At 43.7% G+C, this 144,179-nt stretch overlaps 3 protein-coding genes and 1 long non-coding RNA gene across 5 annotated transcripts; 1 reads left to right on the forward strand and 3 right to left on the reverse strand.

The window, feature by feature from the left end:
- Window positions 1-8,936: 8,936 nt before the first annotated feature.
- On the reverse strand, window positions 8,937-40,726 carry LOC120064088 (adrenodoxin-like). Its single transcript, XM_039014434.1, has 4 exons — window positions 40,429-40,726; window positions 24,254-24,378; window positions 10,678-10,807; window positions 8,937-9,639 (listed from the first exon to the last, which is right to left on the reverse strand). Exons 1-4 carry the CDS (start codon window positions 40,593-40,595, stop codon window positions 9,525-9,527), a joined length of 537 nt encoding a protein of 178 aa, XP_038870362.1. The 5' UTR covers window positions 40,596-40,726; the 3' UTR covers window positions 8,937-9,524.
- A 9,896-nt stretch (window positions 40,727-50,622) lies between these two features.
- On the forward strand, window positions 50,623-90,536 carry LOC120064090 (radixin-like). 2 transcript variants are annotated; one of them, XM_039014435.1, is made up of 14 exons: window positions 50,623-50,730; window positions 54,112-54,211; window positions 72,455-72,538; window positions 78,705-78,923; window positions 79,132-79,283; window positions 79,476-79,559; window positions 79,681-79,827; window positions 80,189-80,285; window positions 83,711-83,874; window positions 84,758-84,888; window positions 86,039-86,199; window positions 87,809-87,901; window positions 88,450-88,659; window positions 89,633-90,536. In XM_039014435.1, the coding sequence occupies exons 2-14, from the start codon at window positions 54,200-54,202 to the stop codon at window positions 89,795-89,797; spliced, it is 1,719 nt and encodes a 572-aa protein (XP_038870363.1). In that variant the 5' UTR covers window positions 50,623-50,730; window positions 54,112-54,199; the 3' UTR covers window positions 89,798-90,536. The 2 variants fall into 2 exon arrangements, with proteins under 2 accessions (XP_038870363.1, XP_038870364.1); XM_039014436.1 differs by lacking the exons at window positions 50,623-50,730; window positions 54,112-54,211; window positions 78,705-78,923; window positions 79,132-79,283 and having other exon boundaries at window positions 72,480-72,538.
- Window positions 90,537-93,843: 3,307 nt separating this feature from the next.
- LOC120063719 lies at window positions 93,844-95,527 on the reverse strand. The gene is made up of 2 exons (XR_005478538.1): window positions 94,778-95,527; window positions 93,844-94,141 (listed from the first exon to the last, which is right to left on the reverse strand). It is a non-coding gene; the product is annotated as an uncharacterized LOC120063719 (long non-coding RNA).
- A 1,486-nt stretch (window positions 95,528-97,013) lies between these two features.
- On the reverse strand, window positions 97,014-114,674 carry LOC120064529 (probable ribonuclease ZC3H12C). Its single transcript, XM_039015139.1, has 5 exons — window positions 113,986-114,674; window positions 113,690-113,829; window positions 98,819-99,053; window positions 98,595-98,701; window positions 97,014-98,503 (listed from the first exon to the last, which is right to left on the reverse strand). Exons 1-5 carry the CDS (start codon window positions 114,672-114,674, stop codon window positions 97,014-97,016), a joined length of 2,661 nt encoding a protein of 886 aa, XP_038871067.1.
- Window positions 114,675-144,179: the final 29,505 nt, after the last annotated feature.

A 144,179-nucleotide genomic window follows, 5' to 3' on the forward strand; every position in this document is an offset into this window, starting at 1 on the left:
TTAGGACATCTACTTTGTGCATGACACAATTAATTTTTCCAACAATTGTTTACAGACAGATTATTTCACTGTATCACAATTCCAGTGGGTCGGAAGTTTACATATACTAAGTTGACTGTGCCTTTAAACAGCTTGGAAAATTCAAGAAAATTATGTCACGGCTTTAGAAGCTTCCGATAGGCTAATTGACATAATTTGAGTCAAATGGAGGTGTACCTGTGGATGTATTTCAAGGCCTACCTTCAAACTCAGTGCCTCTTTGCTTGGCATCATGGGAAAATCAAAAGAAATCAGCCTCATCAAAAGAAAGACCTCAGAAAAAATATTGTAGACCTCCACAAGTCTGGTTCATCCTTGGGAGAAATTTCCAAATGCCTGAAGGTACCACGTTCATCTGTACAAACAATAGTACGCAAGTATAAACACCATGTGACCACGTAGCCATCATACCACTCAGGAAGGAGACACATTCTGTCTCCTAGAGATGAACATACTGTAATGACCCGGCTGGGTCATAAAGAGAAAAGAGACGGACTCTAGGTGTGCAGGTCAGAACACAGGTTTATTCCTAAACTGGGCTATTGTTCAGGCCACAGCCCACGCCGCTAAATGCCGAACGTACACAATTATACCATGTCGAGTTAAGGGTCACTCTCATAGGAACAGATCAAGGCCCCGAACAGAAGAGAGAGAGATGAGACAGTAATCCCTATTTATGCATTTCCAAACCCCGCGGGATTACCCATCATACCCCCCCAACCTTTCCATCTGTCCTGACATATTTAACCCCTGCTAGTAGCCATGAGAACCATAACACACCCACAAACACAGAACACAATACCGGGTCGTTACATAGCCCCCCCCCTTTCTAAACCCTAGCCCCTAGGGTTACACAACAAAATCCTTAAAACGACCCGGAGGTCGCATCAGTCTCTTGGGCCTCCCCGTGACTCTCACCGGTGAACCCCCAGAACACTCCTCTGCCCCAATGTCATTTCCAGCGCCCTCCGAAGAAGCAGCCCCCTCCCCAGGCTCAGGTTGCGCTAGAGTCTCCTCGTTAGACTGTTCCCGTGGGCTCACATCAGAGACCTCACTCCCATTCCCTACCGTTTTCCTCCCTCTGTAGGGTGCCAATCGATCCCGGTGGACCACCACCTTCCTGCTCCGTGGGGGGACCTCCACCCGGTACGTCACCTCCCCCACTCTCTCTATCACCAGACACGGCCCCACCCATGCACTGTCTAGCTTTGGGCACCGCCCCTTCTTGCGAGTGGGGTTGTGAAGCCACACACATTCTCCCGCTCCAAAGTGCCTCCCCCTAGCGCGCGAGTCGTAGTGGCGCTTTTGGCGCACCCCTGCGTTCTCGAGTTGCTCTCTTGCGAAGGTGTGAGCCGCTTCTAACCGGTTCTGCAGACGACACACATAGTTCGGGCCAGGCAAAACCCCGTCGTCATTATCAGGAGGGTGGCCAAACGTCAGTTCGGCTGGGGTGCGCAACTCACGACCTAACATTAGTAGTGCTGGGGAGCACGCAGTCGATTCTTGAACAGCCGACCTACACGCCATAAGAATAAACGGTAAGTGGGTGTCCCCATCTCTCTGGTGTTTTGAGGTAACGATGGCCAGCTGCTGTGCTAATGTTCTGTTAAATCTTTCCACCAGCCCATCACTCTGGGGGTGAAGCGGAGTAGTGCGCGTCTTCTCCGCGCCTAACCGTCTACACAACTCTGAGAACACCCGTGACTCGAAGTTTCTCCCCTGGTCGCTGTGAATAGACTGTGGCACCCCAAACCGACTGATTATTCCCCCCACCAACGCATCAGCTACTGTCTCTGCCTCCTGGTCTGGGAGAGCGTAAGCCTCCGGCCACTTGGTGAAGTAGTCCATAGCGGTTAGAATCCACCTGTTACCGCTGTCTGTGGTTGGAAACGGCCCTACTATGTCTACCCCCAGTCTCTCCATGGGCTCCCCTACTGGGAATTGTTGTAGGAGGGCGTGTGACTGACCTGGAGGTCCTTTTTTAGCAGCACACTCGTCGCACTGCCTACAAAAGTCCTCAACATCCCTCCTGTGCCTGGCCCAATAGAAGCCTTTACGCACGCGCTTTAACGTTTTGGAGACCCCAAAATGCCCTGCGCCTACTCCCCCATGAAGCTGCTGTAACACGCTCCCCTGCAGCCTTTTGGGCACCACTACCTGCCACGTAATTTCTCCAGTCGCTGGCTTTTTCCACCCCCTCTGGAGCACTCCCTCAGCCACTCTAAGGACTGTGAATTTAGCCCACAGTCCTTTGGTGACTGGTGATAGAGGGGCTACTTCCCCCCACGGCGGTCATCTTCTCTCTTCCACCCACCGCAGCACAGGACGCAGCTCTGCGTCCTCCTCCTGGCGACGCCTCCACTCCCCAACGTCCACAGCCTCAAGCTCCCGGCACTCTGTCACACTCAGCTGACTCACCGTGGCGGTGACTCCCTCCTCCCTGCACAGTTCTCTCTCTCGCTCCACCCGTTTGGCGCAGTACCCACAGCCATCCTCAGCACACGGGCGGCGGGACAAGGCGTCTGCATTGCTGTGGCGAAGGCCGGCTCTGTGCTCCACCTGGAAGTCGTAGGGTTGCAGCTCCTCCAGCCAGCGGGTAATCTGACCCTCTGGCTCCTTGAAGGAGAGAAGCCACTGCAGGGCGGAGTGATCCGTCCGGACCACAAACGGCAGGCCCCCCAGGTAGTACTTGAAATGGCGTACTGCTGCCACGACAGCCAAAAGCTCTCTCCTTGTCACGCAGTAGCGTTTTTCAGCCTTGTCAAAAGTTCTGCTGTAATAAGCTACTACGTGTTCCCCATCAGGACCACGCTGAGCCAGCACAGCCCCCAAACCCTCATTGCTTGCGTCGGTGTCCAGGATGAACGGACGGTTCGGGTCTGGTGAGGCCAGGACAGGGGCCTCCATCAGGGCACGTTTGAGGGCCTCAAACGCCCGCTGGTGCTCTTCGGTCCACTGAAAAACAGTGTCCTCCTTGAGAAGGTGGTTCAAAGGAGCCGCTACCCCCGCAAACCCCTTCACAAACCTACGATAGTAGGATGCCAGCCCCAGGAAGCTCTTAACCTCTTTTTTCCCCCCTGGAACTGGCCACCCCCTCACAGCCTCTACTTTGTCTGGCATCGTGCTGATGCCCTCACCACCCAGCTGATGCCCCAGGAACGCCACCTCCCTTTGCATGAAATGGCACTTTCCCGGATGTAATTTTAGCCCCGCCCCCGAGATCCTCTCCAACACTCGCCTAATTGCCCCCAGTGCCCCCTCAAACGATGTGCCGTGCACCAATATGTCGTCTAGGTACACAACACACTCGTCTCTCGGAACCCCCGCCAGCACTCTGTCCATGAGCCTCTCAAAGGTGGCAGGAGCATTACAGAGCCCGAAGCACAGCACCTTGAACTGCCAATGGCCCCTATCTGTGGAGAAGGCCGTTTTTTCACGTGCCCCTGGCGAGAGGGGCACCTGCCAGTAGCCACTGCGCAGATCAAGGGAGGAGAACCACGAGGACCCTCTCACGTGGTCTAGCGACTCATCAATCCTCGGTAGGGGATAAGAGTCTTTAGTGGTGACAGAATTTAGGCCCCTGTAGTCAACACAAAACCTAAGTTTACCCCCTTTCTTAGGCACCATGACGACCGGCGCGGACCATGGGCTATCTGATGGCTCAATGAAATCAGCCCGCAACATGTCAACAATAGCTGTGTCTGCTGCTTCCCTCCTGGCAAGGGGAATACGACGGGGCCGAATTTTAATGGGTCGGGCGTCCCCAGTGTCTATTTCGTGCTGAACTAGGTGCGTTTGTCCTACCTCATCTTCCCCCCAAGCGAAGCTATCTTTAAAGTCCAACAGCAGCTGCTTTAACTGTCTCTGTTGTCTCTCATCCAGACCCTGACAGTTCTTCAGCCACACAGCCTCGACGGCGTCGATAGCTTCCTCCTTCCCCCCGTCGGGCTGATGGGGTGAAGGAGCCAGTGTGTTTTGGGCTACTGGGCTGCCTGTGCTTGCACCATGATGGGGAGTGAAGGCCGTCGCCGCCGGAGACAGCTGCTGGGATGGCACAACGACCAAGGGAGCAGCCGGGATGACCGGTGGAGTTTCTGCAAGCTTGGAGGAAGACGGAGGGACAGCCCTGCCCCCTGCTGGCCCTCCCGAAGGCGACATTCCCACTGTGGGCCCCCCCGACAGCCTCAAAGTGCCCGACGCTAAGTCCAACTGAGCCCCACAGTTTTTCAAAAAGTCCATTCCCAGTATACAGGGGTCCTGCACCGCTGCTACCCACACCGGACACCCCACAGTTCTCCCCCCCACAGTCACAGATAGCTGACACTTCCCTAACATGGGGGCTAGCTCCCCCGTGACAGTCCGTAGCTGGACAAGGGTCGGCTCCACCCGCACCCCAACAGGTAGTATGTCTGGTCTCACCAGGGTTACTGTAGAGCCCGTGTCGACCAGGGCCAAACATTCCACCCCCTCTACCTTGACGATGACATTGCAGAAGTCCCCAACGGTGGTACGTCCCACCACAACTACCGGACTAGGAAACACGGCGGCAGCTACACCCTGGGGGAGCAGGTCCCCACCCTCTTGTCTGTGCTGCTGGGTACCTCTTTTGCTTACAGTGGGTTCGGGGGGACCCGCGCTGCCCCCTGCGCGAGAACCCGCTGTCGTTTCCCTGGTGACGGGAGAATCTGCCACACTCCCGCTGAATGTGGCCAGGCTGGCCACAACCCCAGCAGACAATAGGAGTTGAGCTGACACTGCGACGTTGCCTGGAGCCCCTCTCCATGACAAGCGAAGCAGTCTTGACTAGCCCGCCCAACTCGTCAACCCACTCTGGTTTTGTGACCCCTGGCACCCCAGCCACTGCTGCTCTCACCTCTGGTTGACTGGCGACTTCCACTCTCACTCCCTCACCCCAGATCAGCTCCCTCTTCCTGGCTATCTCCACTGCAGCCCGCAGAGATGGTGGGTCCGCCATCTGAACATGCTTACCCAGTTCGGTGGAAGAGAGCGCTCTAATAAAACTGTCCCGTGCCAGCTCGTCTTGCACCCCAATCGGCATAGTTGCATAAGCCCGCCTGGTCAGGCTCAGAATACCACTTGCCAACGCCTTTAATGATTCCCCCTGAAGTCTCTTTTTGTTACTCAGTTCAATCCGCAGCATGTTGGGCTGCGCGTCGCTGCCGAAACGGCCCCCCCAATGCCTCCACTAGCGCACCGTAGTCGCCCCTCTCGTCCGGGGCTAGCGTTAACAGGCATTCCGACGCCTCCTCTGCCAGGCTCAGGGCAAGCTGTAACGCTTTCGTCTCGTCAGACCACCTCCCGGCTCTAGCCAACAACTCGAATTGAGTGAAAAAAACTTCCCATTTACCTTGTCCATTGAACTTTGGTAGTTTAGCCGCTACCGTGGCTAATGGCAATAGGCCGCTGCCATCTCTGTTTACATAAGCAGGCCCAGCCATTTCCGCACCCGGTGACGTCGATATCCCCGTCGCCGTGACGTCTGCTCTCGAGCGGTGTGAAGGAAAACCCGCCAGTTCTGCCATCTTGCTGACTGACAATTTAACTCCCGCCATGTGGCTCTCCAGCTCTTCTACGGCAGTCGCCGCCCGACCCTCCCGACCGGGTACCCCGAGCCCACAACGGACACTTTTCCGACTCTTCCTTAATTTTCCGCCTCGCCCCAAGCATCATGACCGTAGATGCGAGTCACGCTAAAGCCAACCCGGCCTATACTGAACAGCTAACTCGCCTAGTCTCGATCCCGTAGTTCGAAAGCACTTCTGACGCCAATGTAATGACCCAGCTGGGTCATAAAGAGAAAAGAGACGGACTCTAGGTGTGCAGGTCAGAACACAGGTTTATTCCTAAACTGGGCTATTGTTCAGGCCACAGCCCACGCCGCTAAATGCCGAACGTACACAATTATACCATGTCGAGTTAAGGGTCACTCTCATAGGAACAGATCAAGGCCCCGAACAGAAGAGAGAGATGAGACAGTAATCCCTATTTATGCATTTCCAAACCTCGCGGGATTACCCATCATACCCCCCCAACCTTTCCATCTGTCCTGACATATTTAACCCCTGCTAGTAGCCATGAGAACCATAACACACCCACAAACACAGAACACAATACCGGGTCGTTACAATACATTGGTGCGAAAAGTGCAAATCAATCCCAGAACAACAGCAAAAGGACCTTGTGAAGATGCTGGAGGAAACGGGTACAAAAGTATCTATATCAACAGGAAAACCAGTCCTATATGGACGTAACCTGATAGGCCGCTCAGCAAGGAAGAAGCCATTGCTCCAAAACCGCCATAAAAAAGCCAGACTACGGTTTGCAACTGCACATGGGGACAAAGATTGTACTTTTTGGAGAAATGTCCTCTGGTCTGATGAAACAAAAATAGAACTGTTTGGCCATAATGACCATCGTTCTGTTTGGAGGAAAAAGGGGGATGCTTGCAAGCCGAAAAACACCATCACAACTGTGAAGCACAGGGGTGGCAGCATCATGTTGTGGGGGTGCTTTGCTGCAGGAGGGACTGGTGCACTTCACAAAATAGATGGCATCATGAGGCAGGAAAATTATGTGGATATATTGAAGCAACATCTCAAGACATCAGTCAGGAAGTTAAAGCTTGGTCGCAAATGGGTCTTCCAAATGGACAATGACACCAAGCATACTTCCAAAGTTGTGGCAAAATGGCTTAAGGACAACAAAGTCAAGGTATTGGAGTGGCCATCACAAAGCCCTGACCTTAATCCTATAGTATATTTGTGGGCAGAACTGAAAAAGCGTGTGCGATCAAGGAGGCCTACAAACCTGACTCAATTACTGTCAGGAGGAATGGGCGAAAATTCACCCAACTTATTGTGGGAAGCTTGTGGAAGGCTACCTGAAACATTTGACCCACGTTAAACAATTTAAAGGCAATGCTACCAAATACTAACCAGTGCTCCCGCACATTGGCTAACCGGGCTATCTGCATTGTGTCCCACCACCCCCTCTTTACGCAACTGCTACTCTCTGTTCATTATATATGCAGTCACTTTAACCAGATCTACATGTACATACTACCTCAATCAGCCTGACTAACCGGTGTCTGTATCTAGCCTCGCTACTTTTATAGCATGTCTTTTTACTGTTGTTTTATTTTTTTACTTACCTATTGTTCACCTAATACCTTTTTTGAACTATTGGTTAGAGCCTGTAAGTAAGCATTTCACTGTAAGGTTGTATTCACCTGTTGTATTCGGCGCACGTGACAAACTTTGATTTGTATGTAAACTTCTGACCCACTGGGAATGTGATGAAAGGAATAAAAGCGGAAATAAATTATTCTCTCTACTATTATTCTGACATTTCACATTCTTAAAATAAAGTGGTGATCCTAACTGACCTAAGACAGGGAATTTTTACTAGGATTAAATGTCACCAATTGTGAAAAACTGTGTTGAAATGTATTTGGCTAAGGTGTATGTAAACTTCAGACTTCAACTGTAAATCAATCTTCCCTATTCCATTCTGACTCATGTATGAATATGTTTAACCTATATTTCCTTCCACTTGTACCTACCCATGAGCCCCCATCTCACCCCTCCCCTGACGTTACTACCTCTTTGCTAACCTCTCTCCACGTTTCTATTTGTCAACCCTGTCCTCACATCTCCTTCTACCCTTGTCACCTAACCCCTTTTTCCATACCTTTGCCTGTCTTACCCTTTCTCACCCCTTTACTCCGGTCTCTCCACCTCCCTCTCTCTTGCTCTCTGAGTGACAGTTGATTGATGTGTTTGTCAGCAGCTCTCTCAGAACAAAGATGATGTCATCACTGAGAGACACCTCAGATGAGTGACTGAGTGTGCCGAAGCCACTTTTCCACTGCTCCCACTAATAACCCCTCTAAGTCTGACAACACATTCCACATGAGCCATCTTTGAGTTGTCTCAATTAGAACTAGGGGAAAGCAGAGGCAACATAACACACATTTATCAGGGGGAAAGGAGGAGTCTGTCAAAATGAGAAGAGTGCAACAGTGTAGAGATGCTGAACACAGAGGAAGAACGCTCAGAATGTTAGAGATTGTAAATGTGAAATGTTTTGTAAAGTTAGTATTATAGCTTAGGCCTACCTGAACGTTGGTGACACAAGGTAGAATGACAAGGTAAAAAATAAAATACAGAGTGGATGCATTGATCTTAATAATTAGGAAAACTCTTTTATTTCAGCATTTCAACAATACTAAATATTTGATCTATAAACAAAACTTGACATTCGCTTACTGGCTATTTACTGTGGGTTACTAGCTATTTGCTGTAGGTTACTAGCTATTTACTGTAGGTTACTAGCGGAACACAGGAGTGATGGTTGCTGATAATGGACCTCTGTACGCCTATGTAGATATTCCATTCAAAAAAAATCTGCCGTTTCCAGCTACAATAGTCATTTACAACATTAACAATGTCTACACTGTGTATTTCTGATCAATTTGATGTTATTTTAATTTCTAAGTGACCCAAACTTTTGAACGGTAATGTATATGTATATATATATATATATATATATATATATTTACCCCAAATAGGGGTATATTCTCTATACCCACCCCTACCTTGTCACATCACAACTGATTGGCTCAAATGCATTAAGAAGGAAAGAAATGAACTTTTAACAAGGCACACCTGTTAATTGAAATGCATTCCAGGTGACTACCTCATGAAGCTGGTTGAGAGAATGCCAAGAGTGTGCAAAGCTGTCATCAAGGAAAAGGGTGGCTACTTTGAAGAATGTCAAATATAAAATCTATTTCGATATATTTAATACTTTTTTGGTTACTACATGATTCCATATGTGTTATTTCATAGTCTTGATGTCTTCACTATTATTCTACAATGTAGAAAATAGTAAAAATAAAGAAACTCTTGAATGAGTAGGTGTGTCCAAACTTTTGACTGGTACTGTATACCACTTGCACTTCTAGAGGCCTTAACAAAGGTTTCTAAACTGGCAGTGAATAAAGGGCAAAACAGACCAAAGAACATGGCAAATACTAAACCATTAAAGGTGTAAGACTTGCTGCCACTCCAATCTGTCCCCTACTGTATGCACATTCAATTGTTGAGGCACTACTACCACCACATACTGTATCAGTTAAATTGGTACCTCACTCTCACTAACCGGTGGAACAAATGCAGCCTCTTACAAGGCACACCTCATAATATGTTAATGAAAACAACAATAACATGAAACCACTACAGGGAAGAGTACAGTAGTCTGTGGGGTGGAATTACAGTACCATTGGAAATATAGCGCTTTTTAACAGGAATGTACTGTTAAACCAAGTTTCTTTGGAATTGTATAGTATCAATTAATCAGTTAGACCTAAAACCACCCAGATTGCATTTCGATTTAGGGCAATTAATCATTAATATAGTACTTTACTGTTAGTTTTGTATAATACTGTAAAACAACAAGATGCTTTACAGTGTAGGTCCAGCATCGTCAGATCGCCGCATGTCGTTCACCCCGTCTGGCACACGGACCGTTATGCCCTCCAGATCTCTGGATAGGCAGACCTGACAACCCAGACGAGACCTGCAGGACCGCAGACAGCAGGTACAGGGACAAGGTCATTACACACACTTTATTAACAGGGAACCATGTTGTCAAATCTATTCCCTTCCCACTAGCACCTTGGTTTGGCTCTTTTGTGGTTAAGGCCCAGGCTGGTCTCATGCACTTTGTGACAAAATCATTTATAAAATAAAAATCTACAAAAATCTAATCTGATGCTACAGACAGTTAAAGCAAACACCAAGTCTTAAAAGTCTGTGGTGGAGGGGTTAATAATAAAATAAATATCACACTAGCATAAGAAGCGCACATACACTATGTTCACATTCACATGTTAATAGACCTTACGTAACATGTTATGTTATCATTCCAAATGTGTGAGTTACTGTGTAAACTGTTTGTCTTAAACTGGGATGGGAGCCATGTGGGAGAAGCACATCCTCATTAGTAGAGAAACCCACAGTCAGTATCTGGTATTGATGTGTTCCAGAAAATCATGTTAGATATGTGAAAGGTCAGCCAGGGGAAAACTCTGGTCTTGACCAGGTTAAATGTTATAGACAAACAATAGTCTCAAATACAAGGTGGCTGAGAGCATCACGTTGCTGAGACTGAGCACATGTGAGGGAGAAAACACACGTTTGATATGCATTATAATCGTACTGATTTGATTTGTCACCTGAGTGGAATTAGTACCCTTTTCATACCTAACTAATTATATTCTAATGTGAAGTGAATTGGAAAGAAACAATTATCTTATATTAATCAAACTGTGGTTATCTTTAATCTGCTCATCTCACCCGGCAACTGAACCTCTTGATCTCTATTGGCTGGAAGCCTACCTGAAATAATGTGATTTATCAGCAGGTTAAGCCGTGGGCCAGGCTCAACATGTTCATAGGTGTTCTATGTGTGAGTGTGTGTGGGAGAGAGTACATGCTATGTGATGTGTATGCATCAGCAAGCGTGTCACTCATTTGTCTGTGAGGCCTTTAATATGCCAGAATCATCTTCCCGCCAATGTGTGTTTTGGAATGTGCGTGTATGTCTGTGACTCACGTATCAGTGAGGCCAAAGGCCAGGTCCAGCATGTCATTCTCCTCATCAGTGATGGGCCCCAGCTGGTTGTACACCTTCTGATCCAGGATCACATGACAGGTGGAACAGGCCAGGGTCCCCTCACACACACCTGGGGAACACACATTTAAAAGCAAACTGTTAAGGGATGATGTATATCAGGATCTATCAGTAGAGAACAGCCCAGTCCTAGAGGGGAATGACTTCACTGACTTTCCATTCATATGATTGAAACCACAGGATGTACACATGGGGGGGGGAGAAAGAGAGAGAAAAAAAAAAATACATTATGGGATATGTAAGGATGAAGTTCTGAAGGCACTGGATTAATGTCTACTCTAATGCATGGAACCGTTTTTACTGTGAGGAGAGAGGAAGAGGTGAGAGGTTGTGAGAAAGCTTTACACCAGCCCAACCCACGGACCTGCCCAGAAACACTACAAAAATCAGTTCAGCCTATCAAAAGCACATTCCATTCAGGATTGACTTCCTTCTGCGAGAGGCGGGTTCACGCATTGGTAGCTCAGTTGGTAGAGCATGTCGCTTGTAACGCGAGGGTAGTGGGTTCGAATCCTGGGGCAACCCATACATAAAAAATGAGGGGGCGCAAACAACGCAAAAAAAGCCCATTGATCGTCTATTACCAGAATGCTAACAAAATTTGCACAGGTAATAGCCAAATCACATAGATGCCATTAACTAAATGCTAACGAGCTAAAACTAACCAACTAATTGCAAAGACAGGCAAATCCAGCTCAAGTTGTACAAGCATAGCTAGTAGCTACCCAATGTAATTTTCGGTGAGTGTGGTTACTTAGAAGCGAAAGTGAACGAGACAAATTGTGCAAATGAACAAAGTTGTGATTCATGGTTTTCTGAAGGAAGACCAGCATGTGTACACAAAGCAGATGGGAGAAGAACGGAGGAGGGGGGGAAGAAAAAAGTAGTAGAAAGCACAGGGAAAAATGTCAGCTGTACAGAACTCATCCAGAACTCTAACTTCTGGCAGAAAAATATATATATTTATTTAACTAGGCAAGTCAGTTAATAACAAATTCTTATTTACAATGACGGCCTACCACGGCCAAACCCTCCCCTAACCCGGACGACGTTGGGCCAATTGTGTGCCGCCCTTTGGGACTCCCGATCACGGCCGGTTGTGGTACAGCCCGGGATCAAATCAGCGGCTGTAGTGACACCTCCGACCACTGTGCCACTCAGTAACTTCATCACCTCATATGCGTTTACAATAAAGACTCACCAATAGATAGATATAGAACACTATGGACTCACCAGCTCCTGCTTTCTCCCGTTATGCTATTTACAAACAAACACGTAACTGGCTCAACTGGGAACTACGGTAAGGTGAAATGAAGAACGCAATCTGCTTCATCTCCTAACGTATTGCACAAGTTGACTGCTGGTATTTACTTAAAATGTAGCTACAAATCTGAACATTACTTGAAAAAATTCAAAGAAATAGTCGTGACGGTATTGAAAAACCATCCCATGGCTTTTTCCCCAATACCCCAGGTATACGGTATACCGCCCAAGACTAGAGACTAGAAATAGACCTCCACCTCCAGTGGCCTTCGTTTACTGCTCTCTCCCCCTCTCTCTAGACAGGAGGATGAGGAGTCCTGACATCTGCAGGGGAGGACAGAACCCCAGACAGGTTTTCCCCCTCTTTCTACCATGGCGCTTTTTCAGGGATCCAGATTGTATCATGTCAATGCCTAAATAGGACAGACGTGCAGGAGAAATGAGCTGGACAGAGAAGACAGAGGGAAAGAGTGCGAGAAAAAAAGCCTTGCAAACATCAAAGGTGATGTTGCTGACGCATATTGTGTTCACCCCCCCTCTTTCCCTCCCTCCCTCGGTTCTCTCACTCTGTCTGGATAGAATGCTTGATGCTGGGGCTCATCCATATAAAGCCATGGAAACATTTAGTAGAAGTGCCAGAGGTAACTGGGCAGCATGTTAAAGTGCCACTCTTGGTGAGAGAGTGACAGTCTAACTACACGCCCTAATATGGAAATAATGCCATGTCATCCTCTGGCTTCTTCATCAGCTTCTTGTAGGAAATGTATATTGGATCTTATCAAATAAACACAGCATCAGAAATATGGACCCACATTGGCAATTGCCAGGATGCGAACAGTATCCATAAGCATGCAGTCTACTTCACCATGGCACATCTAGGACGGGCACAATTACCGTATAACAGTGTAACTGACGGTTATGGATGAAGACAGTCATAACCGTTTATTTTTGACTGACTGAAGATGGGATGGCTGGGCATTCATGTGGTTGAGTCCGTTTCTGCGGTAACATGGACTCTTAACAACGTGATGAAACTTTGTTGCTTCTTGCTGAAACAAGGAAGGTGTTGTAGCAAACAAGTCTTCAGTTGCCTATGCAACAGCCCCCTCCCTGCAGCAGCAGCACACCTCGAAATAGAATGAATAGAACAGGCTTGGAACCGCTAACCCTGGCAATTTGACTGGTAAACTCATGGGTACACTTGCAATGGCTGCCTGGTATTGTGATGCAATAATTTCCATGGTAATGTGTACTGAACAAAAATATAAAATGCAACAATTTCAAAGATTTTACTGAGTTTATATAAGAAAATCAGACAATTTAAATAAATTCAATAGGCCCTAATCTATGGATTTCACATGACTGGGATTATAGATATGCATCTGTTGGTCACAGATACCTTAAAAAAAAGGTAGGCATTTTGCCTCATGCAGTGTGACACATCTCCTTCGCATAGAGTTGATCAAGCTGTTGATTGTGGTGTCGTGTCTTTGCTATCGTTAAATTGAAGACTTACTAGTTTTTATCATAGATTCCTATAATTAGGGATTACGCGACCACTTGAGTAATAGCGTAACTAATTAACTATGAATTCGAGGGCACCAGGGAAAGTTATTAGATTACAAGGTTACCATTTCCCAATATAACCTTTCCGATATTTTCCTATCTGATCAATGGTCTTCTAATTCAATTTGTATTTATTCTACCTTTCGTCAGTCTCATTCCAAACGTCGTAAATCGCTGATCTGCACGAACCCAGTCTTCACTATGAGTCATCCATACATCAATTGTCTTAAATCATTTATTTATTACTAACTAATTAATTCACAGAAATGCATAAACAAACAAACTTAAAATAGTTACATGAAATGGTGGAAGGAATATGCCCTAGTGGGCTAAACCGGCATGGCGGCTGTTAGACAAAGGGAAAGTTGCGTTCGACTAAGAATTCACTAGAGTCCATAATTATAACAATTGACATGCTAATCCTTACACATGAACGCTCACTCATTCGGGAACAATTGCAATCAATATATATATAGTTACGTCCAGCGTGTGTGTCGTTGGAGAGAAGTTCGTTTTGGTTGGAGTGAAGTTCTGTCTCGGTTGTGTATTGTTCAGATGGACATTCGTTAAAGAATGATTGTTTCGGCGGTTGTCTTTCTTCGCGTTCAATGATACCGAATTCCTAGCTGCAGACTAGAAGTCAATATCATAACTTGTTATTATTGGTATAAGAGTTTTACCACGTGGTATGGTTAAAACTTCAGCAATGTTACATTCAACCTTCGTTCTCCCCATTGAGGATAAACATGGTCTGAATGGTAATTTCTTAAAGTTGGCTTTTATTCAGATAGCAGAGAGGGGTGGTTCCATGGTCTCTGACCCAACTGGCTCAGGGGCGGTCCTTGGATTTAGTTCAAATACAACAGGGAGTTGTATTTTTCTTCATTAAACAGTTCAAAATCATATTACACAATTATACAAACAGTATCATACTCACTCATTCATTTTATACAACACACAGATGTAAACCTCATATCTGAGGTTATTATATAAACAGCGGTATGGTAATGTGGTCCCACAGTCTCACATGAGTTTCCCACGTGGTGACAAATGGACCGGTTCATAGCTGGACTGTCCACCGATATTTCATACTTTTGCAGGAATATGAAATATGTTCGTACCCCAAGTTCTGTGAGGTGGAAGAGAATTCCTTTGTCCTGAAAGTTTACCCTCTGTCTTAATACTGTTTGTGGTGGGGAGATTCTCAGGAATTTACGACATCTCTCTGTGATCACAGCATGGGTTGAAGGAGTGGAGGCAGGGAGAGGGGGATGGGGTTTGCTATACCCACGCAGGCAACGTCATGACATACCCCCCCTGGTGGTTTGGATCTTGTTTGTCCTGCAAGTTACAAATCAACATAAAATCATGAACACGTGGTGTCCTGCTTGTAGATCATCGTTGCAGTCCCCTCTGGTGGTTGAACTTGGTAGGCTTCTCTGAAAGCGGAGCAGTCCACCACAAGGATCGCAGTTGATGTCCGGTTGGTGATCGCCGTGGAGGTCCCTTCTAGTGATGTACCTTGGTAGGTTCCCTGGAAGCTGCAAAGTACCCCAGGGAGGGCCAGGGGATGTCCTGGTTGGTGATCGCCGTTGCGGTCCCCCCCTTGGTGGTTTACCTTGGTAGGTTCTCTGACAGCGGGCATGCAGCCACAAGGATGGGCCGTGGGTGTCAGGATTTGGGGTCGCCGTTGCGGACCCGTCGTCTGGTTGTCGTCCAGACTGGAAGATCTGAGCAGTAACTTAGGCAGATGTTAACAACGCACACACACTCATGAAATATATATATAATTACATTCATTCCCCAATGAGCGGCGTTGTGGCACTAAGTGAATGTTGTATGGGGAAGTTGTTTATGGCTCTATCACTTCCTAAATGTCAAAGGAACTGAACCGAAAAGGAATGAAAGCATAAACAAAAAAAAGATACAAAATATAGTTCTCACACAAAAATCATCTAATTGGACTGTATTCTATATACGTCCAATGTTCTGGCAAAATGACTATCATGGCATTGTCTCTAACGCCATATCTAGGGTTTTCCTACTTGGTGTGTTGCTTAGGCACTATCCTAAGTTGATAACTATATGATAACTTTACAGCTGTAAGGCACTAGTTTTGGGCAGTCTACAGGGATGACCTATGGACTTCTGGGATGGAAACTGGTGAGTGCTGTAGAGACAAAGGCCTAGAAGTAAATGTTCAACTTTACTAAGGCTGGTATTTTGCTTGGACCCTTAAGTGATCCTAGCATAAATCCTAATTGGATGTTCCGTTGTGCATGTGCGTTTATGCTTAAACAAGCGTGCATGTCAAGGGAAGAAAACCAAGTATCCTGGCAGATTACAACTTGTTCAGAAAGAGTCTGACGTAGTCAGGAAATTTTCAGGTCGATGCCTGGAGGTCAGTCAGAATTGGTGTCGAGGGAGTCTGTAGTAGTTTTACTAAGTCACTGTGTCTTCCACTATTGTAGTGGTGATAGGTATGAAGTCTATTTCATAGCTATGTTATCCACGGAGGAGCTAACCTCACGACGGAAGTACTATAAGTATTGGACCCGTCGTACGTGGTGTGATCATGGTTAATGATTCTAATAATTTTCCTCCTGAATGAAGGATTCTATTTATTAGTGGCATGTGTGTTAACCATTGGAAGAGTGCACTGGAGATTCCCTTCCCTGTGTTGCACTCTGAGTGACTCCTATGTCGCTATTGTCAAGGGTAATTTGATTGGTTAGGTCTCTAACCTCCTTACTGATTGTAGCTAGACTGACTGTTGCTGGTATTGGTACTGGTGCTCAAAGGGACCAGTTATCCTACCGATTTATTTTGAAATATTATACTACCGGAACACATGATTGGAGCATTTTACTAGTTGTATTGTAGTTGAACCTACACATGGCAAGGAATGATTATTGTTGCCATTTGTTTTGGAGGTGGACAAGTCCACTGGACTTCCTTTACGACCAGTGTGGTACACCTCAGTACTATTTTAGATGTGCTCTAAGATAATCCCCGTCTAGGGGCCTGTCTGCTCCTCCATGTTCTCATAGGGGAGTTTACAACTAGATTTGATTAATGCTCTGGCGGCCTCGTACGGTGTTGTCCATAGTTTTGACCCCCCCACCGGCCTCGATGAGGCTCATCATGGGTCTGGGCTACTATTCCCCCCCTTTGTGTCTCGGGACCCCCCCACCAGCGGGTGGTGTTGGTGTCCGAGGCGCAAATGAAAAGATCGGACCCGATGTACGAGTTGTCAGCGGCCGCGTTGTTATGAGAATGGCTGTAACCTTTCAACTAAATCTCCTGGTGTTTGTGCTTCAAAACGCTCAGTGGCTGTCGAGGCATGTCAGTCCCCACCGCGTGTGGCAACCTCTTCACTACCTGCGAACTGAGACGAGGATATCGGTCTGTGATATCGCAAAGTGTTTCACCAGTGGGAATCATCGGGTCAGTTGCTGGACTGACGCCATTAGTGTCATTGTAAGGGTTGACAGTCCCCAACAAAGCGGAAGGTGTATCATCGGAAGCAGAGTATACTCTGCGCATCGATGTTTTTCTTGCTGAGACGGCCGCAGTGCTTGCGGAAATGTCTGAAGGGCAAGAGGAGTTCATCTCAACTACCGTATTGCATGACTGCACGGAGGAGGGAAGTTGCTTATTAACAGAGACAGTTGGCTCGAAATCATGAAAAGAATGGTCAATCAGGTTGGCTGATGGAATGTGTCGAGATATCGTAATATCTCCTTGGATCGGATTCTGCCCCAAGAGGTTTTTAAACGTCTTTTTCCCAAGGGGTGCTTTTGACAGATATCCCTCATGACTGATTGCGTTGCAGCTAGCGTTAGGGGACGACAGTGTGGTCAGTGGAGAAGGCAGGGTGGCCTGTGACCATACCTGGTTGGTTTTCCAATCCATCAATGGGAGTAACCGATCCATCAAGTCTGCTCCAAGTAGCAGGGGTACGGTTTCGAGGCTGGTAACGTACACAGGGTGAATGAGCGATACGTCCTTGAAGTGTAGTTTCAGCATGACTCTCAATGTGAGAGCAGAGGTAGTCTGAGTGACCCCTCGAAGTGTAGTGTCGCATCGTTCCACTTTTAACCAACGTTTAGTTGGCTTCAAAGCCTTTTTGAGATCATCAAACAATGTTTGAGAGATGAGTGATATTGTCGCACCCGAATCAATTAGCGCATGACAAGTTAAGCAGTCCTCCAGGACTGTTTCCAGGTACGGGCGTTTAGATTCGTGGTTAGTGGACATATTCCCCACAAAGTGGAGTGGTTGTTCGCAACCACGTGAAGTGTCAATTCTGTTCAAGGTGGAAGCAAATCGACTTTTCAGATTTTGAGTGGGCTTAGTTTTAACGAAGCGTTTGACCTTTTTCTTCGCAACCTTTGTATCAGAGTCTATAGACAAAGCCCGGGGTCTAATTTCTTGATCAAGCGGGCCCTGGGTAGGGTCTTGAATGAGAGCGGGAGAAATTTGAACTTTAACGTCCTTGCTATGGGTGTTAATTCCTGCGGACCTGGTGTCCGGTAATTCCCCGTCTAGTCCTTGTGACTTATCTTTTACCCTTTTCTCAAATTGTTCTCGCTTTAGTTCTTCCCGTAGTGGAACTGCTGGAGAACATTGGTCTACGTTTTGATTGTCCTTCAACCCTTTGTTACCCTTGTGCTCTGACACTTTGTGTGGGTTGGGTGCAGGAACGTAGCGAACAGGTCGATTGTAGCGGTAGTCATGTTGATTGCGACGTACTTTACAGTTATTTCGACCGCGGAGGTTATTGGAATCATGGTTTCGTGGTAGAAACTGTTGTTGTGCGTCATCTCTCAGCGCTCCAATACCTGATAATGCACCCTCTAGCTGGAGTGAGTGCTCCTGGTCAAACTTCAAAACCGAGTGGTCAGGGCTCTTAGCGTTGTGAACTTTTGATGCCTCAAAAGCTGTGCTTGCAAGCTCTCTGAGTTGTAAGATAGGCAAGCCAACGTGGGCGGCAGGGCCCAAGTAGGTAATGAAGGTAGGATACATGTTCGACAGGAACATTTGTTTAAAAGGTAACAGGTCTTCCATGCCTGTTTCAGTGAGTAGGCCAAGGGAAGCTGAACGAAGCCTATGATAGTAAGCTTGTGGGTGTTCGTTCCGAGCTTGTTTAACGGTGTTAGCCAGTGAGCTATTGTGTTTGCGAGTCGCAGAACCACTGAATTCTACTTTCAAAGCTGTGGCAAGTTTAGCGTAGTCATTTAGCACGTGTTGCTGTTGTAGACGAATGAACCTTGTCACGTGTCTATTTGACGTTCGCTTCAACAGGTAAACCCTGTCAGAACCCGTAGCGTCCGGGTAGCCCTCCAACGCGTCCTCTATGTCAGTTAGGAACGTCTCAGTATCGTTTGGCTGACCTGGAACGGGGTCAAAGGTGGGGAAATACTTGACGAGTTTGTCAAGGTATTCCGCGCCAAGCGAGCGGAGAGGGTTGGCTTCATCCTGTGGAGAGATTGGGGCCGAAAGGCCAAGAGAAGAAGCCAAGCCTTGTTGTTGTTGGCCAAGAGGTGCAATATTACTCAGTGCCGAATGACCAAGAGGAGAAGACTGAGGGACACATGAGGGAGGCAAGGTCTGAAACCTATCGTCTTTACTCCTGTGAGTACAGGGCTCCGGTTGCTTGGATTGGTAGTCGCGCTGTAGAGCGTGACCATTCTGGACTTCATCCAGATGGTACCTAAGGGTGGTATTCTGCTGCATTGCAGAGTCCACTTGAGCGCTTAGAGTACTGATTTTGGACACGTGAGTGTCACACTTGCTCCTTTCGGTCTCAAACTTATCTGTCATGGTTTCCAGATAGAGGTCTCGAGTACGGAGCGAGATATTCAGTGATGATATTTCCGCTGCTTGCTTAGAAATCAATATTTCCATCTTCATCACCTGAGTTCTCTCATCATTCATTTGGTCAGCGACTTCAATGAGTTCTGCTGACTTGTCATCCAACTTTGTCATTATGTTCATTAACTGATCGTCTTTGGTCTGCAGCGTTTTGAGTAGAACCGTGTTATTTTGAGTAATGTTCAACATAACTGCATGCATGTTATCAAGTTGAGCGCTCCTGTTTGTAGATAACTCTTCAGATTTATCTAGTTTGGCGTGGACATTATCGTATTTAGTTTTGTATAAATCGAGTTGTTCCAGTAGCATTTGATTTTGTTCCTGTAGAAAACGATTTTGTTGAAGAGCTTGTGCTTGTTCATCGTCATACGTGTTTGCAATTTTATTGAATTGTTCAGTTTTCAAGCGCAGCTCCATAGCTAGCAGAATTTTTCCATTTTCTGCATTTGTCATTAGTTTCCCGGTTCTCTCCACCTGTCCCTCCATGTCTACCATCACCTGCTCGTGCTTCAGCTGTGCACTGCGGTATTGGACAGATGCCAATCTCGGGTGGCAAGACATCAGGGCTAGACTGGAGAGAACCTTTACGAGGCCTGCGCCTGATGGTTGATTTTGGAAAGCGCTGTTGTCTGCTTTTCCACTAAGGGCATAATTAGTGTTGGTATCGCTGCTGAGGTCAGAGATCAATACATTTGCGGGTGGAGGTTCACTAATTAGCGGGCGGGTGGGGACTACCCCTTCTGATTGCTTGCACATTATTAGAACATTTTGAAAGGAAAAATGTTTTTCCTAATTTTCCTAAATTTGGTTTTGGAATATATTGGAAGCTGCAAAGACAAGTTTTAATCTATTTATAGACGTTAATGAGCTATCAGTACTGGACAGTACTGTGGAAGTTGGACGTGAATGAATTTGCAAAAGCAAATTGAATTAATTAATCAATGCCAATGATTAATCCTACCTGTGTAGGCTATCTGGGTATTAAACTTTAATTAACATGAGATGTGGCTTCATCTAGGTTAATATGAGAAGTTTAAAAGTGTCTCATTTGATTGGAAGAACATTAAATTATGTTCAACAATTTAATTTATTAAATTGAATGAGACGATAATCCATACAATCTCTGTTGATTGGATATCATATGTGTAACCAGTAGACCAAATGTTTGGAACATTCAACACTGTGGTACACTTCCCCCTAAGGCCGAAGCCACATGGGATTCCCGCTGGGGCGGGGCTTCTGTCAATACTGGATTACTGAATGGGTTTTGAAAAACCCAAATTTTACTGATTGATCAATTTAATGATAAATCAAACCTGTATAGGCAATTTGTGAATTAAACTTTAATTAACCTGAGAAGTGCTTAATCTAGGTTAATATGAGAAGTTTAAGATGTCTCATTTAATTGGAAGAACCTAGAAAGGTATGTCCGACAATTTAAATAAATAAATTGAATGAGACCCAAACAATTGATTGCTGGATTATTTAAACGTGATCCACGTTTGGGTTTCGCCACCTCTTTTAAGGGATGTACTTGCGGTTCTTTACCACCAGGATGCGAAATGCTGAAATCAAACGGAAGTACAAAGGGCGGGACTTCCGTCGCGCGAGGCTGAGGAATTTAAACAGCACACAGAACGTGAAAAAATAATTCCCTCTATGCTAGCATGCATCTCGTGGATTTCCCACCTCGTGCTAGCTTACATTGTTCAGAAATATCACGTTCTAAGCAAAAATAGGGTCCCTCTCGCCATGGAGAGGGTAGGTTTACTAGTGACGTCTCACCTTAAACCCTTCGGCCTATTTTGCTAGCGTTATGTTGACCGGAGCGACACGGTACATAAATATAGCTATGCCTGTAGTCAGTCCACACTGGTTTAGTGTGGTAGGCAGACAAATACTTCGGCTCGGTCACCGAACGAACGAATATCTTCTAATTTCTAACCTTATTGGCTCTAGAAGTTAATATTGACCGACAGACATAGTACCGTTTGGCCTAAGGACTAAGTCTGGAATTTACCACTCACTGCTCTGACGCTAAAAGACCGCTACCGGAGGCGCAATGTAGCCTCTTCAAATAGGAATACACACACGCAACCAATTTTTATAGAAAGCAGTCTGTTTGTACAATTTCTGTTTGCACAATTGATATTTGGAATTACACAGCAGAGTCTAATTCTATCTTAGATCCTTCACAGGGGGCGTCATATATGTCGTGTCTTTGCTATCGTTAAATTGAAGACTTACTAGTTTTTATCATAGATTCCTATAATTAGGGATTACGCGACCACTTGAGTAATAGCGTAACTAATTAACTATGAATTCGAGGGCACCAGGGAAAGTTATTAGATTACAAGGTTATTATTTCCCAATATAACCTTTCAGATATTTTCCTATCTGATCAATGGTCTTCTAATTCAATTTGTATTTACTCTACCTTACGTCAGTCTCATTCCAAACGTCGTAAATCGCTGATCTGCACGAACCCAGTCTTCACTATGAGTCATCCATACATCAATTGTCTTAAATCATTTATTTATTACTAACTAATTAATTCACAGAAATGCATAAACAAACAAACTTAAAATAGTTACATGAAATGGTGGAAGGAATATGCCCTAGTGGGCTAAACCGGCATGGCGGCTGTTAGACAAAGGGAAAGTTGCGTTCGACTAAGAATTCACTACAGAGTCCATAATTATAACAATTGACATGCTAATCCTTACACATGAACGCTCACTCATTCGGGAACAATTGCAATCAATATATATATAGTTACGTCCAGTGTGTGTGTCGTTGGAGAGAAGTTCGTTTTGGTTGGAGTGAAGTTCTGTCTCGGTTGTGGATTGTTCAGAGGGACATTCGTTAAAGAATGATTGTTTCGGCGGTTGTCTTTCTTCGCGTTCAATGATACAGAATTCCTAGCTGCAGACTAGTAATCAATATCAAAACTTGTTATTATTGGTATAAGAGTTTTAACCACGTGGTATGGTTAAAACTTCAGCAATGTTACATTCAACCTTCGTTCTCCCCATTGAGGATAAACATGGTCTGAATGGTAATTTCTTAAAGTTGGCTTTTATTCAGATAGCAGAGAGGGGTGGTTCCATGGTCTCTGACCCAACTGGCTCAGGGGCGGTCCTTGGATTTAGTTCAAATACAACAGGGAGTTGTATTTTTCTTCATTAAACAGTTCAAAATCATATTACACAATTATACAAACAGTATCATACTCACTCATTCATTTTATACAACACACAGATGTAAACCTCATATCTGAGGTTATTATATAAACAGCGGTATGGTAATGTGGTCCCACAGTCTCACATGAGTTTCCCACGTGGTGACAAATGGACCGGTTCATAGCTGGACTGTCCACCGATATTTCATACTTTTGCAGGAATATGAAATATGTTCGTACCCCAAGTTCTGTGAGGTGGAAGAGAATTCCTTTGTCCTGAAAGTTTACCCTCTGTCTTAATACTGTTTGTGGTGGGGAGATTCTCAGGAATTTACGACATCTCTCTGTGATCACAGCATGGGTTGAAGGAGTGGAGGCAGGGAGAGGGGGATGGGGTTTGCTATACCCACGCAGGCAACGTCATGACAGTGGCCTGTGGAATGCTGTCCTACTCCTCTTCAATGGCTGTGTGAAGTTGCTGGATATTGGCGGGAACTGGAACACGCTGTCTTACACGTCGATCCAGAGCATCCCAAATGTGCTCAGCGGGTGACATGTCTGGTGAGTATGCAGGCGATGGAAGAACTGGGACATTTTCAGCTTCCAAGAATTGTGTACAGATCCTTGCGACATGGGGCCATGCATTATCATGCTGAAACATGAGGTGATGAATGGCAAGACAATGTGCCACAGGATCTCGTCACGGTATCTCTCTGTGCATTCAAACTGCCATCGATAAAATGTAATTGTGTTTGTTCTCCGTATCTTATGCCTGCCCATACCATATCTCCACCGCCACCATGAGGCACTCTGTTCACAACATTGACATCAGCAAACCGCTCACCCACACGACGCCATACACGTGGTCTGCGATTGAGAGGCCGGTTGGACGTACTGCCAAATTCTCTAAAACAACGTTGGAGGCGGCTTATGGTAGAGAAATGAACATTAATTCTCTGGCAACAGCTCTGGTGGACATTTCTGCAGTAAGCATGCCAATTGCACACTCCCTCAAAACTTAAGACATCTGTGTCATTGTGTTGTGTGACAAAACTGTGGCCTTTTATTGTCCCCAGCACAAGGTGCACCTGTGTAATGATAATTCTGTTTAATCATCTTTTTGATATGCCACACCTTTCAAGTGGATGGATTATCTTGGCAAAGGATAAATACTAATAGGGATAAACAAATTTGTGCACAAAATTTGAGAGAAATAAGCATTTAATGTGTATGGAACATTTCGGGGATCTTTTATGTCAGCTCATGAAACATGGGAACAAAACTTCACATGTTGCATTCATATTTTTGTTCAGTGTAGAATGTTCATTCAAATTATGCAGATTTGGCTCATGCAATGGAATATTTGGTAATGTCAGTTGAGTTGAATCAATGAATCACAGCACATATTAATGGGTACAATTCCTGCTTTGATCCTCGCAATGGCCGCCAGTCCACCCATTATGCTATTATTGACTTGAATTGGGACGCCAGTTCTATGACGGCATAATGTGCGTGAAAATAAAAAAATTACACTGACCGCAGTCATTTGGCAGGCCAATTATGTCATCCAAAATTCCATGACCATCACAGCCCTAGGTACACCACACTTACCAAAACCTTCAATATCTAGGTTTTGTTCGACCACCAGGTCTAGAAGACTGTTGCCCTTGGCACTTGAAGTGGTGATCTTCCGCCCATCGCGGTTGATGAAATAGACAGTCACCTTCTCCTCTGACCTAGAGTAGGATAGAGAAAGTGAATGGAGACAGGATGAGAGAGAGAGAGAGAGAGAGAGAGAAAGAGAGAGAGAGAGAGAGAGAAAGAGAGAAAGAGAGAGAGAGAAAGAGAGAGAGAAAGAGAGAGAGAACCAGGGTTCTTTTCAGGTGAGCCAAGAATAACATAATACAAAACCATCACAGGATAAAAATATTTTGGCTTGCCTTTGAACCCAACTAAAAATGAGTTTGCATGACGTATGTTAGAGTTGCCAGGATATTTTGTTACCTTTGAAGTCTCAAAAGGTAACAAAGTATGCAGGTAATGCACTGGCGTAACGTAGTTTCACTGGACCCTGACAGTCACTCAAAGTATAGACTACCAATCGCTGTCAAAGATGCTGAAATTTTGACGTTTATGCGGTTACATGCCTATTGAATTGATGATAGGCTTTCTGTGGTGCGAGGGCAATGGATAAATATTTATTGGTAGGCCTATTTGGTTCACAAAGCTATACACTGTGTCGCAATGCTGCCATTTTTAGACTGTTGGCTGGCGGCAATAATGTAATTACTTTTTCAGTAAATCAAGTTGGAAATTCAAACATTTCAGATTGTAAAAATAAATGTCCGATGCAACAGCATACTAATCAGCTACCAATAGATTTTTTTGAATATACAACTGTCCTTTATAGGCTACCTGAACCTGCATGACATGAGCCGTCCTCTCACTCTCTCCCAGTTTGGATAGAAAGTTGTTGTGCGTAAAACCAGTCTATTAATGGCAAATAATACAGTCAGTCCACCCTCAAAACACTAGCTTACCGTATTTAGCTGCTATTTATAAACTTTTTATAAAAATTACACATCAAATAGCCTAACAATGAGGAAAAGAGTAGTCGGTTTGAGGATAAATTCAGCCACTATTTATTGTTGAACTTACAGCCTACACAAATGGCCTGCAATATTCAAGGTAAATTTAATTAAATCAAATTAAATCCAATTTGAGAGACTCCCCTGGTCTCCTGAAGTCCTCATTTTTTGTGTGTAAATGTTTTCACCATGGCCTGAATGTCCAGGTTGCTGGACCGACTGTTTTCTATACCGAGAATTGCCAACCCAGATAGTCTTTCCTGAGACATTGTGTATTACACTCAGTGGCCTGTTTATTAGGTATTAGGCTCACGGAAATGGTTGGCTCCTACAGACAGTCACGTGGCCTTGGCTTGCTATATAAAGCAGGCAAACAGGCATCCAGTTACTGTTCGATTGAACATTAGGATGGGCAAAACGAGTGACCTAAGTGACTTTGAATGTGGAATGATCGTCGGTGCCAGGTGCACCGGTTCCAGTATCTCAGAAACGGATGGCCTCCTGGGATTTTCACACGCGACCGTGTCTAGGGTTTAACAAGAATGGTACACAAAGAAAAAACATCCAGTCAGCGGCAGTCCTGTGGGCGAAAACAGCTCGTTGATGAGAGGTTGAAGGAGAAAGGCAATAATCGTGCAAGCTAACAGGCGGGCCACAAACAGGCAAATAACGGCGCAGTACAACAGTGGTGTGCAGAGCAGAATCTCGAAACGCAAAACTTGTTGGTCCTTGTCACAGATGGGCTATTGCAGCAGACGACCACACCGGGTTCCACTTCTATCAGCTAAAAACAAGAATAAGCGGCTCCACGTGATCACCAACACTGTAAAATTGAGGAGTGGAAAAACATTGCCTTGCCCAATGAATTCCGGTTCCTGTTGCGTCATGCTAATAGCGGTCAGGGCGTAAGCAGCATGAGTCCATGGTCCCATCCTGTCTGGTGTCAACGGTACAGGCTGGTGGTGGTAGTGTAATGGTGGGGCACTCGTTAGGTCCCTTGATACCAATTGAGCAATGTTAGCATGCCCAGAATAATTCAGGCTGTTCTGGATGCAAATGGGGGGGGGGGGGGGGGGGGTCCGACGCAGTACTAGATGGGTGTACCTAATAAACTACACACAATTTAAAAACTTAGTCTTGAATGATGCATGCAAGCTCTCCATAGCCGATGTGAGGAAGACCTTTAAACAGGTCAACATTCACAAGGCCCAGGACGTGTACTACGAGCATGCGCTGACCAACTGCCAAGTGTCTTCACTGACATTTTCAACCTGTCCCTTACTGAGTCTGTAATACCAACATGTTTCAAGCAGACCACCATAGTCCCTGTGCCCAAGAACACCAAGGTAACCTGCCAAAATGACTACCGACCCGTAGCACTCAAGTATGTAGCCATGAAGTGCTTTGAAAGACTGGTCATGGCTCACAACACCATTATCCCAGAAACCCTAGACCCACTCCAATTTGCATACCGCCCCAAGAGATCCACAGACGACGCAATCTCTATTGCACTCCACACTGCCTTTCCCACCTGGACAAAAGGAACACCTACGTGAGAATGCTATTCATTGACTACAGCTCAGCCTTCTACACGATAGTGCCCTCAAAGCTCATCACTAAGCTAAGGACCATGGGACTAAACAGGTAACAACCCTGCCATGCTGCTCCTCAACACAGGGGCCCCTCAGGGGCGAGTGCTCAGTCCCCTCCTGTACTCCCTGTTCACATGACTGCATGGCCAAGCACGACTCCAACACCATCATTAAGTTTGCAGACAACACAACAGTGGTAGATCTGATCACAGACAATGATGAGACAGCATATAGGGAGGTCAGAGACCTGGCAGTGTGGTGCCAGGACAACAACCTCTCCCTCAACGTGATCAAGACAAAGGAGATGATCGTGGACTACAGGAAAAGTAGGTCCAAGCACGCCCCCATTCTCATCGATGGGGCTGTAGTGGAGCAGGTTGAGAGCTTGTCCACGTCACCAACAAACTATCATGGTCCAAACACACTAAGACAGTCGTGAAGAGGGCACGACAACGCCTATTCCCCCTCGGGAGATTGAAAAGATGTGGCATGGGTCCTCAAAAAGTTCTACAGCTGCACCATCGCAACTGCTTGACCTCCAACCGCAAGGCACTACAGAGGGTAGTGCGTACACCACAGTACATCACTGGGGCCAAGCTTCCTGCCATCCAGGACCTCTCTACAGTACCAGGCGGTGTCAGAGGAAGGCCCTAAAAAGCCTTCCAGCCACCCTAGTCATATACTGTTCTCTCTGCTACCACACGGCAAGCGGTACCGGAGCGCACATTCTAGGTCCAAAAGGCTTCTTAACAGCTTCTACCCCCAAGCCATAAGACTCCTGAACAGCTAATCAAATGGCTACACAGACTATTTGCATTGACCCCCCCCCCCCACCATTTTTACGCTGCTACTACTCTCCGTTTATTATCACTTTACCTCTACCTACATGTACATATTACCTCAATTACCTTGACTAACCTGTGCCCCTGCACATTGACCCTGTACTGGTACCCCCTGTATATAGCCTCGTTACAGTTGTTTTATTGTTGCTCTTTAATTATAAATAAAAAAATGTATTTTTTATTTATTTTTTACATCAGTTTATTTTAGTAAATACATTCTTAACACTTATTTTTCTTAAAACTACATTGTTGGTTAATGGCTTGTAATGTAAGCATTTCACTGTAAAGTCTACACCTGTTGTATTCAGCGCATGTGACAAATACAATTTGATTTGATGCATGCCAACATACACTGAGTGTACAAACATTAAGAACATGTTCCTAATATTGAGTTGCATCCACCCTTTTTGCCCTCAGAACAGCCTCAATTCGGCAGGGCATGGACTCTACAAGGTGTCGAATGCATTCCACAGGGATGCTGGCCCATGTTAACTCCAATGCTTCCGACAGTTGTGTCAAGTTGCCTCGATGTCCTTTGGGTGGTGGACCATTCTTGATACACACAGGAAACGAATCAGGATGAAAAACCCTGCAGTGTTTTTGACACAAATAGGTGCACCTGGCACCTACTCCATACCCCGTTCAAAGGTACTTAAATATTTTGTCTTGCCCATTCACCCTCTGAATGGTACAAATACACAATCCATGTCTTAATAGTCTCAAGGCTTAAAAATAATTTTTTAACCGGACTCCTCCCCTTCATCTACACTGATTGAAGTGGATTTAACAAGTGACATCAATAAGGGATCATAGCTTTCACCTGGTCAGTCTGTCATGGAAAGAGCAGGTGTTCATAATATTTTGTACACATAGTATATACCAGAGATAAGGGACTGTTGATATTGCAACCACAGAACTCAAACGCCGGTTCACCAGTATGAACGAAATCTCTTTTTTTGTTCAAGCCCTCAAGAACTGTTATCCGCTAAAGATGATCATCTGTTTGAATCTGACAATTTATTGGCTGTCCAGTATCCAGACTACCTGTCCCCAGAGCTTCCTATACAGTTAATCTCTTTTCGTAACGTGTTGAGGCCGGCCATTAAGGAGAATGAGAGGCTCAATTAAAGATTTTGCGGAATTTGTATTTGAAACACCCTTCTGCCAAGTTTCCCTGATGTTGCTACAACAATCAAGCTGTTTTTACCATCCCTGTAACTGTCACTTCTGCAGAGAGATCGTTTTCTAAACTAAAACCTTGAACTCATAAAGACCTACCTAAGAAGCATTAGGGTCTCGGTCTGATATGGGCTTTTGAACACCTGAGTAAACTCCACTCACTGCACGGGCGCCATCATAGCCTTGACCAAGGTATTTGTTCACCGATATCCCTTTAAACATCAGTAGGGCCTCACGAGTGGCACAGTGGTCTAAAAAAGGCACTGCATCGCAGCACTAGCTGTGCCACTAGAGATTCTGGATTCGAGTCCAGGCTCTGTCACAGCCGGCCGTGACCGGGAGACCCATGGGGCGCGGCGCACATTAATCCAAGATGGCGTAGCAGTCGGAAGTGTGTTTTGTCTTGTCTCATGTAAATATAGTTTTTTTCATATATATTTAAATCTACTTTCCATTTATGTACCGAATATACTCTCCTGCAACCAGCCTCACCCAATGTGATACGGATCTGCTATTTTAATACTTTAGAACCGGAACCCTCATCAGAAGCTAGCCAGCTAACTAGCTACTAGCTAGTAGTCAGTTAGCCACTGCTAGCGGTCTTCACCGTTAACTTAGACAACAGCAAGCCTCAGCTCGGTCAATACCTGCCAGTCTGCACAGAGCGATATCAACCCAGAGCATATCGGACTGCTTTTTCTCTACCACATCTCTGGATTCCTACCGCAAGCTCTGAACTTTTACACCGATTCATCGCAGCTAGCTAGCTGCAATCAGAGTGGCTACTCCTGGCTAACGTCATTGTCCCGAAGCAAACACCAGTTAGCCTTGAGCTAGCCTTGAGCTAGGCCCATCTCCCGGCTAGCCGAAGAGGTCCACCAGCCAATTCTTGGGATACAATACCTCTTTTGCCAATTGGCCTGGCCTACTTACTGCCGACACGGAGCCCCGCCGATTCATCACGACTGGTCTGCTGACATAATCTTCCGAGGTGGTCTCAATCAGTCTCTTCCGTTGGGACGTCACCGGAGGACCATCTGCTAGCGCCGGCCCGCTAGCTCGCCTAGCATAGTAGCAACTACTGAATCGGCTTCCTGAATAATCTATTGCTACTCATTGGACCCTATGATCACCCGGCTACACATGCTTCTCCCTAATGTCAATATGCCTTGTCTATTGCTGATTTGGTTAGTGATTGTCTTATTTCACTGTAGAGCCCACAGCCCTGCCCAATATGCCCTAGTTAGCCCCTTTGTTCCACCCCCCACACATGCGGTGACCTCACCTGGCTTAACTGGTGCCTCTTAACTGCCGCCCAGAAATCTGCTCCTTTTACTCTCTGTTCCAAATGCCCTAGTCGACCAGTTCTTATAGCCTTTAGCCGTACCCTTATCCTACTCCTCCTCTGGTGATGTAGAGGTTAACCCAGGCCCTGCAGCCCCCAGCACCAATCCCATCCCGAGGCGCTCTCATTTGTTGACTTCTGTAACCATAAAAGCCTTGGTTTCATGCATGTTAACATTAGAAGCCTCCTCCCTAAGTTTGATTTATTCACTGCTTTAGCACACTCCGCCAACCCGGATGTCCTAGCCGTGTCTGAATCCTGGCTTAGGAAGGCCACCAAAAATCCTGAAATTTCTATCCCCACATTTTCCGACAAGATAGAACTGCCAAAGGGGGCGGAGTTGCAATCTACTGCAGAGATAGCCTGCAAAGTTCTATCTTACTATCCAGGTCTGTGCCCAAACAATTCGAGCTTCTACTTTAAAAAATCCACCTTTCCAGAAACAAGTCGCTCACCATTGTCGCTTGTTATAGACCCCCTTCAGCCCCCAGCTGTGCACTGGACACCATATTATGTGAATTGATTGCCCCCATCTATCTTCAGAGTTCATACTGTTAGGTGACCTAAACTGGGACATGTTTAACACCCCAGCCGTCCTACAATCTAAGCTAGATGCCCTCAATCTCACACAAATTATCAAGGAACCTACCAGGTACAACCCTAAATCCATAACCATGGGCACCCTCTTAGATATTATCCTGACCAACTTGCCCACTAAATACGCCTCTGCGGTCTTCAACCAGGATCTCAGCGATCACTTCCTCATTGCATGGGTCCGCGGTCAAACGACCACCCCTCATCACTGTCAAATGCTCCCTAAAACACTTCAGCGAGCAGGCCTTTCTAATCGACCTGGCCCGAGTATCCTGGAAGGATAATGACCTCATCCCGTCAGTAGAGGATGCCTGGTTGCGCTTTAAAAGTGCTTTCCTCACCATCTTAAATAAGCATGCCCCATTCAAACATGTAGAACTAAGAGCAGATATAGCCTTGGTTCACCCCAGACTTGACTGCCCTTGATTAGCACAAAAACATCCTGTGGCGTTCTGCATTAGCATCGAATAGCCCCCGCGATATGCAACTTTTCAGGGAAGCCAGGCACCAATATACTCAGTCAGTTAGTAAAGCTAAGGCTAGCTTTTTCAAACAGAAATTTGCATCCTGTAGCACAAAATCCATAAAGTTTTGGGACACTGTGAAGTCCATGGAGAATAAGAGCACCTCCTCCCAGCTGCACACTGCACTGAGGCTAGGAAACACTGTCACCACTGATAAATGTACGATAATAGATCATTTCAATAAACATTGTTCTACGGCTGGCCATGCTTTCCACCTGGCTACCCCTACTGTCACGACCCCTCCTCTGCAGTGCAGGGGGCGGTTCCTCCTGCAGGCAGAGGAGGGTCGTTAGTGATTGGAGTCACCTGGGCTCAGGGTATTTAAACTGCTGCTTCACTAATCACTTCTCTCTCTCTCTGCTCCTCCAGGTATGATCCTGTTTTGTTTGTTCCTTTGTAGTTTTGCATAGTTTTCACTCAGTCATGTTCACACACACATATTCACGCATCCATGCACTTTACATACACCTTACATTATGATACTTCCACACCTCATTCCTTTTTCTTAGTTTAAAGTTAATAGTTTTGTTTATAATAAAGAACACTTTTAATTGGCCTATACCTGTTGTTCGTGTCCCCTCATTTTTGTCACAGGCTGAGCCGGCTTGTGAACCTACCCCGGCCAAAATCTCAGCACTCCCTGCAGCAACATGCCCAAGCCCCACCCCCGATTCTCCTTCACCCAAATCCAGACAGCTGATGTTCTGAAAGAGCTGCAAAATCTGGATCCCTACAAATCACCTGGGCTAGACAATCTGGACCTCTGGCCGTCTTCATAGACCTGGCCAAGGCTTTTGACTCTGTCGATCACTGCATTCTTATCGGCAGACTCAATAGCCTTGGTTTCTCAAATGACTGCCTCGCCTGGTTCACCAACTACTTCTCAGATAGAGTTCAGTGTGTCAAATCGGAGGGCCTGTTGTCCGGACCTCTGGCAGTCTCTATGGGGGTGCCACAGGGTTCAATTCTCGGGCCGACTCTTTTCTCTGTATATATCAATGATGTCACTCTTGCTGCTGGTGATTCTCTGATCCACCTCTATGCAGACGACACCTACTTTGGACACAAGCCTCCAAACGAGCTTCAATACCATACAACACTCCTTCCGTGGCCTCCAACTGCTCTTAAATGCTAGTAAAACTAAATGCATGCTCTTCAACCGATCGCTGCCCGCACCGCCCACCCGACTAGCATCACTACTCTGGACGGTTCTGACTTAGAATATGTGGACAACTACAAATACCTAGGTGTAAACTCTCCTTCCAGACTCACATTAAGCATCTCCAATACAAAATTAAATCTAGAGTCGGCTTTCTATTTCGCAACAAAACCGCCTTCACTCATGCTGCCAAACATACCCTTGTGAAACTGACTATCCTACCGATCTTTGACTTCGGTGATGTCATTTACAAAATAGCCTCCAACACTCTACTCAGCAAACTGGATGTAATCTATCAGTGCCACACGTTTTGTCACGAAAACCCCATATACTACCCACCACTGCCACCTGTATGCTCTCGTTGGCTGGCCCTCACTACATATTCGTCGCCGAACCCACTGGCTCCAGGTCATCTATAAGTCTTTGCTAGGTAATGCCCCGCCTCAGCTCACTGGTCACCATAGCAACACCCACCCGTAGCACGCGCTCCAGCATGTATATTTCACTGGTCATCCCCAAAGCCAACACTTCTTTTGGCCGCCTTTCCTTCCAGTTCTCTGCTGCCAATGACTAACAAATTGCAAAAATCACTGAAGCTGGAGACTTATATCTCCCTCACTAACTTTAAGCATCAGCTGTCAGAGCAGCTTACCGATCACTGTACCTGTACACAGCCAATCTGTAAATAGCAGACCCAATTACCTCTCCCCATATTATTATTTATCTTCTTGCTATTTTGCACCCCAGTATCTCTACTTGCACATCATCATCTGCACATCTATCGCTCCAGTGTTAATGCTAAATTGTAATTATTTCGCCTCTATGGCCTATTTATTGTCTTACCTCCCTACTCTTCTACATTTGCACACACTGTACATAGATTTTTCTATTGTGTTATTGACTGTACGTTTGTTTATATGTAAATCTGTTGTTATTGTCGCACTGCTTTGCTTTATCTTGGCCAGGTCGCAGTTGTAAATGGGAACTTGTTCTCAACTGGCCTACCTGATTAAATAAAGGTGATATAAAATAAAAAACATTTGGCCCGGCGTCGTCCGGGTTAGGGGAGGGTTTGGCCGGCAGGGATGTTCTTGTCCCATCGCGCACTAGCGTCTCCTGTGGTGGGCCGGCCGCAGTGCACGCTGACACAGTCGCCAGGTGTACGGTGTTTCCTCCGACACATTGGTGCGGCTGGATTCCGGGTTAAGTGGGCATTGTGTCAATAAGCAGTGCGGCTTGGTTGGGTTGTGTTTCGAGGGTAAATAATATAAACATTCAATCAGTAGAAAAAAATTACAAATCAAGGCCTGAGTCACTTTTTCAGTCACATTCCTGAAGCCCAAGAAACAAACACTTAGATTCCTAGTACGTATGGAAATTATGTACTATTACTTTTTGGAGGGTTACATTGATGACAGGCGCATGGGCCCTCCAGAGCTCGTGGGCACCCCCACCTTTCGGGGGCTGGGAAGGTGTCTGGTATACCAGTGAGGTAATGCTACCCATACACACATCATTCACTTCTTTTTCAGTTACTTTCTTTACTAGAAAAACGTTTCACTGCTATGTAGGCTTTTAGTGGATGGTGGTCCAACCATGGTGCTGCTATAGTTCTGTCTGGTCACAGTGTCCCTTCATCTTATACTGTAGGAATTTCTTTAACACTCTACTTCATTATCTGAGGAAAGCAACACTGTCTGTTAAGCATCCAACAGTGTAGTAGTTTGGTTGCCAGAGCACAGCATCCAAACACCATCCACATAATACTTTTACAAGGTTGTTTCTGTGTGCTGTACTGTGTGGGCCAGAGGCTCTGGGTTATAGAGTTAGACAATAAGAACAACACACTTTCTCCGTTACTACTCTCACATGATGAATCACTGTCATAGGGTTTAACAGCGGTAAAACCAAGAGTTTAATAATGGTCATATCAGTCTATGGTCCTCCCCCCTAAAGCAAACAGTCTTCATTGTAACCAGGCAACTTGGTTTAGTCTTAAGATCAAAGTGTTAATGCTGCTGTCATTAACAATAAGGGCCAGCTCTAGCCTTTTGGGGGGACCAACGTAAGAATTGTTTGGTTGGCTCCCCTCTTGACGGTGGAGAGGTTTTTGTTTTAAAGTTAATTTCCTGCAATTCTACACAATTATCCAGCCTGCCCTGTACAGAGATTGCACTCGGTTTCCAAACATTCACAGTGGTGTGTATTCATAGTTTTCAAGGGATCTTTCGTCTCTCTGTGTTTCGTAAATGTCCTTCAATTCACAAGATGCTGAATGTATCTCACCAGAAAACACATCCGAGCGAACGAAACCCGGAGAAGGCGAGTGGGAAAGCTGCCGTTACAGTCGAATACTACTCGCCAACGTGCAATCATTGGACAATAAATTAGACGAGGTTCGATCACGAATATCCTACCAACGGGACTTCAAAAACTGTAATATCCTATGTTTCACGGAATCGTGGCTGAATGATGACATGGATATTCAGCTAGCGGGATATACGCTGCACCGGCAAGATAGAACAGCACAATCCGGTAAGACGAGGGGGGGTGGTCTGTGCATATTTGCAAACAACAGCTGGTGCACAAAATCTAAGGAAGTCTCTTGATTTTGCTCACCTGGAGTATATTGTGATAAATTGCAGGCCACACTACTTGCCTAGAGAGTTTTCAGCTATACTTTTCATGGCTGTTTATTTACCACCACAGACAGATGCTGGCACTAAGACGGCACTCAGTCAGCTGTATAAGGAAATAAGCAAACAGGAAACCACTCACCCAGAGGCAGCGCTCCTAGTGGCCGGAGACATTAATGCAGGGAAACTTAAATCAGTTCTACCAAATTTCTATCAACATGTTAAATGTGCAACCAGAGGGAAACAAATTCTAGATCACCTGTACTCTACACAGAGACGCATACAAAGCTCTCCCTCGCCCTCCATTTGGTAAATCCGACCACAACTCTATCCTCCTAATTCCTGCTTACAAGCAAAAATTAAAGCAGGAAGCACCAGTGACTCGGCCTAGAAAAAAAGTGGTCAGATGGAGCAGATGATAAACTACTGGACTGTTTTGCTATCACAGACTGGAACATGTTCCGGTATTCTTCCGATGGCATTGAGGAGTACACCACATCAGTCACTGGCTTTATCAATAAGTGCATCGAGGACGTCGTCCCCACAGTGAATGTACGTACATACCCCAACCAAAAGCCATGGATTACAGGCAACATTCGCACTGAGCTAAAGGGTAGAGCTGCCGCTTTCAAGGTGCGGAACTCTAACCCGGAAGCTTACAAGAAATCCTGCTATGCCCTGCGACGAACCATCAAACAGGCAAAGCATCAATACAGGGCTAAGATTGAATCGTACTACACCGGCTCCGACGCTTGTCTTATGTGGCAGGGCTTGCAAACTATTACAGACTACAAAGGGAAGCATAGCCGCGAGCTGCCCAGTGACACGAGCCTACCAGACGAGCTAAATCACTTCTATGCTCGCTTCGAGGCAAGCAACACAACATGCATGAGAGCATCAGCTGTTCCGGACGACTGTGTGATCATGCTCTCCGTAGCCGACGTGAGTAAGACCTTTAAACAGGTCAACATACACAAGGCTGCGGGGCCAGACGGATAACCAGGACGTGTGCTCCGGGCATGTGCTGACCAACTGGCAGGTGTCTTCACTGACATTTTCAACATGTCCCTGATTGAGTCTGTAATACCAACATGTTGTTTCAAGCAGACCACCATAGTCCCTGTGCCCAAGAACACAAAGGCAACCTGCCTAAATGACTACAGACCCATAGAACTCACGTTCGTAGCCATTAAGTTCTTTGAAAGGTTGGTAATGGCTCACATCAACACCATTATCCCAGAAACCCTAGACCCACTCTAATTTGCATACCGCCCAAACAGATTATTGCATCTCCTTGTGTTGTTGTCCTCTGGTGGCTTTCCTAAATTAGTCATGGATGGAGATTTGGACTTGTAGTTTTACTTAATTCTCCATACTGGCCAATGATTATAACCGCGATTCAGATCCAACCATAAATCCATACATTGTGCCCTTGGCCTGAGAGGATGGAAGTTCAACATGTAGCTTGATGTAGTATGCTAATGTTAACTAGCTGGCCTGGCGTATCGTTGTGTGTACTGTATGACAAAAGTGTGTACTGTATGACAAAATCAAAGACCATTTAGGCAACATGAAAGAGGAGGATGACATTGGCGTTTCTATACAAATAGGGTGAGTCGGAAACATTACCTCGAGCATGCTGTAGGTCATTTAACTGTTTGTTACATGCAATATGTTTTGTGGACTTCACCAGACAGATTTTGCTCTCTGGTTTTGTAATGAAACAAAAGGTGTGGTTGAATTCATTCTGCCACTGTGTCTTCTTATTGTCTTGGCCTTAGGCATATACTGTATATCACGATGCTAAAGCATATGAACTAGCAGGTTATAGAGTAAACAACGCAATTACCACAACACATAGGTTGTAATATGGATTTTTTTCCTGGATTGGCATTCCCTGAGATTTTACCCACACACCCACTGAACATGCATGGCTTGAGAGATGTGGTCACCGGTCGAGTGTGTATAGCTAGCTACCTAGTTTAACTCCTCGATCACATCGTTAGTGTCATTGCGTTTTGGTACACCAGAAGTACATTCATTTCCATTAGAACGCTGCGTTTGCCTTGCAACATTGCGTTGCAGAGGCAGTTGCAGTGCATTATGTGTGGTGCATACCTTGGATATATCGAAGATGGCTTGACAGAAATAGTAGAAGGTGAATGTTGAGCTTTTGTTGCACACATATCCAAATTATGCGGCGTACCATTTTTCACAATATCAACAGTACCGCCACAGCAGCATAACATTTGATTAACACTAGATTTTTTTATTTAAATTATTGTACTAAATTCTTGCAACCAACAGAATATTATATATATGGGGGATACAACCATCCCAGCTCTGCAGATTTTGTGCGAATAATCATTAGATAATTTGTTTTGGTACTGTCCATATGTAGCTTGTTTTTGGTCGCAGGTCCAGGAATGGTTGAAGAATTGCAATATTTATCTGGAGCTACCTCTGCAAATAGCACTACTGGGTGATTTGAAAAGTCATAGTCAATTGATCAATAATATAGTAATTATTTTAGCAAAATTGTTTATCTTTCATTTACAATCTGTAGAAACTATGAGAATAGAAAGATTCAGAACTTTAATGAAATATGGCAAATATAAATAAAAAAAATGGATCGTGTTAAGAGATAGATGGGAGGGGTTGAGTGGAGCTGAAGGGTGGGATTAATAACAAGATAACTAATGTAAAATATACTGTGTCCGTAAAATGTGTATAGTTTCAGAACTTTTGTGAAACAGCAGTTAAAAAAATATGGCAAAATATAAATCAAACTGGATGGTGTTCAGAGATAGATGGGAGGGGTTGATGGTAGCTGAAGGATGGGATTAAAAACAAACCAAATATAACTATAACCCTTTGCCTTGATGACAGTTTTGCACGCAATTGGCATTCTCTCAACCAGCTTCACCTGGAATGCTTTTCCAACAGTCTTGAAGGAGTTCCCAAACATGCTGAGGACTTGTTGGCTGCTTTTTCTTCACTCTGCGGTCCAACTCATCCCAAACCATCTCAATTGGGTTTAGGTCGGGTGATTGTGGAGGCCAGGTCATCTGATGCAGCACTCCATCACTCTCTTTCATGGTAAAATATCCCTTACACAGCCTGGAGGTGTGTTGGGTCATTGTCCTGTTGAAAAAAGAATGATAGTCCCATTAAGTGCAAACAAGATAGGATGGCGTATCGCTGCAGAATGATGTCATAGCCATGCTGGTTAAGTGTGCCTTGAATTCTAAATAAATCACAGACAGTGTCAGCAGCAAAGCACCCCTACACCATCACACCTCCTCCTCCATGCTTCATGGTGGGAACCACACATGCAGAGATCATCCGTTCACCTACTCTGCGTCTCACAAAGACATGGTAGTTGGAACAAGAAATATCACATTTGGACTCATCAGACCAAAGGACAGATTTCCACCAGTCTAATGTTCATTGCTCGTGTTCTTGGCCCAAGCAAGTCTCTTCTTATTATTGGTGTCCTTTAGCAGTGGTTTCTTTGCAGAAATTCAACCATGAAGGCTTGATTCACGCAGTCTCCTCTGAACAGTTGATGTTGAGATGTGTCTGTTGAACACTGTGAAGCATTTATTTGGGCTGCAATTTCTGAGGCTGGTAACTTTAATGTACTTATCCTCTGAAGCAGAGGTAACTCTGGGTCTTCCTTTCCTGTGGCGGTCCTCATGAGATCCAGTTTCATCATAGTGCTTGCTGGTTTTAGCCTACATCATCGTCAATATTCGGTCTGGTTGGCTTATGGGCGCAGAAGAGAGAGGCAGAAAGAGTGAAGTCAATCAGTAAAAGAAATCGAGCTAGCTAACTAGCAGAATTACATCAATTATCAACAATTAGCTGATCGCCCACCTCTTTTCCCAATGTCAATGATGTCTTTAGGAGGCACTGTATCTAGCTTTCTTAAAATTTGTGATGAGTTGTTGCTAAAAAAAATAAAAAATGCTAAAGAGGCATTTGGTATTTTATGAATTTGGAGATTTGAATTATGAAAGCATTTCCCTCCCCATTTTGAATACCTGCCCCTGAATGGTCTGTGCACGGCCCTGCATAGGCTACAACTAGAAATAGTTATGAAATAAATGCAATACTAAACCAAGTGAGTTCAACCACAAGGGAAAGAAGTCTCTCCACAGTACACAGTGGTTTATGGTGATGTGTTGCTGTCCTCTAGTGTCTATATGTGAGAAGACAATGTTGGTATGGAGTCTCGATCCCTTCTCCCTGAATTGTGCACTTGATCACTCTCTCTACTAGAGTTTAAAGCATGGCACTTTCAGTTCGAACGAACTGAATGTGCCATGCTAGGCCCTTTGCCCTATTGGCGAGCTGTGCACACGGCTCTGTTTTTGATATTGCAAGGCTAGGCCTCAAAACTTGTGAGATTGTATAGCACTGCAAGTGACACGTGCACAAAGGGAGAGAAAAAAACTGCTGCGCCGTGATTGGATAAAGCTTAACCCTGGGGACAAATTGCCTGACGACACCAAATGAATTATTCCGCTGCTCTATGTTCGTTAAATACTTAATTTCGAAAAATAAACTTCTACTCTTCGATCATACCGATATTGTTTTTTTTTACGCAAAATGGTACGCAGTATCATCTGGATATGTGTGCAACAAAAGTTCAACATTCACCTTCTGCTAGTATTTCTGTCAAGCCTTCAACACATACAGTTGACACATACGTTCGATAAATCCAACGTATGCACCACACAGAACGCACCACAACAACCTCGGCAAGGCAAATGCAGCGTTCCATTGGAAATGAATGTACTTCTGGTGTCCCAAAATGCAAAATACTGTCAGTATGATCGAGGCGTGTGCGTAGCGTTTGGCGAAGCAAGGAGTTTTAATAACCAGGCAAAGGGACAAGCGTAACTTAGAAAAAAATATATATAAAAAAACAGGAAGCAGATCATACAACAGTAGGGCAGACTACCCAAAGTGTGCAGTCGGCAGATGTTTCCTAAAGAAAGATTACAAATTGCTAACATTTAGCAATTTCTACTCTTTCTGTAGGAAAGATCTGAAGACTGCACAAGTGTGCCACATATATACGCAGCAGGACTTCCACGCATCCTGCCTTTATAACGTTACATGCTGAACAAATATTGCTGACCATAATCGGATACTTTCTCATTCATAAAATATGATCAAAGTTATGTTGAAGTTGAATAGCCCAATTGAAATGTATCAGGTGCATTCAGTTGACATGCAAAAATAGTTTAATCTGTCTTTCTATGGCATGGCTAGTGTTGAATGCTAAATAATAACATTTATACGTCACATTTTCCTACCTGAGTGTCTGTGCACTGGTGCCCAGTAGCACCTTATTACCGCCAAAGACCTGGGGCAGGTATGGTGATATTAAAATCCTAGATGCTGCGTGAAACGGAAAGGCACATTTCGTTCGATATCGTAACAAACGAGTAAAAAACTGTATTGATGCAGACGCAACCGACATGTTGCCCCAACGTCGATGTAAAATAGCCAAAATTATAGCAATTGATGCAAGTTCAGGAGTGAATCAATGTACCCAGGCGAGAGCGAAATGTAAGCACCACAAAACATTTACCCCACTTGCAACCCTTAAGTGGATGTCTCCCTCCCTCCCTCGGAATTGCTCAATAGGGCATAAGGGGACCCAGGGTTTATGTGTGTGTGGAGCATGGATTGTGCCAGATAGGTTACGTGATTCATTAAAAACACTAGGCTCCTTAGTTCATGGTTATTTTCTAAAAAAGGTCAAAGTCTAAAATGTAATCCATAAGAAACAAACCTGTAGACGAATTAATATGTTTACAATGTAATTACCATTTTGCATGTTATTTCTTAACCTGGTTATTTCTATTGTTAGGCCTAATCAATGTATTTGTAAATGTGTGTAATGTTGTGCATTACTACATAAACAGATGGTATCCAACAAACCTCACCTGCCTACGGCCCTCTGTCACACCTTGAGAATTCTACTTATGGAACAATATGGGGCTTTATGCCTGTCTTTGTGGAGCAGTTTGGCTCTTGCCCTTCATTTCTATGTTTCCTGTCCAGGGTTGGGTAGGTTACTTTCTAAATGTAACACCAATAATACATTTTTGGTAATTGAGGAGGCTCAAATTGAAGGTCATTAACCAAAAAATAATTTACTAAAGTGATATGATGAATCATTTTGCTCACAATGTAATTTCCCTTCATTTAAATGGAGTAACACCAATGAATCTTTGTATTTAGACATACCAAATGACCAATGGAATCCCTTAAATTCTGACATACTTAAAGGGTCTAAGATTTGGTACTGTAGGTTACTTTCTAAATGGAATCTGGTACTGTTACTTACTAGTTACCGGTCCAAAAGTTGAATCAATAACGCAACTTTAAAATTACCCAAACTCAGTAACGTAATCTGATTACTTTCAGACTCGCTCAGGTTTAACAAACTTAAACGCATGCCTTTTTCAATGCTGAATTGAATGTCAAGAGCTGTTAACAGAAAGATGTCAATTTATTTTTTTCCCTGCAAACATCCTTTCTGAATGTAAAAGTAGTCCAAGATAATCATCTACTTTTTCAAAAGTATCTGTAATCTGATTACAATATTTTAGCTGGTAACATAACAGATTAGTTTGGTTTTTTCGTAATCAGATTACATGCATCTGATTGCATGTAGGCCTAATTAGTTACTCCCCAACCCTGTTCCTGTCTCCACTTCAGTAATAGGATCATAGATCTTGGCTTGTTCCCCCACACTGACCTCAGCCCCATGGTCTCATAATACTCTTAACCAGCTACCGCCCATATAATCGACTTACTGTAGGCCTATATCAATGAATCCCATCACAAAGCACTTACTTGACTTTACTTAATCATAGACTTGCTAAACTCACTCATGCAACCTTGATTTCAGTTTAAATAACAATTAATCCTCAAGTCAATTTATACAGTAAGACTGCGCATTAGCGTTATACTTTGGATAGAATTTGGCCATAGGCACAGATCTAGAATCAGTTTACCCTCACATAATCCCACATTTAACTATTAGGTGGAAATTGCTAAACTGACCAGAGGTCAGTGTCTAGGGGTAGATTTATACCTACTGAGGTAAATCAGAAGACTGAGTGAGTGGATGGGGGGAGGAGAGGACGGATTAATCAAAGATCAGGGACAGATTAGAGAGGGATCGTAATCCCATTTGCCACACCCCATGTCCCAATACTATAAAAAGACTAGACAATTACCAGGGACTGCAGCTGAGATGTCTAAAAATTACAGATACACCTCATGTCTTTGTCATTATACTTAGACTAGAGTATACAATATTATAGTCAGATGTCTTATACATGCAACAATGCATAGCTTTCATCATCATGGAAGTATAATGCAGAGATTTCATTATAGATGTAGGCTACTGTATATTGACACACTGAGCTACAAACCAATAGTGAGGCCACTGCACTAAGAACATTCAGTGGATTGTTGTGGCGTCCACAAGATTTGAATGGAATCAGATTCTCCCAGACATAATAACCTCACTGAGTCAATGAGAAGAGTCTGGCTCATGGCCGTAGGGTTAGATGTTTATCTAAACTCAGAACAGCTTTACAATTAGTGAAAAGAGGCTCATAAGTAAGGATTTCACTGTAAAGTATACACCTGTTGTATACAGCGCATGTGACAAATACAATTTGATTTGATTAATAAGAAGAGCGCAAACAAAAAAGAGCAAAAAAAGCAGAAAAGCAAGAGAGATCATGAGCCAGTGAGAGAGAGGCAGAGGGAGAGGCAGAGTGAGAAAGAGAGAGCAAGAACTCAATTTCTTGTCATCTCTTTGACAAATTACCAACCACAATAGACAGCTACAGTAGCTCTCCCCTGCAGTGCCTACCTGCAGTGTAGGATGACATTGCCATAAATTCCCACTAGATGGCGATAGTGCAGTTGGTATTGGGAGTTAGTGATGTCAAAGTAGCCTAGTGATGCCAAGCTACAAACTGAGATAATGAATGAGTCAGAAACAGACTGAGTCACATAATACGGCTGTGGTAATGGAGTGTAAAGTAACCACATCAGTAGTTAGGTAAGACTCATCGATACAGAATGGGGACAGTTACGATGTGGTGGGAGTGTGAGGGACCGTCAGTAAACAGAGACTGACTAACAATGAGAATGTGTAGACTATATGTGAAAAAAGGTCCAGTTGCCAGGACAACAAAGACAAATTCAATCTAGACACAGTTGCCCTAGAGTACACAAAGAATTAAACCTACCTTGGCCTAAACCTCAACACCACAGGTAACTTCCACAAGGCTGTGAATGATCTAAGAGACAAGGCAAGAAGGGCTTTCTTTGCCATCAAAAGGAACATACTGTGAAACTCGACATCCCAATTAGGATCTGGCTAAAATATAACTTATTGCTCTCTATGGTTGTGAGGTCTGGAGTCCATTCACCAACCAAGAATTCACAAAATGGGACAAACACCCAATAGAGACTCTGCATGCAGAATTCTGCAAAAATATCCTTCCTGTACAACTCAAAACCCCAAACAATGCATGCAGAGCAGAATTAGGACTATACCTGCTAATGATCAAAATCCAGAAGAGCTGTTAAATTCTACAACTATCCAAAAGGAAGCAATGGCCACACAAAGCCCTCAACTACAGAGAAATTAACCTAAAGAGTCCCCTAAGCCAGCTGGTTCTGGGGCTCTGTTCACTAACAGACCCCACAGAGCCCCATGACAGCAACACAATTAGACCCAACCAAATTATGAGAAAACAAAAATATAACTTTTTGACACACAAAAAAACCAAGCAAACCGGAATACAATCTGCCCCAAAATAGAGAATACACAGTAGCAGAATACCTGACCACTGTGACAGACCCAAAATTAAGAAAATCCCTGACCATGTATAGACAGTGAGCATAACCTTGCTATTGAGAGAGGCCACCATAGGCAGACCTGGCTCTGCCCACTAAATCAGGTGGAAACTGAGCTGCCCTTCCTTATCTCCTGCCAAAGGCATGACCATATTAGAGACACATACAGTGAATTCTGAAAGTATTCAGACCCCTTGATTTTTTCTACATTTTGTTACGTTACAGCCTTATTCTAAAATTGATTAAATTAGTTTTTCCCGGCACAATCTACACACAATACCCCACAATGACAAAGCAAAATAAATGTTTTTACATTTTTGCATATTTATAAAAAATTTAATATCAGATTTACATACAGTTGTGGCCAAATGTTTTGAGAATGACACAATTATTAATTTTCACAAAGTCTGCTGCCTCAGTTGATGGCAATTTGCATATACTCCAGAAGATTATGAAGAGTGATCAGATGAATTGCAATTAATTGCAAAGTCCCTCTTTGCCATGCAAATTAACTGAATCACCACAAAACATTTCCACTGCATTTCAGCCCTTCCACAAAAGGACCAGCTGACATCATGTCAGTGATTATCTCGTTAACACAGGTGTGAGTGTTGACGAGGACAAGGCTGGAGATCACTCTGTCATGCTGATTGAGTTCGAATAACAGACTGGAAGCTTCAAAAGGAGGGTGGTGCTTGGAATCATTGTTCTTCCTCTGTCAACCATGGTTACCTGCAAGGAAACACATGCCATGTGTTTGGCATGTGTTTCATCATTGCTTTGCACAAAAAGGGCTTCACAAGCAAGGATATTGCTGCCAGTAAGATTGCACCTAAAACAACCATTTATCGGATCATCAAGAACTTCAAGGAGAGAGGTTCAATTGTTGTGAAGAAGGCTTCAGGGCGCTCAAGAAAGTCCAGCAAGCGTCAGGACCGTCTCCTAAAGTTGATTCATCTGCGGGATCGGGGCATCACCAGTACAGAGCTTGCTCAGGAATGGCAGCAGGCAGGTGTGAGTGCATCTGCACGCACAGTGACGCGAAGACTTTTGGAGGATGGCCTGGTGTCAAGAAGGGCAGCAAAGAAGCCACTTCTCTCCAGGAAAAACATCAGGGACAGCCTGATATTCTTCAAAAGGTGCAGGGATTGGACTGCTGAGGACTGGGGTAAAGTCATTTTCTCTGATGAATCCCCTTTCCGATTGTTTGGGGCATCCGGAAAAAAGCTTGTCCCGGGGAAGACAAGGTGAGCGCTACCATCAGTCCTGTGTCATGCCAACAGTAAAGCATCTTGAGACCATTCATGTGTGGGGTTGCTTCTCAGCCAAGGGAGTGGGCTCACTCACAATTTTGCCTAAGAACACAGCCATGAATAAAGGATGGTAACAACACATCCTCCGAGAGCAACTTCTCCCAACCATCCAGGAACAGTTTGGTGACGAACAATGCCTTTTCCAGCATGATGGAGCACCTTGCCATAAGGCAAAAGTGATAACTAAGTGGTTCTGGGAACAAAACATCGATATTTTGGGTCCATGGCCAGGAAACTCCCCAGACCTTAATCCCATTGAGAACTTGTGGTCAATCCTCAAGAGGCGGGTGGACAAACAAACAGAACCCCACAAATTCTGACAAACTCCAAGCATTGATTATGCAAGAATGGGCTGCCATCAGTCAGGATGTGGGCCAGAAGTTAATTGACAGCATGCCAGGGCGGATTGCAGAGGTCTTGAAAAAGAAGGGGCAACACTGCAAATATTGACTCTTTGCATCAACGTCATGTAATTGTCAATAAAAGCCTTTGACACTTATGAAATGCTTGTAATTATACTTCAGTATTCCATAGTAACATCTGACAAAAATATCTAAAGACACTGAAGCAGCAAACTTTGTGAAAATTAATATTTGTGTCATTCTCAAAACTTTTGGCCACGACTGTACAGTACCAGTCAAAAATGTGGACACACCTACTCATTCAAAGGTTTTTCTTAATTTGTACTATTTTCTACATTGTAGAATATTAGTGAATACATCACAACTATGAAATAACACATATGGAATCATGTAGTAACTAAAAAAAGTGTTAAACAAATCAAAATATAGTTTATATTTGAGATTCTTCAAAGTAGTCACCCTTTGCCTTGATGACAACTTTGAGCACTCTTGGAATTCTCTCAACCAGATTCACCTGGAGTGCTTTTCCAACAGTCTTGAAGGAGTTCCCAAATATGCTGAGCACTTGTTGGCTGCTTTTCCTTCACTCTGCGGTCCAACTCATCCCAAACCATCTCAATTGGGTTGAGGTCAGGTGATTCTGGAGGCCAGGTCATCTGATGAAGCATTCCATCACTCTCCTTCTTGGTCAAATAGCCCTTACACAACCTGGAGGTGTGTTGGGTCATTGTCCTGTTGAAAAATAAATGATAGTCCCCCTAAGCACAAACCATATGGGATGGAGTATCCTGCAGCATGCTGTTGTAGCCATGCTGGTTAAGTGTGCCTTGAATTCTAAATTAATCACAGACAATGTCACCAGCAAAGCACCCCCACACCATCACACCTCCTCCTCCATGCTTCACGGTGGGAACCACACATGTGGAGATTATCCGTTTACCTAGTCTGCGTCTCACAAAGACACGTGGTTGGAACAAAAAATCTCAAATTTGGACTCCACCGGTCTAATGTCCATTGCTCGTGTTTCTTGATCCAAGCAAGTCCCTTCTTCTTATTGGTGTCCTTTAGCAGTGGTTTCTTTGCAGCAATTCGACCATGAAGACCTGATTCATGCAGTCTCCTCTGAACAGTTGATGATGAGATGTGTCTGTTGCTTGAACTCTGTGAAGCATTTATTTGGGCTGCAATTTCTGAGGCTGGTAACTCTGATGAACTTATCCTCTGCAGCAGAGGTAACTCTGGGTCTTCCTTTCCTGTGGCGGTCCTCATGAGAGCCAGTTTCGTCATTAGCGCTTGATGGTTCTTGCGACTGCACTTGAAAAAACTTTCAAAGTTCTTGAAATGTTCCGTATTGACTGAACTTCATGTTTAAATAATGGACTGTCATTTCTCTTTGCTTATTTGAGCTGTTCTTGCCATAATATGGACTTAGTCTTTTACCAAATAGGGCTATCTTCTCTATACCACCTCTACCTTGTCACAACACAAATTATTGGCCCAAACGCATTAAGAAGGAAAGAAATTCCACAAATAAACTTTTAACAAGGCACATCTGTTCATTGAAATGCATTCTAGGTGACTACATCATGAAGCTGGTTGAGAGAATGCCAAGAGTGTGCAAAGCTGTCATCAAGGCAAAGGGTTGCTATTTGAAGAATCTCAAATATTAAATATACACTACCGTTCAAAAGTTTGGGGTCACTTAGAAATGTCATTGTTTTTGAAAGAAAAGCAAATTTTTTGGTCCATTAAAATAACATCACATTGATCAGAAATGCAGTGTATACATTGTTAATGTAGTAAATTACTATTGTAGCTGGAAACGGCAGATTTTTTATGGAATATCTACATAGACAGATGCCCATTATCAGCAACCACCACTCCTGTGTTCCAATGGCACGCAAGGGTTAGCTAATCTAAGTTATCATTTTAAAAGGACAATTGATCATTAGAAAAACATTTTGTAATTATGTTAGCACAGCTGAAAACTGTTGTGCTAATTAAAGAAGCAATACAACTGGCCTTCTTTAGACTCGTTGAGTATCTGGAGCATCAGCATTTGTGGGTTCAATTACAGGCTCAAAATGGCTAGACAAAGAACTTTCTCTGAAACTCGTCAGTCTATTTTTGTTCTGAGAAATGAAGGCTATTCCATGCGAGAAATTGCTGATCTCATACGACGTTGTGTACTATTCCCTTCACAGAACAGCGCAAACTGTCTCTAACCAGAATAGAAAGAGGAGTGGGAGTCCCCGGTGCACAACGGAGCAAGAGGACAAGTACATTAGAGTGTCTAGTTTGAGAGACAGGCGCCTCACAAATCCTCAACTTGCAGCTTCATTAAATAGTACCCATGATTCCATGTGTTTTTTCATAATTTTGATGTCTTCACTATTATTATACAATGTAGAAAATAGTAAAAATAAAGAAATACCCTTGAATGAGTAGGTGTGTCCAAACGTTTGACTGGTACTGTATGTATTCAGACCCTTTACTCAGTACTTTGTTGAAACACCTTTTGCAGCGATTACAGCCTTGAGTCCTCTTGGGTATGACGCTACAAGCTTGGCACACCTGTTTTTGGGGAGTTTCTCCCATTCTTCTCTGCAGATCCTCTCAAGCTCTGTCAGGTTTAATGGGGAGCATCGCTGCACAGCTATTTTCAGGTGTATCCAGAAATGTTTGATCATGTTCAAGTCCGAGCTCTGGCTGGGTTACTCAATTACATTCAGAGACTTGTCCCAAAGCCACTTCTACGTTGTCTTGACTGTTGGAAGGTGAACCTTCAACCCAGTCTGAGGTCCTGAGCGCTCTGGAGCAGGTTTTCATCAAGGATCTCTCTGTACTTTTCTCCGTTCATCTTTCCCTCAATCCTGACCAGTCTCCCAGTTCCTGATGCTGAAAAACATCCCACAGCATGATGCTGCCATCACCATGCTTCACCATAGGGATGGTATTGTCCAGGTGATGAGCAGTACCTGGTTTCCTCCAGACGTGACACTTGGCATTCAGGCCAAAGAGTTCAATCTTGGTTTCATCAGACCAGAGAATCTTGTTTCTCATGGTCTGAGAGTCCTTTAGGTAAACTCCAAGCGGCCTGTCCTTCTGTAAGGTTCGCCCATCGCCACAGAGTAACTCTGGATCTCTGTCAGAGTGACCATCGGATTCTTGGTCACCTCCCTGACCAAGGACCTTCTCCCTCAATTGCTCAGTTTGGCCGGGCAGCCAGCTCTAGGAAAAGTATTGGTGGTTCCAAACTTCTTCCATTTAAGAATGATGGAGGCCACTGTGTTCCTGGGGACCTTCAATGCTGCAGACATTTTTTGGTACCCTTCCCCAGATCTGTGCCTCGACAGAATCCTGTCTCGGAGGTCTACGCATAATTGCTTCAACCCTATGGCTTGGTTTTTGCTCTGACATGCACTGTCAACTGTGGGACCTTATATAGACAGTTTTGTGCCTTTCCAAATCATGTCCAATCAATTGAATTTACTACAGGTGGACTCCAATCAAGTTGTAGAAACATCTCAAGGATAATCAATGGAAACAGGATGCACCTGAGCTCAATTTCGTGTCTCCTAGCAAAGGGTCTAAATACTTATGTAAATAAGGTATTTTTTTCATACATTTGAAAACATTTAAAACAAACTGTTTTCGCATTGTTATTATGGGGTATTGTGTGTAGATTGATGAAGTAAAAAAATATTTGATCTATTTTAGAATAAGGCTGTAACAGAACAAATTTTTTTGGGAAAAACTGAATGGGTCTGAATTCTTTCCGAATGCACTGTATTTCCCACAGATCACACAGACCCACAAAGGATTTGAAAACAAATGAAACATTGATAAACTCCTACAGTATATCTGTTAGGCGAAATGCCGCAACGTGCAATCACAGCAGCAAGATTTGTGACCCATTGCCATGAAAACAGGACAACCAGTGGAGCACAAACATTGTAAATAAAACCAATATTTATTAGTACTAAAACTATTTGCACATTGTTAAAAACACTGTACATAGCTGCCTATATAACATTTGAAACTTCTTCATCCTTTTGAAACGTTTGAGTGCAATGTTTACTGTACATTTCTTTTAAAGTTTTTTGTTGTTTTTTGTTTCTTCTCACTTTGCCAAAGCAAGTGAAATAAACAATAAACAATGTAAACATGTTTCCCATGCCTATAAAGCCCCTTGGAATTGAATTGAGACTGTGTGATTGGGAGAAGAGTGTGTGTAAACCAGGACATGTTTGAAATATGTGCATTAAATGTAGGCTTATTGTATTCTCAGAAGGGTGTGAGGATAGGTGTCTTGGCCTAGATACACAGAGAAGTTCGGTTGCAGTCATATTTTCTCATTATTAGTATGTGCTTTATGTTGAAGCATCTGTGAGTCACATTTCCTGTTGACACCCTCCTTGGTAATACAGTAATGTATTCATGAAAAACAACAGTAGGTCAGTGTCTAAATTGATAGGTCTTATGTTTCTAAAGTCTCATCCTCACAAGCAGATCTTTGCAGTCAGTCATATGTTATCCCCGGAAACCCCTAAATTAAAAGATACATTTACGACATTTTGCCCCTCGAAAAATGTGATTCATAGAAACACTGCGTTGAAACTGATCTCAACACAACTTATATAAAAGCATTAGTTGTTCAGAAATATTTTAAATGTTGTCTCTAGTCCATCTTTCTATGGGCTACCTTCAAGTTATTGTAGGTTAAGTTAAGGCTAGACATTTTGAAGTTGACTCTTATCACATTTATGTTGTGCTTGTGTATGTTCCTCTCTCAACCCAGTTTTAAGTGAGCGTGTTCCATCAATGAACCACGCCTCGCGCCGCACCGTAAAAGTCCGACGGCCATATTGACTGACTGCATCTCCTCCTCCGCGGTGAAACTGGCTCAGTCGCTTCATACATAGCGGGGTGTCTAACGGGAAACAACCCGCTCTATTTTGGTCGCGTGGGATTTAAAGTAGGCTACCCAGTGGGCCCGGGGAGACAGTTTACCGTTTTCAGAACGCAGTTCAACTGATCAACTGAGGTGAGTTTTTAACGGGTGCATTTATTCGCTGGTGGCTCCTAAACAGCTCAGAATAAAGGGAATTTGCTCTGTGGTCGACCATAGCTGTCGTAATGTAGACTTGTTACCAAGATAAACCCGCTCCAGTAAACTATAATATATGTGCTCTCTCTCTATAGCCCGTCTTTTTGTAATTGTGAAAACATTTGGTATAATGTTCAATGTTTAATTCAAGGACATTACTGATCATACGGTCCATCGACCATAGAACAACTTTTAAGTGTTAAACATTTCAAAAGTTCTCTAAGTTACCAGTTAAATGTCACTACAGTTGTCTGTGACCGAACATCAAACTAATTGGTAATTTCCATTCACCTTAACGTTACATTTAATTCACTTTAGGCTATCATAGATAAGGCTTTCAATGTTCAGTGTTAATTTAGGATATTTTTAATCTATGAGATTAATGAAAGTAGGCTACTACCTGGTTTGTTTTCATGACAACTGTGACATGCCCTCCTTTGAGCCATAACAAAAACAACGGTTTGCAACTTTGTTGCAGGTGCTGATTATACGTGTGCAGTATTTGTAACCGTTTCTTGTTACATTGTAGCCTATTTTGCGCACTCGCGACCAGGTCCCCAAGGTGGCCAGTGGAGTTCTTCTGTGGTTTTAGAAATGTTTTGTGGTAGTAGCTTAATTCAAATTCCACGTGTCTCCGCTCAGCGACAAATACTTCAGATTCTACAAAGGACAATATGGGTTAATGTATTTTTTGGGGGGCAAACATGACCTTGAATATCACCACTCGAAGTGCGCGACCTGGCAGCATATAACGGTGCTTGTAAAACCATCTGGCAGAAACAGATGCTATGACGACGCTTTTAATTAGGCCTGTCACAGTGGGACACCATATTTTATTGGCCATTGCCCCTGTCACTCAAACCCTCCTGTTGCTCAGTTCATCCCTCCTGTGGGGCTGCGTTACAACCATAGAAATAGATAGAGGACTCATCTTTGTCTGTGCCATTATGGATTGTGTCAGCATGGGCAGCACCATTGAGCCTACAACACATAGCAATTCCCACCCAGTTTACTACTTTGACTACTTTAAAATAGTGAAAGCATGTTGGAAGCTCTCATGCTCATGCTAAAATTGCCTTTTGGCCACTAGAGGCCTCCATCATTCTCTATGGTTACAACTCATTTAAGAAAGGACTTACCAACATGATCCTTTTTACTGCAGGTTTTATGTTTCTTCCAGTACTATAGTATGTTGAATAATCCTGTGCCTGCGGAAGTCTTGGACATGGACACTGCCCTCCAGTTGAATATTGGAAGACTATAGTACATTTACTATTTATACATTAAACATTTATACATAACCATATTTTTCTCATGGTTATGCAACTGAACACAACACTGATCGTATACTTGTATTTAATGTGTTCAATTTCAAATGTCAGACACTTTTTCTTCCACATGTGTGCCTCCTCACACACCGCTGTACAGTAAACCTATAGAGGTAGCAAAGATAAGGCCCTGCTCTGTGACAGTCTGTACAGGGTGTTCTGAACCAGCATGACTGACATCTCTGGCAGGGTCACAGACTGATGCTATCTGGTTACCTTGGCGATGCATTTGGTTTCCCAGCGGCCTCAGGGAAATCTCATCCCTGTCATTCCAACGTGATAACCCTGAAACAAAGGACTGTATTAATCAGGAAATGAACCAGACAATACAGGATATTACAATAAAACACTATTTGTTATGGTTAAATAGGTAGGGGATGGTTCACCAGACTCTGCTCTCCTATGGCTGTATCAGTAGGGGGTTGAATTAGGCCTTAGGTCACTCGTGTGAGCCTTTCCTACAAGTTTCCAGAAGTTGAAATGCCTCATAAGGAGAGCCTAGTACAGTTGTTGTCACAGCTGTTGTAATGGTGCAACATATCATTTGTCTGTATACCCCATGTAGTGTCATTCACACCACAGCTGGAGATGTTGCCATCAGCTCTGTAAACACACATACACCACAAATGCACACTAAACCCACTGGCACATGTGTTTAGCAACCTCTTTGCTCTTGCTTGTACAACTGCAGTGAAAGTGTGAAAGAAGATGGAGGAGGGAAACATGATTTTTGAGGGGTACACAGACAGGGTCTGGAAGAGGCTTGTTACTGTGAAGCATGTCATTCATTTTATGAGCCCTATATGCCATGTTCTGTTAAGCTATTGCATCAGAGAGAGAGAGAGAGAGAGAGAGAGAGAGAGAGAGAGAGAGAGAGAGAGAGAGAGAGAGAGAGAGAGAGAGAGAGAGAGAGAGAGAGAGAGAGAGAGAGAGAAAGGCAGAGGGAAGGGAGAGAGATAGTACTGGATATCCACTGGATATCATAAGGTTCCACTGGATATCATAAGGTGAATGCACCAACTTGTAAGTCGCTCTGGATAAGAGCGTCTGCTAAATGACTTAAATGTAAATGTAAATAGTATATATACAGTGGGGAGAACAAGTATTTGAAACACTGCCGATTTTGCAGGTTTTCCTACTTACAAAGCATGTAGAGGTCTGTAATTTTTATCATAGGTACACTTCAACTGTGAGAGACGGAATCTAAAATCAAAAATCCAGAAAATCACATTGTATGATTTTTAAGTAATTAATTTGCATTTTATTGCATGACATAAGTATAAGTATCAAATACTTGTTCTCCCCACTGTATGTGTGTGTGTGTGTGTGTGTGTGGAGAGCAGAGCCTCATTGTTTCTGCATGAATGGTGACCTGGAAGCTGTATCCGTTTGAGAGTGACCCTCCGGCTTTGGGTGAATAGAGGGGTCAGGTAACACATTATATATTTTCTCTGCCAGGCAAGTTTGAGTGAGTTGGCTTTACAGGGAGTACCTGTGTTTGGCACAAGATGCTAGTTTATGACCTCACAGAGTCACAGCTTATGGCTGCCCTGAGATGGGTGGTGAAGTCACAGGTCAATAAAATATATTTTCCCCCATAACCTGTAGGCAGGTAGGACTTGGGTCTTAATGAATAGTTCAGATTTTCAGCTCTTTTCTATATCTTGTAGGGACACAATGTATGGTATGTACTTTTCTGTAAGTTTCTCACTCTCAGGTGGCACAAATTGCGATATGGGGAAAGGGAATGGGCAGGGTATATTCAAATTGAATACTGTAGTATTTACTATAGTTTTAAAAAGTAGTGTTTTTACGAACATTACTGTAGTATTTACTACAGTGTGTAGTTTAGTATACTACAGTTTACTATATAATTCTATAGTAAGTACTGTAATATTCTATAGTAAACTGTAGTATTTTTTTCCATGTGGGTCTCTGTTATATATATATATGTGTGTGTTAATAATAACGGTTCTGCTCACTCCTCCAGGCGGTGGAGCCCAGGGCGAGGCAACGAGGCGGAGGACCTTTTGTTTGCATTTTCTCAGCGGAAGGGCAAGGCTGGAGAGAGGACAAAGATGCCCAAACCGGTAAGACTCACCTCAGGAGAAAGGATACAAATAAAGATGTATAAAGGAATATAACAATATTCACGGGAGAAGTGAATGTTCAGGTTATGTTGTGAGATTTCACAATGTATTTTCCACCTCAACACCTGAGGCTTTGTCACAAAGTATCAGTCAAACCATGCAGGAATCACAGCCACTTGTTAAAACACATCTAACCTAACTGTAACAAATGCTCACATGCACGCACCCCCCTCCCCCCAAACAAGCACACAAACAAAAACGCACACCAAGTACAAACACAATCCTGATTACCCACTTCAGACCTGTTTGTAGAAAACACAAAGCCCTCTTTCTACTCTGTTGAGCAACACACACAGGGTTCTTGTGTCTCTAACAGGCTCAGAGCTTACAGACAGACAGACAGACAGACAGACAGACAGACAGACAGACAGACAGACAGACAGACAGACAGACAGACAGACAGACAGACAGACAGACAGACAGACAGACAGACAGACAGACAGACAGACAGACAGACAGACAGACAGACAGACAGACAGACAGACAGACAGTCTCCCTGTGGTCTAGATCTTACATAAGCACTGTAAACCCTCTACTCTACAGACATGGCTACTCCATCATACACATACACACACTGGAGAGGAATTAGAATGGGGCCACCTCCACTTCTTGGAAACGGGAAGAGGAGAGAACGGGATGGAAAGCACAGCGATAAAGAGAGGGGGAACAAAAGAGCGAAAGGGAGACAGAGACTCAGAGTGAGAGAGACAAAGAGATGGACAGAGAAAGCGAAAGACTGAAAGGGAATGAGAGATGGAGAGAGAGGAAGAGATTGAAAGAGAGACCTTTGTTCACATTTTGCTGATTGGGCAATACATTATCCAACTAATCCCCAAGATGCCCTTAGGGGAAAGATGTTCATCAAACATTTTTATATGTTTACATATTGTTAGACTAAATGCATTGTAATACCGTGGCCTGTCATTCAGACGTTTTGTTGTCTGCACTTACTGTAAGAGGTTCTGTCTAAGTGACCCCTCCAGATACACTCCACAAAAAGACATGGTGAGAGTAAATAATGCCTCCATCATGGTGCAGTGTGTTTTGGGGGAGCGAGGCAGACGGGTCTGTTGTGTTCTTAAAAGGGTGGATATAGGGACCTCTGGACTCTCTAGATTGCCTGGGGCACTCCATTAAATCAGTGGGTTTCTGTGTAGGACCCTTTCTTTCTTCTGGGCATGTTTTAATGGGGGATTATTCCTCTTACATCACTCAATAGGTGTCCAAAGGTGTGCCTGTTTTTCTGTCTGCTGTAAAGGGGTTCCTTGTTAACTAGATTTGGAGGGACAACCTATGGGGGGACACAGCAGGGAGTCTAGGGGCTGAATAATATTCTCAATGTCTCTGCTTGGTTAGCAGTGTCTTTGTCTCTTTGTCTGTGTCTCTCTCTCTCTCTCTGTGTGTGAGTACTTGTTTGTTTGTTTGTTTGTTTGTTTGTTGTGTGTGTACTTGTCACCTTTTACTCCACACACAGAGACGCATACAAAGCTCGCCCTCCATTTGGCAAATCTAACCATAACTCTATTCTCCTGATTCCTGCTTACAAGCGAAAACTCAAACAGGAAGTACCAGTGACACGCTCAGTACGGAAGTGGTCCGATGAAGCAGATGCTAAGCTACAGGACTGTTTCGCTATCACAGATTGAAATATGTTCCGGTATTCAGTCACCGGCTTCATTAATAAGTGCATCGTACCTACATATCCCAGACAGAAGCCAAGAATTACAGGCAACATCCGCACTGAGCTGAAGCCTAGAGCTGCCGCTTTCAAGGAGCGGGACTCAAATCCGGATGCTTTTAAGATATCCCACTATGCCCTGAACCATCAAACAGGCAAAGTGTCAATACTGGACCAAGATCAAATCCTACTACACCGATTCTGACGCTTGTCGGATGTGGCAGGGCTTGCAAACTATCACGGATTAGGAAGGGAAACCCATCCATGAGCAGTGCAGTGACACGTGCCTACCAGATTATCTAAATACCTTCTATGCTCGCTTTCGGGCTAGCAACACTGAACTATGCATGAGAGCACCAGCTGTTTCGGACGACTGTGTGATCACGCGCTCCATAACTGATATGAGTAAGACCTTTAAACAGGTCAACATTCAAGGGCGCAGGGCCAGACAAATTACTAGGACGCGTTCTCAGAGCGTGCGATGACCAGCAGACAAGTGTCTTCACTGACATTTTCAACCTCTCACTGACCCTGCTGTAATACCTACATGTTTCAAGCAGACCACCATAGTCCCTGTGCCCAAGAACGCCAAAGTCATTTAGACAGGTTACCATCGGCCCGTAGCACTTACATCTGTAGCCATGAAATGGTGCACATCAACACCATCTGCCCCAACGGATCCACAGATGACACAATCTCTATTGCACTCCACCCTGCCCTTTCCCACCTGGACAAAAGGAACACCTATGTGAGAATGCTGTTCATTGAGTACAGTCCAGCGTTCAACACCATAGTGCCCTCCAAGTTTATCACTAAGCTAAGGAACCCGGGATTAAACACATCTCTCTACAACTTGATTCTGGACTTCCTGACGGGTTGCCCCCAAGTGGTGAGGGTAGGCAACAACATATCCGTTACGCTGACCCTCAACATGGGGGCCCCTCAGGAGTGCCTGGTTAGTCCCATCCTGTACTTCCTGTTCATCCATGACTGTGTGGCCGTGTATGACTCCAACACCAGCATTAAGTTTGCCGACGACATGATGATGGTAGGCCTCATCGACGACGATGAGACAACCTAAAGGGAGGATGTCAGCGATCTGGCAGTGTGGTGCCAGGACAACAACCTCTTCCTCAATGTCAGCAACAAAAAAGGAGCTGATTGTGGACTACAGGAAATGGAGGGCTGAGCATGCCCACATCAACATGACTGTAGTGGAGCAGGTCGAGAGCTTCAAGTTCCTGTGTCCACATCACTATGGAATTATCATGGTCCACACACACCAACACATTCGTGAAGAGGGCATGACAACATCTCTTTGGCAAGATTTGGCATTGGTCCTCAGATCCTCAAAAAGTTAAACAGCTGCACCGTTGAGAGCATCTTGACTGGCTGAATCACCACTTGCTATGGCAACTGCTTGGCATCTGACCGCAAGGCGCTACAGAGAGTAGTGTGTACGGCCTAGTACATCACTGGGGCCGAGCTCCCTGCCATCCAGGACCTCTACACCAGGTGGAACCAACAGGACCCTGAACAGCTTCTACCCTCAAGCCATAAGACTGCTAAATAGTTAGTCCGGGTAGTTATTGGTTAACTATATACATTGACCACTTTTTGCATTTTTGCATCTCTTTTGACTCATCACATATGCTGCTGTTACCCTTTTATTATCTATCCTGTTGCCTAGCCACTTTATCCCTACCTATATGTACAGTTGAAGTCAGAAGTTTATATACACTTAGGTTGGAGTAATTAAAACTCGTTTTTCAACCACTCCACAAATGTCTTGTTAACAAACTATACTTTTGGCAAGTCGGTTAGGACATCTACTTTGTGCATGACACAATTATGTTATGGCTTTAGAAGCTTCCGATAGGCTAATTGACATAATTTGAGTCAATTGGAGGTGTACCTGTGGATGTATATCAAGGCCTACCTTCAAACTCAGTGCCTCTTTGCTTGACATCATGAGAAAATCAAAAGAAATCAGCCAAGACCTCAGAAAGAAAATTGTAGACCTCCAAGTCTGGTTCATCCTTGGGAGCAATTTCCAAATGCCTGAAAGTATCGCGTTCATCTGTACAAACAATAGTATGCAAGTATAAACACAATGGGTCCACGCAGCCGTCATACCGCTCAGGAAGGAGACGCGTTCAGTCACCTAGACATGAACGTACTTTGGTGCGAAAAGTGCAAATTAATCCCAGAACATCAGCAAAGGACCTTGTGAAGATGCTAGAGGAAACCAGTACAAAAGTATCTATATCCCCAGTAAAACGAGTCCTATATTGACATAACCTGAAAGGCCGCTCAGCAAGGAAGAAGCCAATGCTCCAAAACTGCCATAAAAAGCCAGACTACGGTTTGCAACTGCACATGGGGACAAAGATCGTACTTTTTGGAGAAATGTCCTCTGGTCTGATGAAACAAAAATATAACTTTTTGGCCATAATGACCATTGTTATGTTTGGAGGAAAAACGGGGAGGCTTGCAAGCTGAAGAACACCGTCCCAACTGTGAATCACAGGGGTGGCAGCATCATGTTGTGGGGGTGCTTTGCTGCAGGAGGGACTGGTGCACTTCACAAAATAGATGGCATCATGAGGAAGGAAAATTATGTGGATATATTGAAGCAACATCTCAAGACATCAGTCAGGAAGTTGAAGCTTGGTTGCAATTGGGTCTTCCAAATGGACAATGACCCCAAGCATACTTCCAAATGTGTGGCAAAATGGCTTTAGGACAAAGTCAAGGTATTGGAGTGGCCATCACAAAGCCCTGACCTCAATCCCATAGAACATTTGTGGGCAGAACTGAAAAAGTGTGTGCGAGCAAGGAGGCCTACAAACCTGACCCAGTTACACCAGCTCTGTCAGGAGGAATGGGACAAAATTCACCCAACTTATTGTGGGAAGCTTGTGGAAGGCTACCCAAAACGTTTGACCCAAGTTAGGCAATGCTACCATACAGTATACTGTGTTTGTAAACTTCTGACCCACTGGGAATGTGATGAAAGAAATAAAAGCTGAAATTAATCATTCTCTCTACTATTATTCTGACATTTCACATTATTAAAATAAAGTGGTGATCCTCACTGACCTAAGACAGGGAATTTTTACTAGGATTTGTAACGGCTTTCTTCCTGGGATGAAGGAGAGGACCAAAATGCAGCGCAGTTAGTGTTCAACATGTTTAATTTAACGAACTGTGAACACTTACAACAATACAAAACAACAAACGTGAAAACCGAGACAGTCCTATCTGGTGCAGAACACAAACACAGAGACAGGAAACAACCACCCACAATCCCCAACACAAAACAAGCCACCTATATATGATTCTCAATCAGGGACAACGATTGACAGCTGCCTCTGATTGAGAACCATATTAGGCTGAACACAGAAACAGACAAACTAGACACACAACATAGAATGCCCACCCCAACTCACGCCCTGACCATACTAAACAAATACAAAAACAAGGGAAAACAGGTCAGGAACGTGACAGAACCCCCCCCTCAAGGTGCGAACTCCGGGCGCACCCCTAAAACTCAAGGGGAGGGTCTGGGTGGGCATCTGTCCGCGGTGGCGGCTCCGGCGCAGGACGAGGACACCACTCCACCATTGTCTTTGTCCCCCTCCTTAGCGTCCTTTGAGTGGCGACCCTCGCCCCCGACCCTGGTCTAGGAACCTTCCCAAAGGTCCCTCCTAAATAGAGGAGATAGCTCCGGACAGAGGGGCAGCTCCGGACTGAGGGGCAGCTCCGGACTGAAGGGCAGCTCCGGACTGAAGGGCAGCTCATGACTGGAGGGGCAGCTCATGACTGGAGGGGCAGCTCATGACTGGAGGGGCAGCTCATGACTGGAGGGGCAGCTCATGACTGGAGGGGCAGCTCATGACTGGAGGGGCAGCTCATGACTGGAGGGGCAGCTCATGACTGGAGGGGCAGCTCATGACTGGAGGGCAGCTCATGACTGAAGGCCGGCTCATGACTGGAAGGCGGCTCATGACTGGAGGCCGGCTCATGACTGAAGGCCGGCTCATGACTGGAAGGCGGCTCATGACTGGAGGGCGGCTCCTGACTGGCTGGCGGCTCCGGCGGCTCCTGACTGGCTGGCGGCTCCGGCGGCTCCTGACTGGCTGGCGGCTCCGGCGGCTCCTGACTGGCTGGCGGCTCCGGCGGCTCCTGACTGGCTGGCGGCTCCGGCGGCTCCTGACTGGCTGGCGGCTCCGGCGGCTCGGGGCAGACGGACGGCTCAGACGGCTCGGGGCAGACGGGCGGCTCAGACGGCGCTGGGCAGACGGGCGGCTCAGACGGCGCTGGGCAGACGGGCGGCTCAGACGGCGCTGGGCAGACGGGCGGCTCAGACGGCGCTGGGCAGACGGGCGGCTCAGACGGCGCTGGGCAGACGGGCGGCTCAGACGGCGCTGGGCAGACGGGCGGCTCAGACGGCGCTGGGCAGACGGGCGGCTCAGACGGCGCTGGGCAGACGACCGACTCTGACCTGCTGAGGCGCACAGTAGGCCTGGTGCGTGGTGCCGGAACTGGTGGTACCGGACTGGAGACACGCACCTTAAGGCTAGTGCGGGGAGCAGGAACAGGGCACACTGGAATCTCGAGGCGCACTATTGGCCTGGTGCGTGGTACCGGGCTGATGGCACGCACCTCAGGGCGAGTGCGGGGAGAAGGAACAGTGCGTACAGGACTCTGGAGACGCACAGGAGGCTTGGTGCGTGGTGCCGGAACTGGAGGTACTGGGCTGGAGACACGCACCGCAGGGAGAGTGCGTGGAGGAGGAACTGGGCTCTGGAGACGCACTGGAAACCTGGTGCGTGGTGTAGGCACTGGTGGTACTGGACAGACCGGACCGTGAAGGCGCACTGGAGGTCTTGAGAGCAGGGCTAGGGAGGCGCACAGGAGGCCTGGTGCGTGAGGCTGGCACAGTCTTAACCAGACGGCTAGCACGCACCTCAGGACGAGTATGGAGAGCTGTTCCCGGTGACATCAACTCCCCGACACGTTCAGTCGGGCGGATGTCGTGCCTCATGCACCAAACCAGCACCTCCCTCATAACTCTCTCCTCCAATTTCCCCATTAACTCTTTCACTGTCTCTGCGTCGCTCACCTCCAATTCCGCCCTGACCGGCTCCTTACGGTAAGCAGGGGGAGTTGGCTCAGGTCTGACTCCTGTGCCCTCCCCCAAGACATTTTTGGGGCTGCCTCTCGGGCCTCCAGCCGCTCTGCCGTGCTAGCGCCTCATAATAGCGCCTCTCCGCCTTCGCTGCCTCCAGCTCTTCTTTGGGGCGGCGATATTCCCCTGGCTCTGCCCAGGGTCCTTTGCCGTCTAATTCGTCCTCCCATGTCCATTCCTCCAAATAGTGCAGCCTCTCCTGCTGCTGCTGCTGCTGCTGCTGCTGCTGCTGCTGCTGCTGCTGCTGCTGCTGCTGCTGCTGCTGCAGCCTCTCCTGCTGCTGCTGCTTGGTCCGGGTTGGTGTGGGTGGTTCTGTAACGGCTTTCTTCCTGGGATGAAGGAGAGGACCAAAATGCAGCGCAGTTAGTGTTCAACATGTTTAATTTAACGAACTGTGAACACTTACAACAATACAAAACAACAAACGTGAAAACCGAGACAGTCCTATCTGGTGCAGAACACAAACACAGAGACAGGAAACAACCACCCACAATCCCCAACACAAAACAAGCCACCTATATATGATTCTCAATCAGGGACAACGATTGACAGCTGCCTCTGATTGAGAACTATATTAGGCTGAACACAGAAACAGACAAACTAGACACACAACATAGAATGCCCACCCCAACTCACGCCCTGACCATACTAAACAAATAGAAAAACAAGGGAAAACAGGTCAGGAACGTGACAGGATTAAATATCAGGAATTGTGAAACTGAGTTTAAATGTATTTATTATTTTTCTATTTCCCTTTTTTTCCCCCTCTGCATTTTTGGGAAGAGTACGTAAGTAAGCATTTCACTGTTAGTGTAAATATCACTGTTAGATATTTCTCTATTAGATAAATTTTTTGTACCTTTTTTATTTAACCTTTATTTAACTAGGATGTGACTAGATCTGTATACTGCAAGTGCGTGGATTGTAAGCATGTATCACCATTGTAGAGCTATGGTGTGGGGTGCAGTGGGACTTGATGCATTATTGATTTATTGAGGCGTTTTGCAGGTTGCCCCTCTGGTTCATCTCACTACTCTTTGCTCCACACCAGCACGCCTGTGCCCGCCGACCATGCCACACACAGTCAGGCTTTAAATATTTCATAACCCAGTTTTCATTAATATAATCACACACAGTCAGGCTTTAAATATTTCATAACCCCGTTTTCAGTAATATAATGGGAATTATCCAAGTCACTAAATCTAATTATCAGGTGTGAAGTTCACTCACCCATCCCCTCCCTCCCTCCACCTCTCCTTAGCCCACACACATAGTAAAACGTAAGCTCTACATAATCCTCCACTCCCCACTTCTACCTTCGCTCTCCCGTGCTCCTTATTTTCTCTACCTTTTGATGTGCTTATAGTCCTCCCCTTTCTATTGTCTTCCTCTCCTAGTCTCTCTGGCCAGCTCTCTCTCCTTCCTTTCTCTCTCTCTCTCTCTCTGTCCTCCACCTTTCAGTTAGGATGATGTCTCTTTGGCCCAGGCTGTGGGGATTAGCTCTGTTGGACCTGGAGATAATGGGACTGGGACTGCCTCGATGGGACTGCCTCGATGGAGAGGGGAAGGACGGGAGAGGCCTGAGGGTAGATAAGAAGTGGAGATGAAAGGCGATGAAAAGAAAAGGACTGGATTGGTGAGAGGAAGGCAGAGAGGAGAAAGGAAGAGGGGACAGGAGTGGTGAGTTATAGTGGGGGGAAGTAGATGATGGGAAGGTGAAGGGTATGCCGGAGGAGGATGGATGAGTGGTGAAAAGGAGTAAAGCCCAAGTCTGGTCCTCTGCCTTAAAGCCCCTGGTGACCGGCTTAGCAACAAACAGCTGTGCATTTAATTAGGCCTGTCTGGTACTGAACGAAAACACACACACAAACTTGCTTGCATAGAGATGGTATCTGTTCTTCTGCCTGATTTTTCTAACCCATTTCCAATTTACTTCCTGAATTGGCTGAACAGAAACGGAATTGACCCCGACCCTAGCTAGCAGACGTGTCTACTGTATGTATAGCAGTCAGAGAATGAGGGTTTCTAGTATTCACTGTGCACTGCTCTGCTCTCCATGTGGTTTGTCAGTTTGGGAGTAGCTCCTATCACTTCTGAGACATCTTGCTCCGTCTGCTCTTCTCCTCTGTCAGTCTCTCTCGTCTCCTGCTCAGTCTCTCTCGTCTCCTGCTCAGTCTCTCTCGTCTCCTGCTCAGTTTCTCTCGTCTCCTGCTCAGTTTCTCTCGCTCTCTCTTGGTCTCGATTGCGCACACACGCGAACATATTAAACTATTTCCTCACAGAAATAGCTATTTTTGGCTATAGGATGGGTGTCACTGCTACGACACAAAGGAAAGGATATTTACAAAGCTCCATACCTCCCTAACCCTCAGTCTGTCTCCCCTGTGGAGCATCATAATTATCTCCAAAACCAGCATCCACGCCACATCATAATTCTATGTATACAATACATAGAACTGTCGTGTTCAATTGGACCACTGTGCTGAAGGGGAAAAAGTGGTCTACGTGCAAGATTTGAGGTCCTGTAGCTCCAATGTCAGAACTCCTCAGTGTCATTGTGGTCCATCGTGTTAATGATGCAGTGTTATTCATCTCACAGCCTAAGAGGTTAATCCTACATAAATTGTTTTCTGTGCCCCCGTCAGTGTTTAAATCCCGGTTTAGTGGTGTGGGGCAGGTTTTTAAACATTTACATTAAACCATCCCGCAAGGTGTCTGCCACGTTGTTGCCCACCAGTGAAGCACACAGACACAGTGCATACAGTACACCTGAACCCAGTTTTTGTCTCTTCTAGACAGCAGTCTGGACATGAACAAGGTGTACCTGTGATTGTGTTAAGAGGCTTTTCTCTCTGACCAGCCTCAGACAGTCCAGCTTCAGACCATCAGATGATGCTCTGACGTGTGTGTGTGTGTCTATCCTAGTGTACTGTTGAAGACAACAGTGGTATGGTCTGAGAAAGAGAGCCAGAGACGTGTGTTTTCTATTTAACTCTCTGGCTCTCTGGCGATACTGAGAGCTCCTTCCTTTGTCTGTGACTGCAGGTGTGTGTGTATTATTTGATGTACTGACTGGGCCCCAGGAGCTCTATCTAGCTCTATATACAGTTGTGGCCAAACGTTTTGAGAATTACATAAATATAAATTTTCACAAAGTCTGCTGCCTCAGTTTGTATGATGGCAATAAGCATATACTCCAGAATGTTATGAAGAGTGATCAGATGAATTGCAATTAATTGCAAAGTCCCTCTTTGCCATGCAAATGAACTGAATCACCCCCCAAAATTTCCACTGCATTTCAGCCCTGCCACAAAAGGACCAGCTGACATCATGTCAGTGATTCTCTCGTTTAACACAGGTGTGAGTGTTGACGAGGACAAAGCTGGAGATCACTCTATCATGCTGATTGAGTTCGAATAACATTCAAAAGGAGGGTGGTGCTTGGAATCATTGTTCTTCCTCTGTCAACCATGGTTACCTGCAAGGAAACATGTGCCGTCATATTTGCTTTGCACAAAAAGAGCTTCACAGGCAAGGATATTGCTGCCAGTAAGATTGCACCTAAATCAACCATTTATTGGATCATCGAGAACTTCAAGGAGAGCAGTTCAATTGTTGTGGAGAATGCTTCAGGGCGCCCAAGAAATTCCAGCAAGCGCCAGGACCGTCTCCTAAAGTTGATTCCGCTGCGGGATCGGGGCACCACTAGTACAGAGCTTGCTCAGGAATGGCAGCAGGCAGGTGTGAGTGCATCTGCACGCACAGTGAGGCGAAGACTTTTGGAGGATGGCCTGGTGTCAAGAAGGGCAGCAAAGAAGCCACTTCTCTCCAGGAAAAACATCAGGGACAGCCTGATATTCTGCAAAAGGTGCAGGGATTGGACTGCTGAGGACTGGGGTAAAGTCATTTTCTCTGATGAATCCCCTTTCCGATTGTTTGGGGCATCTGGAAAAAAAGCTAGTCCGGAGAAGACAATGTGAGCGCTACCATCAGTCCTGTGTCATGCCAACAGTAAAGCATCCTGAGACCATTCATGTGTGGGGTTGCTTCTCAGCCAAGGGAGTGGGCTCACTCACAATTTTGCCTAAGAACACAGCCATGAATAAAGAATGGTACCAACACATCCTCCGAGAGCAACTTCTCCCAACCATCCAGGAACAGTTTGGTGATGAACAATGCCTTTTCCAGCATGATGGAGCACCTTGCCATAAGGCAAAAGTGATAACTAAGTGGCTCGGGGAACAAAACATCGATATTTTGGGTCCATGGCCAGGAAACTCCCCAGACCTTAATCCCATTGAGAACTTGTGGTCACACCTCAAGAGGTGGGTGGACAAACAAACAAAACCCCACAAATTCTGACAAACTCCAAGCATTGATTATGCAAGAATGGGATGCCATCAGTCAGGATGTGGGCCAGAAGTTAATTGACAGCATGCCAGGGCGGATTGCAGAGGTCTTGAAAAAGAAGGGTCAACACGGCAAATATTGACTCTTTGCATCAACTTCATGTAATTGTCAATAAAAGCCTTTGACACTTATGAAATGCCTGTAATTATACTTCAGTATTCCATAGTAACATCTGACAAAAATATCTAAAGACACTGAAGCAGCAAACTTTTTGTGGAAATTAATACTTGTGTCACTCAACTTTTGGCCACGACTGTACATATTACCTCGACTAACCGGTGCCCCCGCACATTGACTCTGTGCCGGTACCCTCCTGTATATAGTCTTGCTATTGTTATTTTATTGCTGCTCTTTAATTACTTGTTACTTTTATTTCTTATTCATATTATTTTTTATTTAACTGCATTGTTGGTTAGGGGCTCGTAAGTAAGCATTTCACTGTAAGGTCTACACCTGTTGTATTTGGCGCATGTGACTAATAAGATTTGATTTATGAAAACCTGCTCCAGAGCACTCAGGACCTTAGACTGGGGTGAAAGTTCACCTTCTAAAAGGACCCTAAGCATACAGCCAAGACATCGCAGGAGTGGTTTCGGGACAAGTCTCTGAATATCCTTGAGTGGCCGTGCCAGAGCCCGGACTTGAACCTGGTCCAACATCTCTGGAGAGACCTGAAAATAGCTGTGCAGCAACGCTCCCCATCCAACCTGAAAGAGCTTGAGAGGATCTGCAGAGAAGAATGGGAGAAACTCCCCAAATACAGGTGTGCCATGCTTGTAGCGTCTTACCCAAGAATACTCGATTCTATAATCTCTGCCAAAGGTGCTTGAACAAAGTACTGAGTAAAGGGTCTGAATAGTTATGTAAATGTGATATTTCCATTTTTTAAAATTTGTTATACATTTGCACAACTTTCTAAAAACCCATTTTTGCTTTTTCATTATGGGGCATATTGTGTAGATTGAGGGGGGGAAATAATAATTGTAGAATAAGGCTGTAACGTAACAAAATGTGGAAAAAGTCAAGGGGTGTGAATACTTTTCGAAGGCATTGTATACACCCGCCCCTCATACAGCCTCCTCCTAACCCTAACATACAAAACACATAGACCCATACACCAGCCCCTCCTAACCGTATCTAACCCTAACATCCACAACACAAACATAGACCCAGTACTGTGTATACACTAGCCCCTCATACAGCCTCTCCTAACCATATCTAACATCCACAACACAAACATAGACACAGTACTGTGTATACACACCAAACCCGTAACCCGCTAATACTCCGACAGCTCTGTCCTGACCTGCTCATTCACTGACCCACCACCATGTCAACATCCTCTAATAATACCTGACCTACTGCAATTCTTTAGCAGCCATTCTAATTGTTCATGCTCTTCTAGCATAGCGCATCTCTCCTCACGCTCCTGATAGCTCAGCATTTAACACCATAGTACCCTTCAAACTCGTCATTAAGCTCGAGACCCTGGGTCTCGACCCCGCCCTGTGCAACTGGGTCCTGGAATTCCGGACAGGCCGCCCCCAGGTGGTGAGGGTAGGTAACAACATCTCCACCCCGCTGATCCTCAACACTGGAGCCCCACAAGGGTGCGTTCTCAGCCCTCTCCTGTACTCCCTGTTCACCCATGACTACGTGGCCATGCACGCCTCCAACTCAATCATCAAGTTTGCAGACAACACTAGTGGTAGGCTTGATTACCAACAACGACGAGATGGCCTACAGGGAGGAGGTGAGGGCCCTGGTGTGATGTCAGGAAAATAACCTCACACTCAATGTCAACAAAACAAAGGAGATGATCGTGGACTTCAGGAAACAGCAGAGGGAGCAGCCCTCTATCCACATCGACAGGACAGTAGTGGAGAAGGTGGAAAGTTTTAAGTTCCTCGGCGTACACATCACGGACAAACTGAAATGGTCCACCCACACAGACAGTGTGGTGAAGAAGGCGCAGCAGCGCCTCTTCAACCTCAGGAGGCTGAAGAAATTTGGCTTGTCACCAAAAACACTCACAAACTTTTACAGATGCACAATCGAGAGCATCTTGTCGGGCTGTATCACCGCCTGGTACGGCAACTACTCCACCCACAACCGTAAGGCTCTCCAGAGCGTAGTGAGGTCTGCACAACGCATCACCAGGGGCAAAGGACACCTACACCACCCGATGTCACAGGAAGGCCAAAAAGATCATCAAGGACAACAACCACCCGAGCCACTGCCTGTTCACCCCACTATCATTGATAAGGGAATTTATATGTTTAAGGTAATGACTAAAGAATTCCACCCTTTAGATTATGTAACGTATATAATCTAATAATTACGTTTGTCTAATTATTCATTATGTAACATGTATAATGAATTAAAATTATAAACTTCAGTCTAATAAAGTTTGGTCGAGACAAGTAGAAATGTGTGTGTGTGTGTGTGTGTGTGACTAAGAAAACACAGAGAACAATTTAAACTGTTTATGACCTGACCTGGTTAGAACTCTGAGAAACTTACGACAGGACAGGGAGTCCTGTCAAGGTTCCTCTAATCTCGGGAGGGTGGAACTGCCAGTTGGAAGTGATTGCTTGGAAGTGCCAGCTTGGAAGTGAAAACCTACTGTTTGTGTGTATGTGCGTATGAGTTATAAAATGGCATGTCTTTGTATTATGGATTTTAGAACGTTCTCGTGAATAAACTTTACGGACCTTTTGCATAAGCTGAGTCTTTGCCTAATTGTTATTAAACCCAGGGTTTTACAAACCTCGGGGATTAGTCAAAGCTTAAATAATTGTTAGTTATTATCATTGGGATTGAAAATTGTCGTGACAATCATCCAGAAGGCGAGGTCAGTACAGGTGCATCAAAGCTGGGACCGAGAGACTGAAAAACAGCTTCTATCTCAAGGCCATCAGACTGTTCAACAGCCATCACTAACATTGAGTGGCTGCTGCCAACATCTCTAGCCACTTTAATAATGAAAAAATGGATGTAATAAATGTATCACTAGCCACTTTAAACAATGCCACTTTATATAATGTTTACACACCCTACATTACTCATCTCATATGTATATACTGTACTCTATACCATCTACTGCATCTTGCCTATGCCGTTCGGCCATCTCTCATTCATATATTTTTATATACATATTCTTATTCATTCCTTTACACTTGTGTGTGTATAAGGTAGTTCTTGTGAAATTCTTAGGTTAGATTACTTGTTAGATATTACTGCATGGTCGGAACTAGAAGCACAAGCATTTCCCTACACTCGCATTAACATCTGCTAACCATGTGTATGTGACAAATAACCTTTTATTTGATATGTCCTCCTTGTGCACACTCCTGATAGATCCTCTCTCCTCGTGCACGCAGTGGTGGAAAAGTACCCAATTGTCATACTTGAGTAAAAGTAAAGATACCTTAATAGAAAACAACTCAAGTGAAAGTCACCCAGAAAAAAATCATACTTGAGTAAAAGTCTGAAAGTATTTAGTTTTAAATCTATCAAAAGTAAATGTAATTGCTAAAATATACTTAAATATCAAAAGTAAAAGTATTAATCAAATTTGATTTGTCACATGCGCCGAATACAACCGGTGTAGACCTTACCGTGAAAAGCTTACTTATAAGCCCCTTAACCAACAATGTATTTTACCCCCTTTTCCTCCACAATTTCGTGATATCCAATTGCGTTCTTGTCTCATCACTGCAACTCCCCAACGGGTTCGGGAGAGGCGAAGGTCGAGTCATGCTTCCTCTGAAACATGACCCACCAAATTGCGCTCCTTAACATCCGCCCGGAGGAAACATGGTCCAACTGACATCTGAATTCAGCATGCAGGCACCCAGTCTGCCACAAGGAGTCGCTAGAGTGTGATGAGCCAATAACCCCCCCCCCCCCCCCCCCCCCCCCCCGGCCAAACCCACCACTACTCCAGACTATGCTGGACTCCCAGTCACGGCCACTCGGGAGGCCACCAACAAAGCAGTTTTAAGAAAATCGAGTTAAGTATTTGCTAAATAAACTAAAGTAACACAATAAAATAACAATAATGAGGCTATATACAGGGGGTACCGGTACCGAGTCAATGTGCGGGGGTACAGGTTAGTCAAGGTAATTTGTACATGTAGGTAGGAGTAAATTCCCTATATTAAGCAAATCAGACAGCACCATATTTTTTTTTTTACAGATAGCCAGGGGCACACTCCAACACTCAGACTTAATTTACAAACTAAGCATGTGTTTAGTGACTCCGCCAGATCCGATGCAGTAGGGATGACCAGGGATGTTTTCCTGATAAGCGTTTTAAGTAGACACTTTTCCTGTCCTGCTAAGCATTCAAAATGTAACGAGTACTTTTGGGTGTCAGGGAAAATGTATGGAGTAAAAAGTACATAATTTTCTTTCAGGATGTAGTGAAGTAAATGTTGTAAAAAATATAAATAGCAAAGTACAGATACCCCAACAAAAACTACTTATGGAGTATTTTTACTTAAGTACTTTACACCACTGCTTGCATGCTCCCGATAGATCCTCTCCTCGTGCACGCTCCTGATAGACTGCTGCGCCACTCGGAAGCACCAAAAAGATCTAAGGCACTGCATCTCAGTGCTAGAGGCATCGCTACATACCCTGGTTCGATTCCAGGCTGTATCACAACTGGCCGTGCTTGGGAGTCCCATAGGGCGACGCATAATTGACCCAGCATTGTCTGGGTTAGGCCGTCATTGTAAATAAGAATTTGTTCTTTACTTAAAAATCCTCTCTCCTCATGCGTGCTCCTAATAGATCCTCTCTCCTTGTGCACACTCCTGATAGATCCTCTCTCCTCGTGCATGCTCCTGATAGATCCTCTCTCCTCGTGCATGCTCCTGATAGATCCTCTCTCCTCGTGCATGCTCCTGATAGATCCTCTCTCCTCGTGCATGCTCCTGATAGATCCTCTCTCCTCGTGCATGCTCCTGATAGATCCTCTCTCCTTGTGCACATTCCTGATAGATCCTCTCTCCTCGTGCATGCTCCTGATAGATCCTCTCTCCTCGTGCATGCTCCTGATAGATCCTCTTTCCAAGTGCACACTCATGAGGCCCATCCTCTGCTTGTGCACACTGCTCTAAATGTGTGCATGCTCTTCAAGAATCTATTTCTGCGTTTACACTTCTCACTACTAGTGCATTGTCCCCGGCTTCCTCTCTGTTGGTGCTACTGTCCAGTACTGTACTTTATATCCTCAGGCAAGTGCTGTCAGCTGAGTCAGCTAACTATGCACTGGGATATAGACTCCCTCTGTCACACTTCTTATTGCTAGGGGCCAGCCTATCCTCCTCTTCTCTCCATGCCAGCCTCTCCTCCTCATTGGGGTTTTATCAGGACACAGCTTCTTGCCTTGCTGCTTGCTGGCTGGGCCTGACTTGCTGCAGTCACACACACACTGGAGCAAGGGAAGTTATTACACACTGACTGGAAGGGAGATAGATGGCCACATATTTGGACTGAAGCTACAAATGACCCATATAGTTTTAATGGGCTAAATGTGTCTTGATGTTTGGGTACGAGACTTGTTGCAGTTGTTCTGAGGCCTCTGTGTTCCATAGGTGGGATTAAGATTGCGTGTTTTCATTAATGGGTAAAAGGTCGTATGACTTTTATCTGAGGCGACGACATAACATACTTATGATGTCCTGGATTGCATTTGATTGTTTATTGCCCCTGGTGCAAATCTGTAACACTTATTTTCTTCCCTTTTCCGTCTCTGTATTTGGCCCACCTCTCAGCTCCTAGAACAGAACGACACTGCAATATTCCCTCTTCAAGTTCTTCAGGCACAGAGGATTTACTTTTAAAGCGGTGAATAATTCAAACCCATGGAGTTCTGTTTCTGTACAAGTAATGTTTACTCATTCATGCACTAAATGGCACAGACAAATGGCTGCTGCTGCTATTCTGGGGCCAAATCCCTGCTATCGGTTCCCTCTTTCTGTGAAGCTCAGAGACTTTGCCTCGGGGGGGGGGGGGGGGGGGGGGGGGAGAGAGAGAGAGAGAGAGAGAGAGAGAGAGAGAGAGAGAGAGAGAGAGAGAGAGAGAGAGAGAGAGAGAGAGAGAGAGAGAGAGAGAGAGAGAGAGAGAGAGAGAGAGAGAGAGAGAGAGAGAGAGAGAGAGAGAGAGAGAGAGAGAGAGAGAGAGAGAGAGAGAGAGAGAGAGAGAGAGAGAGAGAGAGAGAGAGAGAGAGAGAGAGAGGATAATTTAAACAGAGCAAGTGTGACTCACGTTGGTTCTGGCCCGGAGAACTTTCTGGCTTCTTTTTGGTCATATGAGCTGTATCGTGTGAATTGGACAGGAGTTGATGTTTGTTATTGTGTTTTCGTCTTCATGTTTGTGGCTACATCGTTGCTCACATCGTTGCTCAACTTAAAGAGGTAGTTGACCCAAATTAGGAAATGAGTGTGTGTGTGTGTGTCTGTGTGTGTGTGTGTGTGTGTGTGTGTGTAGATGTCCTACAAGAGGATAGGGATATTTATAGAGGAATGATAAGCAGTGGACCACACACACACTCTCCCTCACGTCTTCAGCAGAAGACTGCACACAGGTGCCCACTCAACACAGTCTGATTAAATCCAACATCCATGTGAACACACATTAGGCTATAGCTCCTGGCTCTCTCTCTCTAATTCCCATGCAGTGGTGTGTCCCATGCAGTGTACTGAGTTCAGTCGTGGCTGCTGTATACATTAACAATATGTGTTCTCTCCTCTCCAGCTGTGAGATAAAGGGGACGAGGTGCAGCTGAGTAGACTGATTGAGGGGTAGAGGGGGAAGCAGCCTGCCACGTGGGCTTTGTGACGCATATAAACGTTTCTTTGGGGACGTTAACATGTGTGTCTGTGTATAGATCAATGTGCGTGTCACCACCATGGATGCAGAGCTGGAGTTTGCCATTCAGCCCAACACCACCGGCAAACAGCTCTTTGATCAGGTAAGCATGGTTTTAATTCACCTCTCATGCTCACTCACTCACATACAGACTAACTTCCTGACCAGGTAAGCATGGGGTTAATTTACTTCTCACTCACGATACTCACTTACAGACTAGCTTAATGACCAGGTAAGCATGGGGTTAACGTACAACAAACACACACTACTGAGTGTCAACAAGGCTGGGAGCTGGACTGGTCTAGTTAAGAGCCTGTGTGTGTGAAAAAAAAAAAAAATATTAGTTGAAGTCGGAAGTTTAAATACACCTTAGCCAAATACATTTAAACTCAGTTTTTCACAATTCTTGACATTTAATCCCAGTAAAAATTCCATTTTAGGTCAGTTAAGATCACCACTTTATTTTGTGAATGTCAGAATAATAGTAGAGAGAATAATTTCTTTCAGCTTTTATTTCTTTCATCACATTCCCAGTGGGTCAGAAGTTTACATACACTCAATTAGTATTTGGTAGCATTGCCTTTAAATTGTTGAACTTCCACAAGCTTCCCATAATAAGTTGGATGAATTTTGGCCCATTCCTCCTGACAGAGCTGGTGTAACTGAGTCAGGTTTGTAGGCATCCTTGCTCATACACGCTTTTTCAGTTCTGCCCACACATTTTCTATAGGATTGAGGTCAGGGCTTTGTGATGGCCACTCCAATACCTTGACTTTGTTGTCTTTAAGCCATTTTGACACAACTTTGGAAGTATGCTTGGGGTCATTGTCCATTTGGAAGACCCTTTTGCGACCAAGCTTCAACTTCCTGACTGATGTCTTGAGATGGTGCTTCAATATTTACACATCATTTTCCTTTCCTCATGATGCCATCTATTTTGTGAAGTGCACCAGTCCCTCGTGCAGCAAAGCACCCCCACATGATGTTGTCATCCTTGCTGAGTGGCCTTTCAGGTTATGTCGCTATAGGACTCGTTTTACTGTGGATATAGATACTTTTGTACCTGTTTCCTCCAGCATCTTCACAAGGTCCTTTGCTGTTGTTCTGGGATTGATTTGCACTTTTCGCACCAAAGTACGTTCATGTCTAGGAGACAGAACGGTATGACGGCTGTGTGGACCCATTGTGTTTATACTTGCATACTATTGTTTGTACAGATGAACGCGATACTTTCAGGCATTTGGAAATTGCTCCCAAGGATGAACCAGACTTGGAGGCCTACAATTTTTTTTTTTAGGTCCTGGCTGATTTCTTTTGATTTTCCCATGATGTCAAGCAAAGAGGCACTGAGTTTGAAGGTAGGCCTTGAACTACATCCACAGGTCCATCTCCAATTGACTCAAATTATGTCAATTAGCCTAACAGAAGCTTCTAAAGCCATGACATCATTTTCTGGAATTTTCCAAACTGTTTAAAGGCACAGTCGACTTAGTGTATGTAAACTTCTGACCCACTGGAATTGTGATACAGTGAATTACAAGTGAAATAATCTGTCTGTAAACAATTGTTGGAGAAATGACTTGTGTCATGCACAAAGTAGATGCCCTAACCGACTTGCCAAAGCTATACTTTGTTAACAAGAAATTTGTGGAGTGGAGTGGAGTAGTCATTTGCGGCTCCACTCCAAAGATTGTCTGACAATTCTCCCCAATGCGACTAGATAATTCTGTAGTGTTGGAAGGGAGCCCAGCTCTGACTCAACAGGAATCCTCTTCTGTTGACTGGGCTCTGCTGGTTCCCCTCACAGCTCATCAGAGTGTGTGCGACACTCAGTCATTGGACCCCATTGACCTTAACTTACACTTTCACATGCACACTCGGTCATCCTCACTACAACACGCATGCACGTGCGTGCAGACACACACACACACACTTGTTTAACAATTTATAACCATTCAAAATCCTTTTTTCCCTAAACCTAATTCTGACACCAATTCTACCTTAACCTAAACCCCCTAGAAATAGCATTTGATCTCACAAAATGTTACCAGTTGGTCCAATTTTTGTTTGTTTACTATTCTTGTGGGGACTGCTGGTCCCCACAGGTATAGTTAAACATCTCCACCAACTGCTGTTCGCTGCTGATGGAGCACATCGGGCCTGCTTCAGTCAGTGTTGGACAGCTGGTTTCCATGGTGACTGACAAATACACAGAGAGACATAGAGATCCGGTGAGTCAGGCTTTCTGTCTGTCAGAGTGTGTGTTATAAATACAAAGACAGGAGCAGTGTGTGCATGTGTGCTTAGATACGGACGCCAGTCAGACTAGGATCAACAGTTGGCCCAGTGTAGAGACTCTTTTTGGGAGAGAGTATGTCCGCAGAGCTGAGTGCAACGGAGTGGTTTGTAGTGTGTGTGTGTATTTGCATTTCTGAATTATAGTAAAATGAGCACAATAAAGAAGACTCATTTGATAATTTCATGACGTCAATGATAACATATTTAATCGAATATTACTTGTTTTTCCTATAGCACAAAAATAGGCATCATGGTGATATGCATCATATTATTATTCACATAGCTACTTCACATACTCATCCACTTCTGCTATTTAGGATCCATTTGTTGAGAGAGTGCTTTCGGAAGGTATTCAGACCCCTTGACTTTTTTCACATTTTGTTACGTTCCAGTCTTATTCTAAAATGGATGAACTAAAAACAATTGTTCATCAATCTACACACAATACCCCTTAATGACAAAGCGAAAACAGGTTTTTAGAAATGTTTGCAAATGTATTAAAACTAAACTTTTACAGAAGTATTCAGACCCTTTGCTATGCGACTCGAAATTGAGCTCAGGTGCATCCTGTTTCCATTGGTCATCCTTGAGATGTTTCTACAACTTGGAGTCCACCTGTTGTAAATTCAATTGATTGGACATGATTTGGAAAGGCACACACCTGTCTATATAAGGTCCAACAGTTGACAGTGCATATCAGAGCAAAAACCAAGCCATGAGGTTGAAGGAATGGTCCGTGTAACTCCGAGACAGGATTGTGCCGAGGCACAAATCTGGGGAAGAGTACAAAAACATTTCTGCAGCATTGAAGGTCCCCAGGATCACAGTGGTCTCCATCATTCTTAAATGGAAGAAGTTTGGAACCACCAATACTCTTCCTAGAGCTGGATGCCTGGCCAAACTGAGCAATCGGAGGAGAAGGGCCTTGGTCAGGGAGGTGACCAAGAACCTGATGGTCACTCTGACAGAGCTCCAGTTTTCCTCTGTGGAGATGAGAGAACCTTCCAGAAAGACAACCATCTCTGCAGCACTCCACCAATCAGGCCTTTTATGTTAGTGGCCAGATTGAAGCCACTCCTCAGTAAAAAGCACATGACAGCCCGATTGGAGTTTGCCAAAAGGCACCTAAAGGACTCTCAGACTATGAGAAACAAGATTATCTGGTCTGATGGAACCAATGTTGAACTGTTTGGCCAGAATGCAAGTGTCAAGTCACCTGGCACCATCCCTACGGTCAAGCATGGTGGTGGCAGCATCATGCTGTGGGGATGTTTTTCAGCGGCAGGGACTGGGAGACTAGTCAGGATCGAGGGAAAGATGAACGGAGCAAAGTACAGAGAGATCCTGATCCAGAGCGCTAAGGACCTCAGACTGGGGGTGAAGGTTCACCTTCCAACAGGACAATGACCCTAAGCACACAGCCAAGACAACGCATTGCTGGCTTCGGGACAAGTCTCTGAATGTCCATTAGTGGCCCAGCCAGAGCCTGGACTTGAATCCGATCGAACATCTCTGGAGAGACCTGAAAATAGCTGTGCAGCGATGCTCCCCATCCAACCTGACAGAGCTTGAGAGGATCTGCAGAGAAGAATGGGAGAAACTCCCCAAATACAGGTGTGCCAAGCTTGTTGTGTCATACCCAAGAATACTCGAGGCTGTAATCGCTGCCATAGTTTCTTCAGCAAAGTACTAAGTAAAGGGTCTGAAAACTCATGTAAATGTGATATTTCAGTTTTGTATTTTTTATAAATTTGCAAAAATTTATAAAAAGCTGTTTTTGCCTTGTCATTATGGGGTATTGTGTGTAGATTTGAAAAAAAATTAACAATTTAATCAATTTTAGAGTAAGGCTGTAACGTAACAAAATGTGGAAAAAGTCAAGTGGTCTGAATACTTTCCGAATACACTGTGTGTGTGGGTGGGTGGAATGAACAGATGACTGAAGATGGGACAGCCGGGCATTCATGCGGTTGCGTCTGTTTATCCTGTTAAATGGACAACAATACAACATTTTCTCAGATTGAGCAGCCCCCCACTCCACCCCTATAAAAATACATTGCGATCCTCCACACAATCACATTACACAACAAACACAATACAATACACTAGCAAGCACCACATTACAACTGTACATCCAACCCCTCCTCTCCAGCCTCCTCTCTCCCTGAGCCCCCATACCTCCCGAAATGTCTCCACACTGTTCATCGTGCAGTGACCATCCCACTTGCTTCAAGATGTCCACCATTGTACCCAAGAAAGCAAAGGTACTGAACTAAATTACTCTTTCCCCGTGGCACTCACTTCTGTCTTCATGAAGTGCTTTGAGAGACTAGTCAAGGATCATATCACCTCTACCTTACCTGACACCCTAGTCCACTTCAATTTGCTTACCGCCCCAATAGATCCACAGACGATGCCATTGCACTGCTCTATCCCATCTGGACAAGAGGAATACCTATGTCAGAATGCTGTTCATTGACTATAGCTCAGCCTTCAACACCATACTAACCTCCAAGTTCATCATTAAGCTCGGGCCCTGGGTCTGAACCCCGCCCTGTGCAACTGGGTCCTGGACTTCCTTACGGGCCACCCCTAGGTGGTGAAGGTAGGAAACAACACCTCCACTTCGCTGATCCTCAACACAGGGGCCCCACAAGGGTGCATGCTCAGCCCCCTCCTGTACTCCCTGTTCACCCATAACTACGTGGCCACGCACGCCTCCAACTCAATCATCAAGTTTGCAGATGACACAACAGTATTAGGCCTGATTTCCATCAATGACGAGACAGCCTACAGGGAGGAGGTGAGGGCCCTGGCGGAGTGGTGCCAGGAAAATAACCTCTCCCTCTTCGTCAACAAAACAAAGTAGCTGATTGTGCACATCAGGAAACAGCAAAGGGAGCATGCCCCTATCCACATCAACGGAACCGCAGTGGAGTTTCAAGTTCCTCTGCATACACATCACTGACAAACTGAAATGGTCCACCCACACAGACAGTGTGGTGAAGAAGGCGCAACAGCGCATCTTCAACCTCAGGATGCTGAAGAAATTTAGCTTGGCCCCTAAGACCCTCAAACTTTTACAGATGCACAATTGAGAGCATCCCGTTGGGCTGTATCACCGCCCGGTACAGCAACTGTACTGCCCGCAACCGCAGGGCTCTCCAGAGGGTGGTGCGGTCTGCCCAATGCATCACTGGGGGCACACTGCCTGCCCTCCAGGACACCTACAGCACCCGATGTCACAGGAAGGCCAAAAAGATCATCAAGGATATCAACCACCCGCGCCACGGCCTGTTCACTCCCCTACCATCCAGAAGGCGAGGTCAGTACAGGTGCATCAAAGCTGGGACTGAGAGATTGAAAAACAGCTTCTATCTCAAGGCCATCAGACTGTTAAATAGCCATCACTAGCCGGCTACCACCCGTTTACTCAACCCTGCACCTTAGAGGCTGCTGCCCTATAGACATGGAATCACTGGCCACTTTAATAATGGATCACTAGTCACTTTTTAATAATGTTTACATGCTGCTTTACTCATCTCATGTGTATATACTGTATTCTATTCTACTGTATTTTAGTCAATACCACTCCGACATTGCTCATCCTAATATTTATATATTTCCTAATTCCATTCTTTTACTTTTTAGGTTTGTGTGTTGTGAATTGTTAGATACTACTGCACTGTTGGAGCTAGGAACACAAGCATTTCGCTACACCCGCAATAACATCTGCTAAATATGTGTATGTGACCAATAAGATTTGATTTTAATGATAACTCTGGGTTTGTTGCCCCTGGTTCCTTCTTGTTAGCCATATTGCCAACTTGGCCTGGCCAAACAAAGTTCAACATTGCTTGAATACCTCGGCCCCATTCCATACATCCCCACAGAGAAGACCACCCTCAACCTCACACACACAACCCACCTATAGATAGCCTGCTAATCATTGATGCATTTTGTGTTTTCAGGTGGTGAAGACAGTGGGCCTCCGGGAGGTGTGGTTCTTTGGCCTGCAGTACACAGACAGTAAAGGTTACAGCACGTGGCTCAAACTCAATAAGAAGGTGACGCAGCAGGATGTAAAGAAGGAGAACCCTCTGCAGTTCAAGTTCAGAGCCAAGTTCTTCCCTGAGGACGTGTCTGAGGAACTCATCCAGGAGATTACGCAGAGACTCTTCTTCCTGCAGGTAAAACACACACACACACACACACACACACACACACACACACACACACACACACACACACACACACACACACACACACACACACACACACACACACACACACACACACACACACAGTTCTACAGTGTGTCCTTTGTACTCACAATGTACATTGCAGATCCAAACAAAGAATTCAAACAAGCGTGTGTGTGTTCCCTGCCCATTCCAGGTGAAGGAGGCCATCCTGAACGATGAGAACTACTGTCCTCCAGAGACTGCCGTGTTGCTGGCCTCCTACTCTGTCCAGGCCAAGTATGCAGACTACAACAGAGACGTCCACAAGCCTGGTTACCTCACCTCCGACCGCCTGCTGCCACAGAGGTCTGTACCTCATACCCATTCCTCTGTTCCCTTTCTGTTCCCTCTCTGTCCCCCTCAGAGGTAGTGTGTTCTTTCTCAAATGAGCTGTTCTTTAGTAAAGTGTCTCAACTCCTTCACAATAAATCTGTTCGGTCTTTTGATGCCAGGCCTCTACTGTGGCTCTGTTTGAATAACCCTGTGTGTGTTCTGCAGAGTGTTGGAGCAGCATAAGTTGACTAAGGAACAGTGGGAGGACAGAATACAGACCTGGCATGAGGAACACACAGGCATGCTCAGGTAGGTCTGTGTATGAGGGTCTCTGTCTGTGTGTGTGTGTGTGGCTTTGTATGAGGGTGTTTGTATCACACTTTCTCCTCTACACAAGTTCTAACTTTCTAATGTGTGTTTGTGTACACAGAGAGGACTCAGTGATGGAGTATCTGAAGATAGCCCAGGACCTGGAAATGTATGGAGTCAACTACTTTGAGATCAAGAACAAGAAGGGAACCGAGTTGTGGCTGGGTGTGGATGCACTGGGACTCAATATCTACGAACATGAGGACAAGTACGCAATACTGATTCATACAATGTGGAATAATTATTTGTCCACTTATTTATTTGATATACTCCATGACACTATCGCCCTCTGATGGCCATGGATGGTACCTCTAGTTTCGTTTTGTACTACTCTGACATCAAAACAAATGTTATTAGTCACATGCGCCAAATACAACAGGTGTAGACCTTACAGTGAAATACTTACTTGCGAGCCCCTAACCAACAACGCAGTTTAAAAAAATACGGATAAGAATAAGAAATAAAAGTAACAAGTAATGTACTGTAGATAGGTAGTTATCTTCCCATTGCATATTACTGTACTAGCATAGTGTTGAGACAGTCTGTGTTTTCCCTTCCCCCCTCCCCAGGTTGACACCAAAGATTGGCTTCCCCTGGAGCGAGATCAGAAACATCTCCTTCAACGACAAAAAGTTTGTCATCAAACCCATCGACAAGAAAGCCCCAGTAAGTCCGTCTACCGGGAAGGTAGGGGATCCGTCTACCAGGAAGGTAGGGGATCCGTCCACCGGGAAGGTAGGGGATCCGTCTACTGGGAAGGTAGGGGATCCGTCTACCGGGATAAGGTAGGGGATCCGTCTACCGGGAAGGTAGGGGATCCGTCTACCGGGAAGGTAGGGGACAGTGGGAGGAAATAATACAACACAATGTACAATAAACAATGAGAATATAATAATAATATTGGAGTAGAGTTGTCCACCTTGCACTGTCTGTAAATGACCTGTAAATGGAGTTAACCCCTTCCTCTTCCCTGTTCTCCACCTTGCACTGTCTGTAAATGACCTGTAAATGGAGTTAACCCCTTCCTCTTCTCCACCTTGCACTGTCTGTAAATGACCTGTAAATGGAGTTAACCCCTTCCTCTTCCCTGTTCTCCACCTTGCACTGTCTGTAAATGACCTGTAAATGGAGTTAACCCCTTCCTCTTCCCTGTTCTCCACCTTGCACTGTCTGTAAATGACCTGTAAATGGAGTTAACCCCTTCCTCTTCCCTGTTCTCCACCTTGCACTGTCTGTAAATGACCTGTAAATTGAGTTAACCCCTTCCTCTTCCCTGTTCTCCACCTTGCACTGTCTGTAAATGACCTGTAAATGGAGTTAACCCCTTCCTCTTCCCTGTTCTCCACCTTGCACTGTCTGTAAATGACCTGTAAATTGAGTTAACCCCTTCCTCTTCCCCGTTCTCCACCTTGCACTGTCTGTAAATGACCTGTAAATGGAGTTAACCCCTTTCTCTTCCCTGTTCTCCACCTTGCACTGTCTGTAAATGACCTGTAAATGGAGTTAACCCCTTCCTCTTCCCTGTTCTCCACCTTGCACTGTCTGTAAATGACCTGTAAATTGAGTTAACCCCTTCCTCTTCCCTGTTCTCCACCTTGCACTGTCTGCAAATGACATGTAAATTGAGTTAACCCCTTCCTCTTCCCTGTTCTCCACCTTGCACTGTCTGTAAATGACCTGTAAATTGAGTTAACCCCTTCCTCTTCCCTGTTCTCCACCTTGCACTGTCTGTAAATGACCTGTAAATTGAGTTAACCCCTTCCTCTTCCCTGTTCTCCACCTTGCACTGTCTGTAAATGACCTGTAAATTGAGTTAACCCCTTCCTCTTCCCCGTTCTCCACCTTGCACTGTCTGTAAATGACCTGTAAATTGAGTTAACCCCTTCCTCTTCCCTGTTCTCCACCTTGCACTGTCTGTAAATGACCTGTAAATTGAGTTAACCCCTTCCTCTTCCCTGTTCTCCACCTTGCACTGTCTGTAAATGACCTGTAAATTGAGTTAACCCCTTCCTCTTCCCTGTTCTCCACCTTGCACTGTCTGTAAATGACCTGTAAATTGAGTTAACCCCTTCCTCTTCCCTGTTCTCCACCTTGCACTGTCTGTAAATGACCTGTAAATGGAGTTAACCCCTTCCTCTTCCCTGTTCTCCACCTTGCACTGTCTGTAAATGACCTGTAAATTGAGTTAACCCCTTCCTCTTCCCTGTTCTCCACCTTGCACTGTCTGTAAATGACCTGTAAATTGAGTTAACCCCTTCCTCTTCCCCGTTCTCCACCTTGCACTGTCTGTAAATGACCTGTAAATGGAGTTAACCCCTTCCTCTTCCCCGTTCTCCACCTTGCACTGTCTGTAAATGACCTGTAAATTGAGTTAACCCCTTCCTCTTCCCTGTTCTCCACCTTGCACTGTCTGTAAATGACCTGTAAATTGAGTTAACCCCTTCCTCTTCCCTGTTCTCCACCTTGCACTGTCTGTAAATGACCTGTAAATGGAGTTAACCCCTTCCTCTTCCCTGTTCTCCACCTTGCACTGTCTGTAAATGACCTGTAAATTGAGTTAACCCCTTCCTCTTCCCTGTTCTCCACCTTGCACTGTCTGTAAATGACCTGTAAATTGAGTTAACCCCTTCCTCTTCCCTGTTCTCCACCTTGCACTGTCTGTAAATGACCTGTAAATTGAGTTAACCCCTTCCTCTTCCCTGTTCTCCACCTTGCACTGTCTGTAAATGACCTGTAAATTGAGTTAACCCCTTCCTCTTCCCTGTTCTCCACCTTGCACTGTCTGTAAATGACCTGTAAATTCAGTTAACCCCTTCCTCTTCCCTGTTCTCCACCTTGCACTGTCTGTAAATGACCTGTAAATTCAGTTAACCCCTTCCTCTTCCCTGTTCTCCACCTTGCACTGTCTGTAAATGACCTGTAAATTGAGTTAACCCCTTCCTCTTCCCCGTTCTCCACCTTGCACTGTCTGTAAATGACCTGTAAATTGAGTTAACCCCTTCCTCTTCCCCGTTCTCCACCTTGCACTGTCTGTAAATGACCTGTAAATTGAGTTAACCCCTTCCTCTTCCCTGTTCTCCACCTTGCACTGTCTGTAAATGACCTGTAAATTGAGTTAACCCCTTCCTCTTCCCTGTTCTCCACCTTGCACTGTCTGTAAATGACCTGTAAATTGAGTTAACCCCTTCCTCTTCCCTGTTCTCCACCTTGCACTGTCTGTAAATGACCTGTAAATGGAGTTAACCCCTTCCTCTTCCCTGTTCTCCACCTTGCACTGTCTGTAAATGACCTGTAAATTGAGTTAACCCCTTCCTCTTCCCTGTTCTCCACCTTGCACTGTCTGTAAATGACCTGTAAATTGAGTTAACCCCTTCCTCTTCCCCGTTCTCCACCTTGCACTGTCTGTAAATGACCTGTAAATGGAGTTAACCCCTTCCTCTTCCCCGTTCTCCACCTTGCACTGTCTGTAAATGACCTGTAAATTGAGTTAACCCCTTCCTCTTCCCCGTTCTCCACCTTGCACTGTCTGTAAATGACCTGTAAATTGAGTTAACCCCTTCCTCTTCCCTGTTCTCCACCTTGCACTGTCTGTAAATGACCTGTAAATGGAGTTAACCCCTTCCTCTTCCCTGTTCTCCACCTTGCACTGTCTGTAAATGACCTGTAAATTGAGTTAACCCCTTCCTCTTCCCTGTTCTCCACCTTGCACTGTCTGTAAATGACCTGTAAATTGAGTTAACCCCTTCCTCTTCCCTGTTCTCCACCTTGCACTGTCTGTAAATGACCTGTAAATTGAGTTAACCCCTTCCTCTTCCCTGTTCTCCACCTTGCACTGTCTGTAAATGACCTGTAAATTGAGTTAACCCCTTCCTCTTCCCTGTTCTCCACCTTGCACTGTCTGTAAATGACCTGTAAATTCAGTTAACCCCTTCCTCTTCCCTGTTCTCCACCTTGCACTGTCTGTAAATGACCTGTAAATTCAGTTAACCCCTTCCTCTTCCCTGTTCTCCACCTTGCACTGTCTGTAAATGACCTGTAAATTCAGTTAACCCCTTCCTCTTCCCTGTTCTCCCCTCCTCCTCTCCCTGCAGGACTTTGTGTTCTACGCGCCACGGTTGCGGATCAACAAGCGTGTCCTGGCGCTGTGCATGGGGAACCACGAACTGTACATGAGGAGGAGGAAGCCTGACACCATCGAGGTGCAGCAGATGAAGGCCCAGGCCCGGGAGGAGAAACACCACAAACAGATGGAGAGGTACAGTACTGGGCGAACACATGCAGACATGTGGTTGTGATTCTGACCAGAAGGGGCAGCATTGTATTAAAATATGTCTGGTCTGCATTAGAACCACAAACAAGGTAAATCTCTGTATTTATTTGATTCCCAAATGGGGAAATGAAATGAAAATGAGATACAAGTCTGATCTACCATCCTGACAGCTGCTCTCTGAAGATCAGGATGGTTTTCAGACTGCATATCTCTGTATGCAGTGGTGTAAAAATACTTTAAAGGACTATTTACGTAGTTTTGGGGGGTATCTGTACTTTGCTATTTATATTGTTGACAACTTTTTACTTTTACTTCATTACATTCCGAAAGAAAATATGTACTTTTTACTCCCATACAGTTTCCCTGAAACCAAAAGGTACTCGTTAAATTTCAAATGCTCAGACAGAACAGAATTATCCAATTCACACACCTATCAATATAACGCATTGTCATCCCTACTGCCTCTGATCTGGCGGACTCACTAAACACAAATATATATACTGTGTTTGTAATTAATGTATGAGTGTTGGAGTGTGCCTTTGTCTGTTCATAAAAACATATATTTTTTAATTGTGCCATCTGGTTTGCTTAATATAAGGAATTTTATGTATAGCTTTTACTTTTTCACTTTTACTCAAGTATGACAATTGAGTAGTTTTTCCAATACTGTTATGTGCATTTTTGTGTGTCTTGTCTTTTTGTAAAGCATCTCAGAATGTTGTACCTGTTTTGTGATGATAATATTTTATACATAAAAATATAGTTTGATATTGAATATTATTTATATATATATATATATTCTACAATTAGTTTAATTAATTAGAATATATTATTAGCCCAGGCATGTTCATCGTCTTTTGTTTTACAGAGCCCAGCTAGAAAACGAGAAGAAAAAACGAGCGCACGCAGAGAAAGAGAGGGAGAAGATGGAGAAAGAGAAGGATGAGCTGATCGAGAGACTCAGACAGATTGAGGAACAGACGCTAAAGGCCCAGAAAGGTATCCACACACACACACACACACACACACACACACACACACACACACACACACACACACACACACACACACACACACACACACACACACACACACACACACACACACACACACACACACACACACACACACACACTCGCTAAGGATACAACTTCAGAGGAAAAATGACTGATTTGCATTCTCTCACTTACTTTTAAATGTCATAGGTTAACCTTGCAAGCAACACCTTGGTGTTACACTAAAGGAGTCCGCGTGCTTCCAAGCCGAAACAATTCTCAAGAGTTTGTATATATATTATGACGACATTTTGTGCCATTTTTGTTCATTCTAGACTTTTTTTCGGCTGTTCTGCCACACTGAAAAAATAATAATACTGCACCAAACAACTTAGTTAGATGTAAAATTGCACTACTAAGATCTCCTTGTCAAAAATGTCAAAATTAAGGACAGATTTCTTGAGTTATTTTCGATTAATTCTGACTATTTTTAGGAAATGTATACTGGCTACGCCGTCTCAAAATGGACGCCTTTTTATAGTTTTTCAAGGGAAGGTATTTTAAGGGAGTATGCGAGCACACTCATTCGGTTCAGCTAGCTGAGGCGCCAGCCGAACTGAAGCATGCTGACGCCTTAACACCCAATGTAGTACACAACTGGTGTTCAGACACTCAATTACCACAGAACAAGTTCACAGCTACACAATTTGCATCCTAGCCTCTTATCAGGAGGAGTGAGGAATGGGATATCAGTTAGAGATGGGCATAGGATGACACTGCCAGCTGTTATATCATGTTACGGGAACATTCTCTCTATTGTTGGCCCTTGACTTGTTGCACCACAGCTTTTCTGTTAGGACAGGACATAGCATACAAGTATTAGCCATTGAGGCTGTAGTGCCGACATTATGGTGCCTCTAGAAATTTGTTTTTATAATATAGATGAGGCCTTTCTCAGGTAAACACTGTCATTCCATTGGAGATTATTTGAGTACTCCTCTTGTTTCATAACATATATAGATTGTGTGAATGTATGTCAGGAAAGATGGGTGCGATTCTTGCTCAGATCGGAGTATATTTGTCATAAATTGTTGTCCTTTGTGTGTGTATCTTTGTCTGTCTCTGTCTGTGTCGTTCTGTGCATGCTCATACAGAGCTGGAGGATCAGACACGCAGGGCCCTGGAGTTGGACCAGGAGAGGAAGAGAGCGAAGGAGGAGGCAGAGAGGTTGGAGAAAGAGAAACAGGCAGCAGAGGAGGCCAAGGCAGCGCTGGTTCAACAGGCTGCTGACCAGATGAAGAACCAGGAACAACTGGTAACACATCACATCACCAGTCTGGGTCACGCTTTGGATCAGGGCCCCGTTTACTGAACATACTTTCAGTGCATACTTCTTTCCTTGAAAAAAAATCACTGATCTTATATGAAATGATTAGTGAATGCAATATGATAAGACACCTTACTCTGCTTTCTATTTATTGATTACGTCAAGGAAGGATAGGTCTTAGTGTAGTTAACCATGTAGTTAACCATACCTACTGTAGGCAGGTATACAGTAATTCTCTAAGTCAACAATCTTCTCTGGATTGTGCAATTATCACACTTAAACAGTTGTAAATTCTCTATTCTACATTATAAACTGGGTGGTTCGAGCCCTGAATGCTGATTGGTTGACAGCCGTGTTATTTCAGACGGAATAACACAGGTATTTTTATTTATTTAACCTTCATTTAACTAGGCAAGTATGACAGCATTTATTTTTACTGCCGTAATTACATTGGTAACCAGTTTAGAATAGCAATAAGGCACCTCGGGTTTGTGCTATATGGCCAATATACCACTGCTAAGGGCTGTATGCAGGCACTCTGCGTTGCGTCGTGCTTAAGAACAGCCCTTAACCGTAGTATATTGGACATATACCACAAACCCCTGAGGTGCCTTATTGCTTAGACATATCATCACTGTAATAACCCTGTCCCTGCTCTATTATCACCATGTCAATACATACAGTTGTATGTAAATAAGTGAGACTGACTTTTGTAAACACCTCCTCTGGTCACACTAGATTTTATGGATGGTTTTACTAGCATTCCACAGGTGATTTGGTTATTCCTCATCTTGGTATTTAACTTGACATGCCTAAGCCCAACGCATAGCTCAACTTTGTGCTTCAGCTCCAAATGACTGATTATTGTCTTATTTAGAGATAGTCATTGGTTTAAAGGGATAGTTCACCCAAGTTACAAAATAACATATTGCTTTCCTTACTCTGTGAGCAGTTTATGGCAAAGGTATGACAGCAATCCATGCTTTGATTTTGTTTACCTGGTTACTGTTTCTGGCCATTGTGGCACAACTCCAATGCAAGTCATGCACGTCATGTCCAAATCATCCTAAAATATCAAAAAATGTATTGTATAACTCAATGAAGTTGCAAGTAGATGATTTGGACATACATTTGATTTGATTTGTGGCCAGGTAAACAATAGCGAAGCATGAATTGCTGGCACACCTTCTCCATAGACTGCTTACAGGGTAAGGAAACCAAAATGTAATTTGGGCGAACTATCTCTTTATGCGTAGGGAAATAACATTGATGCATTTGGTTTGATGCTGTGTTGGAAGGCCCTGAGGCAGTAACCTTTTTAGAGTGCTGACAGATATGTGCGATTGAGGTGTTAATGGGGGGAATTCTATCCTCTCACCAGCCTCTCTCTCTCTGGTATTCCAGGTAATATTTCATAGGTGGTATAACATGATAACAGTAGTCACCACAGAACCATTTGTCAATTTATATTGATATTGGTTGGTCATTAAGTTTAATGTGGAGGAGAGTGGGCCATGGCCAACTCTTGCAGTCTGGTGGCCAGTGTGTTGGGGTGTGTGTGTGTAACAGTAGGGTGTCTTGTGCTTGTCGCTCGCAGGCCGCTGAGCTAGGAGAATTCACCGCCAAAATTGCTCTGCTTGAGGAGGCCAAAAGGAAAAAGGAAGAGGAAGCGACAGAATGGCAACACAAAGTAACAGTTACCTCCTCTACCTCTCCCTGACCCCCGCATGCCCCCTGCGCTTACTGAACTAATGCATTATTATAATGGTCTCTGTGTCTAAATGTGTGGGTGTCTGTGACCTCAAACCAAATCATATAACAGCTTTCATAAAATGACTTCAAAAAGTTTTGCGTATGTGTGGGAGCTGAGGTTGAAATTGTGAGAGAGGATTTTTTTTCATTGTGTGTGTCTGTCCTTTTTATTTGCATGTTAACCCGTTACTGTGTGCATGAATGTTTTACTGCTTTTTACAAGTCTCTGGCCTGCTCAGGCCCTACACGTGCATTACCTTTAAATACAGATGTCCCTGTCTTTTGGCAAATGTATCTTAAAATGTGTTGGTGTATGAGTTTGTGTGTGAAAGCAAGAGTGTTTGTTCTACCTGTTGTGGATCCAAATAGAGTATTGAAATGTGTCAGTACTGTGTGATAGTTATATACGATACAATAGATAAGCACTTTATTGAACGCCAAGTGACAGTATTTCGCACATTAACCACATTAACCCCTCCCAACTAGGCCATCTCAGCCCAGGAGGACCTGGAGAAGACTAAAGAGGAGCTGAAGTCTGTGATGTCATCACCCCCTGCGCCAGAGCACGGTGAGGAGGATGAGACGAACGCTGAGGGTAGCACCGAGCTGCACAGTGATGGGGTCACCAGCCACCACAGCGAGGAGGAACGTATCACAGAGGCCCAGAAGAACGAACGCGTCAAGGAACAGCTGCAGGTAGGCTAATGAAGACATGGCCTCACTTACATTTAACATTTTAGTCATTTAGCAGACGCTCTCTCCAGAGCGACTTACTGTACAATTAGTGCATTCCTCTTAAGATAGCTAGGTGAGGCAACACTACATCACAATGGTCCTCTGTAGCTCAGTGGGTAGAGCATGGCTCTTGCAACGCCAAGATAGTGGGTTCAATTCCTGGAATTACCCCTATGTGAGAAAAGGTTGTACTCTATGGATGTTGAAGAGCATTAACCTGCAGGAGCGTGTCACCGTGTTGATGTTTGCAGAGAACGACAGGGTGTTGTCCAGGGTCACGCCAAGGTTCTTTGCACTCTGGGAGGGGGACACTGAGGAATTGTCAACCGTGATGGAGAGGTCATAGAGCGGGCAGGCCTTTCCCAGAGCAGCTCTGTTTTGTTGAGCTTGAGGTGGTGGTCAGACATCCAAGCTGAGATGTCTGCCAGGCAGGCAGAGATGCGTGTTGCCACCTGGGTGTCATAAGGGAGGGAAGCAGAAGAGTAGTTGAGTGTCATCCGCATAGCAATGATCATAGAGACCATGACCATGTCATATGACTGTTGAGAGACTTGGTGTAAAGAGAAAAGAGAATGGTGATGATGTAAAGAGAAAAAAAACTTGGTGAAAAGAGGATGAGCGCCTAGAACCGAACCCACGGGAACACCAGTATTGAGAGCACGTGGTGCAGACACAGATCCTCTCAACGCCACCTGGTAGTAGTGACCTGCCAGGTAGGATGCAATCCAGGAGTGTGCAGAAGCCTAAGATGCCATTAGGATGGATAGACCCCTAGAAGCTCAAACTATCAACTGCAAAAAAATGTAGGGTTATGGTTAGGCCAAGTGTTTGGGTTAATGGATCAACAGTTTGCTGATAATTTGTTGAACTATAGACCCTGTCTGCAACTATCAAAATGAAGTGTTCTCTCTCTTCCCCTCTCCCTCTCTGTCAGGCTCTGAGTTCAGAGTTGGCCCAGGCGAGGGACGACACCAAGAAGACCCAGAATGACATGCTACATGCGGAGAACGTGAAGGCAGGGAGGGACAAGTACAAGACCCTGCGTCAGATCCGCCAGGGCAACACCAAGCAGCGCATCGACGAGTTTGAGTCCATGTGAGAGACCTCACCCTCCCACCCTTGCATTGCCACGACAACGGCTCGTTTTTGTGTACAGCAAAACCTGCCTGCTCCCGTCCCATTCCCCCAAATCCCTACTTGCAAAAAGGCCAGAGGTGTGTGGATTCAATGTCCCGCTAACTATGCCTTGCCAAAGCTCTGCCCACTAGCGGATGGCCAATCAAACTGCTCCATGCTTAGAGCTCTGCCTAACCACATCTGGAATCGCCTAATCTGGAATGGCAAGCAACATACTGTCGAAGCGAACTTCTCCATGAGCAAAGGATAATTTAATGCTTGCATGTCTGATGTAAGAATGGATAGAGAAATTGGTTGATATCTTGCTTTTATTGAGAGGGAACAATTGCAGTTTAACTTTTTGATGTCGCTGGCAAGCTTGTATGTAAAGCTTTAAATACCGTACCTTACCGTTTATTTGTTTGCCATTAGATGAAGAATTCTAATAGTTTTCTTTTTTTAACAAAACAGCCTTATTTGCCTCATTTAATTTCGGCTTCATATTTAACTGTGGTGAGTTAGCTGTTCTCTAGTCAGTCATGGGTCAGCTGGTGTTGAACCAGTGGTTTAATTCCTCCAGAATTTGACAACAGCGTTTATCTGTCCGTTCTGACCTATACCTTTGTGTCGTTTATCGTCCATTGAAGCATTTACCATTTATTTATTTTCGTTCACAATAAAGATTCCATGTATATTTCTTATTTCCAGTCAGTCAAAGTGTTCATCCCCAGGTTGAATGAGGTAAAACCAAATGGGAGGGAAGCAGCAGTCCAATATTATATGGATGGAGTGATATGAGGAACTGTTTATTTTGAACATTCCAGATTCATCACCTTCCAGACATGTGAGAATGGGGAAAATAAAAGAACCACAAAACCGCCCTAGCCACGTTGGTTTTCTAAATCAAGGTTATGTAAGGAATGATCAGGTCAGCCACCTCCTTGAATTTACAACTGGTGTTTCTGCTGAAAGGAAAAAACAGTTATTAAATTGTAAATATCAATAGTTTTATCCTTATGTACTTTACTAACCTTTATCATCTTGAGATAACTTTCAACCCATTAATCATTAGTTAAAAACATTTAAAAAATAAAAATGTAATGTTGTAGTAACTTTTCCAGAGATATTACCTTTCATATAGGGTTGTCGAAAGATGACGACACATTATAGGCTATTCATTCAACTTTATCACCACAGTAAGTGTAACATCCGTTTGATTTTACATTTCAGATGTCAGAGTGCCATCGGGAAAGTATTCAGATCCCTTGACTTGTTTCACATTTTGTTACATTATAGCTTTATTCTAAAATGTATTAAATAGTTTTTTACCCTCATCAAACAGTACCCCATAATGACTAAGCAAAAACAGGTTTGCTAATTTATTTTAATAAATTAAAACAACTGAAATATACTTTATTGAAGCACCTTTGGCAGCGATTTACAGCATCGAGTCTTCTTGGGTATGACGCTACGAGCTCGGCACACCTGTATTTGGGGAGTTTCTCCCATTCTTCTATGCAGAGTCTTTGTGGTTCCAAATTTCTTTCATTTAGGAATGATGGAGGGTGCTGTGTTCTTGGGGATCTTCAATGCTGCAAAAATGTCTTGGTACCCTTTCCCAGATCTGTGCCACGGCACTATCCTGTCTCTGAGCTCTACGGACAATTCCTTCGGCCTCATGGGTTGGTTTTTGCTCTGACGTGCACTGTCAACTGTGGGACCTTATATAAACAAGCGTGTGCCTTTCCAAATCATGTCCATTCAATTGAATTTACCACAAGTGGACTCCAATCAAGTTGTAGAAAAATCTAAAGGATGATCAATGGAAACAGGATGCACCAGAGCTCAATTTTGAGTCTCATGGCAAAGGGTCTGAATACTTACAGTACCGGTCAAAAGTTTGGACACACCTACTCATTCAAGGATTTTTCTTTATTTTTTACTATTTTGTACATTGTAGAATAATAGTGAAGACATCAAAACTATGAAATAACACCTATGGAATCATGTAGTAACCAAAAAAGTGTTCAACAAATCAAAATATACATTATATTTGAAATTCTTCAAAGTAGCCACCCTTTGCGTTGATGACAGCTGAGCACACTCTTGGCATTCTCTCAACCAGCTTCATCAGGAATGCTTTTCCAACAGTCTTGAAGGAGTTCCCACATACCCTAAGCACTTGTTGGCTGCTTTTCCTTCACTCGCCGGTCCAACTCATCCCAAACCATCTCAACTGGGTTGAGGTCGGGTGATTTTGGAGGCCAGGTCATCTGATGCAGCACTCCATCACTCTCCTTCTTGGTCAAATAGCCCTTATACAGTCTGGAGGTGTGTTTTGGGTCATTGTCCAGTTGAAAAACAAATGATAGTCCCACTAAGTGCAAACCACATTGGATGGAGTATCGCTGCAGAATGCTGTGCTAGCCATACTGGTTAAGTGTGCCTTGAATTCTAAATAAATCACTGACAGTGTCACCAGCAAAGCACCACCACACCATCACACCTCCTCCTCCATGCTTCCTGGTGGGAACCGCAGATGCGAAGATCATCCATTCACCTACTCTTCGTCTCACAAAGACACGGCGGTTGGAACCAAAAATCTTACATTTGAACTCATCAGACCAAAGGACAAATTTCCACCGGTCTAATGCCCATTGCTCGTGTTTCTTGGCCCAAGCAAGTTTCTTCTTCTTATTCGTGTTCTTTAGTAGTGGTATCTTTGCAGCAATTCGGCCATGAAAGCCTCATTTATGCAGTCTCTGAACAGTTGATGTTGAGATGTGTATTTAACTTGAACTCTGTGAAGCATTTATTTGGGCTGCAATTTCTGAGGCTAATAACTCTAATGAACTTATCCTCTGCAGCAGAGGTAACTCTGGGTCTTCCTTTCCTGCGGTGGTCCTCATGAGAGCCAGTTTCATTATAGCGCTTGATGGTTTTTGTGACTGCACTTGAAGAAACTTTCAAAGTTCTTGAAATTTTCTGAATTGACTGACCTTCATGTTTTTAAAGTAATGATGGACTGTTTTTTCTCTTTGCTTGTTTGAGCTGTTCTTGCCATAATATGGACTTGGTCTTTTACCAAATAAGGCCATCTTCTGTGTACCACTCCTACCTTGTCACAACACAACTGATTGGCTCAAACGCATTAAGAAGGAAAGAAATTCCACAAATTAACTTTCAACAAAGCACACCTGTTAATTGAAATGCATTCCAGGTAACTACCTCATGAAGCTGGTTGAGAGAATGCCAAGAGTGTGCACAACTGTCATCAAGGCAAAGGGTGGCTACTTTGAAGAATCTCAAATATAAAATATATTTTGAATTGTTTAACACTTTGTTTGCTATCTACAGGATTCCATATGTGTTATTTCATAGTTTTGATATCTTCACTATTATTCTGTAATAGTGAAGAACATAGTAAAAATAAAGAAAAACCCTTGAATGAGTAGGTGTGTCCAACCTTTTGACTAGTACTGTATGTAAGTAAGTTATTTAATTTTTTATACATTTTCTAAAATTTCTAAAAACCTGTTTTCGCTTTGTCATTATGGGGTATTGTGTGTTTTATAATAAGGCTGTAACAAAATGTGGAAAAAGTCAAGTGGCCTGAATACTTCCGAAGGCACTGTATGTACGGATCATATTCAGACATTCTTTTCAGTACGACAATGCTTATGGGAGGAAGAAATAGTATATTTGAAGAAAGAAAAAATATTTGAGTTAGGCCGGTTCGATTTGACATTTAAAGGTACAGTAAAGCCTAGCATTATTATCGAAACAACGATGTTGACATGACAGGCTTCTTAAGTGTTATTTAAATTCCTTAGTTAATTACTATTATTTTCCTGTCAACCCATTCACTGTAGGCTACAATACACTTATCTGACATATACCCTAGATCATTGAACTATCATAGTCACATGATACACACTCGCCTCATCAACATCCTATCTTAATGAACCTGAACACCATTTTGGCAGCACACCCATCCCATCCCCAAAAATGAAGACACGTCATCATCTGAAAGCTTGAATAGGTCTTTATTGCTCTTATTATTCATCTTAACATGAAGGAGTCAACATATACCATTTGGCCACAGTTCCCTGAATTGGCATGTAAGTCTGCTACAGGCCAGAGTGTCATAGAGAGTCACATGCTCTGGGGTTCCAGTACCTAAAGCTCATTGTTGCAACATGTGTTTCCTCCCATTCACATACAGTACAGTACAGTCACTAAGGCAAAACATCAACATCACATCAGGCCACAGTTCTTGTTCTCCATTCCCCAGATTCCATTTTGGCTTGAAATGACCCATGTTGACCTGTGAAGAAAGCAGCATCATAATTCAGAAACATAAGTTAACCCTCAATTATTTTGCCAATTGCTTTGGTCCCTGACAGAATACAGAATACCGGAATCCCAACCTTATTTTTGTGGATAATTTTTTTTAACAATCATTTTTAAGACATTTATTATATTTAACAGTTTTATTGTAGCACAAATTATGTTGGATTTAAAGCACAGCAGTGATGAATATGAAAATAAATTATACTTGACATTGGAAAGTTTGACACATTAAAATCTATTTGTTTTGCTTGAATTGTAGGCCCTGGATGCAGACTGGCCAAATTAAACAAACAGTTAGCAGTCAAATAGAATAAGAAGTCAACCAGTCAGACCAATGACATAAAACCAATTATGATCCAAATTCCAAAATGACCAAAAAATTTCCATGGTGGAAGAAATTCAACCCAGTACTATATCCAAAACCCAGCACATATACATACACTGTCTTCAAACTGAACCTCACGTCATCAAAGGGTGATTCATTATACAAAAGGTGAACGGTACCGTACAGCCTATATCCAGTGACGGTGAGGAAAACCACCCAAACAATTTCCCTAAAATGTCTTAATGCTGATTTTAAAAAATACATCACAAATAATTCCAAAATCACCTCTTTAAAAAAGCAGGACATGGAAAAATAAATGTTTAACTGAACATGGTTCAGACTATCATCGGATGTGTTTAAAAAAGTAGACATTAGGCATTTACTCCTCTGCCCACCCCCCGGCACACAGTGCCCTGCAGCTACTGAGAAGGCTCTTTTTTTAGAAAGGTGCTAGACGTCAAGTCTTGGGTGGCGGTTTTATTCGGCCACAATGTCACATGCTCACTCAGCTCAAAACTAATATGCCAACCAACTCAGGGGAACAGAAATGAACACTGCTATTCAGTGACTTGCCATGTAATACTACTGTGTGAATGGACATGGTTTCTTATATGTAAAAAAAATAAATAAACATATTTTAACCTTTTGGCTGTTGTCATGTTGAGAAACTGGTTCCAGAGAGTAAGTATTGTCTTTGTCAAGTCAGCAGTGTTCCACTGATCCTCTGAAGGGATAGGCTTGGTTTAATGAGAGAGCTGAGAACTACGGTACAAAAACATGTTAAGTGAAAGATCATGACCATCAATAGGGGCTGATGGGGAAGAAAAAATTCTCTGCTTCCCCATAAAGCTGACCCCCACAGTCACACTCACATGACTGTGACCTGAGTTAGATTGTGACCAGCCAATGAGAAAACACACTTTCAGATCAGTGATAATAAAACAACAACCAATATTTTCTGTCTTATCTGTCTGTTGATCACCAATCACAGTACAGTAGTTGGAAGAAATTGCATTTGATGCCTTTTCTTTCCCTAATAATTCTTAACACACAACATTTCCCAAAATATATTTTAGAACATTAACAAATGTGACCAATTACGGCACATAAATCTCAAAATATTTTTGTATACATATTCTCATATAAAACAATGATCTGGTTTAAGTTAATAGGATACAATTTGTATCAACGAGGAGAGGGATTCTCTTGGCCACTAAAGTTTGTAGTGGTCAGGTTACCTTGGCAACACACGTCCAGTGTTTTGGACTGTAACGGGTAGATGTAGTCCTGCTGTGTGTGAGCAAGGCATTTCCCAACACGGTGTCATTGCCTAACTATTTCTATTCACTGAGCGATTGTGGCAACTTACAATGGATTCTAAGCCAGGAGGTAGAGGCTAGAATGACCTTGTCCACAGAGTTAAGTACATAGACAGTTACAGTGCAGCACCATCTGTCTGTCTGGATGGTTACACCTGATGTCTTCTCTTGTAATGAAACCCTAGCAACAGAAACCCCCTTCAACTAAAATAATCTCACACATAACAAAAAGGACAAAGGGACAATAATAAATTAACACATTCATATGTTTAAATAAAAACATTAAGATAAACACCTGCACCTGCACTAGTTTGCATATCCTTAAGAACCATCTGATTTCAATGGCCAGAATGGTTGTTGGAGGACAAAAAAGTGGTTAAAAAAAGAAAGCAAAAATCAATATCGCAATCTCTCAAGCTGTGAAGTAAGCTTCAGAGCTCTCCCCAGAGAGGAACTAGCTCCTGTCTGTCAGAGTAAACAATGCTCTGGGGTTTTCACATGGACTTTACCAGGCCTTTAACAGCTGGAGTTCCTGCGCTTCACTTCTCTAAAGGGGAATTTCATCAAATATTTCAACAACGCTATTCAATTCACCACCTGCTTTTATGAATCGTTAATGAACAAATTACAGGGATACAACTAAATCAGTGTGGATTAGATTTATGAATTTGCTTTGTCTTTTAGTTTGAAATGTTTGGAAGTAACATGTTTATGACAACAAACAATACCTTCGATTTGGAATCCCAGAATTCACCCCGTGTTGACACCTCAGGATTTTTCCTAAATCTGAAGCACCCTGAAGCATTGAACCCCCCTATGATATGATTGGCAAAAATGTAACATGTTGATTAAAAAAAAAGCAACGAAAAGTGCCATAACAAAATATAAAGACAATAAAAATAATTTAAAACATACAAAATAAATACATTTAAGCAACACATGCCATTCAAAGAGTCTCCTGAAATAACGCTGACAGACATGTTCACTCCTACCCACACACCATAAACAATCCTGACCTTAAGTGCTTGAGGTGGTCTCATACCGCACAACAGTAAAGGACAACAATAAGGTAGCTCGGATTTTCCTTAAAAAATATAATTCGATGTAAAAAATAAAACATCTCCCCCTGCATCGTAGATGTTTTGGGTGGACTATAGAGTTGGGCACGCCACTTCTTTCCTCTACTACAGTAGTGTCAGTACTCAGTAGCGAGCCTGGGACTTCTCAGCCAGGATGGCTGCAGCCAGCTGCTGGGCGTCCATCACGTGGGGGTTCCTCTCCATCACCACCTTCACCAGCTCTGGAGGAAAGATGTTACATAGGTTGACAAACACCTTATCCCTCACGTCCTGGCATCTTCCCCCCTGGTGCTGGGGGTCCATGGAGGGGTGGGGTGGAGGATGGGAGGAGGAAGGGGGTTGAGGATGGGGCGAGTGTGTCCCCCTGGGCCAGGAAGAGTGCCAGGGTTGTTTGTGGCCCTCAGGCTGGGACTGGAAGTTGAAGGCCTCGTAGCAGGGCTGGAGGAGCTGCTGGTAGTGGGGGTCCCAGCTGGCCAGCCGCTGCTCCTGTCCCATCCCAGGGTAGGTCCTCCTGGGGCGGACAGGGGAGTGCTCGTAGAGCCGGGAGTTCTGGAGGCTGTTGTTGTCCTGCCAGGTGGAGCCCCCCAGGTTATGCCCCAGAGTTGAGCTGTGAGAGTGGCAGTGGGGGCTGGAGGTCTGGGGTGGAGGTTGGGGAGGGTAGTCCTCAGAACAGCCAGAGCTGCTCCCCACAGATGGGTGCTGAAGATGGGGAGAAAGGTAGGTAAGATGGGCCTTGAAGTGGTGAAGGGAGGAGGGATGATCCTCCAAGCTGAAAACCTGTGGTATCCCCATGCTCTGAGCTAGGGGGTAGCTATGGTGGGAGCCTCCATGTGGGTGCAGGGTCAGACCAGGGGGTGGGTGGTTGGTGTGGTGTGGGTAGCGGCTGGAGCAGTGATGGTGGTCGTGATGGGGGTGGTGGCATTTGAGGCCATCCTCCAGCAGGGGGTCAGGGGAGAAGGAGTCAGAGCTCATGCTGCCCTCGCTGCTGCAGTCAGATGCCAGCAAGCCCGTCCGTAGGTCAGTTGGGAACAGCCGCTCGGGGCTCCGTGGCACCACCAGGTTTAGGCTGGAGTACGCCCTCATTAGGGAGTTGTAGCCCAGCTTTGGGGACTCACAGGTGGGATATGACTCAGAGTGACCAAGCCCCAACAGCCCTGGAGCTTTGCAGGAGCCGTTCCTCCCTGCGTTGTGGTCCCTCCAATCCTGCAGAGAGAAGCCTTGGCTGGAAGGAGGACCCCCAGGGGCAGGGACCAGGAGGTTGTTGCTACAGCTGCTGCTACTGCTGCTGCTACTACCTCTGCGGGCCTCTGCTTTGGTCCTCCCGCCCAGCCGCTCCTCCAGGAGGTCGTTGTAGGAGGGGGTGCACAGCCCGGGGTCCGACCGCCTCTTTGGGGCGGCTTGGTGGGGTTCTGGGAGCCCGTCTGCACTGGAGCTGCTGGACATGCTGTGGCTCTTCACCAGCAGAGCAGAGCCCAGGCTCTTGGAGGAAGAGGTGGAGGAGGAAGAGGAGTTCTTGGCACTGGCACGCAGCTCGTCGGCCACAGAGCGCTGGGGCTGACTGCCTCTCTCAGGGTGGTAGAATTTACACTTGTGGCCGTAAGTGCACTTCTTCCCTTTAGAGAATACAGGGTGGTTAACTCTCAATCATGAGACAAGCCAGAGGAGGCTGGATGAATAATGTATAAGAGGATGGCTAGGTGTTACCATAGGGGCAGGGCTGCTTCCTGTGTTCTGGGATCACTTGTCTCTTCCTCAGGAAGTTCTCCAGACTGGGGCCATGGCGACCCAGAGGATCATCAGGAGGCATGAACCTGGACACACAACCACATACCAGACACACAGTCAGATAACCACTCAACATCCACATATCAATCCCCGGGGGAAAACAACTCCAGATACTAATAGTTATAGGCTTGGTGGGACCTTACTTGTCATTGACGAATGAGTACATGAGCAGCCGCTCGTCAATGAACTTCTTCCACTCTGTCTTCTCATTGGCCAGGTCCCGGTAGTTGTCGTTAGAGACGATGATGCCGTCAGACTCGTAGGCCAGCTTGACGATGAAGCGGTCGTCATAGCAGACCACCCGGCGGCCCTGGACCCGACGAGACGGAGTGAACACCAGGATCTTGTCTTTCTCCAGACGTCGCAATATCTCCTGGTCTAGAGAGAGAAGAGAGGGGGGGAACAGGAAGAAAGGGCGAGAGACAGATAGAGAGAGACGGGGTATGCATTTTGCCGGCAGGAATATACCTGACACCTGCAGTGTATTTGTATTTGGAGATCTGGGTAAGGGTAAGACATGTAAAACCAATGAATTCATGAGCCAAGCCCTCCAGCATTTAAGGTGTGTGTGTGTCTCTTCTTAAAAATATTTAAAACCAGGCTCTACTTTTGCCTTTAGAAAAGATTAATGTAATTTCCACCAATATGAAAATCAGACATGATATCGGTTAAATGTTAAACAAGTATATACAGTCTAGAGTGGCAACAGGGTTGTTCTTGAATTGAGTTGTCATTTGCGTCACACGCCTTTGCAACCATGAAAAACACTTAAAAATTACAAAGAGTTTCTCATCATACATGTTTTTGTTTATATTGAATGTAATACAAGTCTTTATACTGCAAAACATTTGATTAATTGTTTAAAGTTCTTAGGGCAAGCAAATTGGCTTGTTTCAGTAGTAATGAGTAGAGTTGTAGTGACATGTTTTGGACATTTTTAGATATCTATCTATAGTTTTGAATGTAAACGAAAAGAAAGTACCCACTGGTCAAAAACTGTTTCGATCAAGAGTTTCCACGTCATTTCAACCCCAAAATTTTATGGGATGACATTGAATCAACATGGAAAACTGATTGAATTTGCAAAAGACATCAGCATAAGAGAATTTCGTGTTTTTTTCACCCAGCTTTTAACCTAAATCCAATTACAGGGTGACATTTTGGTTGATTTCACGTTGAATTCACATTAGTTGACAACTCAACAAAATGTAAATCAAAACTACAGTAGACGTTGAACTGATGTCTGTGCCCAGTAGGTAAGTACTAGAAAGTCAACGACTATAACATGTGTACCTAAGGGCTCTACTCAATCTGTATCGCTGAAGTGTTACAGATTGCAAGCTAGAAATGCAAAAGTCATTTCAGATTGAGCCAACATACCTGTAGACCTATGCAGCGTTTACTGCATGCAGCATATCGTGGGAACATTGCCTTTAAATTTCAATTAAGCTGTGATGCTGAACTTCCACCATACAGATCGAATAGAGCCATGCATTTTATGTCATTGGTGTTAGTAATTACAAAGACAAGGACCTTCAGCATTCCCTCCAGTGGCAAACTGTTATTGGGGTCTATATTTAGGAGAAAAAAAAATCTAATTAGCCGGGTTGCTGAGCACCGAATTACAAAGAAAACTGTAAATGTAATCCGTTACATTACCAACAAAAAATATTGTATGTCAGATTACAGATACTTTTTAAAAACTATTACTTCTAGGATTACTTTTAAATTTAGAAAGGATGTTTGCCCAAAGAATATTTAACTCCTTTCTGTTTTCTTAATGACATTCAAATCAGCATTGAAAAAAGGCACAAGTTTTGTTCCGGCTGAGCAAGTCTGACCACAAGTCAGAGACCACTATGCAGGGCTGGAACCAGAACAAATCAGTTGGACAGGCCTTTGATTTCTATAGGTGGGCACGTTTCTTTCACGGGACCTCCTATGTACGCTTGCATGTTCACAATTTTTTTAATGGGTGTTATAGTATTTGTATTTGTATTTATTAAGGATCCCCATTCCTGGGGTCCAGCAACATTAATGCAGCTAAATACAATTTAAAATATTATATGACATTACGTTTCATAACACTTTACCCAATACATTTAGTGTGTATCCTCAGGCACTCCACTATCATATATTTACAATACAACATCCATGTGTACGTGTGTGTATAGTATGTGTCTTATCATGTGTATGTGTGTCTGCGCCTGTGTGTGTCTTTTCACAGTCCCCGCTGTTCCATAAGGTGCATTTTTATCTTTTTTTTTTAGTAAAGACCATAGGCAGCTCGTGAGTTTCAAGTTTGGGGAAGCTTACAATTTATCCTAACATTTCAGCAGATTTGCGTGCCAGCTATGATTATTTATTATTATATGCACATTTTCGTGGAACAATTTCATTTTAGAAATATTGTTTTTGTTTCTCAACATCATTATCACGTGGTTAATCCTAAAAATCCGAAGTAAAGCGATAAAAATGTAAAAGTTAAAATGTAACTAAGGTGAGAGCACCAGCCTCTGCCATATGGACACATTGATGCACTGTGATCCGTTGGTGGCTAAAGAAATGAGCGCATAGAACTCAGAGAACTCAGAGCAGTAAGCCTAATACTTCTTCGTCAACAAAGTCAAATACATAGGCCTAAAGCCGACAAATAAAACCAGTAGAAAATTATTCACATTCATCCCTCTATTCCGCCTGTCTGCCTCCCTTTCTTTCTGTCTTGACTTGAGCTATTTATAGTGAAGTTCAACATTGTATCAAATCCTCAACTGGGTCAGCCCGAAGCTGTCACTAGCAAACATGCAACATTATATCAACTAGCCTATTCTGGGCCCTCAGAATTTCCAGCACCAGTGAGGTCGGGACAGACAGCTGTTTATGACATTTCCACTGGATATATGGAATCATCAAATCATTATATTTAGCTCTATCACACCCGAGACTTGATAATTATTGAGGCCGGAAGTGTTGAAAAGATTTTTAAAGTACTGAGGAACTATCAATCGCAATGAATGTTAAAAATAACTGACTTTGTTGACTTACTGTGTGAGGTGAAGTCAAAATGACTGAGAAGCTCAACTTATTAGTGGTGGACGTGGTGAATTATAACAATCACAAATCAGACATTGCCAAATGGGAGCTTTCCTACTTTTGCACGCAGAAGGCCAGGTAGGCCTACTTCTGTGTGTGCTCAGGCGTGCTCAGACACATGTTCATTGCTCACATGGAGTACTACAAACAATAGACAATGAACAAACAAATTTACAAAACTCATAATGGTTAAACTTGTTTCTCACAATTGTGGCAGGTTATAAACTCCATGAACAACGTTTCCAGTCTGAGAATGAGAACGATAAATGACAGTAAATAATACATGCATTAACAGAAATTAATGTAACCAAATGATGGGGGATGAACGGTACGTTTATTAGACCTACTGGTGATATATGTAAGGGGAAATTGATAAAAATCAAAGGGCAAACAATTCACACAATGAATGCCCAAGAATTGGCAGGAGACAACTGAGTGCTTGCATTCTGGAGAGAGACACGCCAGATAATTACCACACACACCTCCCCTTCTTCTTGTTGCAACATTTTAAGTTATACTCCAGACACATTATCCTCACACATATTTTAGATACTTATCACTGAAAGCCGCAACTCAATCAGCTAGACTTATTGCCATGCACAACACCCAAATTGCGGGCTTCCCAAATATGCATAGGCCTACACACTTGTGATTTGAAACAATCCACAGCCAATTAAAAAATAAGCTAACGATCATCTGTGGCTAAATCATGCTCCCTGGTGAAGTATTTTGAATTATATTATTTAGATAGGAGTAATTATAGCCTATCATTTTTGTCATAACATCAATTTACTTTATGGGAATCCAGCATCCTAACAATGCACTGTGATCCTGCCAACTTTCATTTCCAATTTGCAAGAGGCTGAAACCAGAGATCTGTATATAATGACGAGATGATGTCTCCTCCCTAACAATTGGAGTCTTTGTACCAAAAGCGGAAGGCAGGCGACAAGCTTAAGTGTCCAAATTATGCCCATAGAAACGCATTGGGCTTACTCTGCACAGATTTTGGCGAGAGTGAGCCATCTCGTTTCGCCTCTTCCTCTCTACTGAAACTATGTCACCGGAGAAAGTATCCAAGCATGTGAAACAGCCCCCCTCTATATTTAGCCCATGTATCTCATGTTGTCTGGACAGAAATACACTGAACAAAAATATAAATACAACATGCAATCATTTGAAATATTTTACTGAGTTACAGTTCATAGAAGGAAATCAGTCAATTGAAATGAATAAATTAGGCCCTAATCTCTGGATTTCACATGACTGGGCAGTGGCACAGCCACTTGGGAGCCAGGCCAACCCACTGGGGAGCCAGGCCCAGTCAATTCAGAATGAGTCTTTCCCGACAACATTTATTACAGACAGAAATACTTGTGAGTTTCATCTCCGGGTGGCTGGTCTCAGATGATCTCGCAGGTGAATAAGCCATATGTGGAGGTCCTGGGCTGGCGTGGTTACATATGGTCTGCGGTTGTGAGGCCGGTTGGACGTACTGCCAAATTCTCTAAAACGACGTTGGAAGCGGTATATGGTAGAAAAATTAACATTCAATTATTTGGCAACAGCTCTGTTGGACATTCCTGTACTCAGCATGCCAATTACACGCTCCCTTAAAAATTGAGACATCTGTGGCATTGTGTTGTGTGACAAAACTGCACATTAGATTTCCCTTTTATTGTACCCAGCACAAAGTGCCCCTGTGTAATGATCATGCCTCTTGACGCTAGGGGTCAGATTTTTATTTTTATTTTTTAAATAACGTTCCCAAGGTAAACGGACTATTTCTCAGGTCCAGATCGTAGAATATGCATATAATTTACAGATGAGGATAGAAAACACTCCAAAGTTTCCAAAACTGTCAAAATATTGTCTGTGAGTATAACAAAACTGATTCTGCAGGCGAAAACCTGAGGAAATCTAACCCGGAAGTGATTTTTTTTTTTTTTTAATCTGTATTTCCTGGCCCGTCTTTCTTCCATTTAAAGGGGTATCAACCAGATTCCTTTTCCAATGGCTTCCTCCGGCTGTGACCAGGCTTTAGACATAGTTTCAGGCTTTTATTTTGAAAAATGAGCGAGATTTTTCAAAACTAGTCAGGTGTCCTCTGAATAGTTCCTGCGCGAGAGGGGTAGCTCTTCATTTTCTGTCTTTTATTGAATAGGTTACGGTCCAGTTGAAATATTATCGATTATGTTTGTTAAAAACAACCTGAGGATTGATTATAACAAACATTTGACATGTTTCTACGAACATTACGGATACTTTTTGGAATTTTCGTCGAACGGAACGAGGCTTTGGCTTTCTGAATATAACGCGCAACACAAATGGCGTTTTTTTGTTATAAAAGTAATATTTATCGAACAAAAATAACATTTGTTGTGTAACTGGGAGACTCGTGAGTGCAAACATCCGAAGATTATCAAAGGTAAGCGATTAATTTTATTGCTTTTCTGACTTTCGTGACCATGCTAATTTGGGGCTAGCTGTTGTAGCATTGATTGATACACTCACAAAAGCTTGGATTGCTTTCGCTGCAAAGCATATTTTCAAAATCTGACACGATAGGTGGATTAACAACAAGCTAAGCTGTGTTTTGGTATATTTCACTTGTGATTGCATGATTATAAATATTGTTAGTAATATTTTGCGCCCTGCAATTCAGCGGTTGTTTAAGGAAAATGATCCCACTAAAGGGATCCGTAGCGCAGAGAAGTTAATCAGCTTATTGATATGCCACACCTGTCAGGTGGACAGATTATCTTGGCCAAGGAGAAATGCTCACTAACAGGGATGTAAACATATCTGTGCACAAAATTTGAAAGAGATTAGCTTTTTCTGCGATCTTTTAGTTCAGCTCATGAAACATGGGACCAACACATTACATGTTGCATTTATATTTTTGTTCCGTATAGTATGACATGCCATACTGTTTTGGTCCAGACAGCATCAGATACATGATCTACACATACTGAGAGAGAGGGCGCTGTCTCGCTCGCTCGGATGCTTTAACTGAGATTAATGCGTCTTCCTGTCTGCACACGTTTGAAGCGCGTAAAAATTGTCTGTTCTCGGTTGCAACACTGATTACCGTATTCCAAACTGCCTCTGGAAACAACTTCAGCATAGTAACTGTTCTTCGGGAGCTTCATGAAATGGGTTTCCATGGGCGAGCAGCTGCACACCAGCCTAAGTTTACCATGCGCAATATCAAGCGTCATCCGGAGTGGTGTAAAGCTCACCTCCATTGGGCTCTGGAGCAGTGGAAACACGTTCTCTGGAGTGATGAATCACGCTTCACCATCTGGGAGTCCGACGGACAAATCTGGGCTTGGCGGATGCCAGGCGAATGCTAGCTATCCGAATGCATAATGCCAACTGTAAAGTTTAGTAGAGGAGGAATATTGGTCTTGTGCAGTTTTTCATGGTTCGGGCTAGACCATTTAGTTCCAGTGAATGGAAATCTTAACACTACAGCATACAATGACATTCTAGAGGATTCTGTGCTTCCAACTTTGTGGCAACAGTTTGTGGAAGGCCCTTTCCTGTTTCATTGTGACAATGACTCCGTGCAAAAAGGGAGGTCCATACAGAAATGTTTTTTCGAGATCAGTTTGGAAGAACTTGACTGGCCTGCACAGAGCCCTGACCTCAACGCCATAAAACACAGACTGCGAGCCAGGCCTAATCGCCCAACATCAGTGCCCAACCTCAGTAATGCTTTTGTGGCTGAATGGAAGCAAGTCCCGGCAGCAATGTTCGAACATCCAGTGCAAAGCCTTCCCAGAAGAGAGGAGGCTGTTATAGCAGCAAAGGGGGGAACAACTCCATGTTAATGCCCATGATTTTGGAATGAGATGTTCGATGAGCAGGTGTTCACATACTTTTGGCCATGTGGTGTATCACAGGCCTATTATAGGCTACATAACACATTGGTATTGGTATTTGGTATTTTATTAGGATCCCCATATTAGGATCCACATTAGCTGTTGCAAAAGCAGCAGCTACTCTTCATGGGGTCCACACAAAACATGAAACATGACATATTGTAATACAGAACATTAATAGACAACAGCTGAAAGACAGAACTACATAAAACAAAATTAAATACAAAAGGCACACCTAGCCTACATATCAATACACACACACAAACTAACTACTTCCGGCGCCGACAGAGATGGTCGCCTCGCTTCGCGTTCCTAGGAAACTATGCAGTATTTTGTTTTTTTACGTGTTATTTCTTACATTGGTACCCCAGGTTTCATTACATACAGTCGGGAGGAACTACTGAATATAAGAGCAACGTCAACTCACTATCATTACGACCAGGAATATGACTCTCCCGAAGCGGATCCTGTGTTTTGCCTTCCACCCAGTACAATGGATCGGATCCCAGCCGGCGACCCTAAACAACGACGCCGTAAAAGGGGCAAACGAAGCGGTCTTCTGGTCAGGCTCCGGAGAAGGGCACACCGCGCTCCACTCCCTAGCATACTACTCGCCAATGTCCAGTCTCTTGACAACAAGGTTGACGAAATCCGTGCAAGGCTAGCATTCCAGAGAGACATCAGAGACTGTAACGTTCTTTGCTTCACGGAAACATGGCTCACTCGAGAGACGCTAACGGAGTCGGTGCAGCCAGCTGGTTTCTTCACGCATCGCGCCGACAGAAACAAACATCTTTCTGGTACGAAGAGTGGCGGGGGGGTATGCCTTATGATTAACGAGACGTGGTGTGATCATAACAACATACAGGAACTCAAGTCATTCTGTTCACCTGACTTAGAATTCCTCACAATCAAATGTCGACCGCATTATCTACCAAGGGAATTCTCTTCGATTATAATCACAGCCGTATATATTCCCCCCCAAGCAGACACATCGATGGCCCTGAACGAACTTTATCTGACCCTCCAAACTCGTCATCAAGCTCGAGACCCTGGGTCTCGACCCCGCCCTGTGCAGCTGGGTACTGGACTACCTGACGGGCCGCCCCCAGGTGGTGAGGTTAGGTAACAACATCTCCACCCCGCTGATCCTCAACACTGGGGCCCCACAAGGGTGCGTTCTGAGCCCTCTCCTGTACTCCCTGTTCACCCACGACTGCGTGGCCATGCACGCCTCCAACTCAATCATCAAGTTTGCGGACGACACTACAGTGGTAGGCTTGATTACCAACAACGACGAGACGGCCTACAAGGAGGAGGTGAGGGCCCTCGGAGTGTGGTGTCAGGAAAATAACCTCACACTTGATTGTGGACTTCAGGAAACAGCAGAGGGAGCACCCCCCTATCCACATCAACGGGACAGTAGTGGAGAGGGTAGTCAGTTTTAAGTTCCTCGGCGTACACATCAAGGACAAACTGAATTGGTCCACCCACACAGACAGCGTTGTGAAGAAGGCGCAGCAGCGCCTCTTCAACCTCAGGAGGCTGAAGAATTCGGCTTGTCACCAAAAGCACTCACAAACTTCTACAGATGCACAATCGAGAGCATCCTGTCGGGCTGTATCACCGCCTGGTACGGCAAATGCTCCGCCCACAACCGTAAGGCTCTCCAGAGGGTAGTGAGGTCTGCACAACGCATCACCGGGGGCAAACTACCTGCCCTCCAGGAGACCTACACCACCCGATGTCACAGGAATGCCATAAAGATCATCAAGGACAACAACCACCTGAGCCACTGCCTATTCACCCCGCTATCATCCAGAAGGCGAGGTCAGTACAGGTGCATCAAAGCAGGGACCGAGAGACTGAAAAACAGCTTCTATCTCAAGGCCATCAGACTGTTAAACAGCCACCACTAACATTTAGTGGCTGCTGCCAACATACTGACTCAACTCCAGCCACTTTATTAATGGGAATTGATGGAAATTTATGTAAAAATATATCACTAGCCACTTTAAACAATGCCACTTAATATAATGTTTACATACCCTACATTACTCATCTCATATGTATATACTGTACTCTATATCATCTACTGCATCTTGCCATCTTTATGTAATACATGTATCACTAGCCACTTTAAACTATGCCACTTTATGTTTATATACCCTACATTACTCATCTCATATGGATATACTGTACTCTATACCATCTACTGCATCTTGCCTATGCCGTTCTGTACCATCACTCATTCATATATCTTTATTTACATATTCTTTATCCCTTTACACTTGTGTGTATAAGGTAGTAGTTGTGGAATTGTTAGGTTAGATTACTCGTTGGTTATTACTGCATTGTCGGAACTAGAAGCACAAGCATTTCGCTACACTCGCATTAACATCTGCTAACCATGTGTATGTGACAAATAAAATTTTATTTTATTTTATTTGACTATCTAGGTCAAATAATGAAGAGCAAAAAGTGCCACTCTGTTCTTGGTCAGCTGCAGCTTAACTAGTCTAGTTCTTTCCTTGCAGCACTCGACCACACGATTGGACAATAATCAAGATATTGCTTTTTGGAGTGTGGTGTGAAAAAAGCAGAGCATCTCTTTATTACGGACAGACCTCTCCCCATCTTTATGACCATTGAATCTATATGTTTTGACCATGACAGTTTACAATCTAAGGTAACACCAAGTAATTTAGTCTCCTCAACTTGTTCAACAGCCACACCATTCATTACCAGATTCAGCTGAGGTTTAGAACTTAGGGAATAATTTGTACCAAAAACAATGCTCTTAGTTTTAGAGATGTTCTGGACCAGTTTATTATTGGCCACCCATTCCAAAACAGACTGCAACTCTTTGTTAAGGGTTTCAGTGACTTCATTAGTTCTGGTTGCTGATGTCTATATAGTTGAGCATACATGGACACACATGCTATGTTGAATGCCAGTGGCAGGTCATTGGTAAAAATAGAAAAGAGCAGAGGGCCTAGAGAGCTGCCCTGCGGTACACCACACTTTACATGTTTGACATTAGAGAAGCTTCCATTAAAGAAAACCCTTTGAGTTATTTTAGATAGATAGCTCTAAATCCATGATATTGCAGGGGTTGAAAAGCCATAACTCATATGTTTTTTCAACAACAGGTTATGGTGAATAACATCAAAGGCTGCACTGAAATCTAACAGTACAGCTCCCACAATCTTCTTGTTAACTATTTCTTTCAACCAATCATCAGTAATGTGTGTCAGTGTAGTACATGTTGAGTGCCCTTCTCTATAAGCATGCAGAAAATCTGTAGTTAATTTGTTTACAGAGAAATATCATTGTATTTGGTCAAACACAATTTTTTCCAACAGTTTGCTAAGAGCTGGCAGCAAGCTTATAGGTCTGCTGTTAGAACCATTAAAGGCCGCTTTATCACTCTTGGGTAGCGTAATTACTTTGGCTTCCCTCCGGGCCTGAGGACAAAGACTTTCCTCTAGGCTCAGATTAAAGATATGACTATAGAGTCAGCTACCATCCTCAGTAGCTTTCCATCTAAGTTGTAAATGCCAGGAGGTTGTCATTATTGATCGATAACAAACAAAAAATCTGCCTCTCCCACACTAACTTTACAAAATTCCAACTTTCTTTTTTATGCATGAATACAATGGCTCACTGTTCATTGTTGGCATTTCCTGCCTAAGTTTGCCCACTTTGCCAATGAAGTAATCATTAAAATTATTGGCAACATCAAATGGTTTTGTGATGAATAAGCCATCAGATTCGATGAAAGATGGAGTTGAATTTGTATTTCTGCCCATAATTTTATTTAAAGTACTCCAAAGTTTTTTCCATCATTCTTTATATCATTGATCTTGGCTTCACAATACAGTTTCTTCTTATTTTTGTTAAGTTGAGTCACATCATTACCAAAAGTTTAGGGGGTAGATCAGCTTTAATATTGCAGATAGATTGTAGCTTCCATCAATGTTATTGTCTGCATCACTTCCAATCCCCCATATATATATATATATATATATATATATATATATATATATATATATTTATATACATATACATACATACAGATACATACAGATATAAATACATACATATACACATGCACACATACATACAGTATAAATACATATACATACTGTATACATATCTTAAAAAATATATATATTTCCTTTACTACCCTCCAACCCTACCCCCCTCCCCCAATTGGAGCAAATAGTGAAAAACAAAGCTTAGGCATACTATATACATACTATATACATTTTATGGACACAGCCAATTTTACAATGGCTTTATTTTGTTTGTTTTTACTCTTGTCCTTCCTCTACCCTCAACCTCTCCCATTTATTTATGATGACGATCCGTTTTGATTTCTATTTGCCATATCTTTCAAACTGTGCTCTTACAAAAAGTTTCTTAACCTATATAGGTTTAATAGGGCACAGTATGTTTTACATTAGTAATCTTGTTGTTATTAGTTGTTATTAATCCCAACCTTCAGCTCCATTCAACCCCTCCCATCTATCTCTTAACACCATCCACATTGGATTTCTATTTGCCATATATTTTTCAACTGTGCTGTGATGTTTCACAAATGTTCTGAACTGTCTATTCTTATTGTTTCTACAGATTGTAAATTGAAAATACATTTTTTTGCTGAAAGTATTGTTATATTGTTGATCGATTGACTATGACTTTTCAGAAAGCCCAGTAGTGCTATCTGCAGGGTTAGCTCCAGGTAAATATTACAATTCTTCAGCCATTCCTGGACCTGTGACCAAAAACAAGCTACATATGGACAGTACCAAAACAAATGATCTAATGATTCTGCCTCTTCGCAGCAAAATCTGTAGAGCTGAAAAAGTTGTATCCCCATATAAATAACATTATATTGGTTGCAAAAATTCTGTATAATAATTAAAATTGAAAAATGTTCAGTTTTGAATCCAATGTCGTTTTGCGTCTAAGTTCATAAACCATGTGCCATGAAATTGGTACGTCAATCATATAGTTTTTCATTTCCACATCAATCCATGGTTAACAGTTCTATCAGTCCGTTTCTTAACAGGTGCATGTTTATCAATAATTGGAAGAAGCAATTTCATAAATTCATCAAGTGCAGCGTCTGGATGCTCCTTATTAATCACATCAGACAAACACATATTTTTAACATAATCCACATGAGTCACAGCAAAAAAAATTGTATGATCTCTTTTACACTATTTTGATCCAACTTTTGGAACTTTGGCTTTCCTGGATATAGACTATATTGTGATCACTGCATCAAATGGTTACGGATACAGCTTTAGAACTATGTTCTACAGTATTAGTAAAAATGTGATTGATACATGTGGATGATCTTGTTCCTGTAGTGTTTGTAAACACCCTGGTAGGTTGATTAATAACCTGAACCAGATTACAGGCACTGGTTATAGGGAGAAGCTTCCTCTTGACTGGACAGCTTGATGAAAACCAGTCAAAATGCAGGTATCCAAGAAAGTAGACTTCTGTGTTTACATCACATACACTATCAAGCATTTCACACATATTATTTAGATACTGACTGTTAGCACTTGGTGGCCTATAGCAACACCCCAAAAGAAAAGGCTTTGATGTGAAACACACTGCTGCTCTCTCATTTAGCTATTTGCGCCTTAGGGATTGTGGTTGTTGTGGATGGCTGTTCACAAATGTGAATATGTGTATTTTAACCCAATGATGGTTGAATTGAAGAAATATAAGCTGCCTATCAATCATTGTTTTTATGACCAGGGGTGTATTCATTACGGAAACCGTTTACCGTTTACCAAATCGAAGCAAACAGAGCAAAACAAGAGTTTCTATTGGACAAATTCAGGTTGGTCCCTCCACATTTCGTTCCATTTGCTTCCATTTAAGAAATGTTTTGCAACAGAATCAACGTAATGAATAGCCTACGACCCAGTGGACAGCCAGTGAAAAATGTTCTCTTGGAACAGCTGCATAGTATGGATCACAGCCTATGGAATAACAGTTTGAATTCCTCCCTTCTAAACTCCCTCGTGTTATTGTGCTCCATACTGTCAAAAACAAGTTTCATTTAAGAATGGGCTTTAGCCTATTGCTCAATCTCATTAATGCTGATTCAAAAATAAAATTCTATAAACCTTACTGACATTCTCAAACTTGCACACTTTTGATGGGATTAAAAGAGTAGTTTACTATTTTACAACTTGATGTTAGATGGTTCCTCACAATGAAAGTAGTCTATGGGCCAGGAGAATGGAACCTTTATTTAACTAGGCAAATCAGTTAAGAACAAATTCTTATTTACAATGACGACCTACCCCGGCCAAACCCGGACGACGCTGGGCCAATTGTGCACTGCCCTATGGGACTCCCAATCCCGGGCGGATGTGATACAGCCTGGATTCAAACCAGGGACTGTAGTGACGCCTCTTGCACTGAGATCCAGTGCCTTAGTCTGCTGCGCCACTCAGGAGAAACTGTAATCCATGGTTCAGTTTTCTTTAAACAGCCACTACAAACTAAAATAGTGAACTACTCCTTTAAACAGCCACTACAAACTAAAATAGTGAACTACTCATTTAAACAGCCATTACAAACTAAAATAGTGAACTACTCCTTTAAACAGCCATTACAAACTAAAAGTGAACTACTCCTTTAAACAGCCATTACAAACTAAAATAGTGAACTACTCCTTAAAAAAGCCATTACAAACTAAAATAGTGAACTACTCCTTTAAACAGCTGCAAATGATCACCAACAAAACATAAACAATAGGCCTATAGCAAATGCAACATATGGAATACATTTTTCACATGCAAATAGCACTTTTCTGTTGTGCTCAAAGCATGCCAATCTGAGAGCAATATTTATTTTTCAACTTGAAGCAATGAGCCCAATGAGTCCTCCATGACAAAAGAAATCATAAACAAAAGACTAGGCTAATTTGTCCTTAGTTTTTGGGTTATGCTCAGGTTAAACAATTTGTCTAATCAAGATTTCCATATTTCCAAGTCCTATTTTTGAAGATAAATGGCTATTAAATCAATTGGAATGACTGAAAATCTGACAGACTCTGTTGTTGTTTTTTATGTAAAGATATATCCTAATCATATTATTATATGTAGTAGACATCAATGGGTAAGTAGAAGCCTACATAACCAACAGATAAAGTAAAACGGAACATCCATTTATGGCCAGCTATGTAAACTCTAACATTGATTTATCTTGCAATAGATGTTCAATTGGTAGTATACATTTTTGTCTTATTCTAATGCCTCTTAAGCAGGTTGACATTTATTGGGATGAGTGATTTTTGCTAGATGGGCCAGCTGCAAAGTAAACATTTGCTATATTGTAAACATTTGTGAAAACAAAAATGTGCTTTTTGGTCTTAATTTAATGTTAGGCATTAGGGTTAGCAGTGTGGTTAAAGTTAGGGTTAGGGTTAGCTTTAAAATCAGATTTTATGACTTTGTGGCTGTGCCAGCTACTAACCTGCGCCTATTAAGAGGAAAGTAATCTAAAAGTAACTGATAGTAATCAGATTACGTTACTGAGTTTGTGTAATACAAAAATTACATTACTGATTAAAATTTTGGACAGGTAACTAACTAGTAACTGTAACAGATTCCATTTAGAAAGTAACCTACAGTACCAAATCTTAGACCATTTTGGTATGTCAGAATTTAAGGGATTCCATTGATCATTTGGTATGTCTAAATACAAAGATTCATTGGTGTTACTCCATTTAAATGAAGGGAAATTACATTGTGAGCAAAATGATTAATCATGTCGCTTTAGTAAATATTTTTTTCATGGTTAATGACCTTAAATTTGAGCCTCCTCAATTACCAAAAATGTATTATTGGTGTTATTGTCATTGATAGTTAAGAGAAGACCCAGATGTTGGGAGAAAGAGGTGATTTAGAACAGGTGTGAGGGTGGGGTTTGAACAAAATAAGGTGGTGTGGGTTTGGAGGGGGGATGTTGGGGGTGGACATGGAAGCGCTGGTTTACCTGTGATGAGGGCGTCCGGTCTGGACTGTTCCTTTCTCCAGGCGGGCACAAACACAGTGATGTCACGGTGACCACGCTGCAGGAACCAATCAACAGCCAGCTGGATGCCGTGACAGGAGAACACTTCCTTATTCCCATGACTGTGGAGAAACGCACACAAATTCATGATCATGACATGTGTTTTTGTTTATTTGTATAATACTATAGATCAAAAGAGCAGTGTATGAGGTCTTGCAGATAGAAAAGGAACCTGAGTAAAGTGTTTCTGAATGCAGCAGCAGTTTGTGTTGACTCACCTCATGGCTACATTACTCCCATCCACCACCACAGGCCTGATGTTCTCCTTGTCATCTAACAGCAGCTGGGAGGAGCAGTCCAGTCTGCAGGAGTCCAGAGAGGGGGAGGATAAGGAGGAGGAGGACGACTGGGATGCGGTAGAGTCCCCTGCCTCCTCCGTCTCTGTCCTGGTGCCTAGTTTGACCAGTTCTCCCAGTATGTCGTTGATGAGGGCGTCAGGCCCTAGCTTCCTCAGCACCAGCAAAACCAGCTCCTCAGAGTAGCCCAGCTTCAGGGCAAATTCCATCTTGGAGCGATACTCTGTGAGGGGGTCGGTGGGGAGTTTGGGGTCCCTAGGGGGGGGGCTTTGTGGCAGGCCCAGTCCAGTAGGGTGACAGGGGTGCGGATGGGGGGTCTCAGCGCCAGAACCAGAGCCATGGTGGACCCCCCGCTCATCTTCGCTGTCCGACGCAGCACTTTCTTCAGAGGAGTTACTGCTACTACTACTACTGCTGATGCTGCTATTACTGACACTGCTATGGGTGCCTCTCACCTGTGCCTCTTCCCCCTCCAAAACTCCTGAGTGGGTGCCGGCTGTGGCACTCAAGCTGGCCTGGCGGTCGGTGCCTTCCACATGGAGGTAGTCCAAATCCAGCCCCAGATTGAAGTTGTGGCCTGTTCCATCCTCCAGATGGTCCTTCAGGCCCATGAAGCCGTCTTATACATCCAGCCTCTGACCCCGGACCTCTGACCTCTGACCTCAGATGACCCTGGACAACCCCACTGTCACTGCTGCTAATGGGCTGCTCTCTGACCAATCCTGGGACGGAAGCCTGGTGGAGAGGGCTGGGAAAAAAAGTTACCCCATTGGTCAGACTGGTTTCCACATAGAAATCAGGAGAATTTTCTGTGTTTTTCTACCTGAACATTTCATAATGCTACAATTAGCCCCCAAGTGATTTAAGTCACATTTTCTAACTTGTTGAGCTACTTTATAACAGCCAGTGTCAATCACTGGACCCAGCCCTCCCCTCCAACACCCATGCTGCAGGAGGTAACCTTAAAAGTGGAACAAAATTGCTCTTAGTGAGTAACCTGAGCTGTAATAGAGCTTCTCAAGTATTAGGCTGAATGACACACCACAAGCATTTCCAAAATTGCATTTTTGCAGTGCTAAGCTCAGCCGTCAGAAAAGCTCTCAAACAACGTCGGTGATAACAACACACCGTGTCAAGACACAAACATAGCTGACTTGGCCCACAATAATATACTCTACATTGCACCTACACCCATACAGGAGAATGCCGTATGAATGCTTTTTTGGGGGGAACTCTTACCATCCACCACCTGATATTTAAACTAGGATCAGGTGTCGCTTGCAGTCCCAGCAGGGGTTTGTGATTGACTGAAACAGAGAAAGAACTGTTCTAATGGACCTGCCTCCTAGTTGTTCAGTGACCCCTTTAAAAAGGACATGTGTCCCAGCATCATCAGAGCACAGTGACACACTAATCTGGGGGCCCAGGGCTCCTGCTTTACAGGCATGGGCTTCACTTACTTCCTGTATTAAAATATATATTTCTACTGTATATCTAAGCATGTTATGTAGGCTAGGATGTGTGTGCTGTGTTCACTGTGTTGCAGACTAAGTGGAATGTGGACGGTAAGAGACAAGGGTGGAATGTGGACGGTAAGAGACAAGGGTGGAATGTGGACGGTAAGAGACAAGGGTGGAATGTGGACGGTAAGAGACAAGGGTGGAATGTGGACGGTAAGAGACAAGGGTGGAATGTGCTTTAGTCTATTTCCTCAATACACAGTGTTTAAAATTGTTTATAATAAGACATGAAAGGAAGAATCCCATGATATGGGCATATAAGGAGGCCAGCACAGTTGGGTTGATTTATTTCATCAATGCGCACAAACAGTTGTCCTATAGCCATGTATTTTAAGTTACACCAAACTACTGCACATCAAAGCTTGAGGGAATTTCTGGATTGGTATATGAGTGTGTGTACGTGTGTGTGTGTCTGCATGCATGTATAAGTAGGGTAAAGGTAGGGTCTCAGTACCAGTCTCAGTACCCCTATTGACCTGCCTCTCAGAACCAAGCTGCTGCCTCACTGTGGCTCCTCATTAATGCCACAAGAGAGATGGAATAATTTAACCCTCCAACAACAGAAAGGGGCACAAAGAAAGCGACAGTGTGTGCATATGTGTGTGTGAGGGGGGTCAGGGGCTGGGGGTGGTGGGCAATATGGGGGGGGCTAAAGTATGTCTGGCTTGCCATCCCCAAATAAAGCAGCTGCCATCCCAATCTGGACTCCTCCGACGGAGCATTGTTCTGCAGGCCGTGTGGCGCACACAGACGGAGGCTGGGGCTATTCAAACACACACACACACACACACACACTCACACTCACACTCACACTCACACTCACACTCACACTCACACTCACACTCACACTCACACACGCACTCAACGACCCTGTTAGAATCAGAACAGACGTACTGGTGTGAGCCCGAGTCACTGCTCACCAGACTGATTTCGCAAGTGTTTAAACATGATACAACACACACTCGCATGTACACACACACACACATACACGTATACCAACACAAGCACACACATTCCTATTCTCTTTTGTAGCATAAACACACAACCTACAATTTTTAACACAAACAGTCTTCCAAACAAACACAGACACGATTAAAATCTTCCACAACCAGTGGATAATGAGGTCAGATCTACACATTCTCCCTATAACTTCCTGGGACAGACTTATTTCTGTAAGTTGCATAAATATGAGAGAAATTGTATCAGTAAGAAGATATGGAAAATCGTCTTTGAGATAAGCAGTGCAGTGCAGTGCACAGTCCAGTGATGTTACTATAGTTAGATGTGAAAGACCACGGCTGAATAGACACTGAACTGATATTAGAATGTAGCGAGGTTCAAGGCTTTGCGATCAGATCAATGAACACCCTTTGGTCCTTTGACTCGTATATAGAGGACTGTGTCCATTGCTTCTTTATTTTACTGTACTTTATATGATGATTTAAGCCTTATTTGACCTTATTTGATCAAATGCAACAACAGAAACCAGAACTATTCTGGATTAGATATAAAGAGAAACTTTAATGATTATTTAGAAAATAAGATCTTGGTTGCAAAGTGTATTTTCAAAGCATGGAAGAAGATACGACAAGATAAAGTATATAATTAAAATTGCAGGTTTTGGTTTTTCAATTGTTTTTCGTATGAGTGTATATATACAGTGCCTTCAGAAAGTATTCAGACCCCTTGAAGTTTTCCACATTTTGTTACGTTACAACCTTATTCTAATATGGATTACCTTTAAAAAAAAAATACATACCCCATAATGGCAAACCAAAAACATGTTTTAGAAATGTTTACAAATTTATTCAAAATAAAAACAGAAATGCCTTATTTACATAAGTATTCAGACCCTTTGCTATGAGACTCAAAATGTTTCATGTTTCCATTGACCATCCTTGAGATGTTTCTACAACTTGATTGGAGTCCACCTGTGGTAAATTAAACTGATTGGACATGATTTGGAAAGGCACATACCTGTTGATATAAGGTCCCACAGTTGACAGTGCATGTCAGAGCAAAAACCAAGCATTGAGGTCGAATGACTTATCCGTAGAGCTCCGAGACAGGAATGTGTTGAGGCACAGATCTGGGAAAGGGTACCAAATTATTTCTGCAGGATTGAAGGTCTCCAAGAACACAGTGGCCTCCATCAGTCTTAAATGTAAGAAGTTTGGAACCAACAAGACTCTTCCTAGAGCTGGCCGCTCGGCCAAACTGAGCAACCGGGGGAGAAGTGCCTTGGTCAGGGAGGTGACCAAGAACCCGATGGTCACTCTGACAGAGCTCTAGAGTTACTCGGTGGAGATGGAAGAACTTTCCAGAAGGACAACCATCTCTGCAGCACTCCACCAATCAGGCCTTTATGTTAGTGGCCAGACGGACGCCACTCCTCAGTAAAAGGCACATGACAGCACACTTGGAGTTTGCAAAAAGGCACCTAAAGACTCTCTAAGAAACAAGATGCTCTGGTCTGATGAAACCAAGATCGAACTCTTTGGCCTGAATGTCAAGCGTTACGTTTGGAGGAAACCTAGCACCATCCCTACGGTGAAGCATGGTGTTGGCAGCATCATGCTGTGGGTATTTGTTTTCAGGGGAAGGGACTGGGAGGCTAGTCAGGATCGAGGCAAAGATGAACGGAGCAAAGTACAGAGATCCTTGATGAAAACCTACTCCAGAGCGCTCAGGACCTCAGACTGGGGCAAAGGTTGACCTTCCAACAGGACAACAACCCTAAGCACACAGCCAAGACAACACAGGATTTGCTTCATGGCAAGTCTCTGAATGTCCTTGAGTGGCCCAGCCAGAGCCCGGACTTGAACCCAATCAAACATCTCTGGAGAGACCTGAAAATAGCTGTTCAGCAACGCTCCCCATCCAACCTGACAGAGCTTGAAAGGATCTGCAGAGAAGAATGGGAGAAACTTCCCAAATACAGGTGTGCAAAGCTTGTAGGGTCATACCAAAGAAGACTCAAGGTTGTAATTGCTGCCAAAGGTGTTTCAACAAAGTACTGAGTAAAGGGTCTGAATACTTATATAAATGAGATATTGCAGTTTTTTCTATTCGTATAAATTTGCTAAAATTTCTAAAAACATTTTTTTGCTTTGTCATCATGGGGTATTGTGTGTAGTTTGATGAGAGAAAAAAACAATTGAATCAATTTTAGAAGAAGGCTTTAACGTAATAAAATGTGGAAAAGTCAAGGGGTTTGAATATTTTACGAATGCACTGTCTATTTAAGCAATAAGACCCGAGGAGGTGTGGTATATAGTGACGCATCGCGGAGTGCCTGGACACAGCCCTTAGCCATGGTATATTGGCCATATATCACAAACCCCCGAGGTGCCTTATTGCCATTATAAACTGGTCACTAACATAATTAGAGCAGTAAAAATAAATGTTTTGTCATACCCGTGGTATAGGGTCTGATATACCATGGCTATCAGCCAATCAGCATTCAGGGCTCGAACCACCCTGTTTATAAATGCACATAAACACTGAGTGTACAAAACATTAAGAACTTTCCATGACATAGACTGACCAGGTGAATACAGGTGAAAGCCATGATAATTTATTGATGTCACTTGATGAATCCACTTCAATCAGTGTAGATGAAGGGGAGGAGACAGGTTAAAGAAGGACTTTAAGCCATGAGACAATTGAGACATGGATTGTGTATGTGTGCCATTCAGAGGGTGAGTGGGCAAGACACAAAATGTTAGTGCTTTTGAACGATGTATGGTAGCAGGTGACAGACGCACCAGTTTTATGTCGAGAAATGCAATGCTGCTGGGTTTTTCACGCTCAACCAGTTTCCCGTGTGTATCAAGAATGGTCCACCACCCAACGGACATACAGTCAACTTGACACAACTGTAGGAAGTATTGGAGTCAACAACTGAGGCTGTTCTGAGGGCAACAGGTGGTGCAAATCAATATTTACGAATGTGTTCCTAATGTTTGGTATACACAGTGTGTATATACACTGTATATATCAGGGATGGGAAACTGGCCAGTAATAGACAAGGGTGAAGTCTATTTTGAAGTCGTTTTGAAGGCCCACCCCCCGACTGAGTTCCTCATTCGGGGTCTCAATTTACTGTTGCAAGTTAAAATAGTAGAATGCACAAGGTGCAATTTAGAAATGTGGTTGTGCATCAGCAGTTTTTCTCGTGTTATGTCCGTCACTGATAGTCACTCAATTAGCCGAAATCAGATAACTTTAATTAGATTGGTAAGTTAGTCTAGCGGCCTACTATTTAAGTGTAGTAGTGGCCGGGGTGTCCCCATTGATTTTGTTAGTCAGTCTCACTCCGATATCATTAAAACCTACAAACATTTCTCTCCACCCTATGGAAACATGTGTAGAATTGCAGCAAATTAGCTGTAAAACAGAACGTGTGTACGCAGACCGGAAAGCAACTGCGCCCCCTCATGATGACTTCAGATTTTTTTGTGGCTCCACCCCCAGCTTGGGTATATATGATTATTTTATTTTGTTACCACAAATACAGTGTCTTATAATCCCATGTGTGCTTGGTATCCTAAAGATGTAAGACACTATAAAAATAAAATCAATAAAATCTCAAATCTAAAAAAGAAATGTAATCTCTAATATATCAGCTCAATGAGTTGTGATTGGAACCGGGGTACTTACAGATGACTTTACCACTAGTTTCTATTCAATATTTTCCCCAAATGCCCTTACTTCCCCTCCTGAAAAACAATGACTCACAAAATCTACACAACTGTTAGCCAAACTGCAAACAATAACCACAGGCACTAGCAGTCCTAGAACCTCCAAACCTGCTCTCCCCTCTTGTACTCCCAGCAAATACGCGGAGGTAGAGGTAATTCTAGACTTCCAGCTGGAGCTGGAGCTGGTGAGAGAGATAAAAATGAAGATAAAGAATGTGATGGAAATATGGGAATACAGGGCAAGCTAGATCTAGACATGAAAATTACCACTGAGATAGAGACAGAGGTGGGAGTTAAGGTCCTACTACATTGAGCAGATGCTGCAGCCTCCAACTCCTCCTCAGTGTCCCAGCCTGCTGAGGGAGAGAGCCAGGGTTAGCCCCCTAGGGTCCTGCTATCTCCCCTGGGGCTGGGGCAGACCTGACCTGGGCTAGTCCCCTTGGCCACGTCAGACTCAGAATGCTGAGCCATGCCACTCTGAAGTCTGCACCAAGCCAGGGACAAAGGGGGGAGGTAGGAGGAGTGAAAGAGAGATGGGGAGAGGGGGAGTGTATAGGCAGCAGGGGCAACAGATGCCTTCTGAAACCACAGGGGACCACGGCAACTGGTGTCCTGTCCTGCTCGTCCTTCTACAGAGCGCAAACAGTAGAGGATGATACATATCATCACCATCATGTGACCCGGGAGTAGACCTCACTTTCACCCGTAAGCGCAGACATGCACATGTCCATGCTCAGTCATTCACTCACTTTATATTCTGACTTGCTCCCCATTCTCTCTCTCTGTGTGTTTCATATGCACAATACATTGATAACTTGAACATATTTCCTTTCCTTGTCTAATTTCCCCCCAAGATGATAACATTTGACAATGAGTTCCCAAAATATCCACTGCATCATAGACTACTGTATGTGAAAGTAAAATTCTATAACTTCTATAACTATAAAACATAGAGTCACAATCCTTAACGAGAGTTCGACAGAGTTTTTACTTAGAAAACTCATCAACCAATTCACTTGCATTGGCTGTCACACTTAGCAACAGTAAATTCCCTAATTTAAAACAATTACTTGTGCAGTTTTATTGTCATTGGCAGCAATCCCTGACCTGTTTTTCCCTGTCATTAAACATGAAGACTGATGACTCTGAAACCGTCTGACTAGATGGATTCAATAATTCTATTTCAATCCTAAACTGTAACTTTAGCCCAAAATAACAGGCTTCTACACCAACACACTCCATCTTGTCTTGTCTATGCTGACACTGTTTTATGTCTATGTGTGTATTCCCTGGTGTTTGCTATGCTCCAAAGATAAATATATAGCTTCATTTAGTACAATCAGCAGGTCTTTACTGTTTTACTGATAGTATACTTGTATTGATAAGTATATAAATTATAGGCTACTTATCAATGTACATATCATAGAGTTATCAAATGAACAAATCATCAAACTGGGATAATTTAGGATTTAGTTTACCACCAATAATTCAGAAAACAAAAACATTTCATCCAACATACATAATCAATTCTGAAAAATGTATGAAAAGGTTTGAGGGGAAAAATGAACAATTGTGCACCAAACTGCAGTGGATTACTGCAAGACCAGACACAAAACAATGAGATTTCAGATGTAATTTTTACACCTGCTATAACTATAATATGAACCTATGCAACTGCCTATATACAAATGTATTAAAAGCATAAAAGACTTACCACAGGCTCAAAGGAAAAAGTAAAGCAGCAATACAAAGACAGAAGGAAGTCCTAAAGATATGTTCCTGACAGAAAACCTTTGGTCGTTCCAGCATGCCAGGGGGACTTTCTCCAAGGTTGGACTTGTTGACACTGGTACATAAAAATCCAGGTTCTCTGTATCCAGCAGAGAATAAATAAAGTGACAAAAAATCAAAAAATGGTGAAGTGAAACAAGCTTTCTTGTAGCACAGTGGTCCAAACTCAACTCAACTCAACTCAATGCATGTTAGGTTTGGTAGTGCTGCAGTCTGGTCCCAAGGCAAGAGGGTTGAACAATGTGAGTGTGAACAGATGGAGCTGCAGTGTCTACCATTCCCACATTACACACAGTCTGCCTAGTGACCAATAAGAGCACAGCAGTGACCACAAGCCCACTCCTCCGGCAAGTGTTTATTCACACACACACACACACACACACACACACACACACACACACACACACACACACACACACACACACACACACACACACACACACACACACACACACACACACACACACACACACACACACACACACACACACACACACACACACACACACACACCAAAGGCCACTAAGATAAGCAAGTGGCTGCCACCCCTCCTCCCTCTAGCTCGAGCCATGAATGGACGAGGGGTGTGCGCTGACAATGGGAGTCACACAAAAGCGTCCCGGCCGGCGGGCAGCTGCAGAGGCACCAGGCTGCAGCCATTACAGAGCGGCGGCCTTGCCCTGAGGAACACCTGGCTCACTGGGGACCACTGTCTCCATGGCCCCTTTGTCCCCTGGAGGGTGGAGGGGGAGGGGGCCAGGCAGACAATGAGCTGAATTATGTTAAAAGTAGTGTGTGTTCCTAAAGGATGTTAGAAGAGACGGGAAGGAGGAAGAGGGGAGAGAAGGGAGAAAAGAGGGGGAAGGTTAGGAGGGGTTGGGAGTGAGACACTGAAAAGCTTTCAGTGTAATTAGAGGTCCAGAGAGAGAGAGAGAGAGAGAGGGAGGGAGGAAATGAGAGAGAGAGAGAGAGAAAGAGGGGTTGAGGGCCGGGGCAAAAACCCTCATTGTTTGGACACACTTCGACAAAATGGTGCGCTCTTTTCAAAGGAATCGGACGGGAGACAGACAGGGATTACTTTCGGACTTTGAGGTTGTCAATGACAAAGAGTCAGTGTGAGGCAACAGTTAAACAACTGGGGTTGGCATCTCTCTTTCCCTGAGTGCCAGGGTGACATTATATACTTACTCCTCCATTATCACCGGTCATCACCACTGTTGGCTGCCATCCAGAAACATTAGTAGCGGTAATATTTCCAATGCAAATAACAGATGTCCTTTACAACATATATTTGCATTAGTGCTGAGCGATTAACCGAAATGTTTTATTTGAATTCCATTTTGTTAGTTTTTTTTCTGTGAGCTCAATGCGCACATTGCGCAGCAGTTTCTCTAGAGATAACTCAGATCACATGCCGGAACTGTGAGATGTAGAAGGGAGTTGTAGTTTCCAACAGGCCAATATTCCACATTTATGTTACCTTTATTTAACAAGGCAAGTCAGTTAAGAACACATTTTTATTTACAATGACAGCCAACCCCGGGCCAAAACCTAACCCGGACGACGCTGGGCTAATTGTGCGTCGCCCTATGGATAAACTACATACTGTAGTTTAGCGCAGAAAACATGATAATTAACTGCAATGACCATAATCCATTGCGTGGCTAACCTTGTCAGGTCTGTGTTTCTTTTACGCCTCGTAAGAGAGAAGAATGCACGGTCAAGAGGGGATACAGAGAGAGCAATTTCTTTGTGAGGTATCTCTACCTGAAAATACATGATCTAAGTCAGGGATGGGCAGTTCCAGGCCTCGGGGGCCGGACTGGTGTCACACTTTTCCCCCATCCCTAGCAAGTACAGCTGATTCAACTAATTGCGTTCTAAACTGAAGATCATGAATAGTTGATTATTGGAGTCAGGTGTATTGGCTGTGTCTAAGGCAAAAGTGTGACACCAATCAGGCCCCTGAGGACTGGAGTTGCCCATCCATGATTGATAGTTGGTATTCAGCAGTCATAAAAGTATGCCTTATTTACTTTGAAGAACTACTAAAATAGTGATTTTGTCAGACAGCATAAGCAGCAGCTTTATTTGGACCTTTATTTAACTAGGCAAGTCAGAGTGTGCAGAGCTGTCATCAAGGCGAAGGGTGGCTATTTGAAGAATCTAAGATATAAAATATATTTTGATTTGTTTAACTCTTTATTGTTACTACATGATTCCAAATGTGTTATTTCATAGTTTTTATGTCTTCACTATTATTCTACAATGTATAAAATAGTAAAAATAAAGAAAAACCCTGAATGAGTAGGTGTTCTAAAACTTTTGACCGGCAGTGTCGTTCAATACAGTACAATGCAGTACATTATAGTGTACTCAACTCTAGTGTGGTCTACTATGTACTGTACTGAAATCTAGTCTACTCTACTGTACAGTGTACTGTACTGAACAATACTTGACTCAACTGTTTTTAAACTTTACTTTACTGTACTCTACTGTACTGTACTGTGCCCGCCAAACTTGTGAAACATAGACGTATATGATTGGTTCAGATTTGGTCTGGTCTGAACTGGACCAAATCTGAACCAATCATGGACGTGTATGTTTGGGCCAAATCAAGGCCTGTACGGACAGGACCAAATATCAACATATGTAGAAGTTGAAATTAAAGCTGGTCTGTACCAAAAAACGACATGTGTGGACGTTGAAATCAAGGCCAGGGCGGACTGACCAAATTTCAACTACTTTTCAATGTCCATGGAAGTCTGGTGTCCTTTTACATGGAAATGCCCCCATATTGTCAATGTTAAGCAAGCTAGCTAACTTTATTATTAGCAACCTTATGTTAGCTCATCTAGCTAGCTATTTTAAATTGTATTGGTTGAAGAATTGTTCCGACATCAAAAGCACTTGAACACGCTCATGTCAGACTTACGACTGGAAAGTTTTCCACTTTGCGAAAAGCACATAGAGGTAGCATACTTCATGCCATTCTGTTGTATATGTGTAGTATGCTGGGGGGAAGGCTTGAGCTTTTGTAACTGTAGGTAATAACAGGTTTTGGGTGATAGGGTAGCTAGGAGCTGAGGGGGTCAAGTAGTGAATGTGTGATGGGTCTTCATGGAGGTGAAATTGCGTTTTTGGAGCACAAGGTGAGTTGTAGACTGAATATCATGCAGTCGCTTATAATAGTGTGTGTGCCTACATACAGTATGTGCATGCCTATGTGGATCCATATGTGTGTGTCAGCACGTAGGCGGGCGGGCGAGGTATACTGAGCCGTTTGACTTGCGTTGCCGAGCGGTGCATGGGTGACTTCCTAATTGAGGCTCATCTGACTGCTTTCCCCTGGGGGGATGTGAACTGACAACCATCTGCTGCTGAGGCCAATATAAACAGGTGTCCTCCTCCTCCTCCTCTTTGCTTGCCTCTCTGCCTGCCTGCCTGGCCCTGCACCTTTCAAACCCTGCTCTAGTCTGTTTACACAAGAACAAGCGCTGCCCTGCCTTGCTTCTCCCCTCCTCTCCCCTCTTCATCAGGCTTATCTCGGCCTGAAGGGAACGAATGCAACCTGCTTGCCTCACTTAGTTTGAATTCTATCCTTAAAGAGTCACTGAACACACCGATTGTCACGTGTTTTTCTGTTGCTCATTAGAAAAACGAGATTTCAGTCTTGGAGGTGTGTTTCTTGACCGATTCCACGTTTGCTTAATGATGTTTGTCCCACATGAGACACTGTAGATGCGGACACCTATTTCACTTCCTCAATGTGTCACTTCCTCAATGAGTCTAAGATAGGTCAAGAAATCTGTAATTTATTTTGATGTATTTGCCAAGGATGTTTTAGTTGCGCAATTTTACATCTAACTAAGTTGTTTGGTTTAGTATTTCGCAAGTAAAAACATGTGCGACGTGTTGTCTTATGTAAACAAAGTCGGAGCTGCTGGGCAGGTCTGTCTCACTGTCTATGCTATTGGATAAAGAGCAATCACCCCATGTTAGTGGGAAAAAAGAGATTGTCAAATTAAAACCCAACCTTTATTTACCTATTGTAAAGCACAGATGTTCCAAACTCAATTTTAGGGGACTAACATTACGACCAAAACTTTCTTATTTACACTTTGTAGTAAATTTTGACACTAAAATAACTGTTTCTGACTCATATCGATGCCAACACTCTACTCAGCAAATTGGATGCAGTCTATCACAGTGCCATCCGTTTTGTCACCAACGCCCCATATACTACCCACCACTGCGACCTGTATGCTCTCATTGGCTGGTCCTCGCTACATATTCTACGCCAAATCCACTGGCTACAGGTCATCTATAAGACTTTGCTAGGTAAAGCTCCGCCCTGGTCACCATAGCAACACCCACCCGTAGCACGCGCTCCAGCAGGTATATTTCACTGGTCATCTCCAAAGCCAACACCTCCTTTGGCCGCCTTTCCTTCCAGTTCTCTGCTGCCAATGACTGGAATGAATTGCAAAAATCACTGAAGTTGGAGACTTATATCTCCCTCACGAACTTTAAGCATCAACTGTCAGAGCAGCTTACCGATCACTGCAGCTGTACACAGCCCATCTGTAAATAGCCCCTCCAGCCAACTACCTACCTCATCCCATATTTGTTTTGGTTTTTCTGCTCTTTTTCACACCAGTATTTCTACTTGCACATCCTCATCCTCACATATATCACTCCAGTGTTAATTGCTAATTTGTAATTACTTCACTACTATCGCCTATTTATTGCCTTACCTCCTAACTTCATTTGCACACACTGATACACATTTTTCTATTGTGTTATTGACTGTATGTTTGTTTATCCCATGTGTGACTCTGTGTTGTTGTTTTTGTCGCACTGCTTTGCTTTATCTTGGCCAGGTTGCAGTTGTAAATGAGAATTTGTTCTCAACTGGCCTACCTGCTTAAATAAAGGTGAAATAAATAAATAAATATAGGCCGTTTTCAAAGGGATTCATTAATGAAGATGTGTGGGTCTCTTGAAGACGTTGGTACATACAGTGCCTTCGGAAAGTATTCACACCCCTTGACTTTTTTGTTATATTACAGCCTGGAGATTTTTTGTCACTGGCCTACTCACAATACCCCATAATGTCAATGTGGAGTTATGTTTTTTCAACATTTTTAAAGCTGAAATGTCTTGAGTATGTAACTCCTTTGTTATGGCAAACCTAAATAACTTCAGGAGTACAAATGTGCTTAACAAGTCACATAAAACTCAGTGCCTCTTTGCTTGACATCATGGGAAAATTAAAAGAAATCAGTCAAGACCTCAGAAAAATATTGTAGACCTCCACAAGTTTGGTTCATCCTTGGGAGCAATTTCCAAACGCCTGAAGGTACCACGTTCATCTGTACAAACAATAGTACGCAAGTATAAACACCATGGGACCACGCAGCCGTTATACCGCTTAGGAAGGAGAAGCGTTCTGTCTCCTAGAGGTGAATGTACTTTGGTGTGAAAAGTGCAAATCAATCCCAGAACAACAGCAAAGGACCTTGTGAAGATGCTGGAGGAAACAGATACAAAAAGTATCTATATCCACAGTAAAACGAGTCCTATATCGACATAACCTAAAAGGAAAAAGCCAGTGCTCCAAAACCGCCGTAAGAAAGCCAGACTACGGTTTGCAACTGCACACGGGGACAAAGATGGTACTTTTTAGAGAAATGTCCTCTGGTCTGATGATTTTTTTTTAATGTTTGGCCATAATGACCATCGTTAGCCGAAGAACATCATCCCAACCGTGAAGCACGAGGGCGGCAGCATCATGTTGTGGGGGTGCTTTGCTGCAGGAGGGACTGGTGCACATTACAAAATAGATGGCATCATGAGGCAGGAAAATTATGTGGATATATTGAAGAAACGTCTCAAGACATCAGTCAGGAAGTTAAAGCTTGGTCGCAAATGGGTCTTCCAAATGGACAATGACCCCAAGCATACTTCCAAAGTTGTGGCAAAATGGCTTAAGGACAACAAAGTCAAGGTATTGGAGTGGCCATCACAAAGCCCTGACCTCAATCCTATAGAAAATTTGTGGGCAGAACTGAAGAAGCGTGTGCGAGCAAGGAGGCCTACAAACCCAACTCATGTACACCAGCTCTGTCAGGAGGAATGGGCCAAAGTGCACCCAACTTATTGTGGGAAGCTTGTGGAAGGCTACCTGAAATGTTTGACCCAAGTTAAACAATTTAAAGGCAATGCTACCAAATACTAATTGCGTGTATGTAAACTTCTGACCCACTGGGAATGTGATGAAAGAAATAAAAGCTGAAATAAATCATTCTCTCTACTATTATTCTGACATGTCACATTCTTAAAATAAAGAGGTGATCCTAACTGACCTAAGACAGGGCATTTTTACTAGGATTAAATGTAAGGAATTGTGAAACTGAGTTTAAATGTATTTGGCTAAGGTGTATGTAAATTCCGACTTCAACTGTATATGTGCCCTCTGTTCACCATTGTTTGATCGATTATTGTTCCCATGTTCGTTGCTTGTGAGTACCTGTGCTTTGTTGTTTCGGCTTTCGTGCTGCGTGTATTGTGTACTCGCTATTATGGGTCTTGTCCCGTGTATTGTGGTGCACTGGTTATTACGGGTCTCGTCCCGTGTATTCATTAGAGGTTTAACCTCGCTCTTTTGTTTGGGTTACATCCCTGTGTTTTTGTATACGTGTTTGTTTTGGGCTTCGTCCCAGTGCCTTTCATAGCATGTTGTATTTTTGGGTGGAGTATTAAAACTCCTGTGGCAGACGGCAGGGAGAGGCAAGTGGAGTGGTTATTGCGGGGAGATATCTGGCAGCCCGCTGGCTCCACCACCGAGCCTTATATGGACTTCCTGCCCCAACGAGGCAAGGCTGCGATTCGGTAAGCCAGGGAGTGAGGAGGAAGCACGAGGAAGCGGCCTGCACAAAGGGGCAGAGTAAGAAGAGAGCAAAGTGCGTAATGAAGAATGGGAGAAGAGAGAATAATATCTGTGTGATTACCCGTTATGACCTGGACTGTCGGACTACCCCCCTTGTGTACCGGACCAGATTGGCTGAGGACCCGAGTGTGAGGATTACCCCTGGAAAACGGAACGGACAAAGAGAACCGTTCGTTGACTGTGAGGTGATTGGTGAATTCCCCCTTCTTCTCCAGTGTACCAAAATCCCTAAAACTCCCCATTTGCATTCTATTTCTGCTACTGGTGCATGTTTTGTTATTGAACTTGATGACGTGGAAACCCCACACCCTTGAGCCTGCTACATTCCCTATTACGTATTCCTACACCTGTCTCCAATCATTTATACAACGTGACACCAGGGATGTTTTCCAATGCCTCGCTGACAGTGAATATCCCATTTATTTAATTATTACCTTTATTTAACTAGGCAAGTCAGTTAAGAACAAATTCTTATTTTCAATGACGGCCTAGGAACAGTGGGTTAACTGCCTTGTTCAGGGGCAGAACGACCATTGAGATGGCAAAGTTATTAATTACACTTTGTATGGTGTATCAATATACCCAGGCAGCACAAATACAAGCTTCCTTCCTAACTCAGTCGCTGGAGAGGAAGGAAACCGCCACATGATTTCACCATGAGGCCAATGGTGACTTTAAAACAGTTACAGATTTTAATAATTGAGGACAGATCAACTACAAAAAAAAGTGAATTGCTTTGCCACATTTTTTGCGGTATTACAAGATGCCTTGTTACAAACAGGATGCATGTTTTACAATATTTATTTTCTGTACAGGCTTCCTCCTTTTCACTCTGTCAACAAGGTTTAATATTGTAGAGTAACTACAAAGTGTTTGGGGCTGTCACGATCGTTGTATGAGTGAGGCCAAGTCGCAGCGTGAGTAGAGTTCCATATCAGCGGTCCAGGTAGACCGTCTCAGGAGGCTCCGGACCGTAGACCGTCTCAGGATGTTCCGGACCGTAGACCGTCTCAGGATGTTCCGGACCGTAGACCGTCTCAGGATGTTCCGGACCGTAGACCGTCTCAGGATGTTCCGGACCGTAGACCGTCTCAGGAGGTTCCGGACCGTGGACCGTCTCAGGAGGTTCCGGACCGTGGACCGTCTCAGAAGGTTCCGGACTGTGGACCGTCGTTGGAGGTTCTGGACTGTGGCCCGTCTTTGGAGGTTCTGGACTGTGGCCCGTCGTTGGAGGTTCTGGACTGTGGCCCGTCGTTGGAGGTTCCGGACTGTGAAACGTCGCCGGAAGCTCTGGACTGGGAACTGTCGCCGGAAGCTCTGGACTGGGAACTGTCGCCGGAAGCTCTGGACTGTGGAGGCGCACTGGAGGCCTGATGTGTGGGACCGGTACAGGTGGCACCGGGCTGATGACACGCACCTCAGGGCGAGTGCGGGGAAGAGGCACAGGACGTACTGGACTGTGGATGCGCACTGGAGACCTGATGCGTGGGACCGGTACAGGTGGCACCGGGCTGATGACACACACCTCAGGGCGAGTGCGGAGAGGAGGCACAGGACGTACTGGACTGTGGAGGCACACTGGAGGTCTAGAGTGCAGAGCTGGCACAGCCCTTCCTGACTGGATGCTCACTCCAGCCCGGCAAGTGCGGGAAGCTAGCACAGGACGCACTGGGCTGTGAAGGCGCACTGGAGACCTGATGCGTGGGACTGGTACAGGTGGCACCGGGCTGATGACACGCACCTCAGCATGCCTGCTCTGCAGCGCTCTCAATGCCAGCACCTCTCTCCGGAATCTTGCGTCGAGCTCCTCACTCGACTCCCTGACTGGCTCTGGTTCACTCTTCGGCTCCGCCGACTGCTCCATGTGCCCCCCCAAAAAATATATTGGGGTTGCCTCTCGTGCTTGCTCCGTTGAGCTATCTCCTCGTATCGTCGCCGTTCCGCTTTCACTGCCTCTATCTCCTCCTTAGGACGGCGATACTCCCCGGACTGCGTCCAGGGTCCTTTTCCATCCAGGATCTCCTCCCAAGTCCACTCCTCCTGTACACGCTGCTTGGTCCATTTTTGGTGGGATCTTCTGTCACGATCGTTGTATGAGTGAGACCAAGGCGCAGCATGATTAGAGTTCCACATATTTTTTATAAACTGAAAACTCACCAAAACAATAAAGCACAAACGAAATGTGACGCTATACAAAATAGTGCAGACAGGCAACTAAACATAGTCAAGATCCCACAAACACAAAAGGGAATGGCTACCTAAATATGATCCCCAATCAAAGACAATGATAAACAGCTGTCTCTGATTGGGAACCATATCAGGCCAACATAGACATACAAAAAACCCTAGATGACGCACCTTAGAACACTATCACGCCCCAACCAACACAGAGAAAAAACAGCTTACTATGGTCAGGGCGTGACAGGGGCATATCCAATACAGCACATTTGAGTACCACTTTGCATATTTTCAAGCATAGTGATGGCTGCTTTATGTTATTTGTATGTCTGTAATCGTTAAGGACTGGAGTTTTCAGGATAAAAAAGAAACAGAATGAAACTAAGCACAGGTAAAATCTTAGAGGAAAACCTGGTTCAGTCTGCTTTCCACCAGACACTGGGAGATTAATCCACCTTTCATCAGGACAATAACCTAAAACACAAGGCCAAATCTACACTGGAGTTGCTTACGAAGAAGACAGTGAATGTTCCTGAGTGGCCAAGTTACAGTTTTGACTTAACTTAGGGCCAGGGGTTTCGCCCCTCGACAAGATTCCGCTGAAAAGGCAGCGCGCGAAATTCAAAGATATTTTTTTTTAAATATGTAACTTTCACACATTCACAAGTGCAATACACCAAATGAAAGATAAACTTCTTGTTAATCTACCCATCGTGTCCGATTTCAAAAAAGGCTTTACAGCGAAAGCACAAAATATGATTATGTTAGGTCAGAGCCTAGTCACAAACACACACACAGGCATTTTCCAGCCAAAGAGAGAAGTCACAAAAAGCAGAAATATAGATAAAATGAATCACTAACCTTTGATGATCTTCATCAGATGACACTCATAGGACTTCATGTCACACAATACATGTATGTTTTGTTCGATAAAATGCATATTTATATCCCAAAATCTCAGTTTACATTGGCACGTTACGTTCAGTAATGTTTTGCTTCCAAAACATCCGGTGATTTTGCACAGATTTCCGCCATGTTGGAGTCAACAGAAGTCAGACATAGCATTATAAATATTCACTTACCTTTGATGATCTTCATCAGAATGCATTCCCAGGAATCCCAGTTCCACAATAAATGTTTGATTTGTTCGATAAAGTTCATAATTTATGTCCAAATATAACTTCTTGTTGTTAGCGCGTTCAGCCCAGTAATACAAATTCATGACGCACGAGCAGACGAAAAGTCAAAAAGTTCCGTTGCAGTCCGTAGAAACATGTCAAACGAAGTATAGAATCAATCTTTAGGATGTTTTCAACATAAATCTTCAATAATGTTCCAACCGGAGAATTCCTTTGTCTTCAGAAATGCAATGGAACTCAAGCTAACTCTCACGTGAACGTGCATGGTCAGCGCAGACCTTACTCAATCCCCTCTCATTCCCCCCTCCTTTATAGTAGAAGCATCAAACAAGGTTCTAAAGACTGTTGACATCTAGTGGAAGCCTTAGGAAGTGCAAAATGACCCCATAGACACTGTGTATTCTATAGGCCAAGAGTTCAAAAACTACAAACCTCAGATTTCCCACTTCCTGGTTGGATTTTTCTCAGGTTTTCGCCTGCCATATGAGTTCTGTTATACTCACAGACATCATTCAAACAGTTTTAGAAACTTCAGAGTGTTTTCTATCCAAATCTACTAATAATATATATGCATATATTAGCAACTGGGACTGAGTAGCAGGCAGTTTACTCTGGGCTTTTCATCCAAACGTGAAAATGCTGCCCCCTAGCCCAAACAGGTTAAATCTGCTTTAAAATCTATGACAAGACTTGAAAATGGTTGTCTAGCAATGATCAACAACCAATTTGACAGAGCTTTTTTAATAATAATGGGCTGCTGTGCATCTACTTCAGTAGAAATAAAGCACCATTGGTTTTGAGGTGCTAATAAAAGGAAGTGAAACTATTTACTTGTTGTGAAGCGCCATAACCGACTAGGCTGAGCCCCTTCTCGAAACAGAAACTACTGTAGAGAAAAAGAGAGAGTGAGAGATGCTCCATCCCATCAATGCTGACATAAATAAAGGACAAGCCACAAGAAACTGACAGAGAAAGATATACTAAATAAGATGGACAGAGAGCTGGTGGTCAATGAGAGAAAAAATACATGTCAGAGGAAAAAGGAAGGAAGGAAGGGAGTGGACATAGGGGGGATGGGCGGGAAAAAGGGATAGAGTTCCTAATCCTATTGACCAAAAGACTGCCTGAAAATAATAGTTCCTATGGCCAGGCAGTGGCTCCTCTTCAACCCCACTGTGTCAACACCTTGTAAGGCAAAGGAGATTACTTCAGCCCCAGGCTACTGGGCCTGCGCTCGGAGTACCAGGCCTCGAAAGGGGAAGAAGAGGTATTCCAGAAGCCCAGCTGATGTTCTGTCCTTATCTTCTTATGGCTGCAAGGGGCAGTATTGAGTATTGAGCCAGTTAAATCGTGCCCATTTCAAACGGCCTCGTACTCAATTCTTGCTCGTACAATATGCATATTATTATTACTATTGGATAGAAAACACTCTCTAGTTTCTAAAACCGTTTGAATTATTTCTCTGAGTGAAACAGAACTCATTCTGCAGCACATTTCCTGACCAGGAAGTGGAATGTCAGAAATCGATGCTCTGTTCAACTTCATGCCTATACATGGGCGTGATACGTAAGAGTCTACGTACACTTCATACACCTTCCCCTGGTTGTCAAGAGGCGGTGAGAGAAGAAATTTCGTGTCTATCTTGGTCTGAGGTGGAATAAAAGCTCTTTGTTTGACGTGACCGTCCATATCCTGTTTCTGGAGCGCGCGAAAGAGGACATGGATATGCCTTCTGTTTAGCTGTCGTTATGAACGACTAACATCTCCGGGATAGATTTTATTTGATACATGTGACCATATCATCGTAAAGTATGTTTTTTCAATATAGTTTCATCAGATTATTGAAAAATTTTCGGGAGTTTTGCCGTGTTCCGTTCTCTGACTTTGTTGACGTTGGAGAACTTTGTGTCACTTGGCTAGTGCGCTTCCTAAATCGAGAGGGAAAATGAAGGTTCTAAATCCAAACACCGACTGTTCTGGACAAAGGACACCTTGTCCAACATTCTGATGAAAGATCAGCAAAAGTAAGAAACATTTTATGATGCTATTTCATATATCTGTCGAACTGTGTACTAGTCGTGGGCGGCCAACGTTTTGGCTACTCTAAGCTATACCGAAGCTGCATAACGTAATGAAGTTATTTTTAGAATTCTAACACTGTGATTTCATTAATAACTAATGGATCTATCATTTCCTATACAACATGTATTTTTTAGTTATGTTTATGAATAGCTATTTGGTCAGAATATGTGTGTCAGAAAAAGTGTCAGTAAAATATCCGAACGTTGTGGGAAATAGTAGCTACGTTAGCATAATGGGTAACCACTGATTTCAGCTCTAAATATGCACATTTTTGAACAAAACATAAGTGTATGTATAACCTGATGTTATAGGACTGTCATCTGAGGAAGAAAATCAAGGTTAGTCAAAAATTATATATCTTTTGCCTGTTTGTTACGATCGCTTACTTTTGCTACTGGGAAATGGCTTGTGTTTTTGGCTATTGTGGCTACGCTAATATAACGCTATATTGTGTTTTCGCTGTAAAACACTTGATAAATCGGAAATATTGTCTGGAATCACAAGATGCCTGTCTTTCAATTGCTGTACACTATGTATTTTTCAGAAATGTTTTATGATGAGTAATTAGGTATTTGACGTTGGTGTCTGTAAATATTATGGCTGCTTTCGGTGCAATTTCTGATTGTAGCTGAAATGTAAACTATGATTTATACCTGAAATATGCAAATTTTTCGAACAAAACATATGCTATACAATAAATATGTTATCAGACTGTCATCTGATGAAGTTGTTTCTTGGTTAGTGGCTATTTATATCTTTATTTGGTCGAATTTGTGATAGCTACTGATGGAGTAAAAACCTGATGGAGTAAGAAAAGTTGTGTCTTTTGCTAACGTGGTTAGCTAATAGATTTACATATTTTGTCTTCCCTGTAAAACATTTTAAAAATCGGACATGTTGGCTTGATTCACAAGATGTGTACCTTTCATATGCTGTATTGGACTTGTTAATGTGTGAAAGTTAAATATTTAAAAAAAAATATCTTTTGAATTTCGCGCCCTGCACTTTGAGCTGGCTGTTGTCATAAGTGTACCGGTGTCGGGCTTGCACGCCAAACAGGTTAAAGGTCAACTTACACACACACACACACACACACACACACACACACACACACACACACACATAGAATGTGCCCCTGTTAGATTCCTCAGGCTTGCCGTCCTCACCATAGGGGGGAGCATGTGTGAGGGCTGTTAGTATTGTGTTCGGGAGGTGGGTGTGGGTGTGTGTGCGCGCATGTGTGCGTGTATATTGCCTTTAAGTGATCCTTAGGCCAGTCAGTCCTTTGTACCCCCAAGGTCCTCTGTAACCCCCCCCTCACACACACCCTAACCACCTGCTGTTCACTCAGAACTGTTGGGTAATAGTGATGGAGTGGATTCCTCCCCATACAAACCCTGAGGAAATTAGGAAAGACTTCACTGAGATGCTTTGGTCTAACTCACCTACGCTTTCATTATCGTCCAGGAAACAATGTGGCAGCCAGACTAGCACAATAGGAATCCCAGTGTATAGCCTACTCATCAACTGAGACTCTGGCAGGACAAATCCTACACTGACCTCCCTATTCATTTCTATGGTGCTGCTGCCGTATGACACAGAGACAAGGTAAAGTGTGCCACCACCACACTATTCCCATAAATTCACTTCAACCACTATCAATATGCTTTCTCTATTAAACACAATGCATTCAAATAGGCTGTGGTGGACAGACCTTAACTATCCCTAGCAGTGGTAGTGACTACATAGTGTATCACAAGGGTCATATCACTGATTCCTGCCTGGGCTATCTACAGTATGTATCTATATAGTGGTCATTCATTGTGCGTCTGGTGTCTGTTTTTGGCACTCTCTGATTAAATCGTGATGGATCGGCCCCCGCTGGCCTAGCCCCTGAAAGGGTGGGGTTCGGAAGGGAGGTTGTTGGGTTCAAAGAGTCCAGAGAGAGGGGTGTGGAGGAGGAGGAGAGAGGTGTGAGTGGTGGGACAGCAGGGCGAGGGCCATGTCACCTGGGCAAGAGGGAAACAAAGCAGGTCCCCTATGGCCTTGTGCCAGCTGTTAGACCAAACATCACCACCATGTTTTTGACGTTTTTAATATTTAATTTTACAAGGAATCTCGGTTATAGGGGGACCTGGTCAAAAAAGTAGTCAATCCAAGTGACTACTTGCATTCAGTTCTCATCTGTAATACTTACCATCTGCTCTTAAACACACACACATACACATTTTCAGTGTTCTTTAGCTAGTGTTCCACTACTAGGAACATAATGAGGAGCAAGAGCAGAATAATAATAATGTTAAATGGGAAGCACACATGAATTTAAAATGATTATAGATCTTAATCGATTAAACTCATCATGTTAATTGATATGTTATATGGCAGTGGTAATCACTTTCGTAATTAGCCTACCTGGCATCTGTAATGCTGACTGCCGAAATTTACAGTCCTTGCATTTTACCCATTAAGTTTATTCTGTGGCTTTCATATCTTCAGGACATTAGATAAGTCGAATTCACTCTGAACATTTCTATTTCCCAACAAAATATGCTATTTATCCAAAGACAGGCTATCCATAAACGAATGCAAATAACTTGGATGCCTCACATGGTTCGAGACAGAGCCATATCTAGTCTACATGGCAACTAACCAAACCAACAACGCAGACTGACAGAAACATAATATAATATCTTTATTGCATGGCTTGTGTAAATGACAGGCAGCTCTTTACAAACGCAAAAGCAACATACATACAGTTGACTATCTAGTCTTCCTTTTCTTTTATAATAGTCAACACCCTTTCTTATGTAAGTGGACAGGGAAGTTTTTCAGAGGTCGTAAATTAACTTTTAAGAGCCTATGATACCTAGGTGCACAGATTCTGCTGCCCTGCGAGCCGGGTAGGCAAACTGTTGCCATTTTGAACTATTTCATGTGTCTGAAGGTACAAACTCTGCCTTCCCGGCGGACCCAGAGAGCAAATCAAGTGCTCTATAGGCCTACTGCTGGCCAATCGGATGGCTCAGATGACCGTGTCTGCTGTAACGTAGCAGGCGTAGAATACATCTACAGCAAAGTTGATACTGTGAGATTTCAAAACATTTAAAACCCTGACTAGAGAGAGACTGTCAACAAATACAGCAGAGCTGCTGTTTTATGAGTGAGTTCATGTTTAAGTTCTTACTCAGCACTGTCAACATAAGCCATAAAATGGGTGTTCTTCCCATTTCCACTCAGCGCTACAACAAGCACTGCAGTGGTAATGAATGAGTAGGAAAGTGTATCTATAGGCTTGCGTTGTAGTTATTATTAGCAGATTGAGTCTTTTTTAATATCAAGGAATATTGAACTTTTTCTGTTCACAGGAGTAACAACAAGAATTTGTGCATGAGGCAGGTGAGACTTGAGTTTCGGCATCAGCTGGAAGACGGTATACCTTTTTGGTCAGTGTCAGTGGAGGAAAGGGCGAGTGGAGGGATGTTGAGGCGGACTCTCAGTCTGCTGCTCTCTCCCTCCCCTGAGACTGACCCTCAGCCCAGTAAAATAAAAATAAAAATAAAGAGCAAATTATTTAAATGTATGCTAACTCAGCTGTGCTTCCGCACCGAGCTAAAGGCTAGAGCTGCCGCTTTCAAGAAGCGTGACACTAATCCGGATGTATAAAAGAAATCCTACTATGCCCTCAGACAAACCATCAAAACAGGTAAAGCATCAATACATGACTAAGATTGAACCCTACTACACTGGCTCTGATGCTCATTGAATGTGGCAGGGCTTGCAAACTATTACGGACTACAAAGGGAAACCCAGAGGCGAGCTGCCCAGTGACGCAAGCCTACCAGATGGGCTAAATGCCTTTTATGCTCGCTTCGAGGCAAGTAACACTGAAGCATACATGAGGGCACCAGCTGTTCCGGATGACTGTGTGATCCCGCTCTCCATAGCAGATGTGAGCAAGACCTTTAAACAGGTCAACATTCATAAGGCCGCGGGGTCAGGCGGATTACCAGGACGTGTACTCAGAGCATGCTCAGACCAACTGGGAAGTGTCTTCACTGACATTTTCAACCTCTCCCTGACCGAGTCTGTAATACCTACATGTTTCAAGCAGACCATCTGTCTAAATGACTACCGCCCCGTAGCACTCACGTCGGTAGCCATGAAGTGCTTTGAAAGGCTGCTCATGGCTCACATCAACACCAACATCCTTGGAAACCCTAGACCCACTCCAATTCGCATGACGCCCCAACATATCCACAGATGACGCAATCTCAATCGCACTCCACACTTCCCTTTCCCACCTGGACAAAAGGAACACCTATGTGAGAATGCTGTTCATTAACTACAGCTCAGCGTTCAACATTATAGTGCCCACAAAGCTCATCACTAAGTTAAGGACTCTGGGACTAAATACCTCCCTCTGCAACTGGATCCTGGACTTCCTGACGTTCCGCCCCCAGGTGGTAAGGGTAGGCAACAACACATCTGCCATGCTGATCCTCAACACTGGAGCCCCTCAGGGGTGCGCACTTAGTCCCTTCTGTACTCCCTGTTCACCCATGTCTGCATGGCCAAGCACAACTCCAACACCATCATTAAGGATGCCGACAACACAAGTGGTAGGCCTGATCATCAACAATTATGAGACAGCCTACAGGGAGGAGATCCGAGACCTGGCAGTGTGGTGCCAGGACAACAACCTCTCCCTCAACGTGAGCAAGACAAAGGAGATGATTGTGGACTGCAGGAAAAGAAAGGCTGAACACGCTCCCATTCACATTGACTGGGCTGTAGTGTAGCAGGTTGAGAGATTCAAGTTCCTTGGTGTCCACATCACCAACAAACTATCATGGTCTAAACACACCAAGAGAGTCGTGAAGAGGGCACAACAACTCCTTTTCCCCCTCAGGAGACTGAAAAGATATGGCATGGGTCCCCAGATCTTCAAAGTTATACAACTACACCATTGAGAGCATCCTGAGTGGTTGCATCACCGCCTGGTATGGCAACTGCTTGGCATCCGACCATAAGGCGCTACAGAGGGTAGTGCATACGGCCCAGTACATCGCTGGGGCCAAGCTTCCTGCCATCCAGGACCTACAGTGGTTCCTCCTTTAAAAGTTGTGAGCTTACACCGTGGGACTTAGAGTTACCCAGCATCATGGCTTCATTGCTCCAGACCACCACAAGGGGGAGTTACAGCACTCATTATGCATTTGGGTCCCAAGGTTTTTAAATGACCAATCATATCGAGTGGTTCCAATGACGAATTTCACGTGGGCCACCCGTCTCTGGTGACTTCAGCAAAGATGGCTGACAAAACATTACGGGGAAGCAAATGTATGACTCGTCATAACGAGTCAAGCAAAAAAATTACAATTGAGAGGAATATGTTAATTAATGTAGAGACAAACGATTATGACAAAAAAATATGCACAAAATAAATTTACGAAAATGGCTATTTAGCAAGTTTTTTTTCAGCCATATCCAATACCAGGTGTATCAAACCCATTCATTATAGCAAGCAGGGAGTAGGTTTCGAACCCTCAACATTCTTGTCCGAAGTCCAGCACGCTTTCGACTATGCCCAAATGGGGTTGGGGCCGATTGTGGGTAAAAACACATTATCAATTGGAATCTTTAACATGTGGAAAGGGGAAAAAGTATTATGATTAGATTTTCACAAGCATAGCAGGATGGGCTGTTAGCTGAACAATAGACTATTCAACCTTTACTAAAGAATTGTCTAATAGCCGAGCTAGGTGTGAACCCCCCTCCCCAACTTGAGCTGGGTGTGAAACCCCCCCTTCCCCCAACTTGCAACAAATAATTTTCAGGACTATCTAGAAAAATCAGTGGAGATGCGCAATAGGTTTCTAAGAAGAGGCTATTCTCCACAATGTGTCGAGGAAGCTCTTTATTTGGCATTAGGGAAAACACGAGATGAACTGCTTAACTTCTTATGGCTGCAAGGGGCAGTATTGAGTAGCCAGTTAAATCGTGCCCATTTCAAACGGCCTCGTACTCAATTCTTGCTCGTACAATATGCATATTATTATTACTATTGGATAGAAAACACTCTCTAGTTTCTAAAACCGTTTGAATTATTTCTCTGAGTGAAACAGAACTCATTCTGCAGCACATTTCCTGACCAGGAAGTGGAATGTCAGAAATCGATGCTCTGTTCAACTTCCTGCCTATACATGGGCATGATACGTAAGAGTCTACGTACACTTCATACACCTTCCCCTGGTTGTCAAGAGGCGGTGAGAGAAGAAATTTCGTGTTTATCTTGGTCTGAGGTGGAATTAAAGCTCTTTGTATGACGTGACCGTCCATTTCCTGTTTCTGGAGCGCGCGAAAGGGGACATGGATTTGCCTTTTGTTTAGCTGTCGTTATGGACGACTAACATCTCCGGTTTAGATTTTATTTGATACATGTGACTATATCATCGTAAAGTATGTTTTTTCAATATAGTTTAATCAGATTATTGAAATTTTTTCGGGAGTTTTGCCGTGTTCCGTTCTCTGACTTTGTTGACGTTGGAGAGATCCGTGCCACTTGGCAAGTGCCCATGCTAAATCAAGAGGGAAATTTGCCGTTCCAGATCCAAACAACGACTGTTCTGGACAAAGGACACCTTGTCCAACATTCTGACGGAAGATCACCAAAAGTAAGAAACATTTTATGATGCTATTTCTAATATCTGTCGTGCATGTGAACTGGTCGTCGGCGCCCAAGTGTTTCTGGCTATTGTGGCTACGCTAATATAACGCTATATTGTGTTTTCGCTGTAAAACACTTGATAAATCGGAAATATTGTCTGGAATCACAAGATGCCTGTCTTTCAATTGCTGTACACTATGTATTTTTCAGAAATGTTTTATGATGAGTATTTAGTTATTTGGCGTTGGTGTCTGTAATTTTTCTGTCTGCTTTCGGTGCAATTTCTGACTGTAGCTGCAATGTAAACTATGATTTATACCTGAAATATGCACATTTTTCTAACAAAACATATGCTATACAATAAATATGTTATCAGACTGTCATCTGATGAAGTTGTTTCTTGGTTAGTGGCTATTTATATCTTTATTTGGTCGAATTTGTGATAGCTACTGATGTAGTAAAAAACTGATGGAGTAAGAATAGTGGTGTCTTTTGCTAACGTGGTTAGCTAATAGATTTACATATTGTGTCTTCCCTGTAAAACATTTTAAAAATCGGACATGTTGGCTTGATTCACAAGATGTGTACCTTTCATATGCTGTATTGGACTTGTTAATGTGTGAAAGTTAAATATTTAAAAAATATATCTTTTGAATTTCGCGCCCTGCACTTTGAGCTGGCTGTTGGTTAAAAAAAAAAAAACGCTAGAGCTAAGCATCGAATACATTGAAGTTGAGGGATTTTCACAACAGTATCCGGGCTATAAAAAGTCTATTGTCCTGCTAATAAGAATAATTTGCCTGATGGGCTACATTCTTTATTTATTTATTGTATCTACCTTTCAAATTACTTTTAGAGTTTGGGAATTACAAATGTGCACTTTCATTTTAGTTACATTGTTGTAGTTCGAACGTGCAGACTTTTTCTCTTTAAATTATTGTTTTATGTAGGATGCTACATTTTTGACCAGTTGCAATTAAGTAGGCCTAATAAAACAATTCCTACTTCTATTAGGCTGTCAAGCCTGTTCGCCTACCTCAGCCAGTTAAGTTATTTTATATAGGTCTAGGCTCTGAAGAAATAGACTCCAATTAAACCCTCTTGTTTGTAAAGTCAAATTCAAAAGGCACTCACACATCTGAGCTATCTTTTTTGCAGGTGCATGGCAACAGCCGGATAAGATGAGGAAAAAGAAGGAACCCGCACACTGCTCTTGATCGTATCACTGATATTTAATAAGCTTTACGTATCGGCCTCACGGCCTTCGTCAGAGCTTTTGTGAGTTTTTTAAATTAGCACCCTTATGTGGACCTAGCCACACCCACATCCGTTCCACACATCAAAAGGGGTTGGAGGCGAAGGAAAAACAAATAAGTGCTACCAAATATAACAATATGCATTTCATAAATATTCAAATAAAGTGTGTACAATAAACGTATTATACATGTCTGTAAAACCACAATGAGGACATCGACCTACCAAGCAAGTGTTCATAAATCATTGGGTACAGTGTAAGAACAACGTCAGCGTAATCTGAGATAGGGGCATAATTCATGTTCAAATTTATAACATAACATACATAGGCATTTCATCATTAAGACCTTTAGGAAATAATGTCTGGAGGGTGAAAATCCCAAAATATTCTGGCTGATTTTCCTTTGTGGCTGGCAGTTGGCATGGACCAATTTATCGTGTAAAAAAACATGCCAATGTTTCTTGACTGCATCTTCCCCTTTTTACGAGTTCAAAGCATATGTAGTTGTGACCATTACAGAGTGTTCTTTAAGTACTCTAAAGTTTTCAATTTCTAACTCAAAACAGCATTTCTTCATCAACATCTTTATGCTTTCGTTAATCTTCTTGATCTTTTCCTTTTTTTCTGTGGCAGTTTTGAGCAAATTGCTCAAGGGCCACAGTTGATTCGTCTGTGAAGATGATGATATTGAATGTCTCGTCAGCTTTGATCCATGCCTGGGCCTGCAGGACGCAAAGTTCTTTGTTTGTCAGATGAATCATTGGGTCGAAACTACCGAACAGCGCAAAACAAGCGAACAAACATGGTTAATGTTCTGAGAATAAAAAAAAAAAGATGTACATTTAAACTCAGTTTTTCACAATTCCTGACATTTAATCCTAGTAAAAATTCCCAGTCTTAGGTCAGTTAGGATCACCACTTTATTTTAAGAATGTGAAATTATTTATTTCAGCTGTTGTTTCTTTCATCACATTCCCAGCGAGTCAGAAGTTTACATGCACTCAATTAGCATTTGGTAGCATTGCCTTTAAATTGTTTAACTTGGGTCAAACGTTTCGGGTAGCCTTCCACAAGATTCCCACATTGTCCATTTGGAAGACCCATTTGCGACGAAGCTTTAACTTCTTGACTGATGTCTTGAGATTTTGCTTAAATATGTCCACATCATCACCCCATCTTCAAGAATTGCCTTTTTCTCACTCACTCTAGGTTAAATGAAAGCGAAATCTCCAAAATATTGTTACTTTTTAAATAAAGCGATAATTATTAATTAATTTAGAATTATATATAAGCCCCTTAGATATTCTCACAGATTCTAACAGAAAATGCCCCTTAGATTTAGTTTAGAGTAATTTAGAGTCCTGCAATCCTCTCAATGTGTAACGGCAGCCCTCCCTCTCTTCATGAGAAGAGGAGGTGTAGCAGGGATCGGACCAAGATGCAGCGTAGCTCGTGTTCAACATGATTTTAATTACGTGAATACTGAACACTAAACAAATACAAAATAACAAATGTGGCTTACCGATACAGCCCTATCTGGTGCAGAGACAACACAAAGACAGGAAACAACCACCCACAAATCCCCAACACAAAACAAGCCACCTATATATGATTCTCAATCAGGGACAACGATTGACAGCTGCCTCTGATTGAGAACCATATTAGGCCGAACACAGAAACAGACAAACTAGACACACAACATAGAATGCCCACCCAGCTCACGTCCTGACCAACACTAAAACAAGCAAAACACATAAGAACTATGGTCAGGACGTGACAAAATGTAAGGTGTGCCGCAGTATGACGCAACTTTTAAAGGAGGAACCACT

This window comes from Salvelinus namaycush, chromosome 19 (genome assembly GCF_016432855.1).
Source record: "Salvelinus namaycush isolate Seneca chromosome 19, SaNama_1.0, whole genome shotgun sequence".
NCBI classification, from domain to species: Eukaryota; Metazoa; Chordata; class Actinopteri; order Salmoniformes; family Salmonidae; genus Salvelinus; species Salvelinus namaycush.

Bases quoted from the DNA above. Each gene is read 5' to 3' on its own strand.
- LOC120064088 (XM_039014434.1), bottom strand. From the start codon at position 40,595: ATGTCGGTTGCGTCTGCATCAATACAGTTTTTTACTCGTTTGTTACGA. The intron at 24,379-40,428 runs GTAGGAAAATGT...ATCCTACTCTAG, and splicing joins ACCAGTGCACAGACACTCAG to GTCAGAGGAGAAGGTGACTG. The intron at 9,640-10,677 runs GTGAGTCACAGA...GCGGTCCTGCAG, and splicing joins GCCTTTGGCCTCACTGATAC to GTCTCGTCTGGGTTGTCAGG.
- LOC120064529 (XM_039015139.1), bottom strand. From the start codon at position 114,674: ATGGGCCTGAAGGACCATCTGGAGGATGGAACAGGCCACAACTTCAAT. The intron at 99,054-113,689 runs GTAAACCAGCGC...TTCTCTCTCTAG, and splicing joins ACCGGACGCCCTCATCACAG to ACCAGGAGATATTGCGACGT. The intron at 98,504-98,594 runs GTAACACCTAGC...TATTCTCTAAAG, and splicing joins GAAGCAGCCCTGCCCCTATG to GGAAGAAGTGCACTTACGGC.
- LOC120064090 (XM_039014435.1), top strand. The intron at 79,560-79,680 runs GTAGGTCTGTGT...TTGTGTACACAG, and splicing joins GAACACACAGGCATGCTCAG to AGAGGACTCAGTGATGGAGT. The intron at 86,200-87,808 runs GTAACACATCAC...TGTCGCTCGCAG, and splicing joins TGAAGAACCAGGAACAACTG to GCCGCTGAGCTAGGAGAATT.